This window comes from Lepidochelys kempii, chromosome 7 (genome assembly GCF_965140285.1).
Source record: "Lepidochelys kempii isolate rLepKem1 chromosome 7, rLepKem1.hap1, whole genome shotgun sequence".
Taxonomy (NCBI): domain Eukaryota; kingdom Metazoa; phylum Chordata; order Testudines; family Cheloniidae; genus Lepidochelys; species Lepidochelys kempii.
Window position 1 is genome coordinate 35809071 of NC_136386.1, and position 121896 is coordinate 35930966.

At 40.3% G+C, this 121896-nt stretch overlaps 1 protein-coding gene across 4 annotated transcripts; it reads right to left on the reverse strand.

Annotated features, from left to right (window-relative positions):
* Window positions 1-45155: 45155 nt before the first annotated feature.
* HDAC11 (histone deacetylase 11) lies at window positions 45156-115188 on the reverse strand. Of its 4 annotated transcripts, none has more exons than XM_073352186.1 (11): window positions 115122-115188; window positions 109772-109920; window positions 105546-105646; window positions 93496-93522; window positions 87187-87303; window positions 78305-78347; window positions 74294-74370; window positions 72430-72492; window positions 68440-68536; window positions 52172-52350; window positions 45156-48258 (listed from the first exon to the last, which is right to left on the reverse strand). In XM_073352186.1, coding segments are annotated over exons 1-11 (1098 nt in total). In that variant the 5' UTR covers window positions 115124-115188; the 3' UTR covers window positions 45156-48015. The 4 variants fall into 4 exon arrangements, with proteins under 4 accessions (XP_073208287.1, XP_073208290.1, XP_073208288.1 ...); XM_073352189.1 differs by lacking the exon at window positions 115122-115188 and adding an exon at window positions 114858-115113; XM_073352187.1 differs by lacking the exon at window positions 93496-93522.
* Between the last annotated feature and the right edge of the window lie 6708 nt (window positions 115189-121896).

Genomic DNA, 121896 nt, shown 5'->3' on the forward strand with positions numbered 1-121896 from the left:
GAGCAGCCAGCCCACACCCAAATGTCTACACTGCAATTAAACAGCCAAAGTCAGCTGCAGGCCTGCTGTGGATTTTTAACTGCAGTGTAGTCAGACCCTTAGGGATAGAGGGCCTGATGCAAAACTCATTGGAGTCAATGGAAAAAACTCCTGTTGGCTTCATTGTGCTTTTTTGCAGCAGGCCCAAAACCTATTCTCTTTTCTCAGGGTTGTGTCTCTGACTCCCAGGTACTTTGTTTGCATTCCCACACAAGTCATAGCATAGACATGAGTGAGACAAAACCAAGAAGGTGGTGTAAATATGAGGGTCGTAACAGACACAAAAATGAAGGGGTTGAAGTGATAATTGCTCAGCACAGGAGTTTGGGGATCCGGCAGCAGTTACTGCAACCTTGTTGTGATGAAAACCATAATTTCCCCCCGCCACAGTGAAGTGCTTTCTGACCCAGGCTGGGGTTTAGTTTCTGGACTCAAAGAGAGAAATATAATAAATATTATGATATACCCCCACAAAAACAAAAACAAAAACACGCTGATAAAAGGCCAATTTCACTTCTGATAGAGCTAAAAGGAGAAATGGAACATTGTTAGATTTCTATTGTAGTTGGCATGACCACAATTACTTGAAAATTAATCCACTACAGTTTCTGTGGGCATTTAAAATAAACGTAACTTTGAAATGAGTCATGAAAAACGTCTCCCTTGCTAAAAAGACAGCTATATTGTTGTGTAATGAAGAGCAGATGGCAAAGTGTATTTCAAAAGACTTTTTTTAAAGATAGCAAAATAGCATACATGCCACACTCCATAACTTTGTCTGAGTTGCCATAGTATCAGTTACAAACACTTCCTGCTACATGTGTTGGCACTTTGGGTTAAGTTAAGCGCAAGGCCCCTAGGAGTTAAGGCCTGTACAACATACGTATAAACTTACCTCTTTTGTATCGTGTGCACGTCAGGAAGGGTTAGACTTTTCAGAATCTTAGGGAATTCCTTTTCGTGCCCCTAACAATATAAAGCATGGCCTTCTTGAGAGGAAATTAAAAGTCAGCTGTGATGTGAATCTTGTCTTTAGAAAGATAAACAGAAAGGGTGAAACTTGCAGCCCAGGGTGGTGGTGGGGAAAGGCAGCTTTAAGGTACCTGTCCACCCTCTCTATCTTGAGCCCTTCTGGAGATAGGTACTGCTCAGGCAGTCTCCTGGGGAGCCCTGTCAGGCACAGCATTGCCTGGAATGTCCTACAGGACTGTGCTGTGACCAGGGGTGAAAGTAACTTAAAGGATTTACCAGTACTCCAGAGTCCTTGGGAGGGGGAGGGGCCTCAACCAGAAGAGGCGTGGCCTCTACTGGAAGAGGCAGGACCTTTACAGCCCTGGGCCCTTTAAATCAAGGTTTAAAGGGCCCCGGGATGGGACTGTGGTAGCAGCAGCTGGGAGCCCTGGACCCTTTAAATCACCCCGGAGCTACCAGCTGCAGAGGCGGCTGGGAGCCCCAGGGCTCGGGGGTTATTTAAAGGGTCCGGGCCTCCAACTGCCACTACGGCAGCTGAGCCCCAGGCCCTTTAAATCACCATCGGAGCCCCAGGGGCTCCTGGCTGCCACTGCTACCCCGGGGTCTCGGGCTCTGGTGGAGCTTTAAAGGGCCTGGGGCTCCGCTGCAGTAGCAGCAGCCAGGAGCCCCCTGGCCATTTAAATCGCCACTGGAGCCCCTCTGCCGCTACCCCAGGGCTCCAGCAGCAGGGCTCGCGTGGTGATTTAAAGGGCTCCGGAGGGGAGCAGCAGTGGGAGCCCCGGGCCCTTTAAATCGCCACCCGAGCCCCGCTGCTGGAGCCCCGGGGTAGCAGTGGCAGCTGGGGGCTCCAGCAGTGATTTAAAGGGCCCTGGGCTCCCAGCCGCCACTACCCCCGGGGCTGGAGCCCTGGGCCCTTTAAATTGCCGCCGCTACCCCAGGGCTCCAGCAGCAGGGCTCAGGCGGCGATTTAAAGGGTCTGGGGCTCCGGTTGCCGCTACCACCGCGGGTCCTTTAAATTATCCCCGGAGCCTGCTGGAGCCCTGGGGTAGTGGTGGAGGGGCTCTGGTGGCTATTTAAAGGGCCTAGGGTGGTAATGGTGGCTGGAGCCCCGGGCCCTTTAAATCATCCCCAGAGCCCTGCTGCCAGAGCCCTGCGGAGGCAGTGGTGGGGCTCGAGGGGTGATTTAAAGGACCCGGGGCTCAGGCCATGGTTACCGCCCCGGGCCCTTTAAATAGCCGCCAGAGCCCCGCCGCTGCTACCCCTGGCCTCTGGCAGGCTTTGGGGACAATGCGAAGGACCCGGGGCAGTAGCGGCTACCGGAGCCCCGGACTCTTTAAATCATCCCGGGAGCCCTGCTGCCGCTCCGGCGGCTATTTAAAGGGCCTGGGTCGGTAGCTGCGGCAGGAGACCAGGGCCCTTTAAATCGCCGTCTGAGCCCCCCGCTGCTTCCCCAGGGCTCTGGCAGCAATTTAAAGGGCCCAGGGCACTGCTGGGAGCCCCAGGCCCTTTAAATTGCCACCTGGGGAAGCTGATCCACCCCGGTATGGCACATGGGCTCTTGCCGGTACGCTGTACCGGGGCGTACTGGCTTACTTTCACCTCTGGCTGTGACTCCACCCCATGTGTCCCTCCAGCCTCACCCCTGGCAGTCTCCCTATGGCAGGGCTTGGGAAGGGAACCTCAGAAGGCAGCCTTATGGCTTCCTTCCATAGTTCCTGGCTGGGGAGAATCCTGTCCCAGTCAGAACAAAGGGTAGGTCCTTTTATGTCGTGTAAAAGGACCAGAGTGGGGGGTAAAGCTCTTGCCACTAATGCTCCTTAAGAAAACAATGCCATGTCCTGAGCTGATATAAATCAATGTTGCTCCATTGACTTTATCAACGGAGTGCTGCCAGTTTTCTGTAGCTCAACGTAGTTTAAATACACATTTCACTGCAAAATTAAATTCACATTTCACATAAAACTTTTACTAGAGGCCAGAAGTATGGTCAACGTTTTGTCTGGAGTCTGGCAGGAGAGCTGATAACGATTTGGCTCAACTGTTATGATCTGTCATTAATAAACATAACTTAACATAGTCTCTCAAAAGATAGATCATCACTTCTGGCTCTCTTGTTGGAATTCTCAGCAGAAGCCAAGGACTTAGTATGTATGGCGAGGAGGCTTAGCCCTCCTCTTATCGTGACATGTTTACCTCCAGGTCAGGCCTGAGGCAAAAGCATACATAAATCCAAAAAACACTCAGGGCTCCATGATAACATTGCCGGGATTTTTCAATATGAGGTAGTGTATTTAAAATAAAAGGGTGTGAGCTAACTATCCAACCACTTACCATCCACCATAACATCAACTATCTACAACAGCATCAACCTAGAGAAAAACTAGTAGCTCTAATATATAAGCTTGTATCCAGTTAGTCACAGGCCCCAGTTCTGCATAGATGTATGCAACTGATTAACTTTACACACTGTAAATTGCTGCATTGTAGCCAAAGGAGACAAGTCACAGTTCATAAAGTTAGGTCTGTGCCTAAGTCTTTGCAGGACTGGGAGTCATAGACATTAGAGATTGATCTACTAGATATTTTCTCTTTATCTATTCCCTGCCAGTGCAGGATTATTCCTTACAGCGTATATTCTTATTCTAGTGCCTTTTCAAGTTGAGTGTAAGATTTTTGGAGCAGGGATTGGCTTTTTGTTAGACATTTGTACAGTGCCTAACGCAGTGGGGCCACGGTCCCTGACTAAGGCTCCTTGGAGCTACTATAATACAAATAATAAATGTCAAACACTGTGGGGAAAACACATGTAAGATGACAAAAATCTGACTCCTGTATCCTGAAAAGACATTGCCTGCTATTCATGAACTTTGAAGATGGGGAGAAATAATCCAAGCCAGTGGCTTTCAACCTTTCTGGACTACTGTACCCCTTTCAGGAGTCTGATTTGTCTTGCCTACCCCCAAATTTCACTTCACTTGAAAACAACTTGCTTACAAAATCAGATATAAAAATACAAATGGTGTTACAACACACTATTGCTGAAAAATTGCTTATTTTCACATTTTACCATATAATTATAAAATAAATCCATTGGAATATAAATATTGTACTTACATTTCAGTGTATAGTATATAGAGCAGTATAAATAAGCCAATGTCTGTATGGAATTTTAGTTTGTACTGATTTTGCTAGTGCTTTTTATGTAGCCTGTTGTAAAACTAGGCAAATATCTAGATGAGCTGTACCCCCTGGAAGACCTCTGCATACCCCCAGGGGTACATATACCCCTGGTTGAGAACCACTGAGCCAAGGAAACCAAAAACTTTGACTTTATTCAGTGACTGTCTTGTATAAACCCAATCAAATGTAAAGCAGAGGTACATGCTACAGTGTCTTTAATACATTCAAATTAACACTTTTCAGTAAAAAAGGCATGTAAATCTGATATTATAAGATTTTTGTATGTTTTATTTAAGGTTATATAATGTGCATATTCCTTATAGGTTTAATTTTATTAAAAAATCCATCACAACCTCCAAAAGATTAAATGAATATTTTTCTTGAATGTCCTTGATGAGTGAGCTCCAGATACAGGATAATTTCAAATAAATTATTGTCAGTGCCAAAATCTTCATCCAAAGAAAAATTCCAAGAACAGTTAGGAAGATCTTAATAGCAAATGCCAACTTCTTCTGTATTTAAAGTATTCCAAGCTTAAAAAAAAATCCACATGTATATTGATAAATCACTCAAAAGTTCATGTCAGGCATACTAATAGGGCATGCCTAAAAAAAGCCTTAGTTTTAAAACTACCCAATAGATAACTGTGGGGTTGCTTTTCTTCAGTGTCTGATACAACATGACTGTGATTTAGAACTAGATCCCTACCTTTTACTCACTTTATTAGTGTACTATTTAATACTCAGTTTGTAATGCCTGTAGAAGTTTTTGCTGCACATATGCATATGAGTCAAAGTAAGGATGTCTGCTATGCAGATAGATATTAAAATGATGGAAAATTTCAGTGAGTTGAGGTCGAATTTAGCAGCGTTAAATCGATTTAACCCTGCACCCGTCCACACGACAAAGCCTTTTTTTTTTTGACTTAAAGGGCTCTTAAAATCGATTTCCTTACTCCACCCCCGACGAGGGGATTAGCGCTGAAATCAGCCTTGCCGGGTCAACTTTGGGGTACTGTGGATGCAATTAGACGGTATTGGCCTCCAGGAGCTATCCCAGAGTGCTCCATTGTGACCGCTCTGGACAGCACTCTCAACTCAGATGCACTGGCCAGATAGACAGGAAAAGGCCCGCAAACTTTTGAATTTCATTTCCTGTTTGGCCAGCGTGGCAAGCTGCATGTGAGTGCAGAGCTCATCAGCAGAGGTGATCATGATGGAGTCCCAGAATCGCAAAAGAGCTCCAGCATGGACCAAACGGGAGGTACGGGATCTGATCGCTGTATGGGGAGAGGAATCCGTGCTATCAGAACTACATTCCAGTTTTCGAAATGCCAAAACATTTGTCAAAATCTCCCAGGGCATGAAGGACAGAGGCCATAACAGGGACCTGAAGCAGTGCTGTGTGAAACTTAAGGAGCTGAGGCAAGCCTACCAGAAAACCAGAGAGGCGAACAGCCGCTCTGGGTCAGAGCCCAAAACATGCTGCTTCTATGATGAGCTGCATGCCATTTTAGGGGGTTCAGCCACCACTACCCCAACCGTGTTTTTTGACTCCTTCAATGGAAGGCAACACGGAAGCAGGTTTTGGGGATGAGGAAGATGATAATGATGAAGTTGTAGCTAGCTCACAGCAAGCAAGAGGAGAAACTGGTTTTCCCAATAGCCAGGAACTGTTTCTCACCCTGGACCTGGAGCCAGTACCTCCCGAACCCACCCAAGGCTGCTTCCCGGACCCGCCATGCGGAGAAGGGACCTCTGGTGAGTATATCTTTTAAAATAGTATACATGGTTTAAAAGCAAGCATGTTTAATGATTAATTTGCTCTGGCATTTGCAGCTCTCCTGGATGTACTCCCAAAGCCTTTGCAAAAGGTTTCTGGGGAGGGCAGCCTTATTCCATCCACCCTGGTAGGACATTTTACCACTCCAGGCCAGTAGCATGTACTCAAGGATCATTGTAGAACAAAGCATTGCAGTGTATGTTTGCTGGCGTTCAAACAATGTCCGTTCTTTATCTCTCTGTGTTATCCTCAGGAGAGTGATATCATTCATGGTCACCTGGTTGAAATAGGGTGCTTTTCTTAAGGGGACACAACTCAGAGGTGCCCGTTCCTGCTGGGCTGTTTGCCCGCTGTTCCCCGCTGTTAGCCACAGGGAGGGGGGAGGGGGAGGGGCTAGCCACACGGTGCGGGGAGGCAAAATGCGACCTTGGAACGAAAGCACATGTGCTATGTATGTAATGTTAACAGCAAGGTTTACCATGAAAGAGTGTACCCATTGTTCTATAAAATGTGTCTTTTTAAGTACCACTGTCCCTTTTTTTTTCTCCACCAGCTGCATGTGTTTCAAGGATCACAGGATCTTCTCCTTCCCAGAGGCTAGTGAAGATTAGAAGGCAAAAAAACCACACTCACGATGAAATGTTCTCTGAGCTCATGCTGTCCTCCCACACTGACAGAGCACAGACGAATGTGTGGAGGCAGACAATGTCAGAGTGCAGGAAAGCACAAAATGACCAGGAGGGGAGGTGGCGGGCTGAGGAGAGTAAGTGGCGGGCTGAAGAGAGGGCTGAAGCTGAAAGGTGGCTGCAGCATGATGAGAGGAGGCAGGATTCAATGCCGAGGCTACTGGGGGATCAAACTAATACGCTCCAGTGTATGGTTTTGCTGCAGGAAAGGCAGCTGGAGCACAGACCACCGCTACAGCCCCTGTGTAACCAACCGCCCTCCTCCCCAAGTTCCATAGCCTCCTCACCCAGATGCCCAAGAACAGGGTGGGGGGCCTCCGGCCACCCAGCCACTCCACCCCAGAGGATTGCCCAAGCAACAGAAGGCTGGCATTCAATAAGTTTTAAAGTTTTAAACTTTTAAAGTGCTGTGTGGCCTTGTCCTTCCCTCCTCCACCACCCCTCCTGGTGCTTTTTCTCCTCCACCACCCCTCCCGGGCTACCTTGGCAGTTATCCCCCTATTTGTGTGATGAATTAATAAAGAATGCATGAATGTGAAGCTACAATGACTTTATTGCCTCTGCAAGCGGTGACTGAAGGGAGGAGGGGAGGGTGGTTAGCTTACAGGGAAGTAGAGTGAACCAAGGGGCGGGGGGTTTCATCAAAGAGAAACAAACAGAACTTTCACACCGTAGCCTGGCCAGTCATGAAACTGGTTTTCAAAGCTTCTCTGATGCGCACCGTGCCCTCCTGTGCTCTTTTAACCACCCTGGTGTCTGGTTGCGCATAACCAGCGGCCAGGCAATTTGCCTCAACCTCCCACCCCGCCCACCCCGCCATAAACTTCTCCCCCTTACTCTCACAGAGATTGTGGAGCGCACAGCAAGCAGTAATAACAGTGGGAATATTGATTTCGCTGAGGTCTAACCGAGTCAGTAAACTGTGCCAGTGCGCTTTTAAACATACAAATGTACATTCTACCACCATTCTGCACTTGCTCAGCCTGTATTTGAACAGCTCCTGACTACTGTCCAGGCTGCCTGTGTATGGCTTCATGAGCCATGGCATTAAAGGGTAGGCTGGGTCCCCAAGGATAACTAGAGGCATTTCAACATCCCCAATGGTTATTTTCTGGTCTGGGAATAAAGTCCCTTCCTGCAGCTTTTGAAACAGACCAGAGTTCCTGAAGATGCGAGCGTCATGTACCTTTCCTGGCCATCCCACGTTGATGTTGGTGAAACATCCCTTGTGATCCACCAGAGCTTGCAGTACTATTGAAAAGTACCCCTTGCGGTTTATGTACTCGCCGGCTTGGTGCTCCGGTGCCAAGATAGGGATATGGGTTCCATCTATGGCCCCACCACAGTCAGGGAATCCCATTGCAGCAAAGCCATCCATTATGACCTGCACATTTCCCAGGGTCACTACCCTTGATATCAGCAGATCTTTGATTGCGTTGGCTACTTGCATCACAGCAGCCCCCACACTAGATTTGCCCACTCCAAATTGATTCCCAACTGACCAGTACCTGTCTGGCGTTGCAAGCTTCCAGAGGGCTATTGCCACTTGCTTCTCAACTGTGAGGGCTGCTCTTATCTTGTGCCTCAGGGCAGGGGAAAGCAAGTCACAAAGTTCCATGAAAGTGCCCTTACGCATGCGAAAGTTTCGCAGCCACTGGGAATTGTCCCAGACCTGCAACACTATGCGGTCCAACCAGTCTGTGCTTGTTTCCTAGGCTCAGAATCGGTATTCCATCGCATGAACCTGCCTCATGAGCACCACATTGCCAAGGGCCGTGCTTTGAGAGAAGTCTGTGTCCATGTCCTCATCACTCTCGTCATCGCACTGACGTCACCTACTTGTCTGGTTTTGCTTTGCCAGGTTCTGGTGCTGCATATACTGCTGGATAATGCATGTGGTGTTTAATGTGCTCCTAATTACCAAAATGATCTGAGCAGGCTCCATGCTTGCCGTGGTATGGCGTCTGCACAGAAAAAAGGTGCAGAACGATTGTCTGCCATTGCTCTGACGGAGGGAGGGGTGACTGACGACATGGCTTATCGGGTTGGCTTACAGGGAATTAAAATCAACAAAGGGGATGGCTTTACATCAAGGAGAAACAAAAACAACTGTCACACAGAATGGCCCCCTCAAGGATTGAACTCAAAACCATGGGTTTAGCAGGCCAATGCTCAACCCACTAAGCTATCCCTCCCTCTGCTATTTCAGGCAGGAAAATCTTTAATCTCCATTAAAGTTTTCAAGGTGCCCCTGACAGACTCCACCAAAACAATTGTCGGCCGTTGATTTCATGGAGGGAGGGAGAAAGGGAGGGGGGAGCAAATTAATACAAAACAAATCTGGTCTATTTCTTCTTTTGATCCACTCCATCTATCTTTTACATCTTTGGCTGGCAGCAGATGGTGCAGTAGGACTGCAAGCTATCCACATCTCCTGCCTACCCGGCAGAAGATAGTGCAATAGGACTGCTTGCCATCCTTGTCTCCTGCCTGCTCACCATAAGATGGTACAATAGGACTGCCTGCAGGACTAAAGAGAATGACCTGGTTGAGTCACTCCTAATTTAGTCCCTGCGCCCATGTCTGCCTATGCACTCCTGACCAACCTTACCGAGGCGGTCAGGAGCACCTCGGACATGATGACAATGGTTTTCAGGCCTATTACACCGTCTGCTGCCACAAGGCAATGGGTTGCTGCTGCTGTGTAGCAATGCAGTACTGCATCTGCCAGCACCCAGGAGACATACGGTGACAGTGAGCTGAGCGGGCTCCATGCTTGCCATGGTATGGCATCTGCACAGGTAACTCAGGAAAAAAGGTGCAAAATGATTGTCTGCTGTTGCTTTCACGGAGGGAGGGCCTGACGACATGTACCGAGAACCACCCACGACAATGTTTTTTGCCCCATCAGGCATTGGGATCTCAACCCAGAATTCCAATGGGCAGTGGAGACTGCGGGAACTGTGGGATAGCCACCCACAGTGCAACACTCCAGAAGTCAACGCTAGCCTCAGTACTGTGGAAGCACTTCGCCGAGTTAATGCACTTAGAGCATTTTGTGTGTGGACACACACACGCGAATATATAAAAATGATTTCTAAAAAACTGACTTCTATAAATTTGACCTAATTTTGTAGTGTAGACATACCCTGAGATATAAACTTGTATTACTGATGTAAACAGTGGAAACCATTAAGGGTACTTCAGAATCAATGAACTGTAAATGGCTCTGGTTAATTGCAAACCTTCCTGTGTACCTGTGAGCCAGCCCAGGAAGAATGGAGGCTGGGGTCACCTCATGTCACCTCATACTGGACTCCATCTTAATCCTTGTACTTTTCCATTCAGAAGGATGGGTGGGGGCCAAGCACAGACAAAGGACTCCCACCTTGTGCAAAAGCTATAAAAAGGGGCTGCCACTCATGAGAAAGCCCCTGCTTACCACCTAAGATTTCTGCTGGAACTAACAAGGACTGTACCAGGGGAAAGGATTGGGCCCAGACTAGGAAGGAGTCTAGTCTGAGGGTAAGATATTACCTGTAATCAGTTTCTTAATGTATTAGGCTTAGACTTCCGTGTTTTTGCTTTATTTTGCTTGGTGACTTACTTTGTTCTGTCTGTTATTACTTGAAACCACTTAAATCCTACTTTTTATACTTAATACAACCACTTTTGTTTATTAATGAACCCAGAGTAAGTGATTAATACCTGGGGGAGCAAATAACTGTGCATATCTCTCTATCAGTGTCATAGAGGGCCAACAATTTATGAGTTTACCCTGTGTAAGCTTTATACAGAGTAAAATGGATTTATTTGGGATTTGGACCCCATTGGGAGCTGGGTGTCTGGGTGCTGAAGAGGTAACCAGCTGAGCTGTTTTTGGTTAAAGTCTGCAGCTTTGGGGGCATGGCCCAGACCCTGGGTCTGTGTTGCAGCAGGCTAGCGTGTGTGGCTCAACAAGGCAGGGTTCTGGAGTCCCAAGCTGGCAGGGAAAATGGGCTCAGAGGCAATTTCAGCACATCAGGTGACAGTCCCAAGGCGGTCTCTGTGACCGAACCAGTCACACTCTTAATGCAGGAGAATCTCTGGGTGTCATGGAGCGCATACAGTCTGTAGGATTTCCCCTCACAGTACCTACCATGGGGACATCTTGGGTGTGTAGCCTGGGTAAAAGGCAAGGCTGGAATATTCTTTGGTTTCCCTGACTGCATGAATGGTCCCTTATGGTCACTGCAGCCAGACAAGTTGAGGCAATGCATTGGCCTCCACGAGCCCCAAGATCCCACTAAAAGAGGACCAAGGAAGTGGTACACAGAAGATGATTCATATTATGTTTACACTATGTTTCAGGATCAAGGCTAAAGCAGCGCTGGAGTTTGGGTTCAGCTCCGAAGCCAACAGCAACACACTCCTGCTATTCTCATGACAGTTCTGGACAAAAAGGCCCAATGTCAGGATAGTACTCACCCCTGTAATCCCCAAGTACTGTAGGGTGGGAGTCCTGGTAGGTCAGCTGGCCTGAGAGCTTTTTGGTTCAAATCTGGAGACTTGAATCTGAAACCACCAATCCACCCCACTCTGAAACTGAAAGTGTTTGACCGGAGGTTCTGTTTTGTGATCATTTTACTGATAGCAAAACAGAACAAATATTTTCAAAAGGGTACAAACAAGCAGTAGGGAGGGAGTAGGGAGCAGTGGAATTTGGTGCATATTGCCTCTGAGCCTGCGTGGCCCAAGCTCTGTAAGAGCCTTGACAGGCCTGCACATTAGAAAGAATTACTAGGTCTGGTTTCAACACAAGCTTTAATTCAAGCATTTTCTCTCTCACAAACAGTGCTGGCAGCTGTTCTCCCTTCCTTGCAGCTCCTTGGGGTAAAGTGGCCAATTTTGGGTTTGCTGCTCACTTATTTCCCTTCCTAAATCGTCAAACCATTGTGGAGCAGCAACACAAACCTTAGTGTGTCATACTCTGATCCACTTCATGCCTATAATCCTGACCACAATCGTGCAAATTACCACACTCTCCACCACAAATACAGCATGCCTGCTGGTCAATGCTGCTTGTCCATGTCAGACATCATGTCGTAAACCAGTGGAGCAATGCTGATAGCACTGGAGCATAGCAAAGGGGCTTACAAAGTGATTTAAAATGTAGCAATAACGGATAAAATCTATGTGTATTTATTGTTTTAAAAACATAGCTGGGTGCTTGTGGTCTAGTTGTAAAAATTGCTCTGCCCTGAATACAGGGACTGCAATTAATAATAATCCCTAACTCGCATGTGGCAATTTCCTCAGTGCATCTCAAAGCTGTTTAGTATCACCACCACCATTATACAGATGGGGAAACAAAGGCAGAGAGGGGGAAATGACTTCCCCAGGAGCAGAGCTGGGAATAGAAATAATGTGTCCTGAGCCCCAGTCCAGAGCGCTCACCACTAGCCCATAGCGCATGCGTGGGAAGTAGAACATAGAATCATAGAATCATAGAATATCAGGGTTGGAAGGGACCTCAGGAGGTCATCTAGTCCAACCCCCTGCTCAAAGCAGGACCAATCCCCAATTAAATCATCCCAGCCAGGGCTTTGTCAAGCCTGACCTTAAAAACTTCTAAGGAAGGAGATTCTACCACCTCCCTAGGTAACGCATTCCAGTGTTTCACCACCCTCCTAGTGAAAAAGTTTTTCCTAATATCCAACCTAAACCTCCCCCACTGCAACTTGAGACCATTACTCCTTGTCCTGTCTTGTGTTTTGTTTTGTTTTATTTTGCTTGGTAACTTACTTTGTTCTCTCTGTTATTACTTGGAACCACCTAAATCCTACTTTTTACATTTAATAAAATAATGTTTTACTTATTAATTAACCCAGAGCAAGCAATTAACTCCTGGGGGAGCAAACAGCTGTGTATATCTCTGTATCAGTGTTATAGAGGGCAAACAATTTATGAGTTTATCCTGTATAAGCTTTATATAGAGTAAAACAGATTTATTTGGGGTTTGGATCCCATTGGGAACTAGGTATCTGGGTGTTGGAGACAGGAGTGCTTCTTAAGCTGTTTTCATCTAGTGTCTCACACAATGGGGCCTGATGTAGCTGGGGCCTCTAGGCAATATTGGAATATAATTAACAAAGGGTTTGAGGGAAAAGTTCCTCTTGCTCCATCTGCTTAAAAGTGTATGGACAAGTTGGCCGTTGGAATAGTGGCACATCACTTCCTAATACACAGTATTTCAGCACATGAGGTTTCAGTACTGGCTGCTTTGTCAATAAAATGGTGTTGACTCATCTAGGACTGACACTTGTCCAAATGGCAGGGCAGCAGGCAGAGGCTGAGAAGGTAGGGTACTGGCATTTTACCACTGGTGCACTCCAATTTGATTTGCCAGAGAAACGTTGCTGTTCTTGCGGAGTCCCATAGTCAATTGCATACACAATTCATAAGAAACCTTCATTTCTCTCTTATGCCTTCCACCCCATTCCTATACTCAATATGCTGCCACTTTGTTGTTGATGCAGTTCAGGAGAATGAACTCTAAGGAAATGGGTCAGAGTTAAGCAATGTCATAGTGTATAGCCTGTCAACAAAATTTAATGGGTCCAGAGGGAGATGAGAGGTAGTGAAGAACTAGAGCGAAGAAAATGTAACTGTAATCTCCAAGAAAAGGAGTCCATGAGGCACGTTCCTAAAATATTAATAGGAGATGAAATAAAACATCTGGAAAAACAGAAGTATATAAACACTTTGGGCCAGATTCTGATCTATTTGCACCAGTGTAAATCCAGAGTAACTCCAGTGAGTCAATGCCTCCTGTTAAGCCAGTTTTTCCATCTGTTAACAGAGATCAGCATCTGGCCCTTTGTTGGCTCAATCTGGGGGAAATAAATGAACATACAGAGGGGGTCAGTAGTGGATATTCAGATTTTTAAAAGGCATTTGACAGTACCATTGTAATGGAGTCCTCTGCCACATACCTCAAAGCCTCTCGTCTGGCTAGCACTCTCCCATATGACACAGCCTCAGACCTTAAAGGAAAGTCACGGTTATACCACTGCACTGAAAAAAAACCCCTTAGACTTGACTTGAACTTAATACAACAGGACAGGTGAGGCCCTGGGGGTGTAAGGGAAACATTCCTCTCATTGTCCTAGCTAGAACTACACAACTAGCGAGACAAAACTATTCCTGAACATTTCAGACACTAATATGTATACCCATTTGTACTAGCTTTTTTGGAAAAACTCACGAGGATACTTTTTGTTCAGAGGATGAAGAGCAGTGCTTAGGCATTAGCTTGGTGAATGGGCAAATAGTTTGCCCTTAGCTAAAATCTGTTTAATCAAGACATGCAGGGCCGGCTCTACCCTTTTTGCCACCCCAAGCAGCACGCCGAATTGCCGCCGCCGCGAGCGGCTGAAGAGATAGAAGCTGCCACCGATTTGCTGCCGCCGTGGAAACACCCTCATGGCACACGGACTGCTGCCCCTTGCAGATTGCCGCCCCAAGCACCTGCTTGGAATGCTTCTGCCTGGAGCCGGCCCTGAAGACATGGAATTCATTTCGAGTGGAAGCAAATGTTCATAAAGATTACACATGACATCTATTCAGGGAACAGGAAACAATACCATGTGATTGGTGTGACCAATAATGCTCAGATATCAAATTACAAAAATCTAGCACTTAGTGAACTAGTCACAACTGATCCAGAGCTTGAAATTTAGTTTGCACAAAACGTTCATTAAACAATTCTGAACAGTGAGTTCATTCAGAAAATTATTTGTAGGCAAAAAGGCCATTCATTTACTCAATAAATTATGAGCTGTTCACCCAACTCCGCTCCATAAATGAAGACCAAACCAATCTGCCTATAGTAGACATTTCTTTGGTAATGTGCCTTGGATAACCAGAAGAGCACTCCCAGTGCAGTCATAAAGAATTATTGATCTAACACTTATTCACACATTTTACAATGCCGAAGATTCAGAGGGAACATGAACATAATAACGTAAATTATACATACATTACTGCAAACAAGCAAAAATGTTTTGGCAGTGCAGGCAGGAAACATAGCTACAAAGGAAAAGATGTTTAATAAAACTTACAGCGTATTCTCTTCCATATCTCATCAGAACTGCATTGTCTCTAGAGAGGGTAGCAGCTGGGGGATGGAAGAAATGCAGGCAAGGTGCACTTACTGATGTTCCATATTTATAGCTAGTAGGCCCACTCCCCCTAGTTGGTGAGGTAATGGCTAGCTGTGCTTCCTTAATTTAGCCAGGGGAATAGTTGAGAGATGATATCCCTTATTAAATTTTCTACCTTAGAGGTTGCATTTCAGTGTCTTACAACTCATGAAATTGTGCTGATTTGGTAACTTGCCCATTAATGATTGTTTTTAGTCATTTTTTGTCAAGGTTCACAGAATTTATTGAGCATAAGGCAGTGTTAACTCACGTTCAAGTTATCTACACTCAAGTTAAATCCTCTTGAGTGAATTTAGTTTGAGAGCAGCTATGCTGCTAAATAACACTCAAACTTCACAATGTGATTGGATTAGCAGCTGATGACTTGTGCTAACTCCAGCTGTACCCTATACCCCCACTCTCCAACCCCACCAGGCCAGCCAACTTGAGTCAAAAGCACAATGAAGAGTGTTTGTGTATGGATGGGAATTTAGTTAACTCTGCAGTTAATATAAATCCAGCAAAAATTGTCACTATTGGGACTGGACACAGAAGAGAGTTTAACAAAATGTTACACTAAATTTTAAACATACAAATGTTCTTGTAAAAAAAAAGAACACTTAAACAATGTACATTTGTTACTACGTATGTAATGAGTTTCAGTCTCTAGTTGCATTAACATGATCATTTCATAAGTACTTGTTTTCATTTCTGAAAAATGATTGGCTAACTGGACTAATATCATGGTATCACTACTTTCTTTTGTTGCCTCATTCCTTTAAAAGAAATTCAGAGATAGTTAAACTCCATCAATCTGAAAAGTTTATGGACTAATAAATAATACTACAGAAAACCTGTAAAATGTCTTTACAAAACATGAAGAAAACTTTTCTGTTAAAATCTTCACCACACTTCTCTAGACATTGGCTGTGACTTTAAGAAAACACAGTCTTCATTAATCAGTCACTGAATCAGTATTTTTAAAAATAAGCCTTTGATCATGTCCCTTGACAGAACCTTGGTGGTTTTTCTCATATTAGAAATTCATTTTTTCCAAACAAGATTGTGTTTTTCTTCCATTGTTTTGACCTCAGATGCTTTAGGGCTGCAAATCTCAGGCATCTGTCTGTCAAAAATATGTTTCCCATCTGGATGCCTTTCAGTCAAATGAAAACCTCAAGAGGCTTTTGCACCAAAATGATTCTCAATCAACAGTAAAACTTCTTCAGTCGATGTAGGAACAGATTTGACTACTATTGCAGCAATGGAAATTGGTAAAATTAACATGTAGCTGTAATTGAAATGGTGTTACTTTCAGCATTAAGCAGAGGAAACATAGATGGAAGCTTTCTGAGGTATACATGAAGATGCTTCTAATAAAATGGAAAAAATGTACCTTCAAGACATAGTTCCTCTTCACCATTTTCCATAGAGATCATACCTCAGCACTATACATCCACTTCAGGATTATTTTATTATTTTTCCGTGTTCATTTAATCTCCATGAGGTTATTTGGCTGTATATTAATATAACAATACCAGATTTTCCATATAGAATGTTTTTTATTCAGACAGCATATATTTATGAAGAATAGGTATTCATAGAGGAAGCTGCTGCATATCAGCAATGTGAAGTGTGTTATAGATAAACACCAAAGTACACTAATTTATGCAATCTATTGGGTATCCAAATGTCACCACTGCATATGAACTGATTGCGCATTCTAACGTATCATATTTCCGAAGGGTTATCATATCACTTTATCAGGACTAGATTCAAGCGTAGACAGCTCTCAACAACTTATACGAACTGAACAAAGCCAGCTCTGTAACTCACGCCAGCAAATTCCCTCTTTCCAATCAACGAGGTATTTTGGTGCTCAGTATACAGGAGAATTTCCATAGCTTGGAGGAGATACATTTAACTGATTCACAAAGAAAGGCTTCCAAATGCTTCTGGAGTAAGCTCATGGCAGAATATAAATAAGTTTTAGGATTTAGCTGAAAACATTCAGTTGTTCAGGTGTGTCTGATATGTCAAGGTACATGTGATATTTACATGTTAACTCTGTTCCTGTTATTAACAATAGGGCAGACTGTAACTCTGTATAGCGTCATCAATAGGAGGGGCATCGGATGGCCATGAAGTTACCCTGACTCACCTCTGTATTCTTCTGTAGGGTTGACCACCCCAAGCAGGAAAGTGAGGGTCTGGCATACAAACCTGCAGATCTCAGGCTTCCCCCAAAGCATAGAACCATCCTTGTGGAAGCTTTGTGCCTCCACAGCAGCACTAACTATGTACCCATCATGGGGTGGTGGAGCACGGAAATGTGTACAGATGCTGCCAAAATACTGTCTTCTGTCTGCGTTATGTGTGTGGAGGCATCCCTGCTTGGAGCCAGGGGAAGAGAAAGATAAGGATCTTTCCCCAGCACCACTCCTGGCCTATCCACTGCCCCCTCAGCCCACCGACTGCCTCTCACACAATGGAACCCCGGGCCTATGAAGCGGGTACTAGTCCTGCTTTACGTTGCTGGATGACAGTCCCTCTGCCCCCTTTCTGGGCTTTCTGACCTCAAGTTTGATGTTTTTTTCCCCATGTCCTGCATCCGATAGACCTGTTGCTCAGCAACTTCCACCTCCATTCTCAGAAAAATAAAAGGAACAGCTCATTGTGTGCCTGTGGATGAATAAAAAATGGATCCATCTTCTCAGACACTTCTTTTTATGGATGCGTAAAAGCAAAGGGAAAAGCATATGCAGCCTGAGAACTTGTAACATTGTGTGAGTCCTATTGAGTGATTGCTCATAGATGAGCCTGACATCCAACCTAACTGCTGCACTTAATATTGCAGGCTGTTTTTAGTGCTGCTCTGTTTTCTTTAAAACATTGCACAATAAGATCTAGGACCTACTTTCATTTAAGAGAAACACAGCTCAGCTATCTTTCTTTAGGCATTTATAAAGCACTCATCTCCTTAGTAGACTCTAAACATATGACAGTATACGCTGGATATATACAGTGAGAAGTAAAAGCCAACTTATCTAAGAACAAATTAAATGAACAGAAAAGCCCACTTGATTTGGCAGGTCTAAATTAAGAGTGCTGGGTAGATCAACCCACCTCTAGTAAAATTATTATTTGTTTTCCAAAGAGTAATGAGGCAATATTCTCTACAAGCTAAAGTTTTGGATTGGGAGCTAGGAGCCCTGAGTGCTATTGTCAGCTCTGCAACTAACTTGCTGTCTGATCTTGGGCAAATCACTTAGCCCTAAATGTTAAAGTGTTTACTAATTTTGAGTGTCTCAGATTCTGGGTGCCTAACTTGCAACATCAAAGACCAGATATTTTTTCAGAGGTGTTGAGTCCCAACAGCTCCCCATCAACTTTAGAATCATAGAATCATAGAATATCAGGGTTGGAAGGGACCTCAGGAGGTCATCTAGTCCAACCCCCTGCTCAAAAGCAGGACCAATCCCCAATTAAATCATCCCAGCCAGGGCTTTGTCAAGTCTGACCTTAAAAACTTCTAAGGAAGGAGATTCTACCACCTCCCTAGGTAACACATTCCAGTGTTTCACCACCCTCCTAGTGAAAAAGTTTTTCCTAATATCCAACCTAAACCTCCCCCACTGCAACTTGAGACCATTACTCCTTGTCCTGTCCTCTTCTACCACTGAGAATAGTCTAGAACCATCCTCTCTGGAACCACCTCTCAGGTAGTTGAAAGCAGCTATCAAATCCCCCCTCATTCTTCTCTTCCGCAGACTAAACAATCCCAGTTCCCTCAGCCTCTCCTCATAAGTCATGTGTTCCAGACCCCGAATCATTTTTGTTGCCCTTCGCTGGACTCTTTCCAATTTATCCACATCCTTCTTGTAGTGTGGGGCCCAAAACTGGACACAGTACTCCAGATGAGGCCTCACCAATGTCGAATAGAGGGGGACGATCACGTCCCTCGATCTGCTCGCTATGCCCCTACTTATACATCCCATGGACGTACATTAGATGGACTTGTGGATGCACATCACATCTAGAAGGGCAGAATACAGGGGGACACACTGGAGGGGGCATAGCATTAATACTTCTGCAGGTCTGTGGGACCACACAGTGGAGTTGCTGGGGAGGGCCTCTGAGAAACACTGTGTCTCCTCTCATGTCAGCCCAAGATTTCCATCTTCATCCTCATCTACAAATCATGATCATGAAACTTCGCATAAACAAAAACAGGAGTCAGACCACCTGCTATAAAGATTAGGCAGGCCAATGTGAAGCTGCCATATGCTAGGATAAGGTGTCTGTGTCGCCCCCCATCCCATTTCTCTTGTATATCGTGAGGTCAGTATTCAACCCAGTGGAAATCTATGTCATCATATTTTGATACATATTTTTCAGGAGAATACATTAGACAGCAGAAGTTAAATTCTCTATCCAAATCCTGTTAGTTTTTCCAAGGAACAGCAAGTAGAACAGGAATAAATACCCGCAAAATAGTCTCAGAATAAAAAAAAAAAGCCAGTTCACAGGGTCTAGTTTCTAAATCATTGCTGTATCACTTCCATTATCCCAAGTTCCTGTGGAAAGGTTCGTCCATCTTTAGATCAGAGAACCTATCTCTAACAGGTGCACTCCAGAGCCTGCATTTGATTAAATGAAACGTCAATTTTTAAATATTTCCATCTGGAAAAATAACATTCATAACATAAAAAGACCAGCAAGAAAGAGTTCCTGTAAAGGTCAGATATACTGGAGGTGACATAAATCACAAAGTCCACAATTGTATCAGCTAGAAACCTCTGAGAAGCTAAAGGTTTCTATGCTCCTCTGTAAATGAAGTTTTTGTTTTGTATTGGGTCAGCTCTATAGCTCAAAGAAAAGTTTCCCTTTTTGGCCCAGATTTAAATGGCTGGATCCTTATTTGATTACACCAGTGTAATTCTGAAATCATCTATTCTAGTTAATGATGTTACACTAGATTTACTCTGGTTTAAGAAAATTCAGTACTTAATGTACAGTAAAAACATTAAAAAGACAAGGTGGGTGCGGTAATAACTTTTATTGGTCTGCCTCACCCACGTTGTGTCTTTAATATCCTGGAACCAATATGGCTACAACAACACTGCATAGAGTAAAATCACTGACATCCAATCTGTAAGAGGTTCACAGCCTATAACTAGAGAGGGTGATATACTTCTAAACAAATATCTCCACAAAAAGAATACCACATAGCGTATATAATAAATATCCTAGCTCATTGTAAAGTTGGTGGCCTTCCAAATTCTAACGATTGTGATGCACTGAGACATATTAATGGGGCACTTGATGAAATGCTACAGTCTAGAGAATTTTTTTTTGACCTAGTGGGAGTGCTGGAATTTCTCATACCAAAGCACATTTCTCTCCATCTTTATTTCAGCCAAAATCAGCAGGCCAGCCTTCAACATGAAATGTTTCTCCAGAGCTCCTACAATGGAGACAGAAGGCCTAATCACATTTTAATTGAGCCAAATCAGACTTCCAAATTCAACACAGATTCAAGATATATTTCCTCTGGTTAAAATCTAAAAACATTGGGCCCTCCTCTGACAAGTGACTAATTCAGAAAGGACAGCCTTGAGGATTTAAGGATGACGGTGTGCCAGAATGAAAACATATCTTCTGACAGGGGTATCCTGAAAAGGAACAATGCAATATTTTATCTTTCTGACATCGTAGGTCCCCCACAAAAAAATACAAACCCATTTAAATTGGTTGGGTTCATCACTGGCTCATTGGGAAAGTTGGTCATTTTCCCCAGTCAACTGGTTTGTCAGGCTTTTCCTGTGGGGAAATGATTAGCTAAAAAATGGAGGTGAGATTGCAATGGGGCCATAGAGATGATTTACAGGAAGCAAGATGGGCTATGCAATTATGATCCATAATGAGGCCTATGCTGTGAAGGAGATTATGCTCATCCCAAGAATGTTTTCAGGTGATTGTAGCTTGTTAAACTCTACTCTTTTAGAAATTGCAGTGTACTTAGCTTGTTATAAATATAATAAAAGTGTAAATATACATTAAATAGTGAGTCGCTTGACTTTATCTGATACCTAACACAGCCTGGCTGAGCAATCTATTGTGAAATTATACTAACAAACTAACAAACCCACACAGGGCTCTGTCCTGTGACATGATGAGCATGCTGTCCCAGATCCAACAAAGCACTTGCTTAACTTTAAGCCCATGAGTAGTCCCACTGACTTCAGGATTGAGAGTATTTTTTTTTCCAGGAAGAATATTTTCATCTAGTTATTGGCTTCAACACCTTTATTTTTTAAATCCAAAGTGTCTTGGGATGATATGCCCAGGCAATTGAAAGTGGTACATTGGCTCCTAGTTGATGCAAGTAATTGAGCTTGGAATGCTTCTGTGCTCAGAATTAAAACAGGGCCAAATTTCTTCCTGACGTAAGGACATAGGAGCCATCTTACAACTGGCCAAATTCACCCCCTGCAGAATTACTCTAGGGATGGATTGAGAATTCACTGCCTTCCATTTAAAAGACACCAATATAACAGATGTTGCTACTGCCTGATATCCTACAACTCAAGAATCAGGGAAACAATTTAGCAGCTTACAAATATTTTCATCTTAGACAAATGTTCTAAAAGCATCTTGATTGTCTCTGATTTTAACACATTCAGAATTCTTCTGCCTGTATCTATAAATGAATGCATGGTAGTGAATGAATCTATCATAGGAATCTACAGAGAAAAATCTCTCCAAGATTAGGTTTGAGCTAAAATTTCTTGTAGTCCTTTTATTTTTTGGGATTTATTTTAGAAGGTTGTGAAACCATAAGTTTATCCTTCAAGTGACACACCAAATAGGCTGTCATACTTTAAGGATGATAGTCCAGAATTCAGTTAGTCTTTGGACCCAATCTCACTCAGACCTCAGGTCTAAAGGTTAGGAATAGCAGTTTCATAAGGGCTCAGCATTGGCTTAAGTTAATGGGAAATCTTCCATTGACATCAGTGGGAGGAAAGCAAGACTGACATAGAGCACTTTTGAAAAGACAGCCTAAAATTTCTCTACATACATTAAGATTTCCATTTACAAATATTCATCACAAATATTTACTAAGCAAAAAAGGAAAGTGAGGCTACCTGTAATAAAAATTTGTAATTCTCCATTTTCTGGGCATGACCAGTAGAATACCAATCAAAGAACTATAAAGGTTAACCAACACTGATTGCTTACCACATGTTTACACTTATATATTATAAATCATTATCAGATCTAGTTCTTGTGGCTCTTAGTGCTTCCCAGTTATATACATAGGTCTTGTTCATATCCATATTTTAATCTATCAGAACAAACCACAGATACATTTTGCTAAAATAAAATTACCAGAATTTTCAGTATGATACAGAGATGGGGAAGCAACTGCTGTATAACAGGCTGGAGAGCATACACTTCAAAGACAATATGTTGTTAATGGGCAGCAAGACATTAGTCAAGCACTAAAGGCATTCTGCTTGCTAACTTCCTGTAAGTCTCAAAGTTGCAGGTGTATCTTTGCATAAGGATACAGAATGCTAACTGTTGATTCAATAGTATAGTGCAAATGTGTTTTCAAATTCTGTTAGACTTTCCTTTTTTTAAGGAATTTTTTTTTATCAAACAGTTAAGTCTCTAAAGAAGGAATAAAATAAAATCTGATCCTATGCCTAACTGAGCAGGTTATTTTAATACATTTGATTTTTCCCTCAACTGCTTCGCATCCTGGAGGAGTAAATCATATGACAAAGTTTAAAGGGAATTTATTATATGGGTCAAGCAAAGTATTGCTATTTCCTCTGTGCAAATGGAAACACTAAATCATACATTTTTCTCACAGACAATATTTTGAAAGGCTTGTGTTTTTTTACATTTCAGTTTCAACTCTTCCCACAACTAAAGTTTATTAAGAAGGAATTCATGTTCTTAGGGCATTACCCTTCCAAATAACCAATTATCCCAAGCACACCCCTGTTGAACAATGCAGATTTGTTCATCCAAAATAAATAACTGTCTTTTAATTAGAGATTTATTATCTTAACGTGCTTAGTTTCATTGCTGGCTTTGGCATAGATGTCCAGGTTTCACAATGAAGGACAGCGAAAACAGACAAACCTTAAACCCCAAGAGTTACAAAATCCTATTAGATGGCAGATGGGAAAGATAATTAGCCTACAACTCAACCATCTCATGCTTAATTAGGGATCCCTTCATATCACATACATAGAACTCTATTTCTCTGCTTCATAATGTGACTAACTCTTCATCTTAAGTATTGTAAACTGGCAGGAAACAATGTGGTCAGGGATTAAACGAGTGCTCTTGAAATCTAGAGATGATAATGGCCCATATTCTTCTCTATATTCCAGGTGCTTTGTTCCACGCCAACAACATAAAGCAGTCCTAAGAGTGGTGCAGCAGGCCATGGAAGGATAATTCCAGTATAGGAGAATGCTTTGATGGCAAAGAGCCAGCATAATGGCTCCTACACCAACCTCCTTCCTTGTAGCTGGCAAAAGGGCTTACATGGGAGAGAAAAAAAGGCCTGGCTAGGACTTACCTGCCCAAGTGTTCCCTGACTGCTACAGCAGCTAGCTGGGGCCATTGGCATCCGGTGTTACTTTAGAGTTTGTACATTTATGAATTCTACCTTCACATTGGGAACATGAGTCAAAGAACTATACTCAGCCAATAAGCAAATAAAAACATAAGAGGTGTCTTGTGTAGCCAATGAAAACAGCTCAAATGCCAAATACTATATGCCAAAGGCAAAATTGCCATTGATTTCAGTGCAAGAGTGGACCAGAAGCCTGTAGCCTGTGCTGGGTAGTAGGAAAAGCTATGTAAAAAACTTGTGCGCTATGGCCTATGGCTAAGATGGCATATTAATACAATTGTGATAAAAGATTCTTGCTCCTTTAAGATGGCGTAATGAGCTCAGATGGGGTACTTGAGAGGACATTCAGAAATGGTTTGCAGGTGGAATTTTTTAATAATAATTTTGAATAATTTTGTACATATTTATTTAAAAACAGAGCTTGCAGCAAACTCTGATTCCAGGGATACAAGTTACTACTACCCAAAGGGAAAATCCTTCCAGCCTTCATGTTCTGAAACCTCAGCTACTGCAGCTCCATATTTTGTTGTTGATATGCTTAGCTTCTAATAGTATTTCCACTGTATTTCCACATGGTTACTTCTTTAATAATTATATTTTTTAAAAGGAAAAGAGATTGTTTCAGAAGATTCCATGATGATGGGTGCAGTGTAGGAACCTAAACAGAGTAAAACAGAACACCATGTTGCTATCTTATGGCAGGAGGGAGCTTTTAACAAGCCATTTTAGATGCAATGCTCACTTATTAATCTGGCTACTAAGCAGAAATGATTTGACCTTCTGCAGGATCATGAGAAACATTAAGCATATTGTCTCCCAGCAAAGCAGTCTGAACAATGCCATGGACAAGTGCAGAAGAAAATCAAACTACTGTTGTGGGAGCATAGGAAGCAGTACTCAATTGATATCATGCAAAGTAGCAAATTTTGTTTTTGATTTTTTTTTGTCTAATGGATTTTTTCTAAGCAATGAGAGGAACAGAGCCAGCTCTTTGAATCTGCCAGTCTTTTCAGGCTCTCCCTCTAACCTCGGTCATCAGAAACATGAAAAAATCTTAAAAGTTATAATCAGCCAATAGAAGGCCACTCAAACAGCTGAATTGTTTCTCCCAAGCCTCACTAAAACCTTTGTTAGCCTTTATTCCCCACAAGTCAGTGGATTTTCTCTTTTCTTGTGCAGAAGACTGGCAGGTTCCTGGTCATATCTGTGGTAAAAGACAAACATTTGTTTTCCATCTATAGAAAGAACGGATTTACAGTTTCCAGGTCAAGGACTCAGAGGATTCTATCTCAGAATGATTTAGTCTGTCTATAATGCTATAATGACAGCATTCATCTCTCCAAGATGAACTGCAGAAGAAAATAAAAGTCTAAGTGGATATTACTCCAATTTCAAACTTAGAAATTTAGCTGCTATGAGAAGAATGACCCCATCTTCCCTCGTCTGTTGATTTAAAACATCACTGTCTGATTACTTGCACTAAAACAACATTGTGGAACTGCACGTTTCTGAAGGGAAGGTCTCCCAAACATTGACAATTTCCCTCTTACAGGGTGGTTGAAATGTATCCTGGATGCCTTATGAGACCTCGTTCTGGGTCTGAAACCCATGTAGATGAGCTTCCTAACACTGTGTGTTACAACATGAATAGAACTGTGTGGCAACGTACAATTTGGAGGGACAATCATATTTCCCAGGATCAGTGCCTCTTGAAGATAATTTGTTTACCGAAACGCATGCTGAAAGACTGCACTGCCTATAGTCAATAAATACCATGAATAAAAACTCCAAGAAGTGTAGCCATTGCCATATCTACTATTGTTTTGTCATGTCCATGGTATGGTAATTTTTATTTTTTACTAGAAATCTCTCAGTGGTGAAAATGAAATCAAATCCAACCTTCTGAACATCATCCTTGTGAGGGAAATATATAATAAATCAAGCCCAACACCGCTGACATCGTCCTTAGCACTACTTCATAGATTTATATTGTCCATACCTAGGCTGAAGTTTTCCCTGCCCTGATCTGAGAAAGAAAGGACTTTCATTTAAACTAAGCCTTCTGACAAAGCACCCCAGTGATAATGGATTATGATCTCTCAACCCTTTTTTTTAACTGAGCCGCACTGAATCAGCTAATGATTCAGATAGTGTAGAACAGAATCACATGTAGTCATATCTGCCTGTTTGCTCCCAGGTAGTGCAGGTATATCAAAATAGCATAAGACGATAGGGGCTACTAAAGATGCACTGCAAACACAAGCCTAACAAGATGTGAAAGATTCTTCTTTGTATTATCGTACATTAAATGGGCCTGAAGAGTAGTGAATGGTAATCCTTGGGGAAGGCCAAAGGGTTGGCATCTTGATTTTACCTGTAATCTGAAAAATTTCAGTAAAGAGTATGAGGAAATTAAGCCTAGAAAGGATACTGTATGCATAGCTCTCTATTTGTGAACAACCTGCAAATTGCTTCATTGAAACCTAAAAAACCTTGACTTTTCTTACATTACAGAATACAGCTTCTCAATTTTTAATTGATAAGAGTACAAGAAATGGAGGTGGTAATTATTTCAGGTGCTTTTTTCTGCACTCCTTATCCAGTGACTCAGCTTTGTTTTCCAAGCTAATCATTTTTTCAGACCAGTAGGCAAGGGCCTCGAGTATTTAAAAGTAAGACAGAGCTAATATAACCATATTTGTGAAGGGCTGACATCTATTGTGGCCTGATACCTGATTTAGACACTTACATAGTTTAATGGAGTCAGACTATGATGGTGAATTGTTTTTTTTTTAAATCACTTACTATCAGATTTGCCTGCAAATATTTCTATAATCCATCATCAGCGTAGCCATGCAATACTAATCCCTGTAATCAGAGCCTCTTGGCTCAGTAGGTTGTGTGTAAAATGCAACCTCTACCTTTGAACATGCTTATTTTGCGCATACCTTTTGCCTGTACAAACAACATTTGCGTGAGCAAACAAAGCAAACAAAAATGTGCACGTATAAAGTAATATGCACCCAAATTAGAGGCTTGGCAACCTTTTATTTCCCATTAGCTGTTCCCCTGTAAAGCAACAATTTCAGAAAAATTGGACATGTATATTATCTATTTGAAAATCCAGTAAAACCTTTTAATGAAAAACCTGAGCAGGTCACTTCATTTCTAAAAGCACAGTTATAGCAGTGTGTATGTGCAGCACCTTTCCCCCCAAATATTTCATAAGGATTTTTAAGACAGAGACCGATCTGTATTCCCTTTGTAACTTTTAGGTACAATGAGATTGCACCCTTTATTGAGTCTGTTCAGTAGCCCCAAGAGACAAGGAACCACAACATTTCAAAATGATAGTCGCAGCTCTCACACTGTTGTATGAGCAATTTTTCTTTGTCTACAAACCCCGTGAGAAATTAAATTAATAGGAAAACCCCCACATTTACGGTAAGTAATTACATAGTTGTGAGAAGCCAATACAAGCAAGGAGATTCATAGTTAAGGCTGACACTCCAACCTTAACTACTGTATTCAAACAGATATTACAAGCAGTCCAATACCATGCATAGTGTGACATGTGCAGTTCCAAGGCAGAACAGGATAAACTGAGGGCAGAAACTCAGCCTTCCTTTCGAATTAGCTTCCTTTTGCTACTGTAAGTCACAGTCCAAGCAGAGAACAACAAATATTTTTGTTAATAGGGCATAAATACTTGTAGGGTAAAATGGTCCAAAGTGCCTATGTGATTTAGGAGTCTAAATCCCACTGATTTTAATAGGGCTTAGGCACCTATATCACTTAGGTGCTTTGAAAATGTTACCCATGACTTATTACTGGCTTATGTTAGACACTTTTGGGAATGAGTTAAAAGAGCACAGGCTGATCAATGGGATTAGTCACATTCCTAAAGTTAGGTATGAGCTCAATTACCTTGTTGAATTTGTGCGTAATAATTTAGACCATCTTCACTTAAATCAATGGAGCTACATAAGTATTACTGAGAAGAACTGGGCCCTCCATATTGCCTTGGAAAGCTATAATAAAAGGCATCTTTCATAACACTAATTCAGTTACTATGAACTTCTAACAAACAGCAAATCTCTGCATGTATATGTACTTATTCCCAACACTTACAAACCAAAGTGCATATGTCAGAACACCATCAAATAAGAATAAAACCCTTAGATGGCACTAAATCACACTTTCCTAATTATTTCAACTTTGCCATTTAATGAATGATAAATTCAGAAAACCAGGAGACCTTTCTATGATAACCACTTATCTTGTTTGTACTTAACCAGTGATGGTCACACAGTTTTATTTCTTTTAAATAAATCAAGCAAGAAATGAGCAAAGCAACATGGGAAATCTATATAGAAAACAGTTGCTTCATGGATGTATATATAGATAAACACAAAGCATTACACGACAGCATATAAATCTGGTCAATTAAATGGTGTTTTGTGGTCATGGTCACAGTGATGATATGGTTAATCTGAAAAACTCTAATTCCAGTATCTAGATACAAGACCACGAGTTGATAATCACAATAAGCTACATGAAATCTTCTTGATGGACTGAGAAAACTGTGTAATATCTTCTCATAATGTTATCATTAATCAACTCCTATTTTAATATTCTGCTCCCTAAAGAGGAAGTGAATATAGGCCAGAAAAAATATAAAGAAGATTCTTGTCTTTTATCATATACATTGCACATTTTAGTATATTCTTTTTTTATCATAGAGTTTGTTACTAAATACTATTAATACCTGTTCCGGCTGTTAATTAAGATTGGTTTGAGTAGATTATATATCAGTTCTACAGACAAATAAACTAGACTAAGTTAATTTCTGTTCAGGGTTACCAGCCCTCCAGGATTGTCCTGGAGTCTCCAGGAACTAAAGATTAATTTTTAATTAAAGATTATATCATGTGATGAAAACTCCAGGAATAAGTCCAACCAAAATTGGCAACCCTACTTCTGCTGTTTTCCATTTTGTCAATAAAGTGTCCTTAACAAGCAAGTTTTAATATTAAGAACTCTTCTAATTCTTGCAGCATCAATAACTTTCTAAGTAAAGAATTAAAAAATGTATCAATAGCAAGGAAATTTAAAATTACTCATAATAAAAGTCCAGTGGAGGAAATGCATTGCTTTATTTATCTTTTGCGTGTCTATCACCTTTACAACGCATAGGGAGAAATGTTTTTATTAGCTAATAATCTACTTGATGCACATATACATCAATAAATAAGTAGTTTTATGCAAAGGTTGTGCGGTAAGGAATTAATTGTGAACCAAACTTGTGGGATGTATAGCTACCTCTCCAATAATCAGAACAAGGCTGTGTTCTCCCTATGGCATCATAACTTGAAAACTGTAAGCCTCCAACTTAATGTTTAAATCTAGAAAAAAATAAAAAATAAGGGTCATAAGATTATTATAATCCAATATATTTATTTACAAGGTTCAGAGAGCATGCATGGGACTGGGTAAGGGAAGTAGAATGAATGCCAAAAATTTCGTTTTTCTCCTTTTAGTATAAGAACAGCTAAAACTTGTTGCTTCGTTTACTTTTCTACCATTTTAAAACATTCTTTTGACTTTCAGTATTTATAGCTGTCAACGCCATTCAATAGATTTATATTTGCAGATTCTACGGTCAGAAGGGACCACTGGATCATCTAAGCTGGCCTTCAGTATAGCACAGGCCACTCCCCAAAATAATTCCTAGAACAGATCTTTTAGAAAATCATCCAATCTTAATTTAAAAAGGATTAGACATGAATTTTTTTTCTGGTTTTATGTACCTCAACATGATCTTCACGGCACTGATATAGTTCTTACAGCTGAGAATACCATCATGCACATTTGTTTGCAGGACTTCATCCTCTGCTCCCACCAGGTTATCTACAGTTTAAATTCCCTCTCCTTTCCCAAAGCATTTCTCCGTAATCTCTAAACTATATTTAGTATTGCTAAAACAAACAATCAACAGTTTAACACAACAAATCTATCTGATGAAAGAGGGACTCAGGAAATGATCAAAATTAAGAAAATAAACCTCGGAGAGAATGTCAGAGATGGTGTTCCCTGAAGCTAACATAATTTGTCCAAGAGAGGCTCAATTTCATCCACATTTCATTTAGCAACTTCCAATAGCACCTCCCCCAAATATTACATTAGGAACTTGTTACAGATAACATTTAAAGATAGGGATGATGACGGCTGATGTACATAGATGAAAATCAGGCTCTTGATGTCTTTTTCACCACAATAACTTTTCAGTTTTTCACCACAATAACTTCACTGACTTTATCATTGTTAACTCCTGATTTATACTGATGAGATCAGAATATCAGGTGCCTGAATCTCAGAGGAGCTGGCCACCTGCCTCTCCTATTGACTTCACTTGGAATTGTGGGTTCACAGCTCCTCTAAAGTCAGGACACATTCAATAAGACTACTCCCATGCTTCAACTTAAGCTAAGGCTTAAGTGTTTTGCTGCTTTGGGGCCTGAGTTAAGACTGCAGCTGACAGTCAGTTTAAGCACTATCTTGTAAACTTTATACTAGAAATCGTTGGAATCAGCAACTAATATTTGAAATACATTATCGCTCAAATCTCATGATGTTCAAATAATTAACTAACTATGGCTGCTTTGAAAAAAGACAACAATTCTAACTGATACTATCCAGTGTTTTAGAACCTATTATAGTATTTGCTTCTGAACCTTTCTCTTTCACTTATCCCCATGTAGAAGGGAGCAGCTCTGCATCTTTTTACATCATCATTTCTTAAAAGCAGCCAAAATGAAGCTAGAATATCACAGAAAAATAAGAACTATGGTAGTCATGTCACCTGTAGTAACACTTCGTTAAACCTGGTTTTTATTCGTCTGCACTTCCATGTTTACCACAGGATATGGTCTCAGCAAAGAGACTTGTAAAGTGACTCTGGCATAATTTATGGTAACAGTCTGAGACAAGTATAACATTTTCAAGCCAAGAACTGTCAAATATACTAGTTTCCAAAACACCCACAAAAATAGCTCTGTCTGCTTCAGATAATTTGTTGAAGTTGATTTTTATTTGAAAGGAACACCAACTTAAAATCTAAGCAGTTTAAAAACATGGTTATTGTTGCTAAACATTATATCAAAGCAGTGCCCAAAGGCCCCATCTGGATTGGGAACCCATGGTGCTGGGCCTTGTACAAACATAAAGAAGAGCCACCACGAGCGGCTGGGTGCTCTCAGGTAAAATCAGGCCAACTTTTTAAGCACCTTTTTAAGCACCAACTTTTTAAGTACTTTTTAAGTACGGATTGAAGATCCTGGCTTTAAGCCCCCATTCTTAAAAACCTTACCCATTAGCTGTATGCAGAAGGAGACAGGAAGTTAGAGAAGGGAAGAAGTTAAGGTCACAACCACAGAAAAGGAAAATTATTTTGGTGGCAATATCCTCTGATGGACTGTGGTGGTGAAAGGTGGGAAAGAGGGAGGCCAGGGAAGAATAGTCATCACATGAATTAACTAGGCTATGGACTCATGTCTTGGCAGCTGGGGGAGTGAGCATAGTGTGAATGCTATGGAGAGATCCTGCCTTATTTCTTTCCTGGGGGCAAAGAAAGGCTTCCTGCACCATCTGCACTCATCCCTGTGCACTACGGCAGTAGAGGGCAAGCCGCAGCCTTTTATTTGTAATGAGCTTTTCATCGCCCTCTATTTTAATGACCCAGCAATTACTTTTTCTTCAATTCAAATTGCTCTCTCTCCTCTGCCTGCGATGCAAATCAAGGCAAAGTCATGGAACAACTGGCAAATTTTTATCACTGAGGGTTTCACCTTTTGGTTATAGGTTTTGTTGCAAACTTCTTTAGATCTCAAAATAGACAGAAAATGGACAGATTCCTCAGCACTTACAGTGTACTGTATCTGCACATGATTTGATATATTTAATGCTTAATTATAAGACGTTAAAAAGAAGGCAGAAATTTCCACCATATGTTTTAAAAATGCCGTATTTGGTTTATGTCACAGAAAGACTTGTAAACTTGAAAAAATGACTATATATTCATTACTCACCTAAAACAGTCAAATCTCTTGAGGTTTCAGTAAAAAGAATTACATCAGAATTGGAAAGATATACAGAATTGATCCAAAGATTGGCTCTTATTGGTGGAAAAAATTAACTACCTTTATATCTTAGAATATGCAATTTAACAAATTATCTGTAACACTAGGATTCCGTGTGGAAGGAAAAAGTAACAGATGAAGAGTGTTGTGGTTCCACATACCATTGAGTTGGCAAAACGTAAGTGCTGTATTTGTAACGTGTTCAATATCTCCTCCAACGGGCTGTCTTTCCGCGACTGCTGTACCTAATTCAACTCCAGGCAAAATGATGGTCTCGGGTAAAACCAATGCAATGAGAATCGGAATTGGACCCATCATGCCCATTCAGATCCACAGCCCCACCACATTTATTTCCTATGCCTATTCAATTTTTCCCATGAAAGGAGCTTTGCCTTTTCCCACAATATTTTGAATTTGGTTTCAGAAAAAAATTACAGTATTATACTCAGCACACTCAGATTGTATATGTACAAAGTGCTGTATTAAAATAAGGGCTAAATTGTGGCTTTGCTACAAGCCCCATGCAAAGGGCAGCAGCATTGCTGCAGTGATCTGGGAGCAGGAAGGAATCAGATTGTCACTCAGCCCACCACTTGATTTCCAGTTTTGCCCCTTGCTCTGGTGTAAAGGGGCCTTAATGAGAACCAGGCCCAATATGCTCAGTTTCCAATAGAAACTAATACTTCATGTAGCTCTCCAAGATCATTAGCAGGCTCTGGAGGGAGCCTCCTCCATCCCTATGAGTAGAGAGTATGGTCTGAATAAAGAAAGGGGCGGGGGAGGAGGAGGGAAGTAGGGGTATGGAAGAGGAAATCCAGTAGGCCTTCAAAAAAACAACTTGCCCCCTCAAAGCCCCACAGGACTAGCAGCATGAGCTGAACTATGTCACATACATTGAAAGCACTGGACATTCTGGAGGGTGTGAGTCTGGGACGACACAGTTTGCAAGCTCTGGGCCTGATTGTGAGAGTTGCTGAGCACCTGCAACTCCCACTGAGTTCAATGCAAGTTACAAGTGTCCAGCACCTCTCAGGATCAGCCCCTCTGTTACTGCTTCTGATCTGCTGGGCCCTGCAGAGCCATCTAGTTGATGTTAAAGAAAATTATCATCCTTAGGAGAAAAATATCAAAAGAAGAAAGAATATGTTTGCAATTATACAACAATAACTGGCATAACACATCAGCAGCAAGCTCCTAAATCTTAGATCTATCTGAACTCAGCAAATGCCGTCAGTTCCTGGCAGCAGTACCAGACTGGTCAAAGATTGAATCCAGAATTATCATTTTATTAGTTTCTGGATCACAGCAAGAAGAGGAAAGTTATCCCCAAGGTAGCTGCTTCAAGAGAGGGCAACCAGAGTAAATTTCTCTCACTTGGCACATTGTACTGGGGTCATTTCACTGACTAGGGGAAGATGACCTAAGCTACAATGTGTGGGGCTAGTGATTAAAACAAGATAGAGTTGCATGTGAGAGAGAATAAATAGCTGGCTGTCTGTGTGTGTGAAAGAAAGAAAGAAAGAAAGAAAGAAAGAAAGAAAGAAAGAAAGAAAGAAAGAAAGAAAGAAAGAAAGAAAGAAAGAAAGAAAGAAAGAATAAATAGCTGGCCATGGCAAAAGATTCAAAAGTGACTTCAGAACTCCAAGATCCAGGAACCTGTGCGGGGAGTAGTAAAAAGAAGAGTCTTAAAATGAAGTACAATGTACAGGCTTCAGTCTGGATTTCATCTCCCAAAGAATGGAAGAAGACATGGCCCACACCACTTCTCTTGTAGCCTCTCTTTGCTAAGCAACATCTGACATATCTCAGGCAAACAAGTGTTGCAATTACATTTGGCAACTAAGGGGAAAAGGAGGTTGGGGAAAAGAGGCGGTGATAGAAGAGATAACTGGAATATGCTGGTTACTGGTATGTCACCTCCTGCACCACCTGCAAACTAAGCAATTGTGGGCGGGCGGGGAGGGGCAGGAAGGGAACCTATAACGTGAAAGCAGCAATGGAACAAAACTAAGTCTGACAAAGAGCTTCTTAAAAAGTGAACATTTGACCTGTTTGCCACTTTCATCCTTAGTCGATACAGATGTCTAAGTCAAGACACTCATAATGTTATGAGGCACTGGGCAGGCAAAGCACATTAGCTTTTTTCTAACACAAGCCCTGCTTCAGTTAACATGATTTCTAAATTAAGAACAGACAGGGCCTAAGAACTAAAACATCCTCATACCCAAGTGGGAAAAAATTATGTAGGCTGATAGGTTTGGCAAATGGGGAGGAATACCAAGGAAGACAGTGGACAGAACACTTTGTTCTGTGGAATGTGCCAGTTTGTTAGTTACTGCAATTATTTGCCTCTGTGCTAAAATAAAAGTTTGAGTAATTATGATTTTAGTAGTTTAACTAACTTAGTGACTTTACTACTAAGAAGTTTGTATTGGGGCAAGTCCCACAGCTGGCATCTAGCCAGTGTGTTGACTTGCCAACAGTCAAATTTATTGCTATTTCACTTTACTAGAATTCCTTTCACTGGACTCTTTGGAACGTTAAAACAACTAAAATGTCGGGACAATTTGGTGAAATAATGGCACACCTGGCATTATGGTGGAAGTTTACTGTGGGAAACTTCACGTTGAAAAACATTTTGGTCAAATGAATCCTTTTCTTTGCAAATATGTAAAATACAGCAAACTTCTAGTGTCCTTCCACCAACACTTTCAAAAATGTACAGGGAGGATTGTTGAACTATGTCCTGGTTGTCTGTAGTAATTTGCAGTAAATCAACAATCTGCCTTACAATGTATTTTCCTATAATCCAAAGCAATAAAGCATACCAGAGATCTGTCATATTATTTCCACAATATTTCTATCTAGTATCTTTTGTTCCTTTTATCTAAAAAAGAAAAGGAGTACTTGTGGCACCTTAGAGACTAACCAATTTATTTGAGCATGAGCTTTCGTGAGCTACAGCTCACTTTATCGGATGCATACCATGGAAACACGGTATGCATCCGATGAAGTGAGCTGTAGCTCACGAAAGCTCATGCTCAAATAAATTGGTTAGTCTCTAAGGTGCCACAAGTACTCCTTTTCTTTTTGCGAATACAGACTAACATGGCTGTTACTCTGAAACCTATCCTTTTATCTAGTATCTTGCTTCTATCTTGCATCTTTGGTATGGTGACACAAATTCTGATCGGACGTTACTTTAGCATAACTAAGATCAATATCTGGCTAATATCAGTATCTCAAGCCTCTGCACAATACTGTATTTTCATGTACTACATTTTTCCTTTCCACAAAGACGTACATATGCTCTTCCTTGCAAGCTCCTCCTGACAATTCACTTTGTTCAGTTAACTTTCCACCTTTAACCAGACTCTCTTGCCTACAATATAAAACATCATAAAAATTACAACGCAACCAAACTAATTCCTTCCCACTCTCCTGTAACTATAAAATGCGTGTCAAACATAAGCAATCCAAATCACATGAGCTTGTTGCATCTCCTGCCTCGCCACCTTCTGTCTGTACATTGTCTAACTTAGGACCTAACCACACATCCTTTACCCATTAAACTAGCCCCAGTGAAGACAATAAAGAGTCCCTAGAACCTGAGCCTGTAATCATTACCAGATATAGCGCTACACGGGGTAGTAAGCACTATGTCCATTAGTATTTCCACAATCAGGTCCTTGTATAATAAGTTCTTCAGAGGAGGGCCTTTGGGTCAGTCTGCTCTCATTTATGTCAGTGTGAATGCAATTCCACTGACTTCAAGGATGTTACTTTAATCAGATTTTATAATAGTGTAACAGATCAAAAATTGGTTCTTTGTCTTGCGTGTGTCTGTAAAGGTCCATATGTACCAATGATGCTATAAAATAGTTTCCAGAGCTGTGTTTGGATGGGGCTTGCAATAGGCTGCCACTCTCATATGATACTGACTATACAATCATATACTGACTGTACAATTATATACATGGCCTGTCTTCCCCATGCATATTCATCTTGCTATCAATTCCTTTGCTTAAGCTCCAGATTTTAATCAATTTTCAGATGGCAAAAATCCAGCTGTAGCAATTTTCAAATTTCTTTGTGGGGTGTTTCTTATAATCAGTTCTGCTATAAACCTGAGACTCTGCTTTGTGGATATCTTTTACGAGTTAAACCCTGAAGTTCAAAAATGGATTGTGTAAGAACTTGAAACCAGTGAAATTTGGCCAGTATGAGGGTATTTTCATGAACCACAGGCTTTAGATAATTCTTAGCTGAATTCATTTCCAGCTGTAGACTAGAAATGGAACAAACCTAATGGGTTACAACTGTTATACAATCCATAAAATATCAAAATATGAAATCTCCTATTGACATATAATTTGAAACATTGTGTGTGTAGATTGCTAGCAACAAACTTATGTTTGTGTTGTAGCTAACAAAGCCATCGAAGTATCCACATTCTTATACCCTATGAAAAATATGTTTTCAATAGAATACTCTCAGCCTATAAAATCAAACATCCTTTATTCTGAAATAAAAGTTCTATTAAATATTTTGTATTGCTCTTTTCTTCTGTTCTACCTTATGGGCCCAATCCTACAATGATATGCATAATGAGATAAGGAATTCTGTTACTAGTGCAATGCAAACCTTTCACAACAAAATCTGTAACCAGGTGGCATCCTGCTAGCTCTGTCTTCTAACATGGATCAGAATTCAGACGTATGTAGCTCTTTATGGATATGTCTAAACTGCAGTGTAAAATCACACTAACCCAGGACTTGTACCCAGGGTCCCACGGGGGTGCAGGGTCTGAGCCTGAGTCAAGCTGCGACCCAGGGTTCAAGCCCTATTGCTTTGCAGTGTAGATGCAGCCCCACTGAACTTGTGCTCTGGGAGTCCACCAAAAGTATCCCACAATCCTATGGGCGGACTTTCTTTGTCCTCTGGACAGTCAAGTTTGGTGGACTGTCAAGTTTTCCCACACTACACCACAAACAAACGACTAAAGTGGCCACATTTTTGGAGGGCGCTAGGAAGTCTGGGATATGGGTGGTTGGACTCCTGTCTGCATAATGCAGCATATATACCGGAACCCCAAGGTTCAACAATTCCTAACCTGGGATTACAAGTGAGGGTAGATAGTCAAGCCCTAGGTTAACAAACCCAGGGACTGGTAACTTGAGTTCTACTAATCCTAGGCTTACATTGCACTGTAGACATACCCTATGAGTCCCACAAACCTTTTGTCAAAGCAAAACTTTGTGATGCTTCTAGCTAGGTACAAGATTTTTTGAGATGCAGTTTTATGGCTTGGAAATTAAACTTCTAACCCTTGATCACAGAGTTGGGCCTTCTGGATAAGTGAAACTTCACAAATTATGAGCCCTATAATGCCAGGAGTTTAAACTCAATTTATCAGTTAATTTTGCATTTCACCTTTGCCATTCAAATGAGCCAAAACCAAAGCTAAACACAAGGGGTGCAAGACAATGCAAAAATAAAGGAACAAAAAAAGTTCAGTGAAACCCATGCTAATTTAAAACCAGCAAGTTTAGCAGCGGTTTAATTAATACTTACCAGCAATGACAGAGAACAAACCATCAACTTACATGTCTCTTACTGAGATCAGATGATCACATGAAACTACCAGAGATACTTGGCCTGATAGGTCAAAGGATTTCTTTGCATATGAAGGATGATGAAAATCAGCAGAAGTTTAGGAAAACTTTAGGTAGCCACCATTTTGATTCAGGTGGTTAGGCTTTATTTGAGGTGGGGAGAGGAGTTGTTTTTAAATGAGACTGGCTCAAATATTAATTTACATTAAAAATTCTGAACATTTTGAGCAGGAGTTGTTGTTTTCTACAAAACTGTTGTTTTATAGCGTTATTCCCAAATAGCTATTCCTGATTTACTTTGTGGTTGATCCACACATGGAGTTAATCAGGAATAGTTAATCTACTTTAAATTTGCACCCTACCTTTCATGTGTAAACAAGTCCGTATTTCAAAATTATGGTCAATATTGAATGTTCAATCCAAACTGAACGTAATTACAGTGAAATGAACTCTAAGGGAAATGATGAGAACTGGGAAAGGTAGGACAGGATTAATGCTTTTTTGTGTTTGTTGGCACAAAAAGGAGAACTTCTAGGTAGCCCATAGTCTGTTTCTGTAGTAAGAACAGTGAAACATCTGTCAGTCTTCCTGTGAATTGCAGGCTGGTTCAGGTTGTTCAGGATTTCCAGAAGGTTGTTTTTTTTAATCAGACAGCACCTTTTTGGATCCTACATACTTGCTTTATAGCATTATTTTAATATTTTTAAAGAGAACAAGAATATCCACAGATAATAGTAAAGATTAAGGCAGGGATTGGCAACCTTTGGCACACGACCCTCCAGGGTAAGCCCCCTGGTGGGCCAGGCTGGTTTGTTTATCTGCCGCGTCTGCAGGTTCGGCCGATCGCTGCTCCCACTGACTGCAGTTTGCCGCTCCAGGCCAAAGGGGGCTGTGGGAAGCGGTGCCGGGTGAGGGACGTGCTGGCCGCCGCTTCCCACAGCCCCCATTGGCCTGGAGCGATGAACCGCAGCCAGTGGAAGCTGTGATCGGCTGAACCTGCGGATGTTGCAGGTAAACAAACTGGCCCGGCCCGCCAGGGAGCTTACCCTGGTGGGCCATGTGCCAAAGGTTGCCGATTCCTGGATTAAGGCTTTATGTTATCATTAGAAACACTGGAGCTGAGCTGCTGCAGTGCTTCAGTGCAGATACTCACTACAATGATGGGAGGGGTTCTTCTGTTGCTGTACTTAATCCACCTCCCCAAGAGGTGGTAGCTAGGTCGATGGAAGAATTCTTCCATTGACCAAGCGCTGTGGAGACTGTGGGTTAGGTCACCTTAACTACATCGCTCAGGGGGTGTGGATTTTTCACACCTCAGCGTGACATAGCTGGGTCAACCTAACTTTAAACCTGGCCTAAAACCCCCCAAGAATTGGGAAAAAAGATGCTTTGGGACCTATGTGGAAGGTTTCCTGCTCTTTCCTCTGAAGTGTTATTTGCTAGGGAAACAGGAATCTGAGCTAGCTGGACCATTGGTCTGCTCCAGTGTGGTTGTTTCTATTACATAAATTTAACAGTGATCAAAATGAGGACATCATCCAAACTGGAGGAATAGTGAACACACAGGGGGAGAAAACCGAACTACAAAAAACTTAGAGCAGCAGGGACTGCTCATGGGGGCTGGAAGGTGGGATGGAATTTGCTACAAATAAATCTCTAAATTCCACACCTTTAGGAAGAGAAAATAAAAAGCAGAGATAAAACGTATGGGATGTAAAGAAGCAACAACAATTGCCACATTAAAGAAAATATATTCTCCTCGTCTTTCCTGAATACTGTCTTACTTTTACTTTTTCATGTAACCAGACATTATAATTGCCTCGGAGAGGGTATGGGAATGGGAGGTGATCCCCTTGCATCTTAACTTCAATGGTCCAGAATGTAGAATTATGGGAACTACCAAGGCAAAGTTTAAAAAATAATTAGGGCCAGATAGGCAACTGATCATTGGCGGTCATCACTGGAAAAATTAGGTGAGTACAAGAATATTGAGAAGATGCATCTACGCCAAACAATATTTTTGTCCCATCACATTAGTTTCATTTCCTTGTAATACATTCTTCATTATAAAAGGTATTTTGGCTTTTTTTTTAGTAATTACACGAGCAGCACTGGAAGGCAAGTATAAATTTAAGGGAGCAGCATGCGTGTACGGCACAAACTGCTCCCCATACATGGAGCCACTTTAGGGTACTACAGAAAGATCAATAGACCTTAATTCATCTTTTTAAATGAAAAATTGATTTTTGTTGATAATGAACCATTTTTCACACTTTGCAGGTGATGTCTCTGTGTGAATCACTGTTAAATTTCAAAACTTTAAACTTTTTTCTTTTCAGTAAAAGAACATTGGTACTTACTGTATGGGAAGAAACCAACCAACCAACCAAGAAAAATAGGACAGAAATGGCAATATTAATTGCTCCAGGTTGACTTTTTGGGCCAACCTCAAATCTAAGTTTGTCCCTGTGTACTTAGACAGATACACACTGTTGCATAAAAAAAGTCCTTTCATGCAGCATGAGAGGTACTTCAGAGGAAAGTTGCCTGTATGACCGCACACTGTTATTCTACACTATGGAAGTATTCTACATACTTCCTGCCACTGCTATCATCAGTTAAGCTTGAACTGGTGCAGCATGTAATGAAATTTACAAAGTTCAACACATAATGCAAAATTGACATCTACATACCAAACAGCAGCTTCCAGCTGCACAGCAGACACAAAAGACTAGCTAGTTCCATAGGAATGGATAAGAGAACAGGTCCTATATATGTTAACTGTTCTTGACATGGACACTTCTTGGATCTGAAAGGTTATATATAGTATTATGTCCTCATATGAGTACTAATCAATAATTTTGGGCAACTGACCAGAGATACATACTTTAATACACCAAGAAGAATTCTAGTCCTGGCCCCAGACTACAATTATTGGGTAGCATTGGGCTGTGACTGGGTAGTTGACAGAGTGAAATTCAATTATAACTAAATTTGAACCCCAGCATAAGACCAACTAAATTAAACCTCTAATGGCTTAGACAAGTGGGAAAGTGGCCTAAAGTCTTCCTGTCATACCTGGTTGTTAGTAGTTAGTACCACAAGAAACGGGTCTATTTTAATGAATACTTCAGATATTAATCAGGATAGAACTCATTGCTATATACATTATTGAGATTCGTATAATCTCCCAATACATCTGCAGGGAGAAAGTGAGGACTAAATTCCAATAAATACATGAACTTTGATTTTTCCAGTGCTTATGAAAAGTGCCAGCTTGACATCTCGTATGTAGGCCATAATTACCAGATGGGGGACTCTACCCTGGGAAGCAGTGACTTTGAAAAAGATTTGCAGGTGCAGGTGGATAATCAGCTGAACATGAGCTCCCAGTGCAATACTGTGGCCAAAAGAGCTAATGTGAGCCTTGGAAACATAAGCAGAAGACTCTCGAGTAGGCAAAGAGAAGTTATTATACCTATATATTTGGCACTGGTGTGACAACTGCTGGAATAGTGTGTCCAGTTCTGGTGTCCACAGGTCTAGAAGGATATTGATAAGTTGGAGAGGGTTCAGAGAAGAGCCACGAGAATGCTTAAATTATTAGAAAATAGGCCTCCTTATAGTGATAAACTAAATAGGTTGAGCTCGAATCTAACAAAGAGAAGGTTAAGAGGTACCTTGATTACAGTCTATAAGTATCTACATTGTGAATGAATATTTGATAATGGGTTCTTCAAGCTAGCGGAAAAAAGGTATAACATGATCCAATGGCTGGAAGTTGAAGCTAGACAAATTCAGACTGGAAATATGGCATACATCTTTGACAGTGAGGGTAATTAACTATTGGAACAACATACTAAGGGTTGTGATGAATTCTCCATCACTGGCCATTTTAAAATCAAAACTGGATATTGTTCTAAAAGATCTGCTCTAGGAATGATTTTGGGGAAGTTCTGTGACCTGGATCACACAGGTCAGACCAGATTATCACAGTGGTCCTGTCTGGCCCTGGAATCTCAATCTCTGAACAGTGAAGTCCTCTCTCTGCAAAGAAGGTACAGCATACAAACAATTCTAACTCCCCTGATGCAGCCCTGCCACTGAGCTTCAACCTTGATTTGGATAAAATACATTTAGGAGCAAAAAGAATAGCTCATTTTTCATGTCCATTCAAACCTTGGCTTCTCTGACTTCTCTTGAATGCTAATGAAGGTGCCAATGGCTGCCATTACGTAAAACTAAGAAAATTTTTCAGCCAAAATTTTTCATCAAAAAGTGCAGATTTGGTGATGATTAAATGTTTTGAGAATTCATGTCAGTTTCATCTAAATGTTAATGTAGGGAAAAAGGCAAAAAATGTGAAAAAAATTAAGGTTTGGTTTTGACATTTTCAAAACAAAAGTGTTTGCTTTTTGATTAAAAAAACTTGTAATTACAAAATTTCCTTCAATTTTATTAAAAATTAAAAACTGTTAAAATTTCTGACAATCTAAACAAAATGTTTCATTCAATTCTAAATGAATTCTTTAAAAACTTTTTTTGTGCCTGAAATATTGAAAAAAAAATTCATTTCAGATCTACCCCAAGCAACTTTTTATTCTGATTTTTCAGAACTGCCAGTTGAACCAAAAAGTTGGTTATTTGCACAGTTCTACAACTATGGTGGTGGTTTTGTGTGATGTGGAAACGCTCCTTGGAAGTGACCTGAGACCTGTACATTTGACACAGGCTGAACAGCCATTAAATGTTTCTTTTGGTTACTATCAAGGGGCTGATCCTGTAAGCACTCAGATCTGGGACATGGAGCATGGAATTATTGCAGAATTGGGCTTCCAGACTGGATCTGAATCATCATAGAAGTTAAATGTTTTTATATAACATTACCAATCCCTCTTATAGTAATAATCTACAGATTTCTGGTGATCAATATTCTGATTGGTGGGAAATATTTTAAGTTCTTATGGTGGGGAAGTTATAATTAAATATTATAAAGTTACAGCCAAAATTAAGTAGATTAATATTTGACTAATAAATTTCAGAGAATCACTGGAAGTTTTACAAGAAAGTAGCCCAGTAACTCATCACCTAAAGACAATAGTGGTACAATCTACAGGGAATATGAGTTGTAAAATACAAAAGAAAACACTAAAAACTGAATGTTAAATACTGAAACAAGTAGGGAGGATATTCAGGGGTGTATGTGTGTGTGGGGGAGTGTTCATATAAAATTAATGTTACAATTAATAAAGAAGACATAAAAAATGAAGACATTACTAACTAATCTAGCCTGGCACCAGAAAATCTGAATGGAATTTAAAACAAATATTGCTTATTATCTGTATCTATGTAACATGTCACAGAACTGGTGAATTTTCCACAAAAACTAAACTGGGAAAACCAAAGATAATAAAATGTGTAGAAAACTGTAAATAATGAAACTGAAAATAATTAAGAGGAAATACATGTCATGACAGATTGCTTAAAGTGGCAACTTGCCAGGGTTATATGTGTGCTCATATAAATTCTACAAGACAGATAGTCTTGGGAACATTTGGAGAATCATTTTGGCAAGTGTTGAGTTATCAGTTTGGAAGGATAATTCTAACAGAAAAGCTGTAATGGAGATCTCTGTAATTTGAGTAAAACATTGGTTTGCAATTAAATACCTATACTGCTATCACAGTTTAACACAGGAGTTATGGTATGAACTAAGAATATAATTTAGAAATTAGAAGAAAATTTGGGATCTCCATAAGATACAGACTTAAACAGGATTTGGAGATGGTTTATAATGCTAAAAAATTTGTTCCCTAATGTTTTAAACTAATATTTCCAGTAATGTTGGGCCAAATTTATACAGGGAATCAAGTTTCTTTATATTTGCAAAGTATGATAATGAGAAAATCCAGATTGCAAATTTACTTTAAGAGGCTGAGGTGATACCTCAATTAATTTGAGCTTGCAACAGAAGTCCAGTTAATAAACTTTTAAATGGTTTAAAGGTTAATTACTAATTTATATTTTAATATATTAATCACAGGATTTCATTTCACATAAATCTTTCTAAAACACACCAGTGACTAAGTAATCCAGGAGGCTACTGTCCTGCTGAATGTATTCTTTTGGCAATGAGTACATGAACCAGTCAGCTCATCTCTTACACCCAATTTATTTTATAAGTAATCTGTATTATCTGGAGATTCCTACAATAATAATACATGCAGCTGAGAATTCAAGAGTTATAGTTTAAATTCAGAATTCATCTATTTCTCTAAGGTTAATAATCTAAACCTAAGAGTGCACTTCTACAGTGCCTGCCAGGAGGGAATCTCCAAGTGCTTTATGTATGTTTAGAGTCCAGATCACCACCTCCTGCAGTAAAACCAATAGGGGAGGGAATCTCCATGATATCCTGCTTGTGAAGTTTTCTCCATATTATTCCACTGGGAGAGGCATGGGTTCCCCTGATCCTAATCATGTATGTTGCAGGGCCTCTCACAAACCCAGCAGATCCTCCAAAAGCCAGCAGCACCAACCTTACTGAGGCTCTGTATCTCTGGCTCTGCCCCCAGAGACCCACCCTTCTGGTCCCTGACAGCATGATGACTCTGTTGGAGCTGCAGAACCAGACTCCCCCAGGATGTAGTAGACCCCTGGGGGAAGGGGCACACGATAAAGGATAACAGAATCTTGGGCTGTATCATCTTTAATGACTCAACTCCAAAGTACCAAACAGAGGAATAGTTGTGTGACAATCCTCCAGCTTGCCCCGTTTTCTCCCCCTCCTACTGTGTGGCTGTTGGACCCATGAAGCTAACTTCAGTTCCCCATTTTGCACAAGCTGAGGGAGACCATCCTTCCAGCACAGATATAGAAAAGTTATGAGCCAGTTCTTTTACCCTCCCCGCACACCTTTGATGTAAATAAAATGTCCACTTTGTGGACAGGAAAACAGATACATAGGCTCAGATCCTCAAAAGATATTTAGATTCCTAACTACCACTGAAATCAATGGGAGTTATGTGCCTAAATACCTCTGGGTCATAACAATTAAGTTTGTTTAGGTCACACAGAAAGTCAGTGGTGGACTGTGCCCCAGAACCAACTAAATTTCATCCTGTGGCTTAGTCACAAGACCATTTAACATAATTTCCTTCCACATTAATGAAAAAATGCCTTTAAATCTTGACATCAGTCACAGCAGTTCGGTGGTTCTACCAAATACGTTCCATTGGGGGTTTTCTAAGACATGAGAGAGAAAACATACTGCTTTCATTTTTGAAAGCTAGTAGTAAAAATGCCAAAATGCCAATGAGTGCATGTACAGTGTTTGCTGTGGGCTAACTATGGGACCAATCCTGCAAACACTTGGGCAGAGTATAATGGGATGTGTCACTTATGTAAAGTGAAGCACAAGCGTTAGTGTTTGCAGGATCAGGTATATGATTCTCGGACTAGAATATTCTATTTCAGAAGTCAATATTTATGCATGTGAGAATGTTACGCTTGTCAGTAGTTCCACTGTGATCAAAGGGACTGCTTATGGGGAAAAAGGTTATTTGAAATGTTTGAAAAAGTTGTTTACATGAAAGGTAAGTACCCGAAGATTTGGATAGATTAAGAGTGTTCAATGTGTCTAAGATCTAAGTGATTTAGGTACACTGAATGGGACTTGTGATCCTACATCAAAATGGGTATGGATTCCCTGCAGGCTCACCTGTAACTGTTTTGAAAGTCTCACCCTAAACTATTTCATTTTCATTTTTAAAGCAACGTGATGAAATTAACTTCCAAACTTCCTTAAAGCTGATACTGAGTGTATTTTGCTGAGATTTCCGTTATATACTAAATGTGAAAAGGGGAAGGGAAAAGAAAGACGAATACAGGAGGAAAAGTCAGTCAACATTATCCAACATCATTTTAATTTCCACCAAGAGAGTAATATAAACATATTAAACACAAACAGAACACGTTTTTGAAAAGACCATATGGCACTATTACAGTGTTTTAGCTTGATACAAATGTAATTTTATAAAAATTATAAAAAAGTATAGGAACATTTTTAAGTAATATATCAGTAAAAACAACAAGGAGTCCGGTGGCACCTTTAAGGTTTTTGTTTTTGTGGATTCAGACTAACACGGCTACCCCCTGATACTTGACATCAGTAAAAATAAATCTCAACATTTTAATAGTACTTTGAATATTCTTACAGTAAGAATTTTAAAAGTGCTTTTTAATAACAGTGTTGTAACTCAGCATTAGTGCAGTGTGCCACATAGATTTTAAAGCAAATATTTATAGCGAGTTGTACAATTTTCTAAAACTAGTAGACTCAAGAGTCTGAGAAGTAGTGTTAATTGAGGTAAGTATTTCGATTACAACTAAACATTACTTAAGTACTTTACATGCTGATTCTATCACTAAGAGAAAAAAGTTGATATCCTTCATATGAAGACAGAAACCCTACTCATGTCATGAAACCAGCACTGTATAAAGAGAACATTAAGAAGGCAAAGAAAAATGGCTTCTCCAAAATATTTATACTACTTAGAAAACTATGATCCTATGCCACAGACAGTATTTAATACAAAAATCAAATTCTTTACATTTAATAGGTGCACCTAATTCTCCACTGAATAAATTATTTTGTTGACAATTCATGGCATTCCAAGAAAGCCTGATTTCAAGATTTTGTAGTTAATATATCTCAGTAATTAAGTAAGCCTTATTTAGATATTTCACAGTATATTTATGTCTGAATTAGTATGTGATTTTGTTTACTATCAGTGACAGCATCTTACTGCTATGTCTACTGCCAAATCTTTGAGCAAGTGAAAAGTGCAAAACTGTAATAGAACAAAAACCCACTGCCTGCTGTTACACTATACAATAATAATGGTAAGAGGGCCACTATACTTCTGAAAACCATGGTGTAACTTAGAGGTGCCTCAGAGGTTACCTTTTCAAATTACATCACTTTTTAAAATTAAAGTTCTTTATTGACTGTCTAAGGATGCAAAAATGTTGAATATTCACCACTCTATTGTTAAAGCCCTTATTTTTAAAGGGACAAGAAACTTAGTTTAAGAACCAATCCCTTGGCCCTCATTTGCATATTATAGGACCTGAACATTTCTTACCCAAATTTTTAGTTTGTTTAGAGAGGAAGATTTTAGTCAGTATGAGAAAAGGGAATAAAATATAAACTAATTCATTTACTCTGTAAGATGGTATGGTTTAAGAAGTGAAACAATTGACCATTTTTCTCAGTATTACACATAAGAACGTTTATACAAACATTAGCACTGAATTGATAACTAGAGGTGAATTGCACAACTATCTTCATTTTAAAAAGTAAAATATCATTCCTTTATTTCCAATAATTTGGAACATCCAGTAATGTTTCATCTAATTTGCATCTCTGTTTTTACAAATGCATTAGGAATGGTTTAATGGACATACGAATAGATATATTTTTGTTAACCACTTCCCAGTACCAAACTTAAACATGGGCTAGAAAATGATAAAATATAATGCAGAATTATTTTTATCTTTTCTTGACAGGAAAAGTTGACAGCAGTGTCCATAATAATTGCAAAGAATGTAGCTAAACAATTTATTAATAAAATTGGACTCTAATATCTACAGTTAGAGAGGAAACTCAATAGTTTATAATTAATTCAAATGATCACCCCTGGTTTTCAGATGATCACTCGGTAATTTTTATTTTTGGATAATAAATTCTTGATCACTAGTGTACTGAATTCTAAATTCACTTATTTTTTGGAAAGATTTCCAGTGCATGTAAATGTGAGAGGTTGTGATTCTTTAACATTTTGAATGATGTGCTGTTGTCGGATTAACCAGAGGTGCTGAATTTAGAGCAGAACATTTACCAAATAGTGATGCACAATCCTCATTATTATTACAGGAATAATAAATATACAGAGAATGGGGGAAGGATTTCCGACAATTGTTTGGATCAACATGGTTCTCTAATGTTACAATAAAATATGCCAAAGTGCACAATTAGTGGTACTAGAGTATTGTGGAAAATTCCGCCAAAACTACATGCACATTGTCACAACTGTCACATTACCCTTCACACCTCTCTTGTCTGTTCCTCTCTGTCTCTTGATTTCTCAACACCACTCCTTTTTCTGCTAGTCTTTATCTCATCTACTTATGTACATTTCCAAAATGTACTATCAAAATCAAGAAAATGTAGGTACAGCACAAAAACAATTCAATTTGCATTTTTATTGTCCTTGCAATTATTGAAAAGCCCTCTCATTCAAATGGTTCTGCTCAGGGCTTAAAATTTCCCTCCTCCCATCTACTGAAAGAACTGCACCATTACTAAGTGGCCTGGGACCATCTTCAGAGCCTACCCCTAGAATCCTTTCAAGAACACAGTAGACTTTCCATAAAAATAAGAGAAACAATTAAAGCTAGTTATACTATATATTACAAACAGAAATACACTGCCCTTGAGTATATCTCTAAATTAATTCTCAAAGATCTGCCGCCTTTCATACCATAGCTACTCCAGAGTGCATCAGAAGCAAGTTAGATACTTGCAATCATTCTGGGACTAGCTAGTATCTCTACTTTGTTAATGTTTTATAAGCAAATAAATCTCTCTCTCTCATGTTATATTATATTAACTCTGACAGAGCAGGGGAGACTTTTTGTTCCTATGTATAAACACTATACAATTAGTGAATTTTCTTTCTAAAACATAGTACTGTCTCACTGTAATGACAGGTTAGTTAAATCTAAAATGGATTCTCTAATCATCAGTTCTACCTTGGGGTTTTTAGCTTCACTGGTTGCTAGCTCCTTGTCAATAAGCCCCAGGTTGTGCAAATTAAGAATAGAATCAGCAATTATCCGTGCTGTCCTCTTCTGATAGCCTCCAGATGTCACCATCAAGATAGGAATTCTGTGGCTTCTGGCAGCCCTGAATACCGCTTCATCTCTTTTAACAATTCCCTGCATATTTACAAAAATGAAAAACAAAGTGAAATTATATGAATGTCACTTACTTTATATTTTTACTGGTATGGATTTGTAGCTTGTAGCTTATGCTTTTATGGCTTTATATACATGAGAAATTACCATTATGTGATCTACATGCTTGATTTTCTAAACAGGAATACAATGAAAATCTGTTAAACAATTATTTAAATTATTTAAATATCCCTCTAGTAGTGTATCAAACAGTATGCTTTGGCTTTCTATACATGAACTTTTCAAAGACTATTTATTATTTGTATTACAGTGGTGAGTAGAGGTCACAACAGATTGGGGCCCCATTGTGCTAGGTACTGTACAGACTCATAGTAAGATAGTTCTTGCACAGAAAACCTAGACACCACAGAAAAGGGGTGGGAAAATGAAGCATTATCCCCATTTTACAGATAGAGAACTATAAGACATCATAGCCCTGATTCAGAAAGGCATACAAGCACATACTTAACCACAGGAGGACTACTCGCATGCTTAGGATCAAGCGACTTGCCCATGATCATATAAGACATTCCTAGCAGAACCAGGAACTCAACCCGGATCTCCAGTCCAAGTCCTGTGTCTTAATCACAAGATCATCTTTCCTCACCCTTCAAAAAGGGTACAATATGACTACTATAAGAACCTATCTACGTACTGTACAGTTGAATGGGGTCCTTCATGATCCTGACAGTAGAGAATCCAACAAGAGCACCAATCCCAATCTATTTCTTACTAACAGAGGGGAACATTCTAAAACATGAGAATAATAGGACAGACTAGGGATCAAGAGCTTCTATACTGTCACTGAACTCATTCTTTACTGCATGCAACAGAGAAGCAAAGTTTACTAGGTTCAAGAAACCACCTTTGAGGAAAAGGGAAATTCAGAATTACTTAATGAGAAAACATATTAAAATCCACAAGTATGGACAAAGTAAGGATAATCCTAAAAGACGCATAATAAAAGGTGCAACCAACCTACTACAACTCCTCTCCAAGACAATAATAAAAGTAAGAAATGTTGCTTCACAATGGACTGTTCAGAAATCAAAAGGTTAAAAAATTACTATAAATAGAGAAGGGGGAAAGGAACTAAACAAGAATATTGAAAATCACAACTGTGGGGAAAGAAGCGGCCAAAACAGGTATAAAATGAGTCTGTGCTAGACAAAGGGCTTAAGAAAAATAAGATCATCCCTTATAAATGCATCAGGGAAAAATACTGGAACAAAATTAGAAAAATGAAAAAAGGGTGAAAATGAATATTTAAATTTGGCTATTTTAACTGTTTTTTAAAATCTATCTAAAGATTTTTTGTTTGTTTAAATGTACTGTACAAGGACAAAGGGTTTAACTAGGAATAGCAAGATGAAATTAAGATTAAAAATTTAGGCTGAACATCAGCAACAACTCCGGTGTAGCAGATTCTTAAGTGAAATATTAGAAGCTTCAGCAAATGGTACATTTTAGAACAGACTAGACTCAGATGTAGAAAAATATACTATAAGGAAAAATTCTGAACTTGCAGAAGGATAAGCTAGATAACCCAGTAGCTATGATTCTGTGATTCACAGAAATCTAAAAAGGGACAACAATCATTGCATGGCTAGAGCACTTTCTATCCAAGGATGTCAAAGTGCTTTACTAACATGAATGAATTAAACCTAATCGATTAGGGGTATGGAACGGCTGCCATATGAGGAGAGATTAATAAGACTGGACTTTTCAGCTTGGAAAAGAGACAACTAAGGGGGGATATGCTAGAGGTCTATAAAATCATGACTGGTGTGGAAAAAGTAAATAAGTGTTATTTTCTCCTTCTCAGAACACAAGAACTAGGGGCCACCAAATGAAATTAACAGACAGCAGATTTAAAACAAACAAAAGGAAGTATTTTTTCACACAATGCACAGTCAGTCTGTGGAACTCCTTGCCAGAGGATGTTGTGAAGGCCAAGAGTATAACAGGGTTCAAAAAAGAACTAGATAAATTCATGGAGGATAGGTCCATCAAGGGCTATTAGCCAGGATGGGCAGAGATGGTGTCCCTAGCCTCTGTTTGCCAGAAGTTGGGAATGGGCGACAGGGGATGGAGCACTTGATGATTACCTGTTCTGTTCATTCCCTCTGGGGCACCTGGCATTGGCCACTGTCGGAAGACAGGATACTGGGCTAGATAGACCTTTGGTCTGACCCAGTATGGCCATTCTTATGTTCTCACACAAAGGAATAATCCGTATCTTAAATACGGGGAAACTGAGGCACAGAAAGACAATTCAATAACTTGTCCAGTATCACACAATTTAGAGAGCCAAAAATATAACCTAGATCTCCAGATACTCATTTATGTGCTTTAAGCATAATATTATCTTTATTTTGTTTACAACTGGGAGTTTAATTCAAACATTCTGAGAGTAGAAAATATTTGTACGGGAGTCCAAACACTTTGAGCTAAAATAGTCCTTTGCTAATCTTGGTTCCCATTTCAAGAAGAATAGTTTTAAATGAAATATATATATTTCAGTACAGCACATAGTATATCCTGACAGAGCAGAAGTTGCATTCCAAGACCATTAAAAAAAATACCAACAGTGCAACTAATTTCTCAATAGGTTCTTTTCAGCCTGCTTAAATATTTACATCAGAGAATACTTAATAATAAGAACTATTCTGATGACTCTTTGCTTGCTTAACACTTTGCAATTTACAAATTCAGCATTAAATACTGAGCTTCTCTTCTATCATCAATGACAATGGAAAATGAGCATCATCACTCAGACACTAAACACCAATCCCATCGCATGCAATGTCATTATTAAAGCTTCTTCTGAAATGTCTGTATCCCAAAATATTTTAGCTGATTTCTCAGAGCTCAGGATCGGATTCATTAGAAAATTTCCTAAGACAAACATGTATATAAAGCAGTATTTGTTGCATGTTATCAGCAAGCATGTATTGAGAGCAGATCTACGGACACTTAGAACTGCCTCAGCCCACACAGGACAAAGCGTGGATCCCTGAATCCAAAGGGGAACTGTGCCAGAAGCTAAGCCACAGCATTGCTAGTAGCACTTAGTTGATTGCCCGGCCCCATCTTCTTCCACCAGCTTCTGCACGCTCTTTACTTGCCGACTGTGGCAGCCCTGGCAGAGAGGGATGAAGACTGCTATGGGCTGTTACAAAGTGGCCTGTGATCAACTGTTCTCCATGTCCCCTGAGGCTAGGACAAGTAGTAATTGGCTTAATTTGCAGCAAGGGAGGTTTAGGTTAAATATTAGGAAAAGCTTGCCAGTTCTAAAGGTAGTTAAGCTCTGGAATAGGCTTCCAAGGAAGGCTGAGGAATCCCCAGCATTGGAGGTTTTTATGAACAGGTTGGACAAACACCTGTCAGGGATGGCCTACGTTTGCTTAGTGCTGACTCAAAGTAGGGGGCTGAACTTGATGACTTCTCAAGGTCCCATCCAGCCCTACATTTCTATGAAATTTGAAAACATTCAGCAGGAAGGACTGATTCACATATCAACTTATTCTTTTTTCCTTCCCTGGTGCCTGCACTTAAGGTTTTGCAAGCTCTGGGCCAAGAACAAGGACAGCTAATGAATTAAATGCTAGAAAATGATAACTTACAAAACTGCAGTTGCTATGTCTGTCCTTTCCTGGGGACTAAGAGAGGAAAGACAAGACAAGAGGGAGGGGAAGCTCAAGATCTGGGAATAGGGTGATAAGTTTCAGCAGAAAAGAACCATCAACTGGAAGGATGCGACTAGATTCTGGGGAGGTTCCAAAGCTTCAGAGCTAAGGGGGCAAAGTTGTGGTGAATCCAGCCATTGATACCGGTATTCACTGGGGAAAACCGCCCCCAGTAAAGTCTGTAGATATTGTATTGTTATACAAACCTGAGGTGAAATAGCAAGACCTCCCAGTGGATCACCATCCAAGATATCAGTTCCAGCGTTATAAATGATGATGTCTGGCCTCAATTCATTTAATGCCCCTTCCACATGTGTTTGTACCTTCTGAAGATATTCTGTGTCCTCTGTACCCCAGTCCAATTCAACCTTCCGCTTTATGGCTCCTAAAAAAATATTGGTTTAATGATACTGAATCAAAGAAACAAAAGAACATGCTGTGAAGGAAAAAGCAAGATTCAGAGAGAAGCAAGATGAAAAGCATAAAGATTACAATTTATGAACATTTTGAAAATATACAGAATTTCATAAGATTTTAACTTAAAAACATTCTAGCAACCTTTCTCCCTCTCCCCTCCCCGCCCCCCAAAAAGCTGCAGCTAAATTAAACACTACAACCTGGGAACATTTTACATTTAAAAGAAAAAAAACAAGCATAATGAATAAAAGAAATCATAATACAGAGGGACTATTATTGAATAAAAGTAATCTCCATTTATATTTATCCCATAAATATTCAACAACTGGGAAGGAAATCAGTAAGAATATCATCAAACTGACAAAAGACACAAAGGCCTGAAAGTAGTAAAATAAAGATGTAAAGAAAATTTAATTGCAGTGCAGGACAAATGCTGGCATGAAAGGCTGGTAAAACAAAGACCATTAAGATAAATTATTAATATTCATTTATATTACAGCAGCACCCAGAGGCTACAATCAGAATCAAGAGTCCCTCTGTGCAAAGTGCTGTATGGATGCCCAAAACTGCTTACCATCAAATATCCTTATCAGGTGTGTTGGCAAACACTAATTCATGCTAATTGATTATTTTGATGTCAGCAGGGTTCTGTATGAATCTGCCCCCACAGAACTGATTGTGGAAGTGGGGCCTAATTTAAGTTAAATAACTACAAATGGGTGAAGAGAGACATCGGATGGTGGATAAGGGTAAGAGAAAGGACACACAAGATTCTATAGCCTAGCTATGTGCACAGAGAATTTTGAAAAACTTACAAATACATTAAAATACAAATTGACAAATCAAATCCATTTCAGACTTTCTTCAAGGTAGGGACTGTGGCTCATTATCCTGTAGGTGCTGTACAAAACAAACTGGTGCTCTAGATCCACTGAATATAAACAAAAATTATAATGATCAATAATAATTTGTCCTAATAATCTTTATGAGGCTCATTGTTGTATTCCAGTCCTCATCCAGCTTTGCAGTTGTTCTGTCCTTCCATCTTTCTTTTATTCCTTTCATACTCTGCTTCCTTTGTTTGATATTATTTTTCATGATTTCTGTGCTTGTTGTTACATGAATATTCATAAAATTATGCACAGCTGTACTCCTGCATACAACTGTGACAGTATCCCCCATAAGGCTTTTTGGAAATATGCTTATGAATGTGTGTGTATATATATATATGTCATAACTGGAATATGTTTTATGATACATATGCCATGTAACATATCTCTGTAGAGGTTATGATATACTGAATCTCTTAATCCTATTTGTATGCATGTATCATTTTTGTATTTGAAGTTATGAATATTGGCTGTATACTTGTCTGATTCTAAGTAGGTTTTAGTGAAGCAGTTGGTCAGCTTCCTGAGAAAAGACTATTCTCAGTAAGTGCCCAATCAAGAAGCCCTTAACCCAACAATGAACTTGGAGACGCCAATCCACATCTGAGCTTTCCCAGGGATGTGGCTTGGTTGGTAAGGAACTCAGTCATGCATGGACGTGTGACTTGCCCAGGTGACTCCAAAACTCCATTTTGTAGCTGGACTTTGCATAGGAGAGAGGAGGGGGTCTCCACCCATAAGAGAAAGTCTATTTAAACCCCAGGGAGACCTCTCCATTTTGTCTTCAGCTGGCTAAAGAGAGATCCTTTCCACCCCCAAAGACACCTGAAAGAAACTGGAACAAAGGACAGTAACTACAGGGGTGTGAGTGACTGCTGGACGCAGACTAGAAGGAAACTAGTCTGTAAAGGAAAGCTTACTGGAACTGGTGAGGTTTTATCTGTATCCAGTTTGATTAGACATAGACTTGTGTGTTTTATTTTATTTTGCTTGGTAATTCACTTTGTTCTGTCTGTTACTACTTGTGATTTTATTAAATACAGAAAGTAGGATTTAAGTGGTTCCAAGTTTTATTTATTAATAAATAATTTTTTTTATTTATTAATTAACCCAGAGTATGTATTAATACTTAGGGGGCAAACAGCTGTGCATATCTCTCTGTCAGTGTTATAGAGGGTGAACAATTTATGACTTTACCCTGTATAAGCTTTATACAGGGTAAAACAGATTTATTTAGGGTTTGGACCCCATTGGGAATTGGGCATCTGAGTGTTAAAGGCAGGAACACTTCTTAACTTGCTTTCAGTTAAATCTGCAGATTTGGGGTACGTGGTTCAGACCCCGGGTGCTGGCGTCCTAAGCTGGCAGGGAAAGCAGGGGTAGAAATAGTCTTGGCACATCAGGTGGCAGTTCCCAGGGGGTTTCTGTGATCCAACCCATCACAACAACTATGGACAATACTTAGCACGTTCAGGGGAAACAATGTGATAGCTGGATGGAGTTTAAAAAGAGGAGGGAAACAATTAGTAGAGAAAGAAAGGTAAGTGTTGTTCTGATTAAACCATTAAATGTCAGTTCTGACAATCATGGACCGATATCCCACAGCTCTCAGGTACCATGTCCTCATCTTCAGCAAACACAACCTAAGATTACAATGTTTAATTGCTTACTATGTATTGTTGCCAAGTTCAAAGTAGCTCAAGTGACATTTTTGGGAGTGTGAACACACAAGATTTTTCTGGTTCAGACTCTCTCTCTCTCTCTCTAAAAAGAAATTAATGCTAATACTTCTGTGGATATTAAGGAAGGCTGCTATCAATATTCCCATTTTACAAAAGGGAAATGGAGGCAAAAAGAGGTGGCATGTCTGTTTTGAAGTCACACATTGACTTAATACCAGAATTGAGAATGGAACCCAGTCAGGCGTGCTGGAACAATTTGTATAGTGGTAGTGCGGAGAGCCATTGAACCAAACTGTAAACTTTGTACATGATAGAAACCACTTCAAGCCAGGGAGAGCGGCAGCAACCCCCAGCATCCTTAGTTCCAGTGCCAATTAACCCAGTGGTCCTGACCTAGAGTCTTCTGCATCAGCATAAGACTATCTTTTCCTTATCTGTTCCTGAAGTGTTTCCTTTCCCTCTTTTCTCTCTCACACCTGCTTTCTCTCTCCCCTGTCCCTTCCTCACTGTCTCTCTCTGACTTTCCTCCCTCAATCTTTCACACTGGCCCTCTTCTCACAACAATCCAATTCCTCCCCACTCCTTTCCCTCAACACTTTCTCTCCCAAATTTGTTAGTAATTTCACTGATCCTGGTTTCCTCATATCATGGCTGCTCCCTTGGGATGTGTTGCTGCTTAGAGCAAAGTAGTAGCAGTTCTGACCTCCTATTCCTACCCACTTGACCACACCAGAATCACAGTGATGTTAGGGAGCTTGCAAAGAGATCAGTGAGTAAAAGAGGGAGGAGTCACCAGGACAAAGAAGGATGGTCAGGGCATGAGTCTAGGGCAGGGGTGAACAAACTTTTTGGCCCAAGGGACACAGCGGGGTGCAAAACTGTATGGAGGGCCAGGTAGGGAAGGCTGTGCCCCCCAAACAGCCTGGCCCCTGCCCCCTATCTGCCCCCTCTCACTTCCCACCCCCTGACTGTCCCCCTCAGAACCCCCAACCTATCCAACCCCCCCCTGCTTCTTGTCCCCTGACTGCCCCCTCCTAGGACCCCCTGCCCCAAACTGCCCCCCAGAACCCCACCCCCTATCCAAGCCCCCTTCTCCCTGTCCCCTGACTGCCCAAACGTATCCACACCCCCACCCCCTGACTGGCCCCCTGGGACTCCCACGCCCTATCCAATCCCCCCTGTTCCCCGACCCCTGACAGCCCCAGAACCTCTGCTCCATCCAACCGCCCCCTGCTCCCTGTCCCCTGACTGCCCACCAGGACCCCCTACCCAAACCCTCCACCACCCGCTTCCCATGCCACTCGGAGTGGCAGGAGCTTGCAGCCCCGCTGCCCGCACAGTGGCATAGCTGCATGGGGGGGCATGACAGCGGGGGAGGGGCCGGGGTGAGCCTCCCGGGCCAGGAGCTCAGGGGCTGGGCAGGACGGTCTTGAGGGCTCGATGTGGCCCACGGGCCGTAGTTTGCCCACCTCTGGTCTAGAGCTTGGAGGAGCCAGGTTCAAGTCCCTGTTCCTCCATAGGCTTCTTGTGTGACCTTGGGCAAATCACTTAGCATCTTGGTGACTTGGTTCCCCAACTGTACAACTGGGATAATAGCTCTTTCCAGCCTCACAGGGGTGTTGTGAAGATAAATACAATCAAGACTTTAAGGCACTCAGATACTACAATAACAGGAACCATACAAGTATGATATATTTCTGGGGGGATGCTGCATGACTGTGCGCCCACAGAAAATTCCCCCGCCCCGATTTCCTGCGTTTCCCTGCAGAAAACGGCAGGGAAGCCGCACAAGCATAGGGGGCAACCATGAGTAAAGTCTTTTGGCGGGGATTGCCCCCCTCCAAACAGAAGCAAGGCAGGGGGGCACATAGGGTTACATACCACTGCCCACCCCCATTCTGCCAGCACAGAGCTGCCCACTGATGGAGGCTGTGTCTCGGCTCTGCTGTTTCTGTAGCTGAATGCCTCCTCCTGGGTCCTAGTGCCACTCGTGCTCCCCCTCTGCGTGCTAGGAGCCTTCCTGTTTTCTGTGCAATACTGAGTGCCCATGATGAGGCTGGGTAAGGTGGAATGGGGGAAATGAGGGAAAGGGGGGTGAGGAGGTGGGGGTGAAGAGGCAGTGGGGAAGGGAAAGGGGAATGGGGGAGTTAGGGGAGGGGGATGGAGAAGAAAAGGGGATAGGGGAATCGTGAGGGGAAGCAGAAACCTGGCATGCGGCATCCCCTTGGCAGCAGCTGGGGCTCCCCCATTAAGCAAGCCCATCAAATCCTCACCCTGAGAAGCCCTACTCCCCTACACATGGACCCTGCCAACGAGCCCCCCACACCTGACCCCCACCCCACTGAGCCCCAACCAGCTGCACTGGGACCCTCACCCCATCAAGCCCCACTCCCCCAGCACCCAGGCCCCCCCAATGAACAGCCCACACCCAGACACCCTCCCCGCCAACGCCCATCTCCCCACACCCAGAGGCCCCCCACCCACGAGCCCCAACCACCTTTACCTAGATCTCCTGCAGAATCCCATTGCCCCTGCACCAAGAACCCCACAACGAGCCTTCGTGCACCCAGATCTCCCACTGAGCCTCCCGCACCCAGATTGTCCCACACAGAAACCTCTCACCCCACACCTGGATCCCCCCACATTAAGCCCCTCCACACTTGTATCCTGCTGGACTGAGCCTGCCCACCCACAACTGCTGCAGCTGTTGCAGAGGGGCAGGGCCCCGGGGTTTTTCTGGGGCAGGCCCAGCCCTTGCACTGTTATCAGGGTCAGGTGCAGCTTCACTGCCGAGTCTCTGTACCGGGGGAGGTCGGGGCTTCTGGGTGATCTCCTACCTCAATGCCGCCAGCGGCCTGTCCTCCCCACTGTCATGCTGGAGCCACAGTTATTTATTGACAAATAAAATTTGCAGAATTTTAAAATATCATGTGCATAATATTGTGGTGCAGAATTTTAATTTTTTTGGTACAAAATTCCCTCAGGAGTAATGATAGATAGAGGAGGAAAACTTAGCTGACTGCTCAGAAGCCCCAGGAGTAGTTTCTAGTAGTGAAGAAGAGGAGCTGAAGGGGAAACTTCGCTCATCTTGATTATGAGTCACATTTCAATTGGCATGAGTGAGAGTGCTACACGCAGGGGGAAAGCATCTGATTGGATATGTATGGCTGGTATGACTAGGAGTCTTTGTGTTTTCCATCTTAGCAAGAAAATACCAAGTCTGTTGGAAACAGAACTGTGACAACTTTAGCAATTGTCTTTATTTTCAGAGGCTTTGGGGTGAAACTCACCCCAGTGCAGAGAGAGCCTATGCCTTCCAAATGGTTTAAGGCATATATTCATGGCCTAAAAATAACTGAACTTGTATGTAGATGATTAAATGGACCATCTATACTAGGACGAATGTCACCTTTTAGGTACTGTACACACACTTATTTAATAAAAGTCTTACAATTAAGCAACATGCAAAATGTTAACAGGATACTAACATAAATTTGATATGCTTAGTTAATAAATTGAAGAGGCAGCATGAATTGAACAAAGGACCACACAGCAGGAAATGTAGAGTAGCAAACAACAATTCACACCATTTTTTCTAAATACAGCTACAGAAGAGTTGCCATTTAAAATCAACACACGTGCTCCATTTTTTTGGAAAAGTTATAAATGAATTACACTCCATATCTTAGAAAACATTGTTATTTGATAAATAAGTATAGGAATGCACTGACCAATTTTGTTTTAACTTCATCTGTTAGTAATTTTTCTGTTGGTAGACATGATGTACCCTTGACAAACATTTTTGATGTAATACTTTGAAATGAGTATGCTATTGTGTAAACACTGGAGTTAAGTATTTGAAAAATAAAGAAAGATGTACTGCATTGCATGTGTTCCTTGTCAATCATCCAAATTAAGCAAGTATGCTATTTATCAGAGTGACAGTTATATTAAAAAAAAGTAAGCAGAAAGAAAAAATTACACACTGCACTCTGACACTGTAAACAAATCAAGCCTGCCACAGACATTTGCATCTTATCAAACTGAATCAAAAGATCAATCCAAATTTAGGCTTTTTCCTTTTAATTTAAAAAGCCAATTAATTAATTATGAGAGGCCACTATACCTAAGGGATACACCATGGTGAAACACCAAATACCCAGAATTGTGAGAGTATTCTATTTCTTTTCACAATGCTTACAGGGTATTCAGAGGTTTCTCATTTTCTAAAGGTTATATAAATAACAATTCTGCAGGCAACATGATCCCTAGTTACACAGAGTTAGCTAATCCTGAATGAACCATTTGTTAAAAAATGTTTAGTCTAACAAAAACATACATAAAATTCTAAGTAGTGACAGTTGTCCTTAAATCAATAGCACGTCCAGCCTATTCTGATGTTTTGCATGGTCTCTTGAATGGCTTACTAACAAGACCAGCTAATGTTGGCACCTTACATTTCAGAGGTTCATCCACTACTGAGAATACCTAAAATACAGCTAAAGATTTTTTTCTTGATGATCAATGAACTCTTAATGAATTTTCAGGTACCATTAGAGGAAGGACTCTATTGCTTTTTGGTGAACTTGTCATTTTAAAAATCAACGTGTCAGTTAATTATAAATGTAGTGAAATTCTCAATAAAACCAAAACAAAACCACTGCTTTGCACAGCGAGTTATATACAGTTGAATTCCTCTAATAACATCTGGAAGAAACATTACTTCTCATTAGAGGTCATGATACGCTGTTCTTCATAGGAGTTTCAACTAGTGCTTCAACTGCCTCATCTGAATGGTTCTGTTATGGGGTATGCCTGACCCACACTGGGCCGGAAGGGGTTAACCCGACGCTATGGGCTGAGGAAGCCACGGCCCCTCACACCAGCTGGGCATGCTCCGACTGGAACCACAGTATAGCGGAAGCAGCTCAGGTCAGTCTGGGCTGACCTTTGATGAGAGCAGATGTGTGCTGCAGGATCCAGCTGGGAGAGTGCCGGAGCCACCAGAGGCCAGCCAGGACTGTGCCTCTACCGAACCTCAGGCCAACGGAGACAAGGCAGAGATTGCCGAGGGACTCCCTGCGTTGGAAGAAGGTGTAGGAAGTGAACCTGGGAATGGTACAGTAGTGACTGTTGACCAAGACTGAGCAGCTAGATGTCAGTTCCCTGGGGCCTTGGATCAGGACCTGGTGGGCCCCTACCCCATTCGACCCACCATGGACACTGCCAATATGTGGGGAGGTGAATTGGGCCACCGGAGGCCACTACATAGACTTTGGCCACTAGGCCTTACTGTCCTGAACTGCTGGACAGCCCTATTGACTCTAGCCATGGACCATACTGCCCTGGGAAGAAGGGCAGCTACCTTGACTTTGAACACTGGGCCTTAACAGTCCTGAATCATAGAATATCAGGGTTGGAAGGGACCCCAGAAGGTCATCTAGTCCAACCCCCTGCTCGAAGCAGGACCAATTCCCAGTTAAATCATCCCAGCCAGGGCTTTGTCAAGCCTGACCTTAAAAACCTCTAAGGAAGGAGATTCTACCACCTCCCTAGGTAACGCATTCCAGTGTTTCACCACCCTCTTAGTGAAAAAGTTTTTCCTAATATCCAATCTAAACCTCCCGCACTGCAATTTGAGACCATTACTCCTCGTTCTGTCATCTGCTACCATTGAGAACAGTCTAGAGCCATCCTCTTTGGAACCCCCTTTCAGGTAGTTGAAAGCAGCTATCAAATCCCCCCTCATTCTTCTCTTCTGCAGGCTAAACAATCCCAGCTCCCTCAGCCTCTCCTCATAACTCATGTGTTCCAGTCCCCTAATCATTTTTGTTGCCCTTCGCTGGACTCTCTCCAATTTATCCACATCCTTCTTGAAGTGTGGGGCCCAAAACTGGACACAGTACTCCAGATGAGGCCTCACCAATGTCGAATAGAGGGGAACGATCACGTCCCTCAATCTGCTCGCTATGCCCCTACTTATACATCCCAAAATGCCATTGGCCTTCTTGGCAACAAGGGCACACTGCTGACTCATATCCAGCTTCTCGTCCACTGTCACCCCTAGGTCCTTTTCCGCAGAACTGCTGCCTAGACATTCGGTCCCTAGTCTGTAGCTGTGCATTGGGTTCTTCCGTCCTAAGTGCAGGACCCTGCACTTATCCTTATTGAACCTCATCAGATTTCTTTTGGCCCAATCCTCCAATTTGTCTAGGTCCTTCTGTATCCTATCCCTCCCCTCCAGCGTATCTACCACTCCTCCCAGTTTAGTATCATCCGCAAATTTGTTGAGAGTGCAATCCACACCATCCTCCAGATCATTTATGAAGATATTGAACAAAACCGGCCCCAGGACCGGTCGACCCTTGGGACACTCCACTTGATACCGGCTGCCAACTAGACATGGAGCCATTGATCACTACCCGTTGAGCCCGACAATCTAGCCAGCTTTCTACCCACCTTATAGTGCATTCATCCAGCCCATACTTCCTTAACTTGCTGACAAGAATACTGTGGGAGACCGTGTCAAAAGCTTTGCTAAAGTCAAGAAACAATACATCCACTGCTTTCCCTTCATCCATAGAACCAGTAATCTCATCATAAAAGGCGATTAGATTAGTCAGGCATGACCTTCCCTTGGTGAATCCATGCTGGCTGTTCCTGATCACTTTCCTCTCATGCAAGTGCTTCAGGATTGATTCTTTGAGGACCTGCTCCATGATTTTTCCAGGGACTGAGGTGAGGCTGACTGGCCTGTAGTTCCCAGGATCCTCCTTCTTCCCTTTTTTAAAGATTGGCACTACATTAGCCTTTTTCCAGTCATCCGGGACTTCCCCGGTTCGCCACGAGTTTTCAAAGATAATGGCCAATGGCTCTGCAATCACAGCCGCCAATTCCTTCAGCACTCTCGGATGCAACTCGTCCGGCCCCATGGATTTGTGCACGTCCAGCTTTTCTAAATAGTCCCTAACCACCTCTATCTCCACAGAGGGCTGGCCATCTCTTCCTCATTTTGTGATGCCCAGTGCAGCAGTCTGGGAGCTGACCTTGTTAGTGAAAACAGAGGCAAAAAAAGCATTGAGTACATTAGCTTTTTCCACATCCTCTGTCACTAGGTTGCCTCCCTCATTCAGTAAGGGGCCCACACATTCCTTGGCTTTCTTCTTGTTGCCAACATACCTGAAGAAACCCTTCTTGTTACTCTTGACATCTCTGGCTAGCTGCAGCTCCAAGTGCAATTTGGCCCTCCTGATATCATTCCTACATGCCCGAGCAATATTTTTATACTCTTCCCTGGTCATATGTCCAACCTTCCACTTCTTGTAAGCTTCTTTTTTATGTTTAAGATCCGCTAGGATTTCACCATTAAGCCAAGCTGGTCGCCTGCCATATTTACTATTCTTTCGACTCATTGGGATGGTTTGTCCCTGTAACCTCAACAGGGATTCCTTGAAATACAGCCAGCTCTCCTGGACTCCTTTCCCCTTCAAGTTAGTCCCCCAGGGGATCCTGGCCATCCGTTCCCTGAGGGAGTCGAAGTCTGCTTTCCTGAAGTCCAGGGTCCGTATCCTGCTGCTTACCTTTCTTCCCTGCGTCAGGATCCTGAACTCAACCAACTCATGGTCACTGCCTCCCAGATTCCCATCCACTTTTGCTTCCCCCACTAATTCTACCCGGTTTGTGAGCCCAGGTCTGCCTCAGTGACTCAGGTCCTGGGGCCATACCACTCTTAGGGGCTGACAGGGTGTATCTGCCTTATGATAGGTCCAAACTTATGTCATATAGACCTGTTAAGTAGAGTTAACAAAAAGTAACATGAATAATTTCACTTATTTCTCCCAATTGGTTTTGTGCATTTTTGTGCCCTCAATATGTTGCCCATCCAGCTTTTCCTGTATATTAGACTGCTGGCATGGCATGAAACTTCTCATCTGCAAAATGTTTGCCCTTGTGAGATTTCATAGACAAATGCCAGGGTGGCATCATCTATGTTAGAACAACCATGAAATAATGTTTTATCCCTAGATTCTACAGCATCTAGCATCAGCATCAGCCGAAGCCTATTTGGACAGGTGCCTCACCTATGGCCTCAAAAGACGTGTGCCTAGTGCCTACATGTTTAGGTTAAATTATATATTTTAATTAAATACCTCTGCAGCAGCTTTCTGTGGTAACAAACCCATGATGCTAATGGTAAACCTGTCTCTTCACATCTAGTTGCTGCCACTTTACAAGTATGGCTGAAATATCACTCTGTTTTGCCAATGTCTAATGATTATTGTTATTGTTTCTCTTCAGTGTATGCACATGCCTCAATCCAGTGGAACATATGTCAAAAAGCAGATGCCCTTAGGACACTGAATAATGACCCAGGCAGAAGAAATCTCAAATCAGTGGCAGTACAACGTACTTCCTTTCAGACTGAAATTAGGGCAGATGCCCTTAAGACAAGAACACACCCATGGATAGTATACTTGGTAAATAGGATGAAAAATAAAGTCTGCAGATGTAGGCATCTAAGATAGGCACACTGACCTAAACTTATTACTTTGAGGTAAGCCTCACACAAGAAAGGCCAGAAGGCCAGCAGTGATAATGTAGGAAGGAACACACAAAAATAGCGCACTATGTATATGTGATGGGAAAAATACATGGAACAAATCAAACTGTTCCTGTTACTGTTTTAACTCTAAAAAGCAGCCAAATTTTGAAAAAATAAAATGTACCTCAACAGCCAAGTCTACACTCGAAACTTTTGCCAATATAGTAATGTTGCTTAGGGGTGTGATTTTACCAGCAAAAGCACTAGTGCAGACATAGTTATTCTGCTACGAGTGCTTTTGCCGGTACAGATTATTATGCTCATGGAACTAGTAAAAGCTGTATCAGCAAAGGCACTTTTGCCAATATAAACTGCATCTACACTAGAAGGATTTGCTGGTATAGCTAGACCCATAAATAATTTTTAGCACAGACTGGCCAAAAGAAAGAAGTGTAACTACAACTTCTCCTTTAAAAAAACATAAAACAAACTAAGCCCTGGTCTACACTATGGAGTTAGATCGAATTTAGCCATGTTAGGTTGATTTTATAAGCAATGCATCTACACAACCAACCCCATTCTGTCGACCTAAAGGGCACTTAAAATCGACTGCTGTACTCCTCCCTGACGAGGGTAGTAGTGCTAAAATCGACCATGCTGGGTCGAATTTGGGGTAGTGCGGACACAGTTTGATGGTATTGGCCTCTGGGAGCTATTCCACAGGGCTCCAATGTGACTGCTCTGGACAGCACTTTCAACTCCAATGCACTAGCCAGGTACACAGGCAAAGCCCCAGGAAATTTTGAATTTCATTTCCTGTTTGGTCAGCGTGGCGAGCTCAGCACCACAGGTAACCCTGCAGTCCCAGAATTGGAAATGAGCTCCAGCATGGAGCGAATGGGAGACACTGGATGTGATTGCTGTATGGGGAGAAGAATCTATGCAGGCCGAACTCCGATCAAAAAGAAGAAATGCTAATATATATGCCAAAATCGCACAGGGCATGGTGGAGAGAGGCTACAACAGGGACACACAGCAGTGCCGTGTGAAAATTAAGGAGCTCAGGCAAGCCTACCAAAAGACAAAGGAGTAAAACAGTCTCTTCGGGTCAGAGGCCCAGACATGCTGCTTCTATGATCAGCTGCATGGCATTCTAGGGGGGACCCTACCACTACCCCACCACTGTCCATGGACACCTGCAAGTGGGGAGTCTCACACAACAGGGAGGAGGATTTTGTGGATGAGGAGGAGGAGAATGCACAGCAGGCAAGTGGTGAATCCGTGCTCCCTGGCAGCCAGGACCTTTTCATCACCCTGGAGCCAATACCCTCCCAGGGCAGGTTCCCGGACTCTGAAGCCAGAGAAGGCACCTCTGGAGAGTGCACATTTGTAACTACAGTACAGGGTTTAAAAGCAATTTTGTTTAATGTTTGATTTGCCTTGAAGACTTGGGATGCATTTGCGGCCAGCACAGCTACTGGAAAAGTCTGTTAACGTGTCTGGGGATGGAGCGGGAATCCTCCAGGGACATCTCCATGAAGCTCTCCTGGAGGTACTCTGAAAGCCTTTGCAGAAGGTTTCTGGGGAGGGCTGCCTTATTACATCCTCCACGGTAGGACACTTTACCACGCCAAGCCAGTAGCAAGTAGTCTGGAACCATTGCAACACAAAGCATGACAGCGAATGGTCCTGGGTTTTGGTCGCATTCAAGCGACAGTCCGACTTTATCTTTCTGTGTTAGCCTCAGGAGAGTGATATCATTCATGGTCACCTGGTTGAAATAGGTGAATTTTTGTCAGGCAACAGTAAAAGGACCCCATTCATGCTGGGCTGTTTGTGCTTGGCTAAAAGGGATCATCCCTGAGAATAGCCACGCGGTGGGGGGAGGAGTGAAGGGATCATCCCAGAGAATAGCCATGCGCTGGAGTGGGGGGAGGGTGTGCTGCACATCCACCCGAAAACCACAGCCCCTCCTTTTAAATGGCAAACCCAACCAGCATTGTTTGCTATGGGAAAGGAGGGTGCTGCAGCTTGAAACCATTCCCACACGTTATGAAAGCGGAAGAAGCCAACCCCACGTACCCTTTGGCCTACCATGGCTGCCTGGAAACTGAATTCTGTTGCCCAGCTATGTGTGATGCGTCACCATACCGGAAGGCACTCAATATAAAAGGCAAAATGCGACCCTGTACCTAAAGCACACGTGCTCTCTGCTGTGAATTGATAGATTCTTTCACAGTGAATCACGCTTTTTTTCTCAGAAACGTATCATCTTAAATTTTACTCTCCCTTTTTATCTCCCCTGCAGGTGCAAATGTTTCTTTGCTCCCCCTATCATCTCCGTCCCTGAGGTTATCGCAGTTTAGAAGGCGAAAAAAACCACACTCACGATAACATGTTTTCCGAGCTCATGCAGTCCTCCCGCACTGATAGGGCACAGCTGAATGCATGGAGGTACTCAGTGTCAGAGGCCAGGAAAGCATTAGGTGAGCGTGATGAGAAGAGGCAAGAGGCAATGCTGAGGCTAATGCGGGAGCAAATGGACATGCTCAGGCGTCTGGTGGAGCTGCAGGAAAGGCAACAGAGCACAGACCGCCACTGTATCCATTCTATGGCCACCTGACCTCCTCCCCAAGTTCCATATCCTCCTCACCCAGATGCCCAAGAACGTGCGGGGGGAGGCTCCAGGCACCCAGCAACTCCACTCCAGAGGATGGCCCAAGCAACAGAAGGCTGTCATTCAAACAGCTTTGATTTGCAGTGTGGCTACAATGAGCAATGTGGCCTTGTCCTTCCCTCCTCCCACACCCCACCCGGGCTACCTTGTCAGTTATCTCACTTTTTTTTTTTAATTAAGAAAGAAAGAAAGAATGCATGGTTTCAAAACAATAATGACTTTGACCACAGCTGGCAAAGGAAATAAAGGGGGGAAGGTGGTTGGCTTACAGGGAATTAAAGTCAACAAAGGAGGCAGGTTTGCATCAAGGAGAGAAACACACAACTGTCACACCGTAGCCTGGCCTGTCATGAAACTGGTTTTCAATGCCTCTGTGATGTGCAGCACGCCTAGCTGTGCTCTTCTAATCGCCATGGTGTCTGGCTGCTCAAAATCAGCCACCAGGCGATTTGCCTCAACCTCCCACCCCGCCATAAACGTCTCCCCCTTACCCTCACAGATATTATGGAGCACACAGCAAGCAGTACTAACAATGGGAATATTGGTTGCACTGAGGTCTAACCTAATCAGCAAACACCGCCAGCGAGCTTTTAAACATCCAAAGGCACATTCTGCCACCATTCTGAACTTGCTCAGCCTATAGTTGAACTGCTCCTTACTGCTGTCCAGGCTACCTGTGTATGGCTTCATGAGCCATGGGAGCAAAGGGTAGGCTGGGTCCCCAAGGATAACTATTGGCATTTCAACATCCTCAATGGTAATTTTATGGTCTGGGAATAAAGTCCCTTCTTGCAGCTGTTCGAACAGCCCAGAGTTCCTAAAGATGCGAGCGTCCTGCACCTTTCCCGGCCATCCCACATTGATGTCGGTGAAACGTCCCTTGTGATCCACCAATGCCTGCAGGACCATTGAGAAGTACCCCTTGCGATTTATGTACTGGTTGGCACGGTGGTCCGGTGCCAAGATAGGGATATGTGTTCCGTCTATCGCCCCACCACAGTTAGGGAACCCCATTGCAGCAAAGCCATCCACTATGACCTGTACATTTCCCAGAGTCACTACCCTTGATAACAGAACGTCAGTGATTGCATTGGCTACTTGGATCACAGCAGCCCCCATAGTAGATTTGCCCACTCCAAATTGATTCCTGACTGACCAGTAGCAGTCAGACATTGCAAGCTCCCGCAGGCTACCGCCACTTGGTTCTCAACTGTCAGGGCAGCTCTCATCCTGGTATTCCTGCGCTTCAGGGCTGGGGGAAAGCAACTCACAAAGTTCCAGGAAAGTAGCCTTATGCATGCAAAAGTTTTGCAGCCACTGGGAATCATCCCATACCTGTAATATTATGCGGTCCCACCAGTCTGTGCTTGTTTGCCGGGCCCAGAATCGGCGTTCCACTGTATTAACCTGCCCCAATCCCGCCATGACGTCCCAATTGCCACATCCCATGCTTTCAGGAATGTCTGTGTCCACGTCCTCCTCACAATCATCCTCGTGCTGGCATCTCCTAACCAGGTTCTGCACATACTGCAGGATAATGTGCGAGGTGTTTACAATGCTCACAACAGCAGCGGTGAGCTGAGCGGGCTCCATGCTTGCCATGCTATGGCATCTGCACAGGTAACCCAGGAAAAAAGGCGCAAAACGATTGTCTGCCAAGTTGCTTTCACTGAGGGAGGAGGGAGGGGAGAATGACGACAACAAAACCACCCGCAACAATGTTTTTGCCCCCATCAGGCATTGGGAGCTTAACCCAGAATTCCAATGGGCAGTGGAGACTGCGGGGACTGTGGGATAGCTACCCACAGTGCACCGCTCCGTGAGTTGATGCTAGCCACAGTATTGAGGATGCACTCCGCCGACTTAATGCACTTTGTGGGGACATACACAATCGACTGTATAAAATAGCTTTCTAAAGATCGACTTCTATAAAATTGACCTTATTTCGTAGTGTAGACATACCTTAAATGACTTCTAACCCTCCGTCTTGACCACTAGGGGTCCAATCTCAGCCAGCCAATGAACCAGAACCAATAACATGTGACTCATGGCTAATCAGAACCATGATAGATTGAAGTTCAAATACTTGCTGCAAGTTTTTGCAAACATCCTCAAAGGGAATTTTCTTACATTAAGTTCATGAATATTTTTGTGTTGCTGTATTTCACATCAGAGTGAGCAGCATTTCAGTGGTGAATGGAGCAACTGTTCTGTGGTAAATACATTTTAAATACTTTAAGATCATGTCAGTTTGAAAAGTACTTACGTTTAGCAAATCCATCCCCCGGATAAATATATCTATTGTACACATCCATAATATAAACCCTATGATCATCCATGAAGTCTCTCTCATGGCCATTTCCCTATAAGAAAATTTCAATAGGTTGATCTTAGCAAGCAAACACAGTATTAAAGAATCTATGAGCATTAAGGAAATTAAGAATACAATGATACAGTGTTTAATGTCTTAGGTACTTTTTCTTGTTTATATCCTTAAAGGTTATTCTGATGTTGTGAATAATAATACTTGCATCTTTATCTGAGGCTCCCCAAGTGCTTCACAAATATTACTGAAATTAGCATTACAATACTCCTTTGCAGATACAGAAGTATTTTCATCTCCACTGTGCAGACAAGAAAACTAAGGAACGGAGCAGCCAATTTGCTCAGTGTCACAAGGAAGTCTGTACCCAAGCCAAGAATAGAAATCAGACCAAGCTCTAGGCTTTAACCACACTATATTCCAGAAGCTTGTCAGCTACTGAGAATATGTAAAATGAGACCAGAGGTTTTTCTGATAATCAATGAAATGTTGAAAAAGTTAATTAACCTTCACGAAAGATTGCAAAAGTAAAATATCAATAAAATGTAATGAGAAACATATTACATTCTACCTTCTACCATTGTAAAGCCAGGAATCTCTCTTGAAATATTGGACTTTGGGGTAGGGGAGAGGAATGGTTAAAGGGAAAATCAGATTCTGATCATCATCTCCTTTTTCCACACCCTTGAATTCATCTGCACTCCTATCAGACAGCATAAAACAATCTCTAATTAGTGGTTCTCAAGATAAAATAGGTTAAATTTTCTCAGAGTCTATGTAAGGAATGAAAGCAAGACGGTAATCAGAATTATTTGATTTCAAAGTATAGGAGTAAATCCATGAAAATAATATTTTCAGTATTTTTGTTGTGTAATTTAACGTTAACTTGATAAAATTCAGTTGCAAAGTTGTATCTCTGCTGTGGTTCCCAGTCCTGAAGACACCCAAGAGAAAAAAAGCCATTACAATGCTAAAACTGGCTAGTACATGTGAAAGGGTGGTGGGGAGTACACGAATGCTCCACTGCATGTTTTTGTGCCACCAATATGGCCTGTTAGAGGTGGCTGAGCATGAACTCTTACTCACTACTTTGCTACTCCCAGGCCCCAAAGAAGAGGGTAGTACAAAGATGGGGCACTAATGACAGTAATGTGCTGGAGTGAGTCAAGTTCCCAAGGCTGATGGGCTCAGTGGGTTCCCTGAGATCTATGGAACTTCCTCATGACACTGGCAGATCTGCACAGTTAGAGGACTCTTGTCTAGTCTGCTACCTCACATACTCCTTCTGCTAAAGAAAGGAAAACTGTGGGAGGGACTGATGTAGCCTGTAATCTACAGATCACTGGCACAACAGCTATAAGGTCAGAGATTTCTTGAGAAGCATTTTAACAAGGAGCCTTGATACCCTTTCAAAGATCCCTTCAGAAATACAAAGTAACTACATTACATAATCTTTGGTCTTGTTTCATGGCCAATTTTAGCATGCAGATAAGAGACATGATGGAAGATAACATTCTTCTAGATCATTACGTTTCATCATAGCAATGAAACTGCCTCAAAAGTGGATTAACACCACATTAAAATATGGTATACATTTCTGATTAAAAGCAGTTTTAGTACATTACCAGCTTTTCTAAAATAAATAATTTTTATTGCTGAACAGTAAAGGTAATCAATCTACAGTATGGACTAATCAGGTTTATAAAACAAATCCACACAAAAAACTTTTTAGCCCTTATTAGGATTTTGCTGAAAATCCTACTACCAGAGATGAGAGCTGCTCTCAGTACACACAGTAAATCATTCCTTCTATAGAAGGGGTGTATGTGTGTGTGTATATAGTGTACTCCATTATCCTGAAGTCAGTCTTCCTATTACAAGCACTGAAGGTCAAACTCATCTCCTGTAAAAGTTGCTGCAATGATTATGAATGCTGAATTAATTATAATTATCTTTAAGAGTCTCTTGTTTCTTATGGGATGCTGAACAATTCTCAACGATTGTTAGGCTGCATCACCGTAGGTAGACGAGAAAATATTTCTACATTCTAGCCACATGATGGAGCTACAACTCAGCTTAAATTTGCAACAGCGAACATTTTATTAAGACACCTTTATCACCACAGTTAAGGAGCATAAAATATAATCAAACACCAGGGTTGTGTAGAGTAATTAATAATCAAACACAGTAAGTGATGATCCCATGATTTTCTATAACCAGTTATTCGGACCACATCTATCTTAATTTTTACTGACTAAATCTGTGGGGAGGTAAATTAGTAGCAATACATGGCACTGCTTTATTGAGGTATCTTTCTAAAGAGTAAGTTAATTACCTCTGGAGGGTTACCCTGGCTGCTGACTGATAGAGTAGGCAATGGTTTTCTTCATTCATCCTTTTTAATTTGGCTTGTCAGATTTCTTATTTTTTTGGCCAGGTCTGTGTTGTCAGCTTCATTCTGAGTTCACAGTACAGTATTTTTAGATTACACTGCATTCCAGGGCCAAGAGTGTCTGCTTTAAAAAGTGAGGCTTTATTTTTCCACATAAAATGAAAACTTATCTTTATCCAAATAGGTGAAGCAAGTGAGAAGATGATGAAGGTTTACTGAGTATTTGGGGGCCAGGAAAAGGGGAAAGGGGAGAGATGCCATTAATCGGGATTATTTTTTTTTAAATCGCTTGACACCCCTAGTTTTAAGTCCAATTGCAGTCAAGGGCCTTAAGCACATACTCAAGAGCATTAATGACTAGGGATGGACTACTGAATTTGGCCTCAAAGAGCATGGAACCACTCCCTGGCTTACCTGAAATAATAATTCTAGAAAAATTGTTTAAAATACAACTGATTTGCAGTGAAAATTCCATTTAAGTTACCACATACAGGGAAAGTGACAGAGTTAGATTTTCAGTATTGCCAACTCTCATGATTTTATTGAAAGTCTTGTGATATTTGGTGTTTTTCTTAAAGGCCCCTAATGATATTTTGAGGCCGGACTCATGTTTTCAAACTCCTGGCAATGGCAACACTGGTATAATTTTCTGAATCCTACTCACTGTACAAAAATACAACTCTCTGGTTTCCCAGTCCTAAGGTTTAGTATGTACTGCTAAACTGATCCTCCAAAGCCAAATCCTGAGTTAATCAATAATTATGGTCTGAAGAAACCTGATCTGTTGGTGGCTGCAGCAGGACACTTAGCTTGGGGTGCAACAAAAAGAACCCCTACTATGGATCTTAACTCAATGGGCTCAAAAGGATTTCTTATTAAAGTTTTGATTTAATGCACTGTAATACAAGAAAGCTAAATGATACATGAAGCTTGAGGAGCAAAAAGAAAAATAAAAAATCTTAGACGCTAATCACAGAGGAACATATTTAGGTAAACAAATTTTTAGAACTAGATAGATGAGGATTAAAAATAGTTTATGCATGAAGAAAAAGCTATAAAACAATCAGAAAACCCGACTGATTTAATTACTAAATATAACCTAGAGAAGATGCACAGTAATCAGCACTGAAGGAATCATCAACCAAACCTGAATCCCAATGGCACTTTGTCAGAAACCAGCACCCTATTGATTAGCAGACAAATGAATAGATAAGAGCAGGCTCTCCAATAACTTACTAAAAAAATTGGGACTATATTTATGTGTCAGTGAACTAAGAAACTATTTCTGTAATTATATAATAATATCAACTTAAGAAATTAAAGGTCAGGTAATTAATTGAGTTATGGTGGGGTGCTTTGCGCCTACTATGCTACACATTTATTTCCTAAATCCTTTCCAATAGAGGTTACCTTTGCATTCTGTAACTTACATTTTTACCATAATACAGTTGTTAGAAAAATTGTATTTTTGAGGATTTCTGCTTTTTGGTAAAACTTTTTTTTTTTTTTTTTTAACAGCTTCGAACATGTGAATCACTCACCTGATGAGCATCCAGATCTATAATAGTGGCCTTAGACACTCCTTCTACTCTTTCAAATAAAAACTGGAATCATGGGTAAGTACAGAGGAAAGAGAAAAAAAAACTACAGTTAGGAATGTAGATGAGAGATTAGAATGGAAGCTTGATACTTGCATGGTACATTTTATTTTTGAACAGAATGTAGTGTATATATTTGTATTCAAATCCGAATGCCCCCTTGAAAGATTTTGGGGGAAGGGATAGCTCAGTGGTTTGAGCATTGGCCTGCTAAACCCAGGATTGTGAGTTCAATCCTTGAGGGGACCATTCAGGGATCGGGGCAAAAATTGGAGATTGGTCCTGCTCTGAGCAGGGGGTTGGACTAGATGACCTCCTGAGGTCCCTTCCAAACCTGATATTCTATGATTCTATTTCTTATTTGATAAAAATTAAGGGCTAGATATTTTTAAAACACTTTATTATGGAAACTTAACAATATGTAAAGGAATAATTACATAAAACACACAGAGGTTTTTTTATGGTTTGAAAACCATTATCTTGAGAAGCTTATGGACTCAATACACAAAGAGAATCCATGCATTTGCATCACATTATATACATGAACTACATTTGTAGTGGGTATTCACCCATGAAAGCTTATGCTCCAATACGTCTGTTAGTCTTTAAGGGGCCACAGGACCCTTTGCCTCTTTTACATTTATAGGCTAGCTTTCAGATTCAAATCTTATAACTGAAAAAAACAAAGTTCCCTCTACTTGTGTTCAGAGCTGAAAGAGGTGGTGCAGGTTATCACATCATCAATGGCTTACATTTCTAAAGGATTGTGTAGGATAAATATATTACCTGGTTTGTGATAATGATGCAGACTGAATGTGCATAAAGAGCATTCCTCTCTCTTTCTAAAAAGTTGGAGAACGTTGTAGTAGGGATCCAACTTTATTTTACAAAGTCACTTTATATACTAGTAGTGGAATTCATTAATTGCTATTCCATATGGCTGAGAAAGCACATTAACGTTTTTAAAAAATTCTTTGAGTCATAATAGTAACTACTGTTAACTACTGGATAGTAAAAAATGTCTTTAGTACTTGTACAAATTATGGAAGAGTTATAATTTCCAATTTGCATTGGAATAGTTGGGAGCCCCAGGGCAGATTAAGGGATTTTGCAAATCAGTAAACTAACATACAAAAAAAGTTAGGGCACTTCACCATATAGTGTACTATATTTGTTTATATCTTAACATTTTAATTATTTCGGGTAGTATTTTATAGCATGCTATCAAATATATTGTGATATACTTTGTTTATAGAACATACCATACTAAATATAATCAAGTATTTCAAACTCTTTCCCCTCCCTTGTAAGATCATTTTCGAAGACTTAACATTTTTTATCTAGGAAGACAAAATGCATTAAGGGTAAGATCCTGAGGGCGGATACCTGTGCCCGTGCAAACTTAGGTAGAAATCAGTGGAGCCCCACGTGGGTGTCAAGTTTGCCAACTGCAGAACCAGGACAGTTCCCACTGAACATTTAAAGACAATTAATCTATGATACTTTTAAAAGTATTTTTATTTTAAAGAAAGAATTGTAACAAAATGGTATTAAGTCATATTTACCTGCAGTAATCTGATTCTGCAGCCTTCTCCACACAATTATTGCCCCCATCAGTGACAGTTATGCATGCATAAATGCTGCAGCATCAGTCCCTAGACTACTTTAATACTGATCCCTGTCTACAGACTGTTTTGTTTACTCCTGTTTATTAAGATGTAAGTTAGACTACTGATTTAAGAAATTTATGTTGATAATATTTTCATTTGTACAAACAGTAAGAGAAAATTATTTTTAAATGTTCTACCTTAATAGCCAGTGTGATATCAGCATATGCACAAAATCCTCCACCTTTATCACTTGAACAGTGATGGAAGCCACCACCTAAATGTAAAAATGTAACTTTAAAGAAATACTAGGCTAAAAAGCTAGATACTATGGAAAACACTGTCACTGCAAAATGTAAGGTCAGTGTTTGTTTACTTAAGCAATGACCATCACGTTTTTAAATTGAAAAAAGCATCGAAAACCCCTAACCCATTGTCCTGGTAGCATATCACATTCAGTGTCACCCCTTCATGTTTTATATATTTGGCCTATCAGGTCCCAAGAGAAAGAAGCACTATGTGTCCCAATCTGAAGTGATCTGGCCCGAGAACCTGGAAATCTTGCAACCATATGAAGAACTAGGCTCAAAGGAGATTATACACTACATTAGAACCCATGACTTTGTGGTAAGGCACTTTGCATCCATGGCCCACCCACCCGGAGCCATGTGCTCTAGTTTAGAGTAAAGCAGGAGGCCAATTCAACTCATCAAATTGCAAAGGGTAAACCTACTTGAAGCAGCAACCAGGGCAACAGGCATGCTAGAATACTACCTTCTTCTACCACAGTAATAACCTAATGAATTATCTACGGGGGGGGAGGGGGAATGAAAACCCCCACAATGTACCCAATTAACTTGTGCGGTTGTGCGATGGGATGGGCAAGTCCTTCTCAATCTGAAAGTCATGGGTCAGCAACAGCCTAAAACAAGAACTGTCACTGACTGTCAGTCAGCGCAGTCAATGTACCCATGTACTTCCTTCATCCATGGGACATTAAATTGTAGGATAGATACAAAATATTGTGTTGAATCAACACTAAGATCAGGAATGGATCTTAAGAGTTACTCTTTAAAATCATATATACCAAACATTCACCATATAGCACTAATTATTTTTAATCACAAATACAATGCATTTTATGTAAAAATCCTTAACACTTTACTGATAAACATGCTACATATATCTGACCCATATAACTGACAAACATAATTTCATTTGAATTTCCACAGAGCATGTCTGCCTTTGTTTTTTTCATACTGGATGTTTACTCTGTAGACTAGAGGATTATACTAAGAAACAATAGAAAGATGTGTCCAGAAGAATGAAAGAGGTAATATTTTATATTTGCACATAACAAATTTGTTTTTTTTTCTCTCTCTCTCTGGAAGTATAAATTTGCTCAGATTCTTCTTTTTATATGACATGATGGCTGCCCAAACACTCACTACGTGGGAGTCACCATCTTTAGAAATGTCACAGAAATGTAAAAAAAGGTGGGGAAAAATCTAACATCTGTGACCCCTGTGAAATCCAAAAGCTAATTATAACCCTGACTATTCCTTCTACAGTCACTGACCTTCCTCCTTTTGCCCTATTATTGGGAAAGGTTAGAAAGAAGGCCAGATTTATTTCCACTATACCCTTTATAATTTATTATTACTACAATTAAGTCTCTTTTTAAATGAAGTAATCTCAGTCATTCCACTTGACCTACTAGAAAACACCAAACAAATGGTTAAAAATACAACAAATTCAAACCTACTGTAACTAAGCTCTCACTACAACATGATACGTTTCAAAGATTTCTGTGGCTGGGAGAGACCAAAGATTCTTTGATTAAAGAAATGGATATTTCTGACTTCAGTGTAGTGCATCTCTTTCTGGAGTGCTCTTTTTTCTTCTGTGACAAAATTATTGCACATCTATTTAGCAAAATAGTGTAGTTAGGGTACCCTTGCTATTTATTTACCTCATGATAGGATTTGCATGCAAATGTGCTGATAATTGATGGTTAGCAATGTAATGTATGTGCCCATAAAAAACATGTTGCATTTCTCAAATCATTAACTTTTATTTTTTCACATTGTAGATTCACCAAATGCATTAAATATTTCAGTTTTGTAGTGAAACAGAAATGGACATTGACAAAACAGAACAATGAAGTCCTGCAGTTGAGTTAAATGCGATATGGTCTCTGTTTATTTGGGATGCTGAAGGGAAACTGCATTGCGGCAAGTTATGGAAATAAAAGAACTTTGAATCATGCTACAGTCAGAACGAATCTCTCAACAATTCTAATCTAGCATCATTTAAGTGTATATTAAATGTCAATAATTTATAGGTTGGAACACTGAACTTCTGTACAGGAATCTCTATATGTGAGTAAAAGGAATTTTCCTACAGCCCAGTAAGATTCCTCCAAAAAACCTGTGTTCTCCAAATGAGATGGGAAGAAACATTAAGGTAAAGTGAAAACTCTGAATTTATTCTTCAAGAGATTAAGTTTTAAATGTTTTTCCACTTTATTTTTGTCTTCTTCTGAAGCCTTCTTTACTGGCTACTGCTGGAGGCAGGATGCCAAACTAGACTGTCAGTGGTCTCTATGTTCCTCTAAAATTTACAGATACTGTACATTAGTTGTACAACAAGGGTACAGTGAAATTGCTAACTTGGTTATTCAGAAGTGCCATATTGTATTGTTGTTCTTAATTTGGCAAGTATGGATACAAACTATGTCTACAATGATTATCTTGCAATATAGGATGAGGAACAGAGCACTAGAAGCAAATAACATTTTCTTATTCATAGCGTTTATGCCCATAATTAAGATCCTCTATGTTCCCAGCAAATATTTCATCTGAGTAAGTTTCAAACAATTTTATTTTCTCACAAAAAGTACCGTATCTTTTAAATCTTACTTTTTTGGGGAAAATTAATATATAATTTAAGTAATTAACAACAAATCATTTGTGAAACTTCTATTAAAATTTTATTACCTGAACATATCTTTTTAAAATCACAGTCATCTTTGTCTGTAAACTAGGGATGGAATTTGCCTATGTGCAGAGGGCCAGATTGCCTATGCATGACTTAAGTCCCTATCTACCTATCTTAGGTACTTATATGTCCCCCATTACTGTAGTATCTGAATGCCTTACAGTCTTTAATAAGATTATCTCCTCACAAAACCCCTGTGAGGTTGGAGAATGCTATTATCTCCATTTGCAGAGGGGAAATGGAGGCACAGAGAAACTAAGTGCCCAAGGTTTTACACAATGTCATCAGTGGCCCAAGGTCTTCTATGACCCCAGTCAGTACTAATACTACTGGACCATCCTTCCTCTCCAAAATAGTGACTTAAGAGGTGCACAGGCCATGTGTTGACCTTGGAGTGAATTTCACACTAGGTGTTTATTTAATAAGCAACTGTAAAACTTCCATGGTGCGCTTAACACAGGATAATGATGACAGTGAATGATATAAAACCAAATTCAAGGTAATTAGAGATTTGATTATTATATGGCATTTGAAAAATTATTCTGGTAATAAATATGGATTTTCTTTAGGTTTTGAATTTTGTTATGATTTCAGTTGATAACATATACATAAAACATACTATATTTCATTGTATATTGCTATTGAGGCCGTATTTGATGTTACATGTCTGATATTTTAAAAATACGATTTAATGAAAATTTAAAAACCGATTGCAATAAATCATGTAATTTTTCTTCCAAATCCCATTTTTTCCTCCCTAATTTCCTAGATGTCTCATTCCAAGAGCTTCTGTTGCTTCAATCACTGTATCCTAGAGTTGAAAACTTACTGATATTGTCTACCTTTATTTAGTTAATAACAAAACTATTAGGATTTATGCCCACAAATTAGCGTTCCATTGTTTGTTCTCTTTTCTTAGAAGAATCTGATTGTTTTGTTTAATCACAAAACAGCAATATGGATTATAGTAGACTACAAAACTAAGATTCTCTTCTCTAAAATTAATTTTCTTCTCAAATTCATCTCTAAAAGTTATTCTTCTCTTCTCTGAAATTCTAAAATTAACATAACCTCTCTAAAATTAACTTTGGACATTTACATTTGAGGTAGGTTTGGCTGTTATAAACAGTATACAGGTCACGTTGAGAGGAAATAAATTATTTTTAGAGTAGTTGGTAAAACTTCATTTGCTTAATTACATTTGTACTTACCCACATTGATTGCCCAGCCTCTGTCAACAGCAAGCTTTCCTGCCTTTAAGAAAAAAGCAATAAGAATTTCAGGAATGTGTAAACTATGGCATTTAGGTTTTGATCCTGTACCCCCCCCCTTAGGCATTTCTAAGGTCTCTAGAGATGTTCATTAAAGTCAATGGAAGTTTTACCCGAGCAAGGCATGCTGGAAGAGACCCTTTAACATGACGTCTATATTTCATTTTCTTGAGATTGTGCATCTAAAATTAACTTTGCTATGCAGAGATGAACACGGACCACTAGTAGCCAAACTGAAAAAGTGCAGAAAAAATTGTTCAAATTGGTAAAACTTCCAACGTAACAGTAGGAGTAAGAATAAATAGTGTTCAATCCTTTTTGTATCATTCCAGTTTATATAACAATCCTCCCAACAACACATGTAGAAGCTCTAAATAACTACAAACATATTGATACACTTAAGGTTTCCAGTGAGAAAACCTGCAATATGCAAAGCGTCCTGGGATTTTTTACAAAGTAACATTTACAATGTTGAGCGTCATCAATCCTTTTCCTCAGATACCTGGGAAATGGTGACCATTGCTCTTTTGCATACCCAAATGTCATTCAAAGAAGGGGAAGAATCAACAAAGAAAGGGCACACTATGCTGGAATTAGGAAATTTGAACTTTTAAAAGAAAAATGTGAAATATTATGAGCAAGGAGCAGACAGTCTTAAAGGAGCATTTCTGCTTCTGAAGGCAGACATTATTTTCTTTCACTACACTGATGAGTGATAAATTATAGGTACTTCAAGTGTCAAATATTTTTAAAGGGCATATTACAATTTCTAATAAAATAAAATTATTTCCCCAAAATGATGGAATGAAAATTGCATTTGCAAGGGGAACTGGAAAGCTTCAAAGTGAGACAAGGAACTCTTCCATCAGTAAAATTGGTCCTTGGATACCTCCAGAAAATTACTTAATATTTAAGAAATCAGTGGGCGGGGGGGCCATTTTACTACCCAAACACTGCCAATTTATCCAGATTAGATCTTGAGGAGGAATTACTGAAGGGAAGGACCCACAAGTCACAGTGCTTCTCCACTACCTCCTCATTCAGTGCATTTCCCAGGTATTTCTCAAGAAAAAAAAAAGATCCCTACAAAGTCAAAAACCATCACAGACTGCAAGAAGGACTAATGAAGGAGTAGTAACCCTGATGATAACACTAGTGACCGCACTGGTAGCAACAGAAGGCACATATTTTCTATTTCTGAATTCTTAAGAGCATATGTATCAGAGGGGTATCCGTGTTAGTCTGGATCTGTAAAAGCGGCAAAGAGTCCTGTGGCATCTTATAGACTAACAGACGCATTGGAGCATAAGCTTTCATGGGTGAATACCCACTTCGACAGATGCATGGACAGAGCACATGGACAGTTGAGGCCTTTATTTAGTGCTCGACGCAGGCAGACACTATGCTTTTTAGAATTGGAATGATATTTCTATGATGAGAGCTAGAGAAGGCTTGGAACATAGTGTAATGGAAATCATGACCAAAAATGGCCACTATTGTTATTTATTATTTGTATTACAGTAGCAGTAAGAGCCCCACTATGCTAGGCATTATACAAACACAACAGTCCCAGCCCCAAGAGCTTGCAAAGAGAGCAAAGCTCTTCCAGATAGCCATATTTATGAATACCGAATAGACCATTTATGAAATGACATCAGAACTGTCTATCGTGATTCACATCACACAGCAGAGATCAGTGCAAGGTTCCCAGGTAGTGCTGCAGGACTAGCCAGAGGCAGTGACAGAGAGCCACTATAGCACTCAGAGGAAACCCATTACTAGGGAAATAAAAAGAGTTTTAAGCAGCATGGCAAGGGCCCTCTGACACTCCTGGGCCAAGATAATTATTTTTCTTTCCCTCCTCCCCACTGTAACACAAATGCTGAAAAACTACAGGTCAAATTCTATCCTCAACTATCCCTATGCCTTCCCATTGTAACCAACAAGGTTGCATGGATGTACCTGAGGCAGAATTTCACCCTATTTGTCACTGACCAATTTGCAGGTCACTATATTCAAGTTGCTTATTTTAGACTTGAATGGCATCGTATAAAGAGGAAACTAAAGTCCACATACAGTTAAGTCTTCACTTTCACACACTGGTCTACATTTGCCTTTTCCACTTTGGGCACTGGAAATAAATACTAAAGAAGTTACACTTGTTTCTACCTCAGCTGCTTTTATCCATATTAATAAAAGGACACATCTCATCAGGATCCCAAAATTTGGACAATGACTTTATCACTTTCCCTCTGCACTCCTTGTTAAGCAATCTTTTATGAATAATGTAAGTAAGGATAATATTCCAGATAGTATGCCTACTTTTTCCACTTTTCAAGGCAGCTTTGGGCTGTCCAACAGCATTAGAAACTGTTACACCAATACATTTAAGCTCAAATTTATTCTTCTTCAATCTTTAAGAAAAACACAGTGAAAGTAGGATATAGTTAAAGTGTAATGGAAAAAGGAAATAGAAGTTGAAGACCAGAGAGGAGAAGGAAAGTTATTGGGAGAACACGGTCAAAAAAGGTCAAGATATTTTTTGATGTTAAAAAGAAAGGCAGACCTCACACCCTATGATATCAAAACTAGGGCTGCTGATTAATCGCAGTTAACTCACACGATTAAATCAAAAAAATTAATTGCAATTAATCGCACTGTTAAACCATAGAATACCAATTGAAATGTATTAAATATTTTTAGATGTTTTTCTACATTTTCAAATATATTGATTTCTATTACAACACTGAATACAAAGGTACAGTGATCATTTTATATTATTTTTATTACAAATATTAGCACTGTAAAATGATAAACAAAAGAAATAGTATTTTCTAGTTCAACTAATACAAGTACTGTAATGCAATCTCTTTATCGTGAAAGCGTAACTTAGAAATGTAGATTTTTTTTGTTACATACTACACTCAAAAACAAAACAATGTAAAACTTTAGCACCTAACAAGTCACTCAGTCCTACTTCTTGTTCAGCCAATCGCTAAGACAAACAACTTTGATTACATTTACAGGAGATACTGCTGCCTGCTTCTTATTTACAATGTCACCTGAAAGTGAGAATAGGCGTTCACATGGCACATTTGTAGCCGGAGTTGCAAGGTATTTACGTGCCAGATATGTTAAACATTCGTATGCCCCTTCATGCTTCGGCCACCATTCCAGAGGACATGCTTCCACGCTGATGATGCTCGTTAAAAAAATAATGTGTTAATTAAATTTGTGACTGAACTCCTTGGGGGAGAATTGCATGTCTCCTGTTCTGTTTTACCCGCATTCTGCCATATATTTCATGTTATAGCAGTCTCGAATGATGACCCAGCACATGTTCATTTTAAGAACACTTTCACAGCAGATTTGACAAAACACAAAGAAGGTACCAATGTGATATTTCTACAAATAACTACAGCGCTCGACCCAAGGTTTAAGAATCTGAAGTGCCTTCCAAAATCTGATAGTTATCAAGCAGAACCCATCATTAGTAGGACATATGTTCTCTGGAATGGTGGTTGAAGCATGAAGGGACATATGAATCTTTAGCCCATCTGGCACGTAAATAACTTGTGACACCAGCTACAACAGTGCCATGCGAACGCCTGTTCTCACTTTCAGGTGACATTGAAAACAAGAAACGGGCAGTTTTATCTCCCGCACACTGTAACCAACTTGTTTGCCTGAGTGACTGGCTGAAGTAGGACTGAGTGGACTTGTAGGCTCTAAAGTTTTACATTGTTTTATTTTTTTGTACATAATTCTACATTTGTAAGTTCAACTTTCATGATAAAGAGATTTCACTACAGTACTTGCATTAGGTGATTTGAAAAATACTATTTTTTTCTTTTTACAGGGCAAATATATATAAAGTGAGCACTATACACTTTGTATTCTGGGTTGTAACTGAAATTAATATATTTGAAAATGAGAAAACATCCAAAAACATTTAAATAAATGGTATTCTATTATTGTTTAACAGCACGATTAATCATGTAATTAATTGCGATTAATTTTTTTAATAGCTTGACAGCCCTAATCAAAACCCAACAACTTGTAGCAGTACAAAAGTGTGGAGAGTACCACTGGCCCCAGCACTGCCTAGGTGACTTGGTAGTAGAAGCTGTCCATCCTATTCCACAACCCACAGCAGAGAGCAGAGGGAAATGGGACCTTTATTTTCAGGATGGGTGTAATCTCCACAGGAGAATCAGGACCTCTTCTGCCACTTTTTCACCTCTGTTAGAAATTTATGTAAAATCTTTCTCCTTTGCTAAATTTCCCAGTTTGCTACTTGATTTCATGATCTATTAATGTTATTTAATTCTCATCTTCACCACCACGTTAGCAACGCTGCTGCCAAATGTATGTGTACGTATATAGGTACCTATTTTAAACTGGTCAGAGTATTTTGTGTCATTATGAAAATGTAAGTCACATCAGAAAGGCTAAGCAATTATGCTGTTTAACTTGAAGTCTTGAAAATCATCAAACAGTTTTTGCAACACATTTGAGCATGATTATGTAGAGAACAGATTCAAACTTTACAAAATGCTTTAGATGGTTAATACCAATGACTGTAAGCAAATGAATCTTTCACAAAGACAATTAATTAAGATGCCATTCTGTGCTTAAAATTAATTAAGTCATATTGTCAAAAGTGATTTCTGAATGTTCACAGTAGACAATCATTCACGTTAAATTGTTGTCTGAGCCCACCCACCAGCTATCCATTCTACTTCTTTCCTGAATACCTCTAGATGACTGATTCCAACAACTGGCAGGAAACTGGAGATTCTTGACAAACAAAGGTGATATTTCATTTGCAGAATTAGGGAAAGCAATTTATACAGTTTACAGCACTAGTGAGCAGAAATTTTAACAAGGGAAGGCAATTAATTTTTTTCATGTTTATAGAGTGCTTGAAAAGATAGCGTTATATAAGTGCCAAATAGTATTATCATTAGTCCCTGTACTGGACATAACATTTTGAGCATTAACCTGGGAAGAAAAACATGAAAATTTTGTGAATAAATGCTAAACAATACTGAAAATAAGAATTCAAACACTATTTAGATTTATCTTATTAAATAAGCATGTGTGTAGAAAATTATAGTGCTTCCCCCCAATCATCTATACTTCATCTAAATAATAGGGTAGTTATAATGTCACTAGTTCTGCCTTCCTGTGATGGAATTTTTACAAAAAGGATACTGGCAACTACCCTAAAAATTAAAAACGGGAATAATTCTGATTATAATATTATTTGTATTGCAGTCGCATCTAGGGGCCACAACCAAGATCAGAGCCCCATTGTGCAAGACACTCTTACAAACATAACGAGATACTGTCTCTGCCCTGAAGATTTTACAAATCCATGGCCCCAATCCTGCAATAATTTACACACATGCTTAACTTTAAGTACTGTCAGCAGGCCTGCTGAGCTCAACAAGTATAAAGTTAAAGCATGTGTGTACGTTTTGGCAGGATTGGGAGTAAACTGGAAAGACAAAGAAAGGATGGGAGTAGAAGCAGAGGCACAGAGAGGTAAAGCGACTTACCCAAACAGACAGCAGGTCACTGGCAGAACAGTGCCATGGGTAATATTGCTTACATTTTTTTTTAAACTTAAATTGGCTAAAAAAAAAGAAGTTAAGTGTAAGGCAGTTCAAAGTCTACCTTGACTTGACAGGGAAAGCATTCTGACTTCAATGTGAGAACTCTTGGATGAGGCTGAGTGGATCAAAAGACAGGTAATGGGGATATAGAGTTTCCCATCTCTAGGCCGCTGGGTCAAATCCAGCCCAGGTTAGAAACCAAAAAAGGTAAATACCCATCTTGAGGCTGTTTATCATTAGAATACGTAATTTTATCATTTTCTGAAATTCCTTCAGTTACAGTTACTGCATTTGCAATGCAGACTCTAAAAATACATGGTGCCCTGTGCAGCCTGAACACTATGTCGTTATCGAATTCTAAGAACACTACAGATTTTTCCCTCTGGCAAATGCTAATTTGAAGTATTTTTTCAACAGTAATTAATTAATAATACATTCACAATTAAATATTAATGACAAACTCCTCTGGGAACCTAACCAGGTTCATTAACATCAAAGAGAGCTTTCCCTGCGACAGCTGTGGTAATTTCTTCTTGAGTATCTATTAATGACACAAACATTTCTTTAGAGCTATGAGCCAAATTTTGCCCTAGGTTACATGTGCACAGGTCCCACTCACGTTCATTGGCACTATGTACATGCCTTTCAGGGATGTAAAGGGAGAATTTGGCCTTGTGTCCCATATTACGTCAAAAAGTCCAGTCTAAAGACACCACACTCTAGAAAACCAAGCAAGTCCTTTCCACAGCGCTAGTAGTTATGTTCCTTCACACCAGGAATGCTTCTTGACATACAACAATATGCTGCTATTCTTAAAACATGCATAAATCTGAACAAACACTTAATATAGCTTACTGCAAGCCCACTGTTTGCTGTAAGCCTTGACAGACAATTGTGCCACATAAACAAAAAACACATGGGACAAGATACATTACTCTATGAATTTTAAATTTTAGCGGACACACAATTTTTATAGTGCAGTCTCCTTTCTTATGGTACTATCAACCCTTCTTTTGGGTATACAGCATCTTCCAAAGCTAGTAATTTTAATTAATTTTAAAGTTTTTAATTTTATTTACTTCTTGAACAAAGTGTGAAATTAATTTCCTATTTTGCTTTAAATAATACCCTCTTACCGCTTTTAGCAGGGGAGAACCATGACTGGATAGTGGGGAATGGGAGAAGCCCAAAATGCATGCCTGGCAGGAAGAGAAGCTCTGCCACCCCCCAAATGGCAGTTCTCTGCTTAGCTGTTGGCTTGGCAAATGGGTATGGAGGCAGCTGATTGGCTGCTGGGTGCCCCCTCCTATTTAAACTACACTAGGATTTTCAAAAGCCTCTACTCTCTGGTCAGTTATCCCGCCCTCTGTCCACTTAGTTGTAGATAAGGAGTTGTCCTGCTTATGATGTTACGGGTCAGACGGATTGCCTGTTTTTATGGATCAGAAAGGAATTTTTCCCATTGGGCCAGAGTGGCTTGGGGTCTGGTGACTTTTTTGCCTTCCTTGCAGCCTCTCGGAGGCTCAGTTGGGATAGAAACGACAGGATTTGAGGTTCATATAATGCTGTTAAGATTACTGATTCATCACCTCTTGCAGCCAGTGTCCAGCATGGGTAAAGGCTAAAAGGGCCAGCTTTCAGTTGTAAACAAGACCCAGGATTGCACACTTGGACCATGCGCCCACTGGGGTAAGGAGGAAGGACGACCTTGGGATCTAGGCAGACTGAGGTTCCCCCTGCCCAGTCTTGGGGCCTCTGTTACTCCACCCCTCCTTAAGCTTTTATGTGTTATTTGCTTCTTCAATTAATCTTTTATATGATTCACCAACGGAAGAATTTGAAAAAAAATGTATCTTGCTTTTAGTGTACAGCCTGATTGCTGCGAAGTGCCTTTTATCCCACTGATAGACAATTAACATAGATAACCTCTCAGTTTTGTGAAAATACTGCTGCTGCCTTACACTTCCCCTAAAGCTTCCCAGCCTCCTCCACCTTTCATATCAGCTAGTGAGTTGCAATAGATCTTTTATTCTAATTTCTAGTGCTGAAAGAAAAAGAAGTACACTGCTGAACCTCAAGACAATGCACTTCTATAGCTAACCCTAACATAATTCAGGAATGGCAATGTGGGATTCTGTACCATTCTGTGGATCTTCATTGTAACAGCTAGTTTGGGAAAGGCAGGGGAGGGTGAAAATGCAGGAGATGCAGTGAAAATCTGCTACCACATCAACTGTAAACTTAGATAAAATCATTTATGGTCAACTTATAAACTCGCTGCTACAGTCTGTTCCTGCGAAAAGAGATAGGGAACACCACTATGGTCTTGAAGCACTGTGGCTTGCTTTCTGAAATGTGCTTCTACTCTGACAAATATCATAGGAGTTCGATGGTTGTTGCCTCTCTGATTTCAGTATCAAAATGTGTTCAGTTTTCAATGAAAAAGATGGTTTTTCCCAACTACTAGCCCTGCAAACTCAGCCTTAGCTCAGAGTCTCAAGTGGGTTTTTTCCATCTGGCATATCACCATCTGTAATAAAGGTTCTGTAGGACAAATTAAGCCCTCAGTGACACCTGTGCAACTCCACTGCCTGCAGTGAGGAAGAACAGATGTAACTAATTGGAACTTGGAAAACAATTCTCTTATGATTAAACAGAATACAGCTCACTCCATTTTAGCTGTGCACCCACTATAGTGCTCACAGCAGTAAAACCTTATTTTAATCATTAAAATGAGCAGGTATGAATTTCTGAATACACAAAATGAACTGTAAGAAGCTGTCACTTCCTCACTAGTTATATTTCAGACTAGAAACTCATTTTAAGCAGCACATCCTTTTTCTTATGGTACCAGAAAAAAAGAATTGTGAGAGCAGATGACATCCTGAGTAGGGTCAAAAATCTCTCTCTTCTTAGCGGTTGTTTCTCTTTTCATGCCCTCTCGTCTTGATACAGCTGCTAGGTATTGCAATGTCATGCTGGATTTAGCCACTGTCTCTAGGTCAGATCCTTAACCCTCCTCCTGCCCTGGTCCAGTGTAGGATTAATAAACCCACCCAATCACAGATCCATTGGTACACAAGCACAGACGGCTCTGAATTATAAAATCTATGACAAAAGGGCAATGGTTAAATTTTTAAAAATATAGTTCATTAATTCAAATTGATGAAAGACAGTAGGAAAAAAGCATCAATAGCTTACCATTATTGTTCCTCCTGTTTGGGTTCTTAGAGGCTTCAGCACCTTTCTCTGAACAAGGAAATTGGGAAGAAAGAGAACTGGTGGAATTTCTGTAATTGTAGCCACTACAAATGACCACTACAGAAAAAAAATAAAGAATAATTACAAATTAGTTTCTGAATAATTTACCTTATCTCCAAACTACTACTTTAATGTTCTGTCACAGTTACTATATACTGAACAAAAGCATGTGGCTTTAACATACAACATTTTCTTTCCACAAAAACAGCAATGTCTATAATAGCAATGATTTATATTGGAATCTGAACAGCTTCCTTTCTTTTAGACACCAGCAAGTCTCAAACTGCAATTTATGAGAAACATAATGTTTCAAAAGTCAGATTTTGGATTCTTCTGCCAAAGTTTGACAAAATAATTATTTTTTCAGTGATGTCCAAATTTTAAATAGGCTAATAAATGTTACAAAAACAACATTTGTTCATGGTATTAATAGTTAGCTGTGCTTACCACATTGCTCAACCCTAAGGGTCAAGAGAATACGTCAAACAGATTTGAACTAAGAAGTTCAACACTTATTAATGAACATTTTATGCATTTCTTAGCTTAAACAATCCATAATAATTTGATTATTTTCATGCAAGATCAGGTAACATTTATTTTGCATATTAAACACTCCTGGAATATGTTTTAAGGCAAATGCTGTATTAAATAATTAAGAAAATGATTTGAAGAATTATTTCCAAAATATTTATAATACTTGATCTATTCTATTGAAGAACTTGCTGATATTACTTCTAAGAATCCATACTAACAGTGTGAGGAGCTATACCACATCTAAATATATTTCAAAACCTAAATCGAAGTTAAGAATATATAACATCTACATTTCAAGTTATTACTCAATATTTCATAAAGGTATTCAGGTCAATAAATTGGAAACCTTTGCACAAGGATTTTGAGTGGATCCCACACTCTTCAGCATAGTGAAATTTCAAGAGATTCTGTACACCTCTGTGATTCTCTTATTTCACCAGTTGTGTGATTGCAACTGGTGGGTGAATTTTAACAAAAGAATAAAACCTATATGCTTATTTAGTCTCCTTTGGTATTCAACTTATGACCGCTTACGGCCAAAAACAGTTTAAAGGAAGACTGTAAGTATCATTTATTGGAGCGGCTATGCATTAAGGTGTTTAAAACATAAAAAGCATATAGATTCAGCATTGCTTACTTTGACAGCAGTTCACTTAAATGTCTGTTATACTTTTATATTGAAATAAATTTCAAAGATAACATATGGCATACACCATGTCGGAAACTGTTAATAACTGCTGTCCATCATTAATACAATTACCTTCACTATCATCTTTTAATGTGGCAAGACTTGCTAAAATCTATTTAAAAACTGTTTTAACTTCTGGTTGGTACTATAAATATAAAGAGCCAATTTCACCCATAGTGCATCTTAAATAGAGTTGCACTAGGCTGAATTTGGCCAAGTATAAAATCTGGTGTCAAGCATTACAGACAGTTGGAAAACGTTAAGAACATTTCACAAAAAATGTTTGCCTCCCTTTAATTTATGTTGACGTTTTCTGGCCAGCTCTGTAAACACACTGTAACCCATGTGTAATAATACAATATGTAATCTCCTCCACAATGTAATTTGGCCAAGGAAAAGTATAGCCTTACTATACCACCCCTTTCATTTGCACAGTGCCAGCTAAGGAGAAAAGCATGAAAGAGACCACAGCTACAACACTGCAAACAGTTATTTACATGAACATTTAAAAAAGAAAAGGGAAAATGGGGTCAGAAAAAGAAGAAATGGGGCACCGAAAGAGAGTCATATCAATGTATTATATAACAACAACAAATTTGGAATCATGATGCAATCATTCCATCTTGGCATTCTTATGACTACACAGATGACTCAAAGCTTTGCATTCATAGTTAAGGGCAGTTATAGAATGCTTTCAGGTAATTAAAGCCCAAGAACTCTCAATGTTCGTATATGCTATATATGTTCATTTTATTCTAATTAACAGAATACTTGACTAGATATTTAGCATAAGATAAACATAAATCATGAGGAAAGTCTTCAGTCCTGAAAGATACAGCTAAAACTGGGAAAATATACATTTTATTGAAATTGTTCCTCACAAAGATTATAAGAGTCAGGAAATTAGTGTCCTTGATCATATTTTGACACAGTTCTGCTCACATCCCCCCCCACCCCCAATACACACAGCAAGACTTTTAATTACTATTTTAATGTCCCCATCACCCCCCACCCTTTGGAGTATAGTAATATTTGAAAGGAATAAAATACATTCGAAGTTCGGGGTTGGACTAGATGACCTCCTGAGGTCCCTTCCAACGCTGATATTCTATGATTCTATGCTCAGATGCTTTTCTTGTTACTTCCAAAATTTATTATCCTGCCCTTCACCCACCCCTCATTCTCACAGTTATTAGCTGTGTGCAATAGAAACTGAAAAAAAGAATATACCACTTCATAATTGTGTTTTACAGTACATGTTCATCATACTGAATGACTATCAGGTTAATAACCCTAAATATGAAACAATAAAACACGTATAAATGGGAATGTTACCAACCCAACCATCTGCCCACCAGGTTTTGACCTGCCAAGGTACCTGTGGGTCATCCCTGAACCAGCTGCAAACAAGACAGTGTAATTGTTTGGCCATTCTTTTGAAATGGGGTTTTTCTAACGACCCATGATGTAGATGCCATCAAATTCAGGCTATGTCGCATAGCCTTAACAAGCACCCATTGACTTAGTCGAAGTCAGGCTCTTCACCTGGCTGATGACGATGCTATCAAACGGTTGGGCACATTGTCCATATGCTGATGAATGGGAATGTAAAGGTTTATGATACATGATATGCTTTAAATGTTCACAGGAACATGTCTGATAACAAATAAGTAAGTTGTTTTGGATGATTTGTCCGCAGAATCCTATTTGTAAAGCCAAAAATGGCATTTTTACAAAACGTATTTTCATTTGTTTAGGATTAAATGGTTTTCACGTATGACAGGATTTATCATTATAAGGCGAAGATATCTGTATGGGCTGGGCTCAAAAAACCCACTAATCTTGGGCACGTGGAACGTTTGCCCTGGTGAACGAACGTACCTGTACCAGCAACTTCAGCTGAACTGAAGCTTACATTAAAAAAAAAAGGAGGGGGGGAGACTTTTAGACCAATATGTAATTAAAAAGCTGACTTTCTGAATGCATGCCAAGGCAATGTTAGCTTCCTGAGTCTGCACACAGTTCCAGTACCTCTGCTGATGTAGCTGTTCCCCAAGTCTTTCATATCTACTAGGTACATTTAATTCTCCAGTAGGTGACCAGGAAGTGTTTGAAGCACTGTGTATTGGTTCAATGTACACCACCCACCGCAGAATGGGCAGTATTTTATCATGTTTATCCGCCATGCAAGGCTTCCCACTGCAACTACACATAGGAATGAAAAGGAGATAAATTCTGCTTTCCTATGTGCTTTCTATAGGAGCTGAGCAGTAGAATGACGGATTTCTTGTCAGACTTGTTTGTGGCTGCTACGCACAAATCTAACAAAAGAATTTGCTTCATAGCAAACAGCCCTTGTTACTGTAATTCCAGATAACTATGTTTAATAAGCCTCCTTCTAAAAGCAAATGGCTAACACAGGCATATATGTTTGTTTTAAGGGTAAAGGAGAGCTGTGAAACTTATTTTTCAATTTTATCCTACCCAAATGGTTCTCGTGTTAAATATTTAATTGGACCTTGATCTTCCATACGGTCTGAAAAGGAGCAGTAACTATTATTCTTTGTATAAATTCAACACAGAGATTTTTACCCCCTGATTTTTGTAGACTTTTCTCACAAACCTTTGGGACAATAGGGGGACCACATTTTCTATAGGCTAAGCTTTATGTGTTTTAAAATAATTATTCTCATTACGTTTCGAGCACTTCTGGTTGTAAATATAACAAGTGTAAATGCTGCTCTTATAGTGCCGACTAAATATATATCACTGGGTAATCTGAAATTTTCCATACACACATACATAATATTTTTAATATATGAAAATATCAAATGAATCATGTCCTGAATGTAAGCACTGGCTCTGGTCATAATTGGCAGAATAGTTAACACTTTTTATAAATATATTAATTTCATAAAATTAATAAATTATTATGTATTTCACTGCAATGGAGGGGCTGACTAAAACAACACAAAGGATATTGGGATATAAGATACAAAATATTCTGAGATATTTGATCATTGTCTGCAGCTTCAGGCCAGCCCTGCCCTCAGAACTTCCAAGCTCTCTGCTGTAGAACTGGGAGCCTGGAAGTCCTAGGACAGGCTCCCAGGGCTGTGGCTCAAGGGCAGTCTGCAAGGGCTGCCCCAGCCCAGGAACGTGAGAGCATCCAGATTCCCAGGCCAGCCAGCTCACTATGATTCTAGCTGGCCCAGAAGTCTGAAAGCCCTGGAGTCCCCAGCCTGGAACTGCAGATTTTAGGAGCAGAGCTAGGCAAATAGTTGATTTTTCAGTTCAGCCAGCAAACCAAAAAAATCAGAGGCAATATTCAGTTTGGTTCCAAAAAATGTTGGGAATTTGTCAGCAAATTGGAAATTAATCTAGAGCCTCGTGATTAAGGCACTCCTGTGTGAGGAAGGATTCAAATGTTCCCTCAAAGGGTTCAAATGTTCCCTCGGCCTGATTCAGAGGATTAACTTGAATCCACATCTCCTACCTTCCAAGTGAATGCTTTATTCTCACATTCTCTCTGTGGCCCAATTAATTTTTAAGTATCTATGCACAGCAGAACAGTTTCAATAGGAGAGACTGAGACACACTCACCTTAGAAGAGAAAATAGCTTGGTGGTTAGGGCCCTCACCTAGAAAAGGGGGAGATTTGAGTTCAAGTCCCTGCTCCAGAGTGGGCAGTCAAACTAAACCTGGCTTCTCCCACATCCTAGGCAAGTACCTTAGCCAGCGAGCTAAAGTTTATGAAGAGAACAGAAAGACATGCATTCAGTTCGCTGATCCTGAAAAATTTTTCCTCAGCCAAAACTACTGGGTCAAATGTGCAATAGTTCTGAGTTGACCGAAACTGCATTTTCCAGTGAATAAACTACTTCGTCCAAAAAATGTCACCCAGCTACACATGGGAGCCCCAGCAGCTGCTATTAGCAGCCATGAAACTGATGAGAATGTCAATTTCACTCAGCAGCTGTTCTGGCTAGGGAGCAGATTTCATTATATAAACACTGTGTTAGTATTTCCAAAACGTGTGGGTTTTAGGCAGGGAGGGGAAGGATTGCTGGTTCACAGAATTTTTAAAAAAAATTAGATTCATTCTGATTTGGAACTAAATCAAATTTCAAAAATGCAAAATTTCCTGCAAATTGGAAATCATATGTTTTGGCCAGCTCTACTTGACAGAGATGTCTTTTTACTCAGGGCCTCAGTCTTTTATTGAGGGGTGGACATTTCTATTAATTGGCACTATCAACTTGCTTATATTTATTGTTCATGTGTTCCATATAAACTGAAAAATAATATTAAGATTAGAGGACTTCTTAGTGAAAGTTACACCTTTATGAAATACAACTTTACTGAGCCACAATTTTCAATTCATAGCGTTTTTCAGCTCAAGGTTCATCATTTCAAAGTGGCCCAGCTAGAATGAATGCTAATCACACAATGCTACTTTACTTGTGTGGCAATATTTGTAGTTACACCCACTCGGCATCAATTTCTAAGTGTGGCATATTTACACACACACACACACACAACTTGAAAGTGTCATACTCATCACATACTGCATATGTACTTGCAAGCATAATTCCTGCTTTTTAGAAGTGCAAAAGCATGCCACAATTTGAAAGTCTAACTCCATAATCAACACTGGAGTAAGCACAGTAAACTTTCAATACCAATAAATTAAACCTAATTTAGATTGTTTCCATGTACTTATGGGGCAAGCTGTCTAATACTACTTTGAAGCCACAATTCTATCACGAAGAGACTTCCTATTATAAAAATAACTTAGTACCACATCAACATTACAAACAAAAGCACTAAGTGTACAGAAAAAATCAAAATGTAATTACAAAGGAAAAGTACAGAGTAATAACGGATAATGATAATGATTTGCATACAACATGTAGCCAATGTAGTCACTCTAGCAAGACATCACAATTCAATGACTAAATAATGAATATTTTATATTCATAGTACTTTATGTGCATAGCAGAAGCGCAAAATGATTTACTGGATACCTCTTGAAAGCCCTCCAAGATATGGTTCTGTATGCGTATAAAAAAATTAAAGAGAAATATATTCAAACATTTGGAATAGATGGTAACTCGAGGTAATTTAATTTTCCGAACTGTCAACCGGTCAGAAATATCTGTCTTCATGACAACGCTCTTTATTAATTTCTTCTGATATGGAACAAAAGGACAGACATTATATAGTAATCTTAGAAGCCACTGTACTTTCTGCATTAAGCTTATCTAGATAACATATTATAAATCAATACATGTAACTATTTCTTTGGTAGACATTTATTCTCATTCAGTCATCATCAACTTTTAAATCCTATTTCCATTCCTTTATACACTATACTTGTTGCATGTAACTATGGAACTTGCCTCCAGTCAAAATGGGTCCTGTGTCCATAAGAGTAACAAACTGCAAGTTTCCTACAGACAGCAAACACTGCACTCGATGTGTCTTCATTTTTCTCTTATGTGCTCTTCTGTGGTTACAAAGCGTACCTAACCCATTTTTCTTTGTGCTGATAATGCTACAGGAATTTTTAAAAGGATTCACCATATTCTGCTCAGAAGTGGGAGTAAGTAATTTTCTGAGAGTAAGAATCCAGTTGATGTTTTATTTTTAAATATTTCACTCCCTTGCTGTTTAAGAGAGGTAAAATAAAAGCATGTATTAGACAGACCCAGTACACCATTCACCATTTGAGCTTTTCTTTTGCTGCGAAGACACACAAATGAAACTACTTGACAGTATTAAGTTTGACTCACTAAATAGTATGCACCACCATTTCAGGATGTTAGCTTTTAAGAGTTCTTCACTTAAGCCTAGATCCTGCAAAGACTTGACTTATTCATTTGCTTAACTTTAAACAGTATGAATCATCTCATTTACTCATTCACTGAGATGTGTATAAAGTTAAGCACATGCACAGAGGCGTCCATCTTTAGCAGGATCAGTTCCTTAACCTATATAAAACACCAATTTATTATAATGGAAAAGGTTAAAATATTTCCAAAATTTCCATCTACAGCAAGCGGTACCTAAGACTTTGGAGATCAAAGTTAAATCTAAACAACAGAAACAGAAAAACAACTTCAATGGAGAGATGTTACATTAAAGCAGACAGCATGAGAGTGATCAAAAGCAAACTTTGGTATACCATCTTTCATGTTATGCATTCAAGTACTACAAACCAGTATTTTTAACAGCACATTAATTAAAATAAGCCAATTAAAATAATATCTTAGATGTTAAAAATAAAATGGTATTCATATCTTGAGTGGATTTCTGAAGAGAGTACCAAGTTCAAGGAAACAGCAGATAAAGGTTTTACACCCAAAGGTCTGAAGCCAATCAACCACACATTTAGAATCTTATTAGGAACCAGACACTAAGGCCTTGTCTTCACTTGAGGAAAAAAGCTGTGTTTTAACTCGAGTTAACTAACACATCATAAAATCCTAGTGAAGATAAGGAAGTTTGCTTTTGTCATGACTTAGGTTGAGGTTAACCGTACGCTTCCATAGTCTTTACCTTGCATATTACCTTGTGTGACAACTACAAACTGCCTTGTCTTCATTAGGGTTTTATTTTGTGTTAGCTAACTCGCATTATTTAAGACAAGTTTTTTTCCTAGTGAAGACACAGCTAAAGGCCCAATTTATTTTCATTAGTGCTGAGAACCTTTAATTCCAAGTGAAATCAACAAGAAGTGTGAGCACTCAGCTCCTCTGAAAATCAAGCACTAAAGTAATATTATACCTTTTTCTGGGGGGAAAAAGTGCTTCAGCAAAAAAACTTCTGCAGAACTACTTGCTTTATAAGGGCTACAGACCTACCACCAGATCTTGCCGTTTCATAGTTGCACCTCTCATTTTGCAGGTTAGGCTGCAGGAGAGATCTGCATAGGTAGGATGGTAGCAATAGTTTTAGTTAAGGTTGCCTAAGTATTTACATTACATTACCATTTTCATTCCATCATAACATACCATTTTTGACTCTTTCAACTATTATTCTTCAATTTTTTGTGAGGTAAATATTGTAAATTTCCTGGGATTTACATATGAATTTTTCAACCTTTTAAAGCGGTTATTCTATGCATCTCAAATATAAGCTTAATAAAGAGAAAATTTATATACAATTCTTGTGATTTTTTTGGACAGTTTTAGCACTGAAACAGAACAAATTTGAAAACTGAATGTGAAATTGCCTTCATTGATGTGAAATGCCTTTTGAGTCTTCCAGTGAAAATTGCTTTTGATTTAAGTGTGTTATGCGGGCAATTCATGCAAGCTTTTTTATACTTTGAACACAGCTTTTTTTAAATCTTTAAAACACCTTTTACCTATATTCTATGCAAAAGAAAGTTATGCTGGGCATGAGTTCACTGCAGACTCTTCCATACGACCCATTTCTCATTAAAATGGGTAAAGATTTCCCAACAGTGGTCCAACTGGTTTGCTGCACAGCCCTTGCTGGTGGCTTACACAGAAGTCACTGGTCACAAGACACAGGCTCTCCTTATTTCCAGCTGCTTAAATAGTGTTAAAGACAGATAAAAATATATAAATATTTTTCAAATATTATTTTTCTATGTAGATGGTTGTTGTCATTGCTACAGTACTGTTAAATAATCGCAAATGAGAGGGGTGATGTCCATGAGACACTCTCTTATGATATGTTCCACTATGAAAATATACGAAAAACCTTGTTTTTAGGATAAGACTTAAGAGCATAATGGCACGAGGTACTGCACTCTATTTCCACGGCCTGCTATAGGAACTGAGGTTGCAAATAATCTCCCAATATCTTCTCAACACCTGACTGGATTAGGCCCAGCATGAAGCCATAAAACCCCTGCCACAGTTGCTGTGCAGTAAACAATGAATCACAGAAAGCTCAATAAGCGGGTCTCCATGATAAGCATCGGAGCTTGTCAAAATTTCTCAAAATTCTACATTTTGACAAAAAATTTCATTCATTCGGCATTTTGACAAAAAAGGGGGAACATATGAAATGGTTATGAATTCTTCCTCTCTGTTATTAACAAGCTTAATTCAGCATGAACTTTGCGCAAGACGAGTGTTAGGGTGTCGTCTAATAAAGCAGTTTCAGGTAATGGAATTTCTTTTTTTCTATTTACGAAACCTAGGAAATGCCATTAAAAAAGCATGTGAAGAGAAGATTAAGATAGCATATGTAAGCGTTCAAAAGTCAAGATGTGGTAAAGTTAAAGTTAGCAGCTTAACTCTACCCTCTTGTACTTCTACTTTACAGTATACTCTAATTCAGTGGTTCCCAAACTTGTTCTGCTGCTTGTGCAGGGAAAGCCACTGGCGGGCCAGGCTGGTTTGATTACCTGCTGCGTCCGCAGGTTCGGCCAATTGCGGGTCCCACTGGCCGCGGTTCGCTGCTCCAGGCCAATGGGAGCTGCAGGAAGCGGCGGCCAGTATGTCCCTCAGCCCACGCCACTTCCAGCAGTTCCCATTGGCCTGGAGCAGCGAACTGCAGCCAGTGGGAGCCGCGATCAGCTGAAACTGCGGACGCAGCAGGTAAACAAACTGGCCTGGCCCACCAGGGGCTTTCCCTGCACAAGCGGCGGAACAAGTTTGGGAACCACAGCTCTAATTGCATGATTACAGCCCATTTCTCACATAATACAATGTCATCTTATGCAATATTTTCTACATTCATCTAAGGTGTGCAGTAAATGAGACAGGGTTGTCCAGAAGCCCTTCTTGCATCTTTCATGTAGACAGCTTGAATTCTGGCATACACAAAGTAATGCCCAGCACTATAAAATGTTGCACATTTATCTGAAGTTATAGAGAAAAAATGTATATATTTATTGCATTTGTGAAATGGTATCTGCTCGTGTAAATAAGACCACCGTAATGTACATGTACAAGAGACAGTTAAAACTGTGCATCGAACTTTAATCTTGACATTTCTTGTCTTGAGTGATTAACCATTCACCCTTAATGTTCTCTTACTTCTTAAAAATGGAATTTTATTAATATTCTTAAGATAGAGAACAGTTTTTCTCAGTGATTCTTATGGCGCCAGATGCCAGTTACTTGACAAAGGTATCTTATGTACTGATCAGTAAAGCAAGTATCCAAGCGACTAATGCCAGATGCCCAAAATTACAAAGCAAAAGCCTGAGTAGTAAAGCACACTAGACTGAACTAATGACAACCCCAGCCAATGCCAAATGTGAGAGAATACTTCTACCACCTTTCAGCGTACATGTTTTACTTATCTATAATTGAGCCTTCTTCCTTAATTGAATTTCCATATATATATAGTCACACTTCATTACCCTACAAACGATATTTTCTGCAGGAATTCCTACCGATCTTAATATGATAGCTATTTGCCCAAGAGTCTAGGTAACAGTCAAAATCAATTAACTGATTTCAAGAACTTTTTATAAAAGTTAAGAAAAGTAAATAACCAATGCCCATTACAAAAAGTTTGTCAGTTAACATCAAAAACCAATGTAAAAAAGTCAAGGTGAGAAAAAAAAACATGATATATCAACCATGCTTATTAAAAAGAGAGAGTGTGAGCATCATAATGACACAGCTGCATGATCTGAGGGATTTTCAGACAAAAATCTGTAGGAATTTGGAGCCACAGAGAAATAACTCAAAAAGAAAAGGAGTACTTGTGGCACCTTAGAGACTAACAAATTTGTTTGAGCATAAGCTTTCGTGAGCTACAGCTCACTTCATCAGATGCATATATACCATGTGCAAATTACCCACAGAAAAGTTTCTGAAAGATTGTCATAATTTCATAGCAACAAAACAATGTGTGTTTGTACAACAAACACAGACAATGGAATTTTTATACTGAATTGTATAATTGATTGCTCTCCATTTCCTGTTGTAAATAACATGTGTTTCATAAAAGACATACATCAAACTAGAAATCAGAGCTTCTGGGACTTGGTGGGGTTTTTTGGCTAAGAATGACCAATTTGGGTTTCTACATACAGAAAGTTAATAAGTTTTTTGATAAACTTAACTTAATTTGTAATTATATAAATTGATCAATTGCTCTTACAGCCTAAGGTGTGGAAAAGTCTATGTGTCATAACACTCCCAGAAGAACAACACCTTGCATTCCACTGACACACAAGCAGAAGAGTGATCCATTTTGTACAGGTAATTTCTATTACAGTATTCACTCATACATTTACAGATCCAGACTAACACGGCTACCCCTCTGGTACTTGACACTCACACATGTTATTGTAAAACAGTAAATTGTTTCTATTTTGTGCATCCCAGAAGTGTAAGATTTATAGGGTGCCAAATATTTCTTAGGCTTACTGTTGCTTATTTCCTTTTGAAATTTCAGAGTGCTGATTTGAAGTAAATGGATAAAGTATTTCTTTATATAACACAAATATTGGAGCAAGATGGATACAAATATCAAAGCTACATTTTTCATAATTCATTTATTGCTTCAGGGTCCGAAAGCCTTCCATGAAGCGTCTGAAAATCTCCAGGGTCATGTTTTGCAACTAGAACTGTGCTTTTACTAAAGGATGTGAAGGCAAACCCATACATCTCTGGAAAACTTTTCAGTTAAAGATATACAGATACTAACAAGCATAAATTATTCCACTTAAAAATTCAATTTACAAGAGTTCTTCCTGATCTGTCTCCTCAGTCCTAGCTTATCTCCCCTCCAACTGCCCTTCAGCCTGTTTTCTCCCCATCAAAAGATCTTAGGTCAGCCTCTTTGGCTGCTACTAACACAGTGAATGTCTACCTGTCTCCCCACAACAGTTGGGAATTTTCCAGGGGCTCTCTATCTCACCTTCAATTTTGCTACAGCATTCTCATGACTGACACTCCACTCTTCATTCCCAGAAATATAAGCAGCTCTCATTGCTCATCAGAGCATGGGCTTAGATCTGCTATTTGTAGATCTGTCTTTCACTTGTCTGAGTTAAAAGGCAGTTAAGCAGACTTTGTGTGGGCCTTTTCACACCAGATCTTAACACTTTTACACTTTCAAACTGTAAGTCCTTCTAGCAAACTCCTTCCAAGCAACAAAGAGAACTCGGGATAGTTCACAAGTCACGCCTCTTGATTTCTATAGCTGCAGGAGCCATACAGACAGGAAGAGATGCCATTATCCTGTGCATTCAGATGTGACTAGACTATTAGCCTAATGGAACTAGCCTTCTTTGTTCAAGACATGTTTGAAAACCATATTTGTTTTAGGCAGTAGGGGGCTATGAAGATAAATGAATCTTTGTTTATCCTGAGCCTGGTCAGGGCCATTGTTATCAGAAGTATTAACAGGAATTCATATGCAACCTTCCCTCACAAATAGATAAAGAACCTGTCTCTGTAATAATGTAACCTCTTTCCACAGCTTTGTGTTGAACACCACTACCTTTTGTTCAGGGGCATTGTGTACGGATATCTAGTATCTTGAGAAAGATACAGTCCACAACCTCCTGGCTCAGGGACAATTCATCTGACTCCACTACCAAACAGTTTACCTAATCTGTAACTAATTTTTCCTTTCTTGCTAGTTAGGGGACAAGGAGCACTCACTCCCAACACCAGCAGGGCTTCCCAGCACAGAAGGAATGTTCTGATACCCTCTGATTGTTTGTAAATAGGGTGACTTGCTTATCCATTTCCATCATAATTACCCTTTGGGCTACTAGGCTTCCGAATGTCCTTAGTATATTTAGGACTGCACTTTCTCTCAGAACATTTATATGTAGCTATGGTTCCTAGACAAAGTACTCTGAGTGTGTAGTCTCACAAGTAGGTTTTCAGACCCAAAACAGGAGTGACCCTGATCACTACAGTTTTGAAGTCCATTCATAATTGCAATTTCTCCGTGGATTGCCACCATCCCAGAGAGGTAAGGAGGTCAATTGTTAATCATGTATAAAGTGAGAATCTGTAGCTTATGACTAAGGCTACATGTCTGTCACAGAGGTCATGGAAGTCACGAATTCTGTGACTTCCCGTGATCTCTGTGACTTCTGCAGTGGCCAGCAGCAACAGTTTGGGTGTGTGGGAGGGGGATCAGGGCTGGGGCAGGGAGTTGGGGTGCGGGGCAGCGCTTATTGGTGTGGGGAGCTCCCCAGCTCCCACTGGCATGTACCTGCAGCTCCTAGGTGGAGGGGCCAGGGGGCTCCACGTGCTGCCCACGCTCGCATGCGCCGCTCCTGCAGCACACACTGGCTGTGGTTCCCCGCCAGTAGGAACTGCGGAGCCAATGTTTGTGGCGTGAGCAGTACGTGGAGTCCCGCTGGCCGCCCCTCCCCCGAGAAGCTGCTGGGACATGCCTGTCGGAGCTGGGTAGGGAGCCTGCCAGCCCTGCCAACCCTCTCACCCCCCAGCACCAGCAGGGGCCCCGGGTCGTGCGCTACCACCCGCCCTGCTCCAGCATCAGCGGGGGTCCTGGGTCGCCGCCCGCCTCCAGCACGGGTCCCAGGCTATACGCCACCGCCTGCCTCCCCCCAAGCACCGCTGAAAGTCCTGGGCCACACCCCGCCCCAGGACCCGCAACACCGCAGCCCAAGTTTTAGTTAGGGGTATATAGTAAAAGTTATGGACAGGTCAAGGTCATGGGCTGTGAATTTTTGTTTACTGCCCATGACCTGTCCCTGACTTTTACTAAAAATACCCATGACTAAAACATATCCTTACCTATGACCACTGAGACCTCAGAGTCCACTGAGATCGATGACTGTAGAGCTGTCCTCTGCATATATATTAGAAACACCTCTATGGCATTTAGAACCATGCTATGCACGTGGTGCCTCCTTCCTTGCCTCAAGAAATTATTTAATAAATGTATGCTGGGTGGTCCTATGGAACCAAGGCTCAATATTGAGAGAAGCTCTGGTAAGAACAGAATCAATAAGGCATGAAGCCCCAAGTGAAACTATAACAGGTGAGTCAAGAGGTTTAAAGATCAGTAGGAAGCAACATGAGCGACCAACACCACATGAGGAAGGGAGCCACTAGGCAGATGAACACAGGGCTCAAAAAATGAGATTTCAAGCCTGCTTTTATTGTCCAAAAGCAATGACGGCAAACTCAGAGCAGCTCCTTCTGAATTACAGCATATAAGATCATTATTTTCTACTTACAAATACCGTTGGAGAATTTCTAAATTCACATTCTATCTCATTCTGTCCACAGCATCTGATCTAGTACATTTTCAAAGAAAGGTATGTCAACAAAAATAACCTTTTTACAATTAGAATAGTCAGTGAACACTCTCTATTCAGTATTAATATGTAGAGATATCAACTGGCATTGTAAGCCTTCAAATACAGATGGCAAGCAAGATTGTAATTAAGGTCTCTCTCACCCTTGAGCACACTTGTGTCTTTCTATTCTTTTGTATTCCAGTGCCACATACGTATCTTGAAGTATGAAGTCTCTTTTTTCAACAGACTGGCACAAAGAAATCCCTAAACAAAGCCTTCCTAAAATCACATAAAACCTGAACCCATTAAGCAATTATTATTTGTAGAAGAACATCTAGTATAGTATATTCTATTTTAATGCTCTATTCTACATTTACTCTAACTACTATAGCACTTTAAAATAAAATAGAATTTACCCTTGTAAAGACTAGAACCCTAGAGCTATGGAGGAAATTAATTGGGTTTCAAATGTTACTAATTTCCTTATGCTCACTTAAATTTGCCAAAAAGTCATTTTGCCTGGAGCAAAAGAAAAAACAAAAATGAGTACAATTAGTAGGATGACTTCAACATGTTAAGTACATTGCAGAAGAGAATAAGACACAACCAACTAGTTACATTAAGTCCATTCCAAGTGATAGAAGTATTCATGGTAAATTCTACATTTGAGCCCTCTCCTTTGAGAGCAGCCCACCAAAAGTCTTCACTCCTGCTATCAAACTACAAGAGCAAAACTCACTTTGTTTAAGTGACTGGAAAACCTAACATGAAAGTATTGCTTTTGATTCTGTACATTTTAGGGGGACATGGCTGTAAAGGAAAACCAAGTCCTGTAATCTATGTAGCACCACAGTCTCTCTCATCTTCCCTTCTATATTTTGAGTCTTTCATCAGAGCCTTTAATCCTCTTCCCACACTTTCCATGACTAGGGTAAATTTGTTTACCATGCTGAGGGGTAGTCTACATTCTACACAAGATTATTCTATAATGCGGCTGGTAGTAGCCTGATTACCAATTGCTTTTAGGCTTATGAATTTTTCTGATATACTGAAAATACAACTCTATTTTGTCCATTGTCTTTCATAAAAGTATATTCCAAAATGCTTTACAGAGAAAATATAGTTACTAAGTTAAAACAAAAAATTCTAGCAGATGGATAAGGGGATTTAAAAGGCATTTGCAAGTGGATTTTGAAAAATAAATGGAAAGTCTAAGTTCAGAGCCAAAGAAAAGCTGTCCCAAATGCCAGGAACTATGCATAAGAAACATCTTGTACCAACAGTGGCAAGACAATACGATGGGACAAACAGCAGGCTGGTGCTAAGCAAGCACACTGAACAGTGAGGTAAGCAGACATGTATACTGTCTACAAGGTAAAGCTAGGACAAATCCAGGGAGAGTTTTAGGGCTTGATCCTGCACCACTGTTGTCAATGGAAGCTTTGCCACAGACTTCAATGGGTGCAGTATTAGGCAGTTAAAAAACAAGGGCAATTTTGAGCTGAATCCAAAGGGCTAACGCATTTGTTTAAGGACAGGGTGGGTTGGTCATGTCTTAATATTTTTAAAAAATTAAATCCAACTCTGATTCCAAAACCACCAAGCAATTAAATATTAAAAAACACAAGAGTGATCCTACAGGACAACTACACAGAAAAAAACAAGCAACCCTATGATCATTCTTCCCTCCCCTTATTTCCCCTATGTCTGTTATCAATTGTGGTGTTACTCTAAACCCTTTGGAAGAGAGGGACCCTGTCACGCTCCTAGTCCTTTATGTCGTATAATAAACAATGACAGGTCAAGTGAGAAAGGAGGAAGCGACATATTGGACATGCTTGAATTTGAAGAGCTCGCGGGAAGCCAAAGGGAGAGGCTATGCTCATGGCAAGAGGGGAGGAAGGCACAGAGGAAGATTTTAACCATGAAGCTAAGGGAATGGAATACATGGGCAACATTGTACAGGTAGCAAAAGCAGATTTTCAAAGGAGATGAGGGAAGAGAATATAACTTCAGAATCAGAAAAGCTAAATGGAAGGATTTATGTTAGCGGATGCTTCTGTCTCAGAGGCTTTTATCTACATTTCAAATAAGCCTAACAGAGAAGTTATAGGAAAACTTCATTAAGTTTTGCTTTGTTAGTAGATATATATATAAATAAATAATTACAGTGTATAGCTGTCTTCCGTATATTTCAATTTTAGACTGACCACAGCTGGGAAAGATATTGAAGGGAACCTGAGAACAACTAAAAAAAATACATAGTACTCATTCTGGTGATCTGTATTTGTAGTATTATATAAATATTTGTATATACCTTAACATGCTTATATTGCTTAATTATTTAACAAATTTCAAATAACCTGGTTCAGTTGATTTTTTTTCTCTAGATGATTACGTTAGCTCTTCTAGCCACAGCATCACCCTGGGAGCTCATGTTCAGCTGATTATCTACTATGACCCCCAAATCTTTTTCAGAGTCCGTGCTTCTCAGATGCATACATTTAGCCATATTAAAACGCATAGTATGCTTGCGCCCAGTTTACCAAGTGACCCAGATCACTCTGAATCAGTGTCTTGTCCTCTTCATTACTTACCACTCACCCAATTTTTGTATCATCTGCAAACTTTATCAGTGACAATTTTGGTTTTTTTAGGTCAATGATAAAAAAATGCAATCTCTGTGGGACCCCAGTGGAAACAGAGCTGCTTCACGATGATTCCCTGTTTGCAATTATATTTTGAGACTTCGCCAGTTTTTAATCCATTTAATGTGAGCCATGTTAATTTTATATTGTTCTCGATTTTTAATCAAAATGTTGTGCAGTACCAAAGTCAAACACCTTAGAGAAGTCTAAGTATATTATATCAACACTATTACCTTTATCAACCAAATGTGTAATCTTCTCAGAAAAAACATCAATTTAGCTTGACAGGATCTAATTAATATTGATTTGCACTAATCATGGTGGTCCTCCTTTCATCCTTTATTATCAAGTCCTGTATCAGCCGCTCCATTATTTAGACAGGGATTGATGTCAGGTTGATAAGCCTATAACTATCCTTTTTAAAAACTGGTACAAGATAGGCTTTTTTCCAGTCTTCTGAAACTTCCCCATTGCTCCAAGACTTATTGAAGGTCAACAATAATGGTTCAGTGAGCTCCTATGCCAACTCTTTTCAAACTCTTGGATGCAAATTATCTGGACCTGCTGATTTAAAAATGTCTAGCTTTAATAGATTGTGTTTAGCATCCTCCAGAGTTAAAAGTGGAATAGAAAGAGTGTTATCATCACTATATGATGAGACTATACATATAATCAGTTTTTTCCCCAAATACAGAACAGAAATATTCTAGTCTAGATTATGTTTAGATCTCATTTATGCTGTCACTTACTTCTAGGAAAGAAAGTAAAATATTGTAGGATACAGTTAATAGCAGTCTTAGTGATACCATTGCTCAGTTGCCCTTCACCTCAAGGTATAGGCACAACCCTAGTCTGTATCCAACATAATCTCAAGATTACTGACAGCTTGTCAACTCTGCTGATGTAGAGACTTGACTTCCAACACCAATTTCAACAATTATCACTGAACTTTTAAATGCTGTGTACTATGACAAATAGAGGTCTCACTTTGAAACAGTAACTCTGAAAAAAGAGTTAAAAAGTTAGAGGGCAAATCCAGAATATAGCCCGGGTAAACTGCTGAACTGGAATTTGCTGGTTCATTAATGACAGGCACTGACCAGGAAGAAGGAAGCAACATTATGCCAGTGGCAGGACATCTACTGCTTGAAATAAATTCCAAAAAGCTTATTTCAAAGATAACCAGTAAGTACAGCACCTTTAATTTATTCAGGTAGCGTCTTGTGTGGACAACCAACAGGTCTTCTTCAGTAGCTTCTCGTGCCTGTACAATCAAGTCATCTGCAATTAGTTTTTCTTCTGAAACAGCAGAAAAAAAAGGAGGCAGAAAAATTGTTATTCAGCATTGTTGAACTTTCTAATTTTTTTCCCTACAATTTTAGAATCTGGCTTGTAGGTGTTGGAGTTCCTACTTTGCATTACATGGACTTTTAATTCAAAGTGCTAGTAAATGCTTCAAACACACACTCTACACAAGTTATTAATCACATATAAATAATATAACAAAATTGTTTATGGACAAAACTAAAATAATTATAAGAATTTAATAATGCTCATAGACCACTTTATAATTTCAAAGTGCTAATTTCTTTGTTTAAACTGGAAAGGAAAGGTAGGCAGTGAAGGTTTTAAAATAGAAGACAGATGAGGCTAAACAAAAAAACAAATATCCAAAGGGCACTGATAGTTTAAACATGTATAGAATTTGAAAACTCTGGTCCTAGTATCAGCAATTATTCACCTTGATTCTTTAATATATTTTACTGCAAATTCCAGTCAAGCACTGACATTTAATTCACTGAATCATCAGAGCAGGAAATGCCAAAATTCGAAGAAGAATTACTTAGGGAGTTCTGATAAGAAGTGAACATTTAGGCTTAATTGGTACATTTAACATTGTCAAACCCCTATTGATATTTAATTTGCAGAAGCCTGGAAGCAATTACTTGCTCTCCATATTTGGTGACCTATAGGTAGCTTACATAAAATTAAGTTTTACCAGTACAAACTACTGCTTTCCTAAATATCACCCCAAGATATCTGTACATGGATATATATTATATATGAATGAGATATTTTTAACACAAGCAGGAACATATGTGGATACATTTTCTGGACGGTATACCAAACTTCATTTCAGTGCATCGGGGATGGCTAAGCAACGCACATGGTGGAAAACAGTTATGCATACTTTATCTATGGTGATCAACTGTTAGAAGTATAACACCAGTGATCATCACATAATTGTTTATGCAGTGTTGCTGTAGCCATGTTGGTCCCAGGATATTAGAGAAACATGGTGGGCGAGGTAATATCGTTTATTGGACCAACTTTTGTTGGTGAGAGAGACAAGCCTTCGAGCTTACACTGAGCTCTTCCCAGACCTGAAGAACTCTGCGTAAGCTCGAAAGCTTGTCTCTCTCACCAACAAAAGTTGGTCCAATAAAAGATATCACCTCACCCACCTTGTCTCTATAATTGTTTATATTATATAGTACTAGAGTATGTCTGCTGAGCAGCTACACTTTGTGAAAAGCCTTCTTAATGCAGCTGCAGAAAGACTACAATCTGACTGATTTTGTTTCCACTGGCATGATATAAAACAAACAAGTCTGTACTGGTAGAACTTTTGTGTTCCTACTGACCAAGGCTTGAAAAACCCACCTTGCCCATTCACCCAGCTCATGTAGAAATTTTTCCTAGATGAGCAGGGCCAAGGAGGCAACAACTTCTTTCCTGAAGAAGGGAGAAGTAAGTATAAGAATAGAGTAGCCAAAATGCCTCTAGCAGTTTTCCAGTCAGGGGATGCAGAGAACAGAGTGCCTCTTCTCTTCTACGAAATGGGAGAGGGGAGCAAAGTGTCTGGGGCCATCAGTTTTTCCTTGAGGAACTGGAAAGTGAAGAGCAGACGTGTCCACATGGAGCAGAGGAGCTGAAAGAAACACCAGCATGTCCAGAAGGGCATCCACCTCAGAGGAGCCCAACAAAGGTAGAAGGACCGAGTGTTCATTCATTGGTGGACGGAGGGGATGGAAGTCAGGATTCATTGATTGAAGAGGGGGACTGGGAAAGATCCCAGAATTCATTAACTGGGGTGAATATCAGAATGCATTTAATGTGCATGCATGTGTGTGCCCCTGAGGGGAAGAATTTAATTCATGTGCAGAGACAGAGTTGCTTTATTGACGGAGGAGTGAATATGTGGCAATGTCAATGGAATAGGCCTGGCTCTGGGTGGGCCACTGGTTTGGGCATGGTGTGTTTGACAGGTGTTTTTGACCTGGCCAAGTAAGATCACTCCTCGGGTGAAAAGGTGTTGAGGTTTTACAGGCTCTGACCTTAATTCTTATATTTGAAATTCCCAACAGCATTTCTGCACCGAACTTTTCATCTGTGTAAACAGTAATATTAGTGCTTCTCAGCACACTAATCTTTATGCCTCTATCAGATGGTCTCAATGCACTTTTCAAACATTAATTATCACAACAATATTATGAGATAGTAAGGGATGGATATATGCAAGCCACAGCTAGTCTCCTTCTTCCTGAAATGTCATTTGCTACTTAATTTGTAATATATTAGGTTCCATCAGCAATCTCAAGAGTAAGTCAGATTCACACCATATATAATTTAATGCAGCAAGACAGTCATTAAAACTCTTTTTAGTGGTAAGAGTCAGGGTGGAATGTTCTCTCTTCTGCTTTTGCATTCCAAAGAGAGATTGAAGCAACCAAAATGCTCCAGTTACAGTTAGTCATACTCAGTGCTTCCCCTTGGAAGTCATGTATTTTACATGTTTACAAGGATCACAATGCATAAGAAGGATTTTTTCATTCATTTCAGTAGAATTGGAGCCATCGTGCAGTTTTAGTTTCAGGGTTAGCTTTAAAATAAATAGTAACTGGAACTGCAAAACAGCATCTGCTTCCATTGTATAAAGACAACCTTTTATTAATTTATGTTCCCCTCTTATCACCTTGTAATTTAGTACTGAAAGAAAACATTTAGTAACCAATTTGTAACCACAATGAACACTAAGTACATTAAATGTCAAAATGTTCATTACATCATTATGATTTGAAAAACAGAACAGAGTCTGTTGCTAAAGTGGTCTATTGTGGATAGGGGTCATCTGTGTCTGACAAGTGTTTGATAGTATATGTCAAAAGGGAGTCTCTCAGAATATGTATGTCAACTGGCATTAATTTGGCCTTCTTTATGATAGTCTCAGAGAGACTAAAAATTAAATGGGTACTCGGATTGAACTCTAACAAATGTGGATGGAGCAGATCTGGTATACTTGCACTTTTTCATCCTGCATTGCACCTGTTCTGAGGATAAATAATTTACCGAGTACCACCAGGATGCTTTGTACTCTAAAAACATAGGGCATTTGCCTTCTACACCTGAATCAGCACAAGCACAAGAGTCCCCTGTTAGAGTCCAACAGAACAGACAAACATGTTTAAGATTCTCAAACAATTTTATGATAATTTCTCTTTAAAATATGTAGCACAAACAGAATAGCTATATGGTTTTTATAAATGTTTTATGGGTATGCATTTGGGATCTTCTCTACCATATACAGTTTGTGAAGTACTTTGGCAGTTTGAAAAATTCACTTGATCCTCTGTTATTGAAAAGTTGGGAACTTTCTGCAGTGATTGGAATTTTGCATGCTAAGCAACCATTAAAGATATTTCTAGCTTTTCCAATTTGAAAATAACCTACTAATGCATTGCTGCCTTCATGAGTCTTTATACAGGCAGCTCCTGTACTTTTGCTGTTGCTCATAGTTTTGCCAAGCAGTGGGTCAGAATGAAATTAACCAACTAGTTACTTTTCCTGCTGTTTTTCAAACCAAATGGCAGAGTGAAACTGACAACCATTATGTGAGTTTCACTCTACACACACACAGCACCACAGAAATGCAGCCACAACTGGGGTGGAAAGTTCTTTGCAAAATATTGGTGGGGAAGAAAGTGCCAAGGACAGTGGAGTAAACCCATGCTTTAAAGAAAACTGCTACAGTTTCTTTAATGTCGAAGCAGAGCAGATAGAATCTCAGTTTTTAAATTCTCACTTGCAAGAGCCTCAGCAGTATAAAGTGCTTGGACCTCAATTTACATAAGAAACATTACGGGTAAGTTAAACTTGCTGAGATTTAAGCTTGTGATTTCACATACATTAAAGTATTACAAAGGTGATACATTTAAAAAGAAAAAAGCTAGGTTTGCCCAGAAAGTAAAAGCAAGACAGACAGTAATGCAGATCAACTATTGTCTATATTAGCAATAACTATAGTTAATGTGTACAGAGCCTGCATGCAATTACTTCTTCTGTTCCATTTTCTTTGCACAAGTGTCAGTTTAACACCACTTAAACAAAAGTTGGATAGTAAGTGTAACCTTGTCGTTATGTTACCTTTCAAGAAATTGATTACTTTCCCCCATTTCCCTGCATCAAACGGATGTAGCTTCTCCAATCCCATAAATGTGATGTTGTAGTCCGGAGAATATACAATAGGCCAGCATGTTGGTGGGACTTCATGATACAGCTCAGTTCTGTGAGGCCTTAAGGGAAAAAAAATAGAACCATCACTGTTCCTAATGATTGGTAAAGGAAAATCTAATCACCTCACCCGACGTTAAGCAGTGGCGCCATTGTCTGGCTTGTTGAGAATATAAGAATAGCCACACTGGGTCAGACCAACGGTCCATCTAGTCCAGTGTCTTGTATTCTAACAGTGGCCAATGCCAGATGCTTTAAAGGGAATGAACAGAACAGGGCAATTATCAACTGATCCATCCCATCATCCAGTCCCAACATCTGGCAGTCAGAGACATAGGGACACCCAGAGCATGCGGTCGCAACCATGGCCATCTTGGCTAATAGTCATTGATGGACCTATCCTCCAGGAACTTATTTAATTCATTTTTGAATCCAGTTATAGCTTTTGCCTTCATCACTGGCCAAGTTCCACAGGTTGACTGCGTTGTGTGAAGAAGTACTTCCTTTTGTTTTAAACCTGCTGCCTATTAATTTCTTTGGGTGACCCCTGGTTCTTGTGTTATGTGAAGGAGTAAAAATTCCTTATTCACTTTCTCCATCCCATTCATGATTTTATAGGCTAACATATCCCCCCCATTGCCTCTTTTATAAGATGAACAGTCCCAGTCTTTTTAATCTCTCCACATATGAAAGCTGTTCCATACCCTTGTTTTTGTTACCCTTTGCTATACCGTTTTCCTTTTCTAGTATATCTTTTTTTGAGATAGGGTGATCAGAAATGCATGCAGTATTCTAGGTTTGGGCATACCATGAACTTATATAGCAGCATTATGATATTTACTGTCTTATTAGCTATCCCTTTCCCAATGGTTCCTAACATTCCATTAGTTTTTTCTGTCATAGCACATTAAGCAGATGTTTTCATAGAACTATCCACAGTGACTCACAGATTCTTTTTCTGAGTGTTAATAGCTAATTTGGACGGCATCATTCTGTATGTATAGTTGGAATTATGTTTTCCAATATGTATTACTTTGTATTTATCAACATTGACTTTCACCTGCCATTTTCTCGCACAGTTACCCAGTTTTGTGAGATCCCTGTGTAACTCTCTGAAGTCAGCTCTGGACTTAACTCTCTTGGGTAATTTTGCATCTGCAGACTTTGCCACCTCACTGTTTCCCTCCTTTTCCAGATCATTTATGAATATGTTGAACCGCACTGGTCCCAGTACAGATCCCTGGAGGACACCACTATTTACCTCTCTCCATTCTAAAAACTGACCATTTATTCCTACTTGTTATTTCCTGTCTTTTAAAGAATTACTGATCCATGAGAGGACCTTCCCGCTTATCTCATGGCTCCTTAACTCTGCTTAAGAGCCTTTCATGATAGACCTTGTCAAAGGCTTTCTGAAAGTCCAAGTACATTATATCCACTGGATCACCCTTGTCTACATGTTTATTGACCCCTCAAAGAATTCTAATAGATTGCTGTTCCATGATTACCTTTTACAAAAGCCGTGTTGACTCCTCCCCAACAAATTGTGTTCATCTATGTGTCTGATAATTCTGTTCTCTACTATAGTTTCAACGAATTTGCCTGGTACTGAAGTTAGGCTTACTGGCCTGTAATTGCCAGGATCGCCTCCGGAGCCTTTATTAAAAATTGGCATCACATTAGCTATCCTCCAGTCATCTGGTACTGAAGCTGATTTAAAGTGATAGGTCACATACCACAGTTAATAGTTCTGCAATTTCACATTTGAATTCCTTCAGAACTCTCAGATGAATACCATCTGTTCCTAGTGACGTATTACTGTTTAATGTATTAATTAGTTCCAAAACCTTGTCTCAGAGGCGATGCATAGAGGGGTATGGGGGGTGTCAACTGCCCCCCAAATTGGCCTGCTGGGGGCAGGGAGGGACAGGGGGCTCTGTCCTTCTCTCCCTGTGCCTCCCCTCCAGCATGTTTGGCTGCTGTCCCTGGCAGCCGGGCAGGGAGCGGGATGGAGCCGCTTCTGCCTGAAAGAGCAGTGGGGGAGGCTGCGGCTCCAGCTGTCATCTCCTCCACTCGGATGGGAGACTGCTGGAAAAACCAAACATATGGTAACCCACCCCACCAAACTTTGCCACCCTCACTTTCGCATTGCTGCTGGCCAGGACGCTGGCTTTAGAGCTGAGTGCCTGGCTAGCAGGCTTCCCTCTCTGGCTGCCCAGCTCTGAAGGCAACAGACCTGCCAGCAGCAGGGCAGAAGTCAGGGTGGCAATCCTATGACTCTCCTACAACTGCCTTGCAACCGCACATATTACAGCACCGTGAAATTTCACATGTAAACATCTGAAAATGTGATATTGACTAATTTTAAAACCCCCTGGCCATGGAATTGACCAAAATGGACTGTGAATTTGGTAGGGCCCTACTCATGTCCAAGCACCTGACTGAAGCAATATGTCAAAACACACAAAGAAGATGCAAATGATTATGTACATTAACTCATTCCAACACTAAATTCAATTATTGGCAAAACTGAGTTCCATTTCTACCTGTTCCACCGTTCTCCAAGTTGATTAAACACTAACCCATTTTAAATTTTAAAACGTAGGTCCAATTTTTCACTTGACATAATCTAAAGTTTATTTTGATGTACTGGGCTCAAGTTTCAAAGTTTTGTTTCTAAATACAAATCAAAATGTACTGTCCCTACACATTAGGCATATAAGTAAGGAAAGATGCTCAACCAAACCTAAAACTCTATGGAAATACAAAACACACTGGAAATTTAGGGTCCAAACTGTAGTCTTGATTCACACAAAACTTCCACAGAGATTGTAAGAAATTCTTCCTGAGTCAGAACTATAGAATCATGTGATTGTTCTATTGTCTTTCATACAAACTATACCTCTTACAGAATTAAAAGAACATTTTTTTTAAAATCATACCTCAGTCTACAAATATTTTACCTACTATAGTTAAAATTAATATCTACAATTCCTGGAGATAACAGGAAAAATATTGGGGGAAAGGGTTCTTTCCAGAATCGGACACCACTTTTTTATAATCAGTTCTCCCTTTTGTCTGTGTGGGTTATTTTTCACATAACAATGGAGAGAAATTAAACACACACAAAAACCTCAAGAAAATATGGCTGTAATTTAGGATGGATGAAAAATCATTTTTTAAAAAATGGATTTTTTTATTTAAATTAACTGTTTATTTTTAAAAGAAAAGTATTTAAATTTGAAGTTATGGAAAACTAATGTTAAGGCTAAACTTACTATATTCTATTAAAATCATGTACATTAAATAATGAAAATATTAAACAATACATTTGCTGCCAAAATTTAAAAGAAAGTCAAATCCCTGAACTGGTGAAAGTCACTAAGCTAAGCACGTGGAACCAAAGTTTGTTGAAGTGCTACAACCAGCTTTTGACAGTAGTAGAGAGAATACATTTTTCTTTTCAGTTTATTCAACTCGTTTAGTTCAAAGATTAATTCATACAGAGTTAAAAAACCAATTGGGAGCTTAAAGAGAACAAAAGCTTGTTTCCTCTTCCAATCTATGAATAAAAACAAGCTGTGAGAGGATGAGATCTACTCATTCTAAAGTCTTGAAGGACACGGTGACCAGAAACAATCAGTTCAATTCACTAACTACGATAATACCTGTAATTAATAAATTATTTATTTTCAATGCAAAACATATTTTGCTAACTTACTTTTTGTTCTTATGTATCCAAAACATTTAAGGCAGTTTGGTTTACTTAATAAAAATAATTTTAAAATGCTGGTTTTGTGCTTTTTTAATTGTATTCCAATTTCCATCCAATTGCAGGTTGGCACAAATCACAAATAACAAATTAATCTAGTAAATAATAAATGCATCATTTCTCATTTTCTAACATAATAAAATGGTAAAAATTAAGAATCTGAATAAATATATGTTAAGCTATATATATTGCTTAAATAAATGTGTATAGATATGGTGTATCCTCCTACTTAGCAAAATGAAGCACCAAATTTAGTGTAAAAGCTATATTTAGCTGCACATCAACTTGTTTTAAGGGTTATTGGCCAATGAGATTCAACCTTTCTTCAGGAAAACGAGAAGTACAAATGGAAAAACGAATTAAAATCAATTATTTAAATCAAAGTTTCCTGTTTCTTGATTTCAAATCATAATTAAAAATGGTGATTGATATCAGTCCATCCTGCTGTAAAACCACAAAAATTGGTAAGGGTACTCTTGGGTTCTCCATAAATTACTTAAAGCTTTAGGAGTGGGTGGGTCCTTAAGTTTGCATGTTTATTTCCAGTGTTACGAAGTATTATAAATGGTCTTGAAAATCACCAAAAATGTATTACTTAATTTATGAACAGCTCCTCAGGAGCAGCTGTAGTATCTGAAACTACTTTTAACTCATTTTTAAAACTGAGTGGATTTCACGTTGACTACATCTATTAAAATAATGTCAAGAATAACAGCTAAGGGAAAAAGAGATTATGAGATGGGGGGAAAGCTGGATGGTCAGATGAGCTACAATAATAGATAGCCCATGGATAAAAGCAGAGCAACACAAAAAGGCTGTTCCCCCAGGAGCTGTGCTAGAGACTGTGGTACAAAACCGTGAAGCAGGTCAGAGAAAAGAAGCGGATGTTGGACAAGTGGAGGAAACTGACTTGGGAGGGGAAAGAGAGAGACTCTGGAGCGACGGGTGCTGCAGAAACAAGATGCCTGGAGTGGTCCAGGGGTGAAAGGCGGGTGCAGAGGAAGCTGGGAGGGGAGCAGCAAGGGAGCGTCTCCCTAGGGCGGGGCAGGTAAGAGGGCTGTTGGGAGTGGGGGCCTACGGCAGGAAGCCGGCGCTTGGCGTCTCCTGGGCTGGTTCAAATCCCGCTGCCGTCACCTGCAAGGACGGTCCCCGCCAGGCTCCGCCCCCCGGGGCGATGCAGGCCGGTGCCCGCCAGCCCGGCCAGGACCGGCTCTGAGTCAACCGCACCTGCCTACGGGGCGGAGACCGCGACCATGGGGGGCCCTGATGGAGCCCGCAGCGGGCCTCGGCCGGGCTGCCAGGCCTGGGGCACGGCAGCCCTGGGGCACGGCAGCCCCGGGCCCGCGCCCTCCCTCCCGGCAGCGCGGTGGGGGCGCCACAACCGCTGTCCCCGACTCAGGGTGCGAGGCCCGCGCCACGCCGGGAGGGGCCGGCCCTGGCCCCGCCTGCCGAACAAGGCCCGGGCCGGCCTGGATCGCGTCAGCTACTCACATCCCCCCGGCCGCCTTCAGCCAGCCAGCGCTCCGCCGCGGGAGGGGCCGGGCCGCGCCGCGCCGCGCCGCCCCGCCTCACACCGCGGGCGGGAGGAGGAGGAGACACGAGAGGCCCCGCCCAGCCCAGCCCAGCCCAGGACGGAGCGCGCGGCACTGGCTGGGCAAGGAGCGGGAGGGCTTGGGGGTGGAGCCCCGGGCTGGGGGGCAGGAGCTAGGAAGGGGGCCCTGGGCTGGGAGGAGGAGAGAGGCGGGGCCCTAGGAAGGGGGCCCTGGGGTGGGCTGGGGGGAGGAGGAGGAAGGTGTGAGGTGTAAGAGTGTCTTGCCCCAGGAGCACCGACGAGTTCGCACAGGCATCATCTCCTCCCATCTCCCTGGCCCTTCCCCTTCCTTTGCAGGACACCTCAGCTCGGAGCAAAGGGCAGCACCTGGACACACACACACACACACACACCGTTTTCCTTTTCCTTACTGTGGGTGACACTTTGCCAATTTCATCTCTGCTGCTTAGGCTGCTGTCTTTGCAGGACAGCAAGCAACACCCACTTCGCTCACCTTTTCCAGCTCTGTCTCGGAGCACAGGCTGAGTGTAAAAGAGCTGAAAGAGGCCTGTACACAGGTACAGGAGGAAAGGGTCACACAGAGATCACAGCCCCACTCAGGCTGCCAGCAGAAGTTTTACTGCCCCTGCCTGTCACTCTACACAGTAAGGCTGGATTTGCTCTGTACTTGGATGGGTGACTTTCCAAGCCATACTTTAAATGCTTCCTGTTGGCAATTCAGTGGCTGTCACCCTGAGTTACTACAGGTTTCAGAGTAGCAGCCATGTTAGTCTGTATCTGCAAAAAGAAAAGGAGTACTTGTGGCACCTTAGAGACTAACAGATTTATTAGAGCATCACACGCAGGGCAGGCCCGTCTCTCCTCGGGACCCAGGAGCCGGCACCCACAGCCGACCTGCTTTCCTGATCCCAACGCAATGTTCCCCAAAAACTCCACCCTGTCCTGCCACACGAGCGGGGCACGAGGGGGGGCAACGGGAGAGTGGATGGGGCAACGGGGCGCATGGGACCGGCTGCCGTGACACTGCTCCTCCACGAACAGGACGAGCTCACAGTACTTGTGGCACCTTAGAGACTAACAAATTTATTAGAGCATAAGCTTTCGTGGGCTACAGCCCACTTCATTGGATGCATAGAATGGAACATATAGTAAAAAGATTATATATATATATATATATATATATATATATACAGACAACACTGGAAGTAGCCATACCAACTGTAAGAGGCTAATTAATTAAGATGAGCTATTATCAGCAGGAGATAAAAACTTTTGTAGTGATAATCAAGATGGCCCATTTAGACAGTTGACAAGAAGATGTGAAGATACTTAACATGGGGAAATAGATTCAATATGTGTAATGACACAGCCACTCCCAGTCTCTATTCAAACCCAAGTTAATGGTATCTAGTTTGCATATTAATTCAAGCTCAGCAGTTTCTCGTTGGAGTCTGTTTTGAAGCTTTTCTGTTGCAAAATTGCCACCTTTAAGTCTGTTACTGAGTGACAAGAGAGGTTGAAGTTTTCTCCTACCAGTTTTTGAATGTTATAGTTCCTGATGTCAGATTTGTGTCCATTTGTTCTTTTGCACAGAGACTGTCCGATTTGGCCAGCGTACATGGCAGAGGGGCATTGCTGGCATATGATGGCATATATCACATTGGTAGATGTGCAGGTGAATGAGCCCCTGATGGCATGGCTAATGGGATTATGTCCTATGATGGTGTCACTTGAATAAATAAGTGGACAGAGTTGGCATCGGGCTTTGTTGCAAGGATAGGTTCCTGGGTTAGTGTTTTTGGTGTGTGGTTACTGGCGAGTATTTGCTTCAGGTTGGGGGGCTGTCTGTACGCGAGGACTGATCTGTCTCCCAAGATCTGTAAGAGTGAGGGGTCATTTTTCAGGATAGGTTGTAGATCTTTGATGATGCTCTGGAGAGGTTTTAGTTGGGGGCTGAAGGTGACAGCTAGTGGCGTTCTGTTATTTTCTTTGTTGGGCCTGTCCTTTAGTAGGTGACTTCTGGGTACCCTGCTGGCTCTGTCAATCTGTTTTTTTCACTTCAGCAGGTGGGTATTGTAGTTGTAAGAATGCTTGATAGAGATCTTGTAAGTGTTTGTCTCTGTCTGAAGCCCTGCATGAGGTTAGAAGGCACTGTGCTGTCTTTTACATGAGATGTAACACAGAGGTCCTCACTACTTGTGGGTATTACAATTCTTGGCCAAATTGCAAGATAGATTATTACACTCGGCTACCTAAATTCTCCCTTCTTTTTTCTGTGCTAAGTTGTGTGGGTTTCTTGAGATGTTAGAGAGCTGCCATTTCACTGGTAGGTCAAATAATTGCTAGACAGCATCTATGGAGGGTGAAGTGCTTTAGAACAAGAGGTGCAGAGGAGCAACTACAAATTGAACTCCAGAGTTAGCACCCACCAGCACAGGCTATTGCACGTTGCATTACTGGCAATTGCTGGAGGCAGGGGACTTGATCTGCTTTGCCAATCGGTAAGTGCAGCATAACAAATGCTACATATTCCTAAACGCATCATGATATTGTAATACATCTCTGGCTGCACTCTCAACAATAGGGATAGATCTCAGGCCTCTATTGTTAGATATGCTTTGCAGTGAGTCATTCCAGTAGCAAACAGGTTAGTTATCACAATGTATACAAGTGGGATGAGAGAGACTCTAGCTTTATTATTTTAATAAAGATTAAGTATTTTGTGAATGACTTCCACTTGGGTGTTCTGTGATTCATGTTTTATTGCTTAAATTAAAGGAAAATAGGGGCTATATTGGCCCTTACCCATTGTGATCCAGATAGTCAAAGGAGAAGCAATCATGTATATGAATGCAAACAGCTACAATTCAGCCAGCAGAGAGCAGTAGTGCTTTTGTCCACTAGCCAGTATAAAATTATAGGCTATAGACAGTATCAAGGCTGTCACCCAATGGGACTTCAATGATGAATATGTTTGGTTAGTTTTTTGTTTGTTTGTTTGTTTGTTTGTTTGTTTGTTTTTAAAGGATCTCTTACATTTGGGACTCGGTACTGGACTTTTAGTGGCACACAAGAATTATGAAAGATCAATTGAAGATGAAAGGTTACACTGTGGACTGGATTAAGGAAACTATAAAAGATCACAGAATAAAAGTAATTGATTTAATGTGATGAGAAGTAAAACCATATTAGGATTTTCGTAAGTATGTAAATTACCCACTGTGCATTTCTGATGTTGAATAAAGGCTTTATCCTTCCCAGATTTTCAATGATAGCTTTATAGCACTCTTCATCTGAGGATCTCAAAGTGCTTCACAATTTATAAATTGTGAAGGCAGATAAAGTTAATGACTTGCCAAAGGTCACACAACATGTCAGTAGCAGATCCAGGGATAGAAACCAGGGGGAAAATCCTGATCCCATTGAAATCAATGGCAAAACTCCCATTTAATTCAGTGGGTCCAGGATTTCATCCCATGAGCCTGAAGACCAATTGCCTGCTCTTGCCACCAGACCAACATTATTAATTTGCGTGCATGCATGAGGTGCACATTTAATTGTTAAGTTGAGGCCCCTTGGAAATTCAAGCCATTGCTAATTTCAGAGTTACCTGATACATGAGAGGGAAACAATAACTTAATTTAATGTAAAAAAACAAATTCTAACATGCACATAACAAATTTGTTCTGTACAAACACAGCTAATTAATAATACAGCCATGAACAACAGTCCAACTATGGCAACAATATCCATCAAACCAAATGATTAAAGTACAGATTTATCATTTTCTCGGTGGAAGAGAAATAATGTGCTTCCATGAGAGTACTGGAAAATGTCTCCGATTTAAAATATCTTGGCTGTAACTTGACATTTAGTTTTCACAGATGCCTGGATTTCACCTTGGTATTTATTTAGCACCAGGAAACCATTATCCTATGAAAACATTTTATCCCTTTAACATTATCTTTTAATTATAATTTGTTTTCATGTTGACTTTTTATGCACATGCCTCAGAACATTAGTTCATTCATATCTACCTTTTATTTCTTATTAATGACTTTAATGTTTAGCGCTAATTAGGATTTGAGTGTTATTTGTTTTATTGGCTACATATATAATTAGTATTTAACTGTTCTATTTTCATATAAATTAGCTTTCAAAATTAAATTAAGAACAAATTTACACTCAGGCTGATTTCTTTATTTATTGAATTCTGTATGTGTTTTCCCCATATACTATTTGCCGTTAATCATGCTCATCTGAACTACATCTTTACACAGACACCTTCCACACTTCTCAAAGATGAGAGTTTTACTTAGTTCCCAGCTTTTTCCAAAAAGTTACCCGGTGAAGGAATATCTCCCACAACTTCTGTTTAGCTCTGAAATTCATTGGTTTTGTTTTAATTTTTCCTTCTGCTCTGCTCCACTCCACAGTGGTTTGCATAGTTTTTTGTTTTGTTTTTTTTTAAATCCCTAGGATTATCCACCAGCAGAACTGATAGCATAGAGAGGTCCTGCCAACGGTTCCGTCTTCTTTTGGTCTATCATTTGTGGCTATAACAGTGGCATTTCTAACACTACATAGAGATGGTGGGGGAGGGGGCTCTTTTGAACCACTCTAAGAACAGAACCCTCCATGAAGATGCAGTTTCATAACTGGTCTTACTTGCTGGAAGTTGGTGCTTTTTAGCATCAGCCAGGGTATGAGAGGTGGTCAATAAATACATTTAACTTAAAAAAGACATACACTGTTTAACAAACTCCTCGATTAGGAAGTTTTGCAATGACGTTAATAATTCTCTACATTTCAGTATGTATTTATACCTTAGGAATTTTGTGATTATGTATTATTTGTATTGCAGTTGTGCCTAGGAGTCCCATTCATGGACCAGGCCCCATTGTGCTAGGCACTGTACAAGCCCACACTGCACAAAATATGGTCCCCTGCTCTAAAGAGCTTACATACAATCTAAAGCCTCAAACACTTATGCACATGTCAACTTTACTACCATGAGTAGCCCCGTTGAAGTCAATGAGACTACTCATGGTAGTATAATAATCACATGTAAGTGTTTGCAGGATTGGGGCCAAAACTGTAATCTGTTCTTTTCATGTATAAAGAGTAAGCTATTCCCTTTAAGTAGCCCAAAAATATATCCATAGGAAATGGACTATGCAAGGATCACAGACAATGGACTTTTGGATTTCCTCCATGCTTCAGTATTCCTCTCTAAATAGAATTTTCAAGACAAGAGAATTGGGAAACTACAAAGGAAGATAAGTATAATCCCTGTTTACAAATAAGGAAAGTGAGCCACAAATAAATTAAACTAATAAGTAAATCAGAGACAGAGCTGGGACATAATCTAGGTCTCAGGTTTCAGAGTAACAGCCGTGTTAGTCTGTATTCGCAAAAAGAAAAGGAGAGAAAACCTTTTGTAGTGGTAAACACCCATTTTTTCATGTTTTGTGTGTATACAAAGATCTTCTATACTTTCCACAGTATGCATCCGATGAAGTGAGCTGTAGCTCACGAAAGCTTATGCTCAAATAAATTGGTTAGTCTCTAAGGTGCCACAAGTACTCCTTTACTTTTTGCAATCTATGTCTCCTGTCTATAGGAGAACTGTATATACTTAGAAATAGAAACATCACGAATAACAGCACTGTCTGTAAAGCACTTTGGGATCCTTCAGGAAGGAGGGTGCCAGATACATGCTAAAAATAAGCAAATAGGTGGATTGCAACCCAACTTGCACCGTATTCTGATGTAATCTGTGAAACTGATGTCTCTACCATCCATTCAGTTCTGCTTCTCTTGAGACAGTGCAAGTTGAATAGTTTTGGATCACACAAGTAAAACATGGTAAAGGACTTCATTAATTACAATGTACTTGAAGGCACAGGCATATATCATGGTTGTCATCAATAACCATCAGCCTGTCGACTCTCAAGGTTTGGTCAGGTAAACATGCTTTCAAGTCAGTCATCTAGGAAATCACTAATTTCATACTGTAAATCACAAAAGGCACATTAGAAGGAACATCTGGGGGGGAAGGATAGCTCAGTGGTTTGAGCATTGGCCTGCTAAACCCAGGGTTGTGAGTTCAATCCTTTGAGGGGGCCATTTAGGGATCTGGGGCAAAAATTGGGGATTGGTCCTGCTTTGAGCAGGGGGTTGGACTAGATGACCTCCTGAGGTCCCTTCCAACTCTGATATTCTATGATTCTATGATCTCACTTCCAGAGAGAAATTATTTTGCTCACTTATGAGCCCAACATTGCCAATGTAGGCATACTCCTGTGTTTGCATGGAACCCCATCAAAGCCATTTCAGATTATATGTCTTGACTTCATCTATTGACTTCAAGGGGGCTTTGTATAAGCACAGGGTTCTATTTGCACAGATTCACTTGCATGATGTGAAATACCATTGTGATAGTATGACTACCCCCACACTGGGCTCTAAGGGTTTAATAGAGCCCTTGGGAGACTGAGCAGGAGGTGGCCAATCAGAGAGGGGCTGTGAGGAGCAGCCAATCAGGGCTGGGCTGGCCCATATAAGAAGGGCTGGAGACTCAGAGCAGAGCAGTCTCAGTTATTCCCTGGAGCCTGTGGAGGGAGGTGGACTAGTTCTCTTGCAGGCTTAAGGTAGCAAGCACCCTGGACAGAGCAGTTCTGCAGGGAGAGACCCAGGGACCTAAAGGCAGCT

Excerpts from the sequence above, each read along its gene's own strand:
- HDAC11 (XM_073352186.1), bottom strand. Across the intron at positions 72,493-74,293 it reads ATATCACACTGGCTATTAAG|TTTTTATTTGAAAGAGTAGA; the intron begins GTAGAACATTTA and ends CCATGATTCCAG. Across the intron at positions 68,537-72,429 it reads TAGATCTGGATGCTCATCAG|GGAAATGGCCATGAGAGAGA; the intron begins GTGAGTGATTCA and ends ATTTTCTTATAG.